This window comes from Amblyomma maculatum, chromosome 11 (assembly GCF_055883805.1).
Source record: "Amblyomma maculatum isolate TAMU_Amacu chromosome 11, ASM5588380v1, whole genome shotgun sequence".
Taxonomy (NCBI): domain Eukaryota; kingdom Metazoa; phylum Arthropoda; class Arachnida; order Ixodida; family Ixodidae; genus Amblyomma; species Amblyomma maculatum.
Window position 1 is genome coordinate 21,023,838 of NC_139354.1, and position 111,542 is coordinate 21,135,379.

Here is a 111,542-nt window from a genome sequence, read left to right on the forward strand (position 1 = left end):
TCACAAAAGTTTGAATAGTGTGCCGGAAAAGGAGCTGCATTCGACGGAAAGTACCCGCATGACTTGCGGAATAGTTTTTCTTGGGTATCAGTGGGAGTTGAGAAGAGCGATATAATATGGTAAAGGGGGTTTGTGCTCCCAAAGCGACATCGTATAGAGAGACACCGTAGTGAAAGCCACCAGATGCCAAGCTCGGGGTGTTTAACGAGCATTGACAAGACAGCAAATGTTTACTATAGGTTTCGAGTGAGGCGAGATCTGGCGAGGCCTGTGTGTTAGCAGTAACATTACCGTTGTAATGATGCTGGTGAAAAACAATGAAAATTAAAAAAAGGACACATGTTCGTAGGCAGAGGGCCACGGGGGTTAAAATACAGCATGCGGACAAGGTTCCTAAGGGCTGCAATCTTCAAGGAGCTTTCCTATGCGCTTGCTCCGAGTCCTCACGAGGCCACTTTGGTGGTCCCGATAGCGGTATTGATATCCCACTGCCTACACAACAGCACAGTGTATATCCTGCGGCAACAGAGCAGTACCTTATTGATCGATGTTATCCCCTCAGGCTGATTCTGGAGCAGTGTCGCAGGCTTCACGAAGACGTTCCGGTTCAGGCAATCCCGAACGATTGCACGCGGGCTCTCTTCTTATTCCTCCTCTTCTTCTACTTCTTCTTCAGTGACAGGTCGCACCCGCAAATGTCATGCGACCGGAGATGCCGATGATTATAGCTAAGTGGAAAAAAAGCGAAGGAGATGAAGAAAGGTAAAAGATATTAACTACCGAGAGCTCTTTTTGGTCATTTACTGGATGAGCAAATTACAAGCGAGTATTATACCTTCAATTTCGGGCCTGTCTACTTGCATAAGATTTCGACAAGAGCTTTTGTTACTCTGTTCTTATTTCACTTTAAACAGTTAGCCCCCTTCCTTCTGCTGTAGAGAGATACATGATGTGCTCCTATAATTAGCATAATTTTCTTCTGTGGGTAATTCGAAGGAAATTGAAGTTTATTTCCAATAACTCAAGGGCCCTAGGCTTCCAGAGCTTTACATGAGGGGTTGATTAACAGAAACATTGTACAATTGCGGTTTCTGAAGTGGCTTATAATAGTATGAAGGGCGAAGGGCAATTTCATTTTGGCCTATTGCTGTCCGTTGCTGAAGGAAGCAAGCTATGTGGTAGCTTCGTTAGTAGGAGATGTAATGTGAGAAAGCCATGTAGGATCGCTTAAAATTGTAATGCTTGAATACTTCGAAGATGATACTGAAAAGAAAGTAGTTTGGTTTGGGTAGCAGTGGTATGAAGAATAATGCTGACATCTGTGGGACGTAATTAGTACTGTTTAGTTAACATTAAGAGCCGTTATCCAATTTCGACACAATTTCTTTGCTGTATCATTCTGAAGACCCAAATTGGCAGTAGGCTAATATATGGAAGGGCAAATAACTTAATAGGCGGCAAATGAGTTGAGATTAGAAGACATATACGGATGGATAAGTCAGTAACATATATCAGAGAAACAGTAGGGCGAAGTAGAGAATTAGCGGTGCAACGAAGGTAATAGAGGTGAGTATGCAAGAGTAATTGTTAATGCCAACACACTTGAACCGGTTACTAAGAAAGTATTTGATACAAATAAATACAGAAGCGGTAATGTTTATTTTTGAAACTTTCAGTAATTGTGGATTGCGGTTAACCTTATCAATAATCTATACTGAAGAATAAAAATCATAACATACCCCCCCCCCCCCCCCCCCACACACACGCACACACACAAAAAAGAATAAAACAAGTAGGACTAGTATTGAACATTTTCGCTAAAATCTCGTGTTTGACATCTCGCACGATTTCCTTACTTCAAGCTCGGGTGGAAATTGGGTTGATCGGAAATTGGCAGACGATTGCTATACGTGGTAATGCAAAATTTGAGTACAGGTCTTCAGGTAATTTGGCCTTGCGATATGACTAGATAAGGAATATTAAAAAAAGTATAATGTGTATGTGTGTGTGTAAGAGCGTGCACCATATTTTAACACTAGAGACTCCACAGGCTGCAGAGAGTGTTGCCACATGCATGTCGAAAAAATAATGTCCGCCGGTATCGGCAGTTAGAATCCTCGCAGCCTTGAAACATTCCGCGCATGTGTCTGTCAGGCTCACAAGGCGAGAGCTGTGATAGACCGATGTCAGCAGGCTCTCCGTCGGCATCGGCGTTGACTTCTTCACGCCTCGCAACCCCAACTTTACGCCTCGCAACTTCAAAGGTGACCTAAGTGGCGCTCTACTTTCAGTGTCTAATGTCCCCTACTGACTGCCTTTTGCGTTATTTGTTCTATTCGCAGTCGTTTACGTTTTTACAGTTTCGAACTCTGTATTGCTGTTTCATGTCTTACGTGCTGAAAATTCCTATTGGGGTAATGCGTTGTTCAAATTTTACATTCTTTTCGTTTCGCTACTTAACTGCTGACATTTATTCATGCTTATCTGTCTGCTTTGTTCATATCGCAGTCCTGTAATAACGCTGTTTCGTAACCGGAATTTTCGCCTTTATATCTAATCCATTCTAATTTTTGTGGCTACTCCTTAAGAGTCCTTCCTGCACTAACCTCCCATGACATTGGCACAACTGACAAAAAAAAAAGGAAACAAAAACAAACATATAGAAAAATTTCTTGCTGCCTACCTACGCGTAGCGTACATGTGCATCTCAGACGCGTAGATACCAGCTTTGTAAAGAGTGTAGAAGAAACAAAGCATAAAATACGACAACCTACATACGGTGTCGACTCAGGGAGTTGTTTTCATATTGGCTTGATTTCCATCGCAGGCGGTCCATCGTGTTTTCAGTGGAGTGGATCTTTGCTTTGCGTGCGTGTCACTTGCTCTGTGTCGTTCAGTGCACGTTAAAGAACCCCAGGTGTCGAAATTTCCGGAATCCTCCACTACGGCGTCTCTCATAGCCTGAGTCGCTTTGGGACGTTAAACCCCACAAACCAAACCAAACCGTTTCATATAGTTTAAGCATTTTGCCATTTCCTTTTCGTTTCTCCTTTTTTGGGTGCGTTTTTCCTCTCTGCTTTCGCCCCTCAAGTAGCTAGGTGGCATGGCTGCTGGCGGTCGCCAGCTCGTTCTGGCAATGTTGTTTTCTTCGTTGTATTCCTACCAATTCTTTGTTTTTGAGGTCTCATCGATCTGTTGTTGTTTAGCCTCTACCAGATTACGTTTCCTGTCCATGCATCCGCATTAGGAGCAGGAAATTAGATACCATTCGGTCCTACGAAGCTTGCGGTCGATTCGTGCTCCACGCTTTATTCTCGCGTATAAAGCTAATCTCCGCGGCTTAACATAGCACCGCTTTTATATGGTCATAGGCCGATTTGATTTTTACGCGGTAGCAGCAGCGAAAGTCTTAACTCATGAAAAGAAACTAAAGAAAAATTTTCGTTTGTTTTGAAACAAATGGGCTTAATGGTTTTCTACAGAAGCAGCTTGTGCTATCGATTAGCGCACTGTAAAGTGCACCTGTATATTCGTTGTACATTATATTAGGAGTTTGCGTGCAAGAGAACGCCTAGCACCTGGCAGAGGCGTAATTTCGAGCACCTTGTTTTGAAGATGTAGAGTGGCGATAATGGCGTCCAAAACCTTAGATCTAATTGAGGATGTGGGCACGTGACACGTGTTCGGTGACCATTTACTGCAACAGCACTAAGTGTAAGTAAACCACCTCACTCTAAGCGCCGAGCTGCGGTCGTCAAAGCTGAAGTCTATTGAAGAAAACTAGCATTTTGTTTGGTGCACAAGCAAGTGCTACAGTATTAACCTTAATAGCGGAGCGTTTCTACTTCAACGCTTTGTCCCTCTGGTGGTAGAATTCCGCCAAGCGCCTGTTTTCTATGCTGATGGAATTTTTGAAACGTAAGTAACAAGAAACCTGCTTAAAGAATGTCGAAGTCTGCGCAGCTGCTACAAGAGTTCTGCTGTCACTGCGAGTCGCATTAGTCATTTGTGGGGCGAGCGAACTTTTGATGAACATTGTTGATCAGATTACGTTTAATATGCAGTTACAGCGGTTAGGTACCAACCGCAGCGGAGGCTGATGAGGAGCAGGCTGTTGCGTCCAAGCATTACTGATGCTTTTCAAGTCTGTTAATATACACAAATACAAAGAACAGTACAAGAGAGTGTGCATGCTTCGGAGCACTGGGTACTCTTTATATTAGTGACTTGCACTGACAGCGCTGTATGGAAATAATTTGCAGCCATTTCCTATACAAATTGATTATTGTAACTACATAACTGCTAGCTTCACTTTTAATGAACCAACATATTAACCGCGCTAAATATCGCCGAAATACCAAACACAATTTTCATCCTGCAGTACGTGATAGGACTCGGTTATATATAGCCAACATGGGCGCTATTATTTGGGCTCAAGGCTCGTATGGACTCACAATGCCTCGAAAGTTTTTGTGTTTGTGATGATGAACATTCTTGATATTTGTATTTGCGAACTAAGTGCGAGTGAAATGTGGTGAGCTAAGAGGACAAATCGACTCACAATTCAGATGTGAAGTAGCAGTTCTTTGATGTTAGTAACACAAGCCCTAGCTAAGGCTTGAACTTTATGTTGTGTGAAGTGTCACTTGCAATAATTCCACCAAAAGTTCGTTACAAGAATGGAAACGCACTACTTAAACGAAGGTCGAGTAGTTAGTTTTACGTGTTTCTCGTTTATTACTTTTTTGAAGAGCTTTGGTTTAGAACAGAGTCAGCGCTTACAGAGGAGGAAAAATGCTATCACTTTATAGATGCTGGTTGGCGGCACTAGTTCAATGGTTTCTGCTGTCGGCTGGTCATTCCACGATTGCGCGACCAAATCCCGGCATGATTGTCACATTTTGCCGGAAGTAAAACGCAAAGAATTTGGAGGCACTTAAACTCCTCCTTTTGAGAGTACGACTTCTACCACGTTAAGGGCGCCTGTCAGCTACTACACTCGCAGTTCCTCGTTCACGTACGTCAATTTTGTCGCTCGCCCTGATGCCTTAATGTGCCTCTGTTACCTTAGACATACTCATTAGCATAGAGTCGTCACACACCCAGTTATGTGAAAGATAACATAAAACACAATGTTACGCAATGTTCTGCTTTTACAAAGGCGTACGAGAAAGGGCGTGTCTGACTGATGATCCAAGGGTACTGGAGGGTTCGAATCCCATTTCGCCCTTCTGTCTCAAAGTATCTGCCCGAGCCGGCAGCTCCCGTCTCATCGGCCATGTCACGTCTTGTGACGTCACGCAATCAGACGACTAATCTGCCCCGTCGTGTCACCTGGCAACCGCCACCTGCCGGAAGCAGGTCCGTGATTTTTGGCTCACAAAGTAGAAGACGTATTTCATGGAGAACGGGCCTTTAACGCTGTCATGGTGGCACTCTCTTGTGCTATTCGACGTCAGTGCACGTTAAGAAACTTCAACGAGTTGAAATTAATTCTGAGTTCTACACTGAAGCGTCTACCCTCATCGCCCATGATCCACGTCAGGGCCGTAGACCTGCCACACACGTAATGCCAAATATTGATTCTCGAGAATCTGAGCCTGCGGGAAAATTAAGACACATGAAGATTAATTACCCTGCCAGCAACCTCTGGGAGTCACGAATCAGGACAGACCTTCGAATAATTCGGTTGGAAGCGTGGTGCTTTCCTGTTGGATCACATTTAGCTATTTTGACAAAAGCTTAACCAATGAGCCGGAAACTACAGGCAAATAATTTATTAATGGTTCAAATATAATTCCCCGAAACAATGCACTTGAGGCCGGTACAACATCGTCAAAGTTCTATGAAATCGCAGTAACTGTATCGTCCTATAAAAACACACTGCATGTAACCAACAAAGTTTGAAATTTCCTTTCAGGCAAACAAATGACAGTGAGGAGTAAGCATCGCGGTGAAAATTGGCAACCTCACCACACCGTCACTTTGGAGAACTGCATTATGGAACCATCAAATGAATCGCTCATGATTCGGAGCTTCATTTGGTACGCCAGGCTCGGTCGGTTCTTTGGCTGCTTATTCATATGTAACCTCAGTGACAAATCCCTGCAGAAAGCGACGGCAACATGGAAGAGCTTCTACACGATCTATTCGGCCGCTTGGTTGTCGATGCTCGTGTTCTTCGAAGGAAGTAGCATCTTGGAAGCAACTGAATGTCGCACAAACTGGATCTGCAAGTTCACCGAGTCATTGGGCGTCATATCTCACTGCATATCTGCCGTAAAGATGTTCGTGAATTTCGTGTGTCTGGCCTGCGGTTCCACCAAACTCCTGATTTTCTTAAGAGACGCGGTAGCTTTCGAGAGGTCGAGTGGTACTGTGCCTGCCTACAGATGCATGCTCCGTAGCCGCTCCTGGCTCAGCATCATCTTGAAACTGGCAGTGATAGCTAGCCTGATCACAACGTTATGTTGTGCAGTCGCCGTCCATTTCAGAAGTTTCTCTTCACGCCGCCAAGATTGGCATCCGGTTCTCAAATCTCTGGCCATGTGCAGCTCATTCACGTTTATATTCTACGAGTCGTTCATGTACTTAGCGGTCACAAGATTCAGCGAGGTACTGGCGCAGTATGTCAAGGTACAGATTACTTGCTTTGAAGAATTGAAGAGAATAAGGCTGCTTTTGTCGGCTAGCGCTCAGAAGATGGATCTGGCTAGTATTGAAGTCGCTCGTCTAAACTTCTGCAAGATAAAGAGGCTCAAGACGGCAATGAACGACGTCTGGTCTCCGGCGATTGTGACCTCCTCTGCCTGTCTCGTGGTCATGCTGTGCACTGCACTGTACAGGTCGTTTCACATATCGGCAGATCAGGTTGAGGCGTGGTTGGGCGTAACCTACACAATTTTCTGCACCCTGTGCTTTGTCGACATGGTCCTTGTCAGCGATCATCTTGGAAGTCAAGTAAGATACAGATTTATTTCATTATGATTGAGCTCTCACGGGAGGGTTAGCGCTAATTGCTTGTCCCCTGCATGTTCATATTTGCAAGAAGGAGGAAATGCATACAGAAGGCAGGTAAAAAAATCAAATGCGCTGTGATGAAAAACAGCAGAAAAAAGTTCAGCTCTTCTAAACCTAGATACCTAGATACATAGCGAAAGCTGTTTGGCTTGGTAATCCTTGTTCCTAAGCTTCCATGTAAAGGTCAAAGGTCAAACTCCAAAGGTGAAGCTCGTTGGGGTAATTGGTCATGCAATACGAAGCGGCCTACTTCACTCCAAATCAAACTAAAAGCTTCTCGATTTAAGGTCAAATTGTCGAACCCGATGACCTTGGCAAAACCTGGCGTAATAGATCTTTCGCTCTAATGATGCAGGCCTTCAGCCACTCTCGGTGAATTAGGGACAGTTTATTTTAAAGTATCTGTTAGGAGAAAACGTGAAGACTGAGAAAGAATTTTCGTACGTTTGCCTCCGCTGGCCGCTGGGTCATCGCCATTGCATCTTCCGAAACTCAAAGACAAATGTGTTCGCATAAACTTGTTTTATCTCAGATGCCCGGCCGTGCTCTATAAGTACGAAACAATTCACTAGCTGCAGCGCAATGTCAGCGGATGCCTTAGGGGCCCAGAATGGGATTGCTTTCTGCTGAAGGAACCATTCGTAGTAGGGACGAATTTCAACTGAGGCAGGTTAGATTACCAGCAACCAACAGTTAGCAAGGTTATCTGCTGGAATATTACTAAACCACTAGCATTTGCAGCCACTTTTTACTGCCTAGAACACTTTTCTGATATGTTTTTGTTGCTCTGTGGACCTCACTATTTTTTGTCATCGCATTTCGTTCTTGCACCTGTTTTAGGCTCAAAAGTTGAAGGAGGTCACAAAAGAACTGATCATGCTCGAGTCCACTGAAAGCTATTCACGCCAGGTGAGACTTGTTTGCTCTCGATGGCGTTCGATGTGGTACCAAATCACAGCCGCTCTTTTACTTTTGTTTCACAGGTTCATTACCTTCATGACGTGATCAGCCCAGAAGAAATGTATCTCACTGCCGCTGGTTTTTGCCGTCTTGACCGTTCGCTTCTTGTCGGGGTAAGTACGAAAATTCGGGAGGAATTTAAATCACTCTTCGAAGATTAACATGTTTCCAAGGTTGGAGTGTCGGTTAAAGAAGTGAGGTGAGGTAAATCTTTATGAAAGAAAAAGGGGACTGAAAAGTCGAAAGGTGTCGCGCCGGTTGGTCGACTCCATTAATACTAGGCTACTGTGGCTTTTGCTGCTTCACGGACCAGATGGAGGAACCTTATCTGGACGTCTGAGGACTCACTGGACTGAGTCGGCTCCATCTGCTCGTATGTGTGTTCTGTCTGAGGAGAGTTCTGTGGTTTCACTGTACACCCCTAGGGTACGGGGAATAAAAATGGACAGGTGCCACACCAGGGTCAAACAAAGCTGTTGTGTGTGGGGTGTATCTCACCCATAACATGTTAGTTAGGATATGTGTTAGTTTGGATGAGACGCCAGTCAATGGCCTCGGCTTTTGTCAGTTTCTTGTGTTAGAGACATTAGGCGAGATGCCGTAAATCTAATATGCATTAATGTCGTTCCATGTAAACATACCTGCTTTTCCACAGATGGCTGGTTCAGTCATCACATTCACGGTGATCCTGGTGCAAACCAGCGACGAACTCAAGCACGAGATCGGGACAGGTTGATGATACCTGTGCCATCAATCCCCGTTGGACATTCCCACTTTTCCGGCATAGAGCATTTGCCATCAAACACGAGTCAGCGTTCGCCCAAGAAGCCTATCGGTTATGGTAATCACAGTTTTTCTTGTTGGATGCGCTTTTCAAGATACCTTCATGACGGCATCAATGTAGTCTGCATATTACGCTGCATGAGAATCTTCAGTCTAATAAAGCGTGCCTATATAAGGCACTGAAATTCAAACGAGGTTGTGAGTTCATCAATCTACGTCATGTTTTATCAAAACCATTAAAGTAGCCGTCATATGTAAACCGTTTGTCTGTGAAGAAACCCCAAAGATTTATTGAAGATAGGCCGATATGTTATCTTTGAGATCCCAAGGAAGAAGCGATATTGACTCGTGCCAATTGAGCTCTGAACGAATTAGTCATTAAGTAGTCAAAGTCCTGAATCAAAGCATGCCATTAGTACCTGTGCAGTGTGCACTGCATTTCGTAATGGTGGAACACTATATATCCGCCCATCTGAAACCGTACATTTTAATCACATGCGGCAAATTTCCGCTGCGGCCTCAGGACCTATAACATCGCCTGCCTGGTGCGTGGAATTCATGCTTTCTGCAATGCGGTGACAACCGTGGGCCTAAAACAGAAAAGACAGGATTGAATCGCGAGTACTGACCCCCCCCCCCCCTCCCTCTTCCCTCACTTTGAAAGAAGCCGTTGATACTTTCTATAAAGGTAGTCTCAAGCATCGATGTGTTTTGAGGCATCCACAAAAATCCTGTCATCTAGCCCGAAAAAATGCCATTTTTGAACAATCGAGTAGCACGTTAGGAAACGGCTTGTATATTAGTAATGCAGTATGGTAGTGGCATGGGTGCAAGAGAATCCCCGGTATAAGTTAGACACATAATTATGTGCGTATGTTTTGGATGACGCGAATCAGAAACAAAGTGTCCAAGCGAAATCACGAGTTCTAACTGGGTAATCGGTCCGGCGATCACTCGGGGCAACTTAATAAACTTTGAGGTGGAACATGCAATGAAGTGTTGATACTCTGAGAAGCTCGTGCGGGCGGAAACAAAAGAACATTTCTGTGCTTCTACGTGTTTCGGCTGCCCGACGTTGTTACCGTTCGGTAGAAGCGCTCCTCGAAGTAGCGGCTTCAGATTCAGATTGGGTTCATGAAGTGTAACAGATGGTATGCAACACTGACAGCTCACACCTATACTTGTATAGCTGCTGCAACCTTTTTCGCTGCTACTGCGAGAAGAACATGCCTCTGACTTTGCAAGAAAATATTATTTATTGACCAAGAAGTACATAGAGCATAACTCCAGCGACAGATGCGGCTGCGGTGCCACACAGTGGGGCTGCTGTCTCCCACCGAGCGCTCATGTCTTGTGCGCCAGAGTAAAGCCAGACTTCGCCCTTGCTTTTATGTGAGTATTTTTTACGCTCGATAAACTTCTAGAGCAGCGTTAGGGTACTCTAATGCTGACGGTTGCGAAGAAGAAAACTGTGCATCGCTAGTAGTGGGACACCTTTTTATTGGAGGCAACTGTGGGACACTGTACGATGCGGTCAGCACAAGCTCTATGCTTCTGATGAACAGCACACATTCGTTTTTAAACATTCTCGTGCGGATAAACCGAGTAGGTAAAGCCGGCTTGTAAAACCGATGGGCTGCGTTTTTGTAATAATTTTGTGGAAATTGACTGCAGAATATAGTAACATGCTTTTGTGAACATTTTGCTAGATATGGTCTAAGAGCCGGATGCGTAGCAATGTTATTGTTCAGAAGTTTGCCATGCGCTCACAACCAGTTATTGGGACTGCGACGAAAAGCCATTTGGTTGCATCCGTAATCGTGGAGACTGTCGTAATTATTCAAGATGCTTTGATGAATTCGCCGATAAAATGGTATTGTTTCTAATAGGCATCAAAATTTTTGTTCTAAAGTTAAAATGAATGGCAAACATTAACAGTGGTTCAACTTGCTTAAACCGAAGATCGAGCTATAGTTCTCTGTGGTTATGCAATGTTTTACTAGGTTGACATTGCGAGCTTTAAGGTTCAACGAGCTCTTCTCCTGATCCATGACTAGTGAGAGAGAGGTTCAGCAGCATAGTTTCGGCAGCTTCTTTATAAATCTGAATCATGGGATCTCTTGACCTAATGAACCACGCCATTTGTTGACGTAGTGTTTGCTAAATGATATCATTTAAACACCTATGTCAAAGCTCAAAGTCAGAGTTCAGGGGTCAGGGCCCAAGGTGATGGGTTAACACTGCTGTTAGTGGAATAAGAGTCAACGTTCCGGTACTCTTGGATGCAGAAACAGGAACGCTTCTCCTAGGCCATAGAGGCATGTTCATACGGCTAGGTTAAGTAGGTCTTTATACGTGGGCTAGTAGCCTGCGTTATCTCTTCATAACTTCAATGGCGAAACATGCGTCTCCAACAATTTATATCCTCTTGCTGTCTCTCTGCCAGAGGCAGCATCCCACCAATTTCTCCCGCTACGTTGTCCCTTCCTTCTCTTATCGCTGCACATCTCTGCTCTCTTATTTTCTTTTTTTTTTTGACTCCTGTATTAGTGGCCTTCTCTGTTCTCTTATCTTCTTTTTTGGGTTTCTTGATTCGTGGCCTTGGGTGGACATCAGCCGCGTAAAGACTGCCTCGGTGCTCTGTAAAACGACTCTTGTCGTAGAACTGCAAGGTAGCCGAGAGAGGACTTAGAGATAAAATAATTTTTGTGGTAGCACGTGAAAACATTGGTTCGTACGAATATTGTGATTATGCTGAGCTCAAAGGATACTTTTATACCATGGAATGGCATTTATATCTGCATCCGTGAACAAACCTCTGCCACCAGTTTCGACATTTAGAATTCAATCCCAAACATCTATTCCCGAGTTTACCCTAGGAAAGAAAGATTCATAACAGAGTACGGACCGTAGCGACGAATTAAATCATTTTTAAGAGGGGTCGAGGAAGTATTAAACATATTGCTGGATTCTATGCCCTCCCCTTCAATCCACCATAACACTTACGGAAGAGCAACATTTCACTCATATCGCGCTGACGCCAAAGGACACGCAACGGTCAATGTTACTAGAAAAAACTAGTAACGTTGGCTACGGTAGCCTCCGCTGCGGCGCCTTGCGCTTTGTTGCCTAACTAAAATACAGCAATTCCGAAGGTAAGCGACAGACCACGGGGTAATCGTCCCCATCAGCAGCCTGACTGTACCCACTGAAGTGCAAAGATATATCCCATACCCCTTCAATTACTTCAGTTAACATAGTACTGACTGGCTGCGGCTCTACCTAGCGAAGCACGGCTTGTCGGGCCTCTCTATGGGGGTCACGGCTATGCTCACAGAGCCAAATGCCACTCTTCCAGCTCAGAGCTCACTGGTGGCCCCAATGAACAACTTTATTGGCTGGAGAAAGACGGTGATGTTGTATGGCTTTCCGCACGCTCTACCTAGCGTAGTGAAGTTTTCGCTTCAAAATTGCTCCTGGGGACCGGTCGCGATTGATTGGAGCGACAGATCCCCGAAGACACAGCACGCAAACCTCCAATGTGGCGTCAAATGGTCTTGCTGAGCGCGTCCGCTCATTGGACGCCCCCAAGTTTGCGGGCGGGGCGGGGCGGGGCGCCGTTGCAACTTGTTTACGTTTTGAGGCGAAAGCCTTTATAGGCTCACGGACGTGCGCAGAAAGTGTCCGTCCGAAGAGGGTGTCACATCGTTCCTGCCAAAGAATGACGACATGTATGAGTAAAATAATGGTTGTATGCGGTAGAGAGGCTGAAAAATGTCGCTATGCGTAAAATTTCGTTGATGTGGATTAAATATTTTATTAATTCGAGCAAACAAATTCAATTCGACGTCGAAATAGCCATGAACGTCGATATAGTGTGCAGAAGTCAGAACAGGCACGGACGTCGAAATGGTGCAAAATACGTCAAAATTGTGAAAAAAATGGCTTTGGTTTAGCTTCGGTTAAACCTAGTGTGAAGCGACAGCTTCGGTCGAGGCGCGCGGAATGACTTTATTTATACTCGAGATTGACGTCAGCGATCATGTGTCTCGCCACACAGCTGGTCACGCGTTAATCTACTTTCCACGTCAGCTGACCTTTGACCCTGACCTTTGGTGGGAAAGTAGCTACTCAAACTGGCTTAAGTTCCAACTTAACATCGAAACTATTTGAAGGTCACCGAAGGCACACGGTGACTTTGGGTTTACCTCGAGTAGTGAAGCTATCGCTTCAAAACGTGCACAATGCGTTACATCGAAAACGGTCAGCCAAAAGCAAAAAAAGAAGAAAAAAGTAGTAAAAGGAAAGAAAGTAAAGAAAGTGAAAATGAAAACAAAAAAAATCAAAATAGAAAAAAGTAGAACGAGTAAAAAAAGAAATGAAAGGCTTTCGCATTACCCCACCTACGAGAGATCAAAGTGTCTCCAACGATTTTTTTTTCATGCGCGCCGGCATGGGCTGAGTTGAAGGGGGGGGGGGGGGGGGAGCATCCTTTTCGATCGTCTGCATTTTGGGGGCTATTAAACATAGTTTAAAAATGCTTGCGTTGCGGTAACGATTGATCGGGTACCTATTGCTCGTGCGCGTTATCCGATCTTTGTAAATAGCTTTCCATGGTCCCTTTAAAGCCCTGGATAGGCGCTGCGCGCGAAGAATCACGGGAATGCCTCTCGCAGGTGGTAGTTGGCAGGCGACATGGCGGGCACTGATTGGTCGGCGAGTTCTGTGACGTCACGAAATCGTACGTCATGCCTGAATTAGCAGGATCTTTACATATGATCATATGGGAAATGAACTCGGCATCTTTGGATCCCTAGTCAGAAAAGCTACCCGTAAGCTGCGCGGCCACGTTCATAAGACTCGGTTAGAGCGCGGGCTTATACCTACTTATCTCGGGTAGGCTTTCACGTATTGTGGTAGCCTACGGTTATGCTGATCAGTGTGCTTCTATAGCACGTGTGAGGTAATGCAAGCACAATTAAAGAATTGCTTTTTAAGGAAGTAGATAGGGCATCTACGCGAAAACGAATCCGCAAATGCAGCCGCAGTGGAAGCTAGTAACGCTATCACCTCATGCGCCTAAAGGTGGAGCTTAACTGCCTTCCAAAAGCTTTCATTGTTTCTAGTCGCAGCTGTAAAAATCATTCTTCTTTTCCGCGTCACTCATCCACTTCTCCCCTTTTCCAAGAGAAAATATATCGATTCTTGGGTTATGCAAATAGGCACGTGCATGTATATGCATGTTGTCTATTTTTCCTATAGCACTGTGTGATACACGTGTCTATCCTTTCCAGCAGACCATATGCGTGTTTAGAAGAGAAATAGCAATCAAGCCGCAACTCGGGGTCATTTATCGCGGTGCGTTTGCGTGAAGCTGAATCATTTATATCACAATATACGACTCGGTTTCTCATGCATCGACCACAGTCGGGCAGCACTGCTGAAGCAACGGCGCTAGGAGTGGCACGAACAGCAAGCTCCGCAACGAGTTTTAGAAACGAAATCGGACTACACTTTTAGCGGCTATCAAAACTTTGTCACGGCAAATACTAACCCTAAATGTTAAGCCCTCTGACAGGTGAGTGAGGTTACATTATTCTATGAATTCTCCTTTTTTTATGTGTGTGTGCCGCAGAATATTCGGGAAAGACGCGTTGCATGGTTCGTCAGCTTAGGTCGGAGTGAAGTAGAGTTGCTGAAGCTTTGAACTGATTTCAGTCTTTGAAATGTATTTTCCATTTTGAACGCACAGTGGTCATTGTAAAGTGTGAACCATGCGACCTGGAGTGGACAGCAACTATGAAAAGCGATGCTATCCCCTTAACGACTGCTTTGTATGAAAAGAACAAAACGGAGTTGCGAACAACTCTGCTGCAAAGTTACTTACGAACTTTTGCATTTGAGAGTAGAAACTATGTTTAATTCACTGAAAACAATCTTCTAACTCTATAAGAATTCTGAGTGGAAAAATAATTAATTTTTGCTCATATTGAATACATACAAGGTCAGCCTACCAAGATACTTTGTTGGGCGAGTTGGTACTTATTCATTATTAATATAAACAGCGCGAACACGAAGACAAAGGACAAGATAAAGAAAGCCACAGTACAAGCGCTGTGCAGCAGGTGAACCCAGGGGTTGTTTCACGTGACTGTTTAGTTTTCTTCATGTTTGTTTTTTCTGGGCCTTGGAGTAAAGGGCTTAGGCTTAGTTGTGAGTCAGCGCTTGTACTGTGGCTTTCTTTTATCTTGTCCTTTGTCTTCGTGTGCGCGCTGTTTATATTAATATACAAGGTCAGACAGCGAAATCGAGCTTAATGTGCGATACAGAGTGAGGTCGTGATCTTTCTTTATGATTGCGACTAAAAATATTTATAAAACGCACCGTTGCAAGGGCAAAGCACGAAGCTTCCCTGAACAAAGCATAAAGCCAACCACAGAGCTTCTAGCGTGCATGAGTTCTCCAATGGCAGAGAGAAAAGAGGAGAGGGAGATTATCGAATAAACAGCCACTGGCTGCCCTAGAACTGCAGAAAAAAGAAGAAAATACTCGTTATTCAGCTCGGGTGTCAGTGAATATGAAAAACAATTACTTATTCAGCAATTCTGGATTTCTCAGTTTCAGGTACCAATTCTAACCAAATGTTGCCAGGACGTCAGAAATTTTTCAAGTTTGTGTAGTAAATGTGTAATCCATCTTTGTAAGGTTCTAGGTCTTTAAAGTCACCGAGAATTGTTTCTTCTTAAACCTCACCAAGCCAGAACGGCCAACGAGAGGCTTACTGTACCACCGCCATCCTCAAATACAGAAGTGACAGCCGTGGCCTCGAAGGAAATTAGAAATAAAGGGGGGGGGGGGGGGGGGGGGGGGGAGTTACTTTGGTTGAGAACAAAAAAAAAAGCAAAATGTCCAGATAATTTTTAGTCCCGTCGCTAGTGGCGTGCGCGCATAGAGGCTTCGATGAAATTGAGAAACTCCAGGAGGGCTTGCCAGGGGATGGAAATATAAAAGTGCGGGCGGAGAGATAGGATCGCTGAGCGGAAAGCAGTTTAGAGTGGTGGATGAAAAACAACAACAACAACAACAACACTCTTACGCTTGTTGCTATTCACTTTCGCTAGAAGCTTGCGGCACTTGGAGCATGTTTGACATGTCCTTTTGCGCATGCCGCAACGGACTTGCTGAAAGCAGAGTGACACCGGCTAGCAAATAAGAATGAGGTGATAGACACGAAGCCTATGGTTGGAAGCAGTAACAATTGAATACTGTACCGTGCTTCTTTGGTAATAAATGCTGCTTGTTCTTTATACTACCAGCTGTGGTCACCAACGCATACCTTCAGCAGCCACTTTGACCAGTCTTGGAGAAGAACAAGGATGGCAAGCGCAATGGCTGAACATTTCAAGCTGTACGGATGGCTGTGCCGAGGGGCGGGCGCTTTCTACATTCAGAACTTACAAGCCGCCAGCACCGACGATATGGTCATCACGTGGAGGTGCTGGTACAGCCTCTACTCACTAATCTGCCTCCTGGCCTTCAGCACGGGCGAGCTGTTGTTCGTTACAATGAACATGCAACGCCTGTTTGCCACGGTCCGTCACTTCACGAGGTCCCTTGTACTCGTCCTCCCGGCCGTGGTCATAGTGAAGGTGGTCGTCAACATTGCCAGTTCCATCTTTGGATCCTGGACTATGCTCGAATTCTTCAAAAAATCGGCGGAACACGAGAGGCGGGCTGCTTTCGACCGCAAGGAATACCGCTACGGGTGTCGAGTCACGTACGTCCTCAGGTTAGTTTGTCTGGTATTTACAAAGTGGTCACAATGAGCACTGTAGCGACCGCTTTCTAAGAACGTCAAATTTCATGGGGTTCCGAAGTCTTCAGCGAGTAAATTACACTAGCTGGGGATTTTGTGAAGCGGCAAAGATAAATCAACTGCAAAAGGGCGTAACAAGATGAGGTGGGGGCTGCTTCGCAGCGCGTCGGAAGATAACGCCAAAAACATGAGACCAGGACTAGAAGGACACAGACACAGGCGCCACCGACAATAGGCACACGACGTTTTGAGCGAGACCCTAAATGTATAGCCTTAGTCCGAAGTTTAGAGCTCAAGGTATTTGCTTCTTGTCCGCGTCATGTAGTGGCCAGTTATGCATCCCTAGCGTGCCGAGATCTCTCAAATATGAGAAAACCTCAGACCCTCGTCTCTACGAAGATTAGGACGTCCAAGTACGCTTCAAGAAAACCATTATATAATTCAGGGCCAAACTACCACATGGGCTAATTGACAAAATAGTTAATTTATGGGCTAGTTTCTTTGATATAGTTACAATGGCTAACTGACACTTTAGTTGAGTTTATGGGGTTTAATGGGGGCTTAAACGTGGAGGCTACCCAAGAGAGTTCTACTTAAGTTGAGGACAGCCCAGAGAGCTATGGAACGAAAAATGATAGGGGTAAAATTAAGAGATAGGAAGCGTGCAGAGTGGATCAGAGAAATAACTCCAGTTAACATTCTAGTGGAAATTAAGAAGAAGAAATGGGCATGGGCAGGACATGTAGAGCGAAGAGAGGATAACCGATGGTCGCTTAGGGTAACAAACTGGATTCCAAGAGAAGGAAAGCGTAGCAGGGGACGGCAGAAAGTTAGGTGGGCGGATGAGGTTCAGAAACTCGCGGGGGTCAAGTGGATGCAGCTAGCACAGGACCGGGTTAAGTGGAGAAATATGGGAGAGGCCTTCGCCCTGCAGTGGGTATAGTCAGGCTGACAATGATGATGATGATGATGACGGGGTTTAACGTCCCAAAGCAACTCAGACTATGAGATATGCCTGATACTTTAGGCGAGGATTGTACTTGACCAACAATCAACTGTCAGTAAGTTCTCCCAATGCAGCATCCCAATAACGTGAGCGCGTTGTTGGTGGACTTCATGGGCATATGCCATTTACCTCAAAACGCCTTGTGCGATAACGAAGGTCAGCCTTACGAATGTAATTTTGTAGCAGTCTTCATTTTACGACGCGAAATCTTTGAACTATGAACATATCACCGAATGATTCCAGGTAGCCAGCATTGCGTACAAGACCGAAATATATCTTTGCAGCTCCGGTGGCTCTGCCTAGCAAGAAACAGGGATTAAGAACGCTTGAACTAGGATTAACGCTGTATTAAGAACGCTGGAATTCCATCAGTTAGCTATTCCAGCCTTACAGAAGAGCGGAGAGTGGTCTCCACGTATTTTAAAGAGACGAAGAGCGCGTTGCTTAATATGAATTTAGAAGAAATTATTTCCCAAGAACCAATTTATTTGCTTCTGATGATAACGATGACTATGAGCTCTTTAACACAGTACATATTTTTTCCACTACTTGTTTCAGTTTTTGACCGGATCGTGAAGGGAATGCAATGACTGTACGGGTTTTGTTTGTCATCCTTTCTTTTCTGTCTATGTTTCAAGTTTAATTGAAGTGAATGGTTTTAATACTCTGTTATTTTTCAAATTAGCTTTTTATTCACTCTTGTGCCATAGAGCTTAGTGCGTGACATGGCGTCGTTGAAAATCAGCCCTAAAATATCTTACAGCTCATATTAGTTTACCGACACTTCTGTGTCAAGAAAAGTCAATTTGTTTAGTTTGTTACTTTGTTTAGTGAGCAAGCGTCAGCCGAATGTTCTGTGCGCCCTGGCAAACAAATAAGGCACGCTGCTACAGTAACAGAAATCAAAAGAGTAAGAGTGCACAGAAAGCGTCGCTGTGGTATAGTTGGAAGTTGATTAGGATAGAGGTCTCGCGCAGACTTTCAGAGATCTCTGCTCGCTGCTTCTGACTTTACACACCAACTTGCCTCAAAGTAATGAGACTCTTTTTTTTTTTTCATTTTTAAAAATCGATAAACACTTATCACACTTGTAACAATTGTTAACCCCTTTGACCTGTTCTGTAGATAGGCAATTGTTTCGAGTGTATCTTGTATGTTCTCTCTTCGAAATTTTATAACGCAGGTTCCTCATCGTAGTTTCCTTTTTCGCTCACCAAATCGCGAACGCAAACATCACCGTGAGGATGCTGGACGTTGAGGGCAACTCTTTTCTGGAATTCGCGGTGAAGACTGGGATGCTGCTGGTCAACTTCCTCTTCTTCATCTACGACATGCTGCACTTCATCATATTGAGACCATGCTGCGAAGCACTGATCACCTACATCATCCAGCAGCAAGACACCCTGAAGTCTATCCTAGAGAAGGACGCAGTGTTCGTCGCGAAGCTGTCGGGAGTCACAGAGTTGGAGAGGGTTCGGATGAACGTGGCCTCCATCGCCAACCTAAGGAAATTGCTCAACGGAGCTTGGCAGTACTCAATCATGGCGTCCGCTGTCGTACTGCTCACCATGTCCTGCATATGCATCTACACCGTGTTTGACGAGGGTGTGCCCACCGACCAGCTCATGCTCACCATGTCCTACTGCTTTTTCTCGACCGTCGATTTCATCGACATCGCTCGTCTGAGCCAGAAGATGGCGAACGAGGTAAGCACAAGTACACAAGCTCGGGCCCTCCTGATGCTTGCAATGCTTGCAATGCGAATAATATGACAGGGACAAGGGCATAAATGTGGTACGCACTGCGAAAGATGTGCACTTTGTACCTCTCACTGCGACCTTGCGTTGTTTCGCAAACATCTGAAAAAAGATACGCTTGCTGAGGTTTTATTCGAGACACTCAGAACTTTTGGTACTATGTACATTATTTATTTATTTATAAATATTGCAATCACCTTATGGTAATTTTAGCTGGGTAGTTAAGGATTTTGTCTAGTGGTTATTAAAATTACTGCTGTAGCATATATAATGTAAGTCGCAGGTAAAAGCAAACTGAAATCGAAACGTTCGTATTTGGAGTCTGATTTGTCTTTTCGTTCTGTGAATAATATGAAAACAATGCAAAAAATTGGTATCATTTTCGAAGATCAAAACTGATTTCTACTTATTTCATCCATATCCAGTGTGAAATGCTGAAGACAGCACGCCTACTACGAATATTGTCTCAGTTTCGAATTTACCTCTTCAAGCTGTGGTTTTATGGCAAATACGCATTCTGCAGCTACATTGTCCAACATAATAATTTGTTCTTAGAAACATTATTTTTTTTTTTTACATCTGCACCTTAACCGTTTTTGTTTTGTTCTTAACGTGAGATGATTGCTAAAACGAAGATCTTCGTTTTACCAGTCATCTCACGTGTTTCATAACAAGAACATATCCCGATTAACAATCCCAAGAACTATTAAACTTAACATAAAAGCCCATTGTGGGAATCTTTGTTTTGGAGGAGAATAATGTGCGCTGTTCATGCTCCCCCTACAGGAAGATAAGAGAAGTGTGCTGTCTATCTTACGCGGGCAGGGTATGCGTAAATATTGACTCATCTTTACAGGATAGATTTCTCTGACTACGTATTACGTTTGATCAGGCAATAAGTTCTCTTCTTTAAAAAGTTAGCCCATTGGTATAGTTTTTCAATGTGGCCCATGAAAAGCACTGAAAAGAAGATTATTTGTTCAGAGCGCAATTTTGTTTTTGTTTTCTTTTTTGCAAGGCTCAACGTCTGAAAGAAATCTTGATGAAAGTCACGATGTTCCATGACTCCCCTTTGCAGTTCCGTCAGGTAATGTGGAAGTTTGTCGTTTTCACCACAATTGAATTGTCTTATTTAACCTAAACAGTAAATGTGAGTTGTGTACGCACATTCTTGTTTGTAAATAGGGGGAATTGGGGAGGAACTTCAAATCACCATTGCATTCAGTTGCTTCCGTACGCGGTGAAGTGTACGTTGCTTGCATTTTTTGCAATCTTTCCTTGTTTGTGATCTCAAGTCCATGGCTTTATTACATTACGCTCCGCGAAGGATACAGCCAGATTTTTCTGGAAGATTGCGATTGTGAGTGATAGTTTTGGTGACGTCCATGATTGATATTGACGCCTTTAGCGCCTTATCTCAAAACCTGAAGAGTAGCCCTGAAGAATTTTCCAAGCTTACAAAGTTGTCCGTCAGTTTTAAACAGTGCGACGAAGCGGGGCGAGGATTCGGATCTTCGTCACTGTGAAAACGCGGATTATGCTTCTCTGTGATTTTCGTTTCGGGTGATTTTCCTGCCTTGGGACAATGAATGACTGAAATTTGTTGAGACGAGATTTTATGAGGTTTGAGGAAATTCAAGAACCCAAATTTACTTTTGTTTTTAAATTGACCTAAGTTTCGAACTGCTCCTGGGAAGTGGGCTTGAAATAGAAATTGTTCCATTGAATTGCATGAGTTTTAGGCCGCGGCATGGAACATTACTGTGGCTTCTATCTCTGGTGCCAGCGGCTACTCCACTTTCTTGTATAATTCGTCAAATGCAGTTCTAATGCAATGCATCGATAAAACTGGCCAAGACTATCGCAGCACATCCCGTGACGGTGTGGAGAAAAATGCTACCTGGTATCTTCGCCAGAAAGTATTTCGTAATTCGTTGTGTTTCTTGCAGGTGTCGTACCTTTACAACTCTATTCGACCGGAAGAAATGTTTCTCAGTGGAGGAAGCTTTTTCAATCTCAACCTGCCACTTCTAGTCTCGGCAAGTTTATATTTTCTCTTTTGTGTTTTGCGTTTGAGTATTTTTGCACAAGGTAGAACGAGAAAAAAAAAGATGGCTACGCAACATGAAAGAGCACTGAACAATAAGGTTAGAGGTGGAGCCTCAGTTCGCAAGCCGAGCCAATAGTAACACTGACAGCAACGAAAAAAAAAAGGAAAATTCCTGTCAACCTCGTTTACTAGTATTTTTCGAGACTGTGCAAAGTCTTATAGTCCAGAACCAACTGTGGTCAACCGTTCAACACGGTTTGGACCATACTGTATATTAATCATCGTCATGAAACCGGCACGGAGATGATTGCAAGCGTCAAGTAATGCATTTTAGCAACTAGTAATATGTAAAAAGCTTGTGGGTGCTAATTGCTCTAATTCTGGGTAAAGCTAATTGTAAAAAAAATTATTCAAGCTGAGTGCATCGATCGAGCATCAACGTTTGTTAAAGTCGGTTTTGTGCTCAGCAAGAAAATCAGAAGAGCTTTACGTTGCAGCTGGCGGGGTCTGTCATCACCTACTCGGTCATCTTGGTGCAGACAAGCGACAGCATGGAGCAGATGGCCACTCCAAAATTAAATCGCAGCTCCTGGGATGTCTGATCGATTCTTGAAAGAAGTCACAGGGCGGTGACAAGAGAAATCCTGAAAATAAACTGCGTGACGCCGACGTTCTCAAAGTGAATTTTTAGGGATTCTTTACGATCTCTGTCATGCTGTTAATGAACGATCCTTTCAATTTAGTTGTTACTGGATTTGTAACCAATGTTTCCTTCTTTTTGCTCACCTTTGTTATGCTCAACGAAAACATAGCGTTTAAAGACAGGACAAGGCGATGGCTGGACGTCCGTTACACTTACAGCTGAATGAAAGCTACCGCACCCTAAAGCATAATGTTTAACCAACTGATCCTCGATACTATGTCAAATTTGTTTTTGACTGCCCTCGTTTTTTGAAAACGGAAAGAGGTGGCGACAATAAAGGGGAACGTAGAACCAGTGTCTCCATCACCGGCATCTAAGTGTCAATGAAATTGTCGAAAACAAATATTACCTTTTTCTGGTGTTGAAGACCTTTTTTTTTAACCGTGGCGAAGGTAAACGTTAAGAGCCCGGTAAAGCAAACAGTTATATTCCCACTTGCAAAGAGAAACAAATTAGAGGTTCAACAACCCTTGAACCAAGTTTAACGAACGTAAGCCATCAGCCTCAGCCTCAGTCACTGTTGCTGCTTCGATCTTGTCTCACTTCCGCGCTTGGTAAGCTTCTCCGGAGGCTGTCTGGTACGGTGCAGTCTCTGTCTTTAACCAGATGGCGTATGTGTATGACGTATTTATCCATGTTAAATGAAGGATTGGCGCAGATGGAACTTCATGAAGATGACGGTGCGCAATGTCCACAGCGCGAGAGTGTATTTCAATGGGAACTTGATGAAGTGTGTTGCAGTTTTACACGAGGCGTGATCGGCTGCGGCGATGCCATAGTGCTCTCGTGCCTGTGTGCGACGATGAAGACGATGATGCTCGATGCACAGCACAAGATGAATATATATATATATATATATATATATATATATATATATATATATATATATATATATATATATATATATATATATTTCTTTTTATGCAAGTATATTAAAAAAAAATAAAAAAAATTCTTTGCTACCCAATTCTTGGCCGATCCCCCTCTGTGGGTATGTGCCATAAGTTATTTGGACAACAACAACAACAACAACATGCAGCGCACTAGTACGTGGTGCCATTTGTGAAACGCATGATGTATTATGTGCAGATATAACGCGAAATAAAGCGAAACTCTCAAATGAATGTAGTAGATTTAACTCTTTAAAAACCAGCAGGAAAGAAAGATAGATGCTTTTTGACGAGCAGAAATTTTAACCGATGTTTAAAACTATTCGTGCGTTTTTCTGTGCTGAGGAGGTTTTGAGAGAGAAAAACGGCGAGAGGAGAACGAGGAAAAGTCTGGTGAAGGAGGGCGAAATGAGACGAAATTGCAATTTGACGCTAGTCATTCTAGTGTTGTGAATTGAAAACAAGGAGCACAGAAGCATTCTGCAGCGTTTTGGCTAAGATATTAGTAAAATTGCCGCGTTTAGTACATACCTATTAAAATTCACTAGCTATAAAAAGTCGCATTTATTTCATTTTGCCCGTATATCCTCGCAGAAAAACGAAGCATGAGGTGAGACGAAAGCAGACGTGCTGTCAAAATGAAAATCATTTACTTTCACTTGGAGTTGTCGAAGGTCATTCCATTTGCCATTGTGCCCATGGCCCAACTCGTGACACTTCGTGCGTTAGGTTTGAACAAAAAGAGCACGTTCGTTGCTTCATGTTTATTTGCTTATGAGCCATTCTGCTGTCACCTTTGTTACTTGTCCAGACTTTTGCGGTGTGTTCGTCTTATATAGATATATTTTGTGACTGAACACATCGAGGTATGCCGCTAACCTTTGCAATTTCCCGTTTTGTTTCCTTCCAACATAACGTAACTTTTTTGCAGTCATTCCCGCAGCTACCTTTGCTTTGTAAGGTTCAAAGATGAATCTTTCTGTAAATAGAACGTGTTCAGTAAGCTCGCTCTGCTTCATTAAATAAATCGTCTTTCTGAACCAAACTGTTTTTTTTTTTTTTTGTAAAGCACACCTATAAATCTCACCACTACATAACTTTCTCTCACCTTTGCAAGGTATTCCTATGGTTGATAAAGGTTTTCGGCAAAACATGAATAGAATGCTTTCATTGACCCACACGTTCCGGAGTTTTCATGATGTTACCATAACGCCAAGCAGCAATTATTTCTTTTCTTTGTACGTGGAGACCATCGTAGAAAAGAACAGAAAAAAGAATAACGCAGGAACGAGCCATGCACGAGCGAAAATTATAGTTGCTTCTTCGAGTGACCGACTGTCGCATTTTGCCCCTTCCCGATAGGAACTTAATCAATTTCGTCGTTATTAGTATTGAAATCTAGGGTGCTGTAATTCGATTCACAGTTAAGTAGTAAAACATAGTTAAGAAATAAATACGTGAACCTTGCTCAAAAGTCCTAAAGCCAAAGAATTTCCGTCTCAGCCGCGAAGCCGTCGTGGCGCCATTAAGGGCTTATAATGATCCTGAAATGCTAACCGACAATTTTTTCCTGTGATAAATAATCATTTCGGAGCATTTTAAATGCCCTTTCACCTTTAATATGGCGTGAAGGCTCCATTGTGCGGCTTAGACGAAAATCTGTTGGCTTTAGGACCTTTGACCAAGACTGCATCATGCCGCGGTAATTCACAGCTGCTTTCCTGCATGTCTCCAAAAGAACTGAGCTGTACAATGCTGCGCCTTTTTGGCGGTACAGGCAGTGAAAGAGAATAATTGCAGATTTTGTTTTTCCCGCAATGCGCTTGGCAAGACTCTAGCGGCTATTAGCTAGCATAAAGCGGACACCAAGAGAAGATTCATCACCTTACCAGAGTTTGCGTCACATTTGACGCTAGGCGAGACGTGTCTCATCGCACCTTGGCGTACACTATTTAAAATATTTAATATATATATATATATATATATATATATACGCACTGGGACTACGTGCTTAGCCCACTTCAGAGAGGAATGCAGAATTGTATTATAATAGTAAACATTTCAAGTGTCTCGCAGATGGGCAGACGAAATAAGTGCCTGCCAATTGCATACGAAAGAGAGAACAAGAAATCACATAGTGAACGGGATCGTAGTTTTTTTAGTCTTGAATCAAGACGTGTATCTTTCACTACGGAAACGTGTTTACATTGTTTTGTGAACTGGAAGGTCATCGTCTATTCATTGCTTACTACGTAGAGAACAGAGCTGCTTTTCTATTTTTCACACTATACGTTAGCTTCTGCAGCCACACCGTAATATAGACTCAAAGTGTTTCATAGGGAGTTGTACCCCAATATTTGTACAATATTTGTGAAAGAGATATTAACATAAAGAGTGGAGCATTATGTACAAGTTTGTTTCCTCTTATTTTCAACGTGGTCACGGTCTTCAAGGCGCCAATGCTTTCGGTGTCTATGTGCGCGTCTCCTTGCTTCTCGGATGCCGCATCGGATGCAATGACATTTCGAGGATGACCACCGTGTTCAAACTAAAAGTGTTCAAGACTCTGTGACTGTTTAAGCAATTTTAAAACAATTCGCGCACAGCATAATCAGGCAAAATCACACCTTTCCCTTGAAGCCATACGCCTCATCGATGGCTGGTGCTTTGATACAGATTGGATTTCGCTGTTGCCTTTCACAAGCGACAGGTGCCATGCTTTGCTACAAAAGCTAACCTTTAAATAAAAAAAAAGCAAAAACGTTCCCCAGGTGAGGCTCGAACTCACAACCCCGGCATAGCTCACGAAGCACTGTCGTATAAGTACCGTGCGCTAACCAATTGCGCCACTGGGGAAACACAGCGCAGCTGCCTTCGCATGTAGAGGCATTGTATGAGCGACGTCTGTCTGTGTCTCTCCTACAGATGTGCGCCGCGCTCGTGACGTGGGTGAGGAGCAATGTTTGAGTCTGCTTGCTGCAGATGTGTCTTATTGTTCACAGGCTGCACGCGAACGCGGATGTTTTGCAGCCTAGCTTCGAAGAGGGTGCAGCCCTCACAAGTTTCACTAGCAAGCTGGAAACGATGTTTTCACCAGCCAGATATCCTGCGTTGTTCATTAAGTACGTTTTTTTTAAAGTAGAGACCAAACAAGCGGATTGAATAGGTGGAAGCGCCAGATATCCTGCGTTGCTCTTTAAGTACTTTTTTTAAAGTAGAGACCAAACAAGCGGATTGAATAGGTGGAAGCGCCAGATATCCGGCGTTGCTCTTTAAGTACTTTTTTTAAAGTAGAGACCAAACAAGCGGATTGAATAGGTGGAAGCGCCAGATATCCTGCGTTGCTCTTCAAGTACATTTTTTAAAGTAGAGACCAAACAAGCGGATTGAATAGGTGGAAGCGCCAGATATCCTGCGTTGCTCTTTAAGTACTTTTTTTAAAGTAGAGACCAAACAAGCGGATTGAATAGGTGGAAGCGCCAGATATCCTGCGTTGCTCTTCAAGTACTTTTTTTAAAGTAGAGACCAAACAAGCGGATTGAATAGGTGGAAGCGCCAGATATCCTGCGTTGCTCTTTAAGTACTTTTTTTAAAGTAGAGACCAAACAAGCGGATTGAATAGGTGGAAGCGCCAGATATCCTGCGTTGCTCTTTAAGTACTTTTTTTAAAGTAGAGACCAAACAAGCGGATTGAATAGGTGGAAGCGCCAGATATCCTGCGTTGCTCTTTAAGTACTTTTTTTAAAGTAGAGACCAAACAAGCGGATTGAGGAAGAAAGTTGTATTCAAAAGGTATCCCTCATGTAATACCCCATAACAGGGGCCTTTGATGTACAATAAATAAATAAATAAATAAATAAATAAATAAATAAATAAATAAATAAATAAATAAATAAATAAATAAATAAATAAATAAATAAATAAATAAATAAATAAATAAATAAATAAATAAATAAACCCACCGCTGAAGCAGTCAAAAACTTTTTTGTATAGTCGGATACAGCTTGAACATGCAGTAACTGTCACACAGCAACCACTCATGTGTTAAAGGTTTTCTTGCTGTCATTATGAAAAGCTAACCAAATTAAAAGCTAAAGAATTTTGATACATCTAGCTTGTTAGGTTTAGTCAAATATTAAATTTTTTTCGAGTATCGTTGAGCGGAGTAATAAACACGCCGTGTACCGTGCCGCGTAGTTACCAACTACCATTTATTTTTAAGCTGTATCCAACTTATAGGAGCCTCCAGCAGCATAACTGCTTACTTTTTTGGAAGTGTAGAACACGCATACAGCGTTCTTAATTTTAACTGTAGGTTGCAGCTCTTAGATAAAACAATAAATGTGTTTTGGCTCATTCGCTTTTATTGCGGACAGTATGTTATTACCACATAAAATAAGAAGAAAAGGAGAGGAGAAGCATGGCTAGGCGCGATACGCTAGCTTTTTTTCACGTCAGAAATGTTAAAGAAAAAGTTACAGAAAAGTTTTTACCACTCTATCGGAGCACATGTGGCGTTTGCGTAACAGGACACACGATTTTACGACTGCCTTTTTTGTGAAAATACGGCTTTCAAAATTATAGCATATTAACTTCCAGAACACATTACTCCAACGTTGTAAAAAAATTGGGGGCGGGAGTGGAAGGCTGTGCTTGAGGGGACGGGAAAATTTCTGGCTCGGGCTTAGAGGCAGCCAACCTCTTATTGTCGCCTCACTTCTATATCCGTCCATAGTGTCGATGTTGGTGGAAGATAACATCATGAAACTATTACCGAGGGTTGTCTTAAATAGATATGCATGGGTTAAATAAACTGAATGAATGCGTTTTGAGTAAAACGGCTCTTTTTTCTTCGTGTGACCTGCTACTCGACGCTATTTACGCGCTATTACTGTTACTGAATGCTATTACCACGTGCGTCTAGCCCGCAAACCTCTTGCAAAGGAAAACCGAACTAGAAATAAAGAGACAAAAATTGCACTCATCGAACGATATTCTGGTGAACAATTTTGGTGGTTTATAACATGTCCGACGTTCTGACACCGTGCAGGGCCCGTAAAAAGTTACCAAAGTTAATATATAAAAGAACATTCCCCAGGTGAGGCTCGAACTCACAACCCCGGCATAGCTCACGAAGCACTGTCGTATAAGTACCGTGCGCTAACCAATTGCGCCACTGGGGACACACGGCTCGGCTATGCTACCTCCCAACATCGAGATAATGTTGCGTTTAAGCCGGTCCCTCGATCACCCTTTAAGGGGGAGGGGGGAGTATAGGCTATTGTCGGTGGAGGGCAAAAGTGTTATTCCTGCAGGTGCGTTGCTTTGTAGTGGGGCTATCGTAGCAATATTTGAAACTCGAATAAATGAATTTTCTTGTGGCGCTGCAGTTGTATAAAGTCGAACGCATGCTTGTTGGCAATCGTCGTTCAAGTAACGCATCTTTACCTCAGCATCCTATTTCTGAACCAGTTTCAGGAAAGCAGATATATAAACATATATACAAGTTTGCAATAAAAACTTATATGACACTTTTGACTGGTGCTGTTAAAGAGGCAAATATGTTTAGTGATCCTCTCAAATAATTGAGTTCTTGTCTCCTCTTTGTGGGGTAGATGAAGGGGTTTATGATTATATAAAAAAGGGATGCATCTTGTGCATTGAATAGTTGCTCTGAGCTGGATGTTTGTTAAATTTTCTTTTTCAGGTTTTTGTTATATACCCCTGGGGGAGGTTGTTCAGACACTTTTCGTGGGTCCGAATAAGAACTGTATTTATTTTCTTGGAAAATGTTCGTCACAGAACAAATGTCCGGAATAGACTGCTGTTTAAGGTGGAACGCGATACTGAAAACACGGAAATGTTTCTTTTGATACTCGGATATAGTTTCAGTGAAACACCACATGAGTCCTATTCTAAGAGTCGACCCTAGGCTGCGTATCTTTATCGTTAACGCTTCGAACAAAGTAGATTAGATTTTTTTTTTCTGTAGCAGAAACAAAGGCTGTGTTATCAGGATGCTGCCTGCGCTTCATCTGAGGCAACGCCTCAGACAATTGGCCCTGTTTGTGGCAGCTACACTCGCTATCGCGTCCGCAAACAAGTTGCAAGCATAGGCGTTGTTTATTGAGGTTAGAAGACTAACACTTTATTTCGACTTCTGGTAATAATGTTAAAATTAATTACACTTTTTAGTAGCAAGAAAATGTCACAACTATATATGTGCAGAGTCATTCACTCTTACCTTGAACGACGTCCTTGTCTCCAAAGCTTCATTGCGCCCGACATAGTCGCATATCGAAGCGAAATGACGTAACCACACAGAGACATGAAGATGGTGCATTGTATTTCATGCCACTTGGGGTCACCGCATGGCCGGATTTGGCGCAATGGTGTTTTAGAAGCATTGGCCGTGTTTCAGTTAAGAAGGGACGACCCTATACGTGCGCAGAACAGTCATTTACGATGTCAACGACGAAATCAGCAAAGCAAGCAAATCATTAGATTCTTCAGGAACACTTAGTTCCGCATTTAAGGGTATACGATGCAACAGCGTTAAATGACCCATTTTACGACTCCTCTTGCTGCTCCAAACTCGCGTGCATGCTTTTTTACTACACGCGTAAACCCTGACTTCTTAACAGGTGTCTCTATTATCTCGTAAATGATTAGCACGCTGCCGTAAGATCTAAGATTATGTGACAGACCACGTGATTTAGACGCTTATGAAGCGCCACTTAAACCAAGCCATACAGTCATGACTGTGTGGCCTAGGAGTAGTGTGTCTTAATCACCGCGTAAGTGTGTTGGAAAGTTCAATTCTCACTTCGCTTTACTCTCCCAAAAGCAGGCATCTGGAAGGCGTAGGAATGTTCGCACGGTTTGGTTACAGCGATCCTTAGATCAATGTCGAGTTGTGTTTAATTTAACGCGGAAACCATACGGGTGTATGCTACGCTTGTTTGAGAGGACCTGTGAGACGAGTAGGCGTAAGATAATAGAAGCACAAATTAAACGGAATAATGATATAACAAGAAGAAATATATGCATATAAACACAAAGGTAAAACAGAAAGGGGAGCCATTAACGTGGTCGCGTCATAACCTCAAAGGCGGAGCTTGAGAAATGCGCCAACTGTGTACTTTGAGATATCTAGCGCAGAAAAGAAACGGGCCCATGTCTCTAACGCTCCACTCGATATGAGGTCAACGGGGCGTGGTGGAAGCGTCGGCAGATGTCAGATGCACCGGCCCCTCCTTATAACGATCAAGAACTGGGAAAGGGTTGAGTGCGAGTTGATGGTCGTCAGCGAAAATATACAGCAGGCTCTAACAGCACATATACAGTATGCCTCTCTAAATTTTTTTTTTGCATCTACATATCGCTAGCTTAAAGTGCTTAAAGAATTGCATTCAACTTTCGCATTGCCTATAGTATAGTAAGAGCCAAAAAATTTTCAGCGATGCAAATATCTCTAGCGCTGACCGTACCTTACGTCGCGGAAGTGAGAAAATTGTGAACTAGTCTCGGGATCAATGATGTATTATTACAGGTAAGTAAGCCTTTGCAGAAAATATTGCGTCACGCTGAAAGCTAGAATGGCTCTCGATGCTTCCGCTTTCTACTACTGTCTGCTTAAATTACAATTCAGAAAGCCAAATCCCCGTACCATTTGCGTGCGGCCAATGCTCTACACGAGAGACTTTTAATAGCATACACAAACACAAATGGCATTTTGACACAACGCTCCCAGGTATGATTTGAAAGTGCCTGCTACGCAGCACGAGCAGTATGTAACGCGAGTTTGCAGGATGAGTTTGCCGTCGATATGGCCAAAGCGTGGCCGCAATGTGGTGTCAATAGCGGGATCACTAAAGTTTTAACAAAACAATTTATGCCAAAATGCTTGAATGCATCCACAAATTATCTTGTAGAGAACCAAACAAATGGTTCGTCGCACAGAAGAACATTAATAGACTGGTTCGCGGTGCCAACAGGCGTCGATTTCATGAAATTTGCCAACGAAAAGTGAATGTTTGCATACTGTGATTACAAAAGTGGACATACCGCAGCTACGGACAAGTCTGTGGCACTGAAGATTTCACTGACGGAGAAGTAAAATAATATAGTCAATTTAAGCAAAAACCTATACTATTGACATGATGTATGAATAACCGAGATCCGCTGTGTTTCACTGCTTATTCTTCAAAGATGTTCGTTACGTCGAAGACAGGCGGTGGTCAGATTGAATTTGTGGACTCGGGCTGATTGCCTTTTTACTTTGTGTGCCCCGAGCCCGAAAATATTCTGAGGACAAAAAATGCAAATCTCTTTTCTGTTTTCTTGCACTATCTACTATCGAAACGCTAAGGCTGTTTGTCTCTTCAGTGTGTAATCACCATCGGATAAGAAGGCAGCGCAGAGACAGCGGTGTCCAGGAATCGTTGCGGGAGCCTTTCTTCGCTTGCAGAACTGTGATCAGGATCAGGAGCAACGTTATGTGGGAAGGTGCCAGTGGCGGAGGAAGTTCAAGGTTGATTGTTCGACAAGACAGCGTTTCTTTTTTTGCTTTGTTTGAAAAAAAGATTAGAGTACGTAGCTCATTCACACACCATGAGATTCACGTGAATCGGTCTAGGTATACTTTAGTGGACAGCATTCATCTGGGTTAACTGCCAAACAGAACGGTAAAAGAGGCAAATTTCCAACCAATACCTTTAAGATGTTGTGAAAAGTTAATGCTAGCAGTCTTTAACTGGTATTCATACGTCCGAAATACCAGACCACAGCTAGAGGATGAGGTGTGAGGACGACTACAGAGAAGAGCATCAAAAATGCTGTGAACAGGTACACAATGTTTCCTTGTCATGCGTCGCCTATATGATGTGCAGTTGGTAGCAAGCTATTTGCCGGAAAGCAACCGTTTGATTACATTACGAAGAGGGAGTGAGCGTGCCCATATATGCTTATATGTGTATTGCTCTTTATTGAGGAATTGCCGAAGTGGAGGTCTAGCAATAAATAACCCGAGTCCGAAATTTGCTTCATGTACAAAAATACTTGCGATAAATGAAATTCTCTGGCTTCGCTGTTCTCAAACGCGAATGAAACTAGATGATAATATTTTTCCCGATGCCTTAAATATGCAATGCCAATTACACGTAAGTGACCTAGTTTGGGCGCCAAGAATTTCTAGGTCAGAAGTTAAAAGTATGTAATACTAGTACATCGGAGCATCAGCTTTGGTGCTTCAATATGCAAATAAAGTTTGTGAAAAGTTTCAACAGCAAAAGTATAAACTTATAAATAGTACCACTCCGAAACATGCAATCGAACAGCCCGATCGAATGTGTCGACCCGCGTTGATTGCTACAAGTGCTGATCATTAACCTCGCATCGCTGCGATGAAACATGCGAGCAGACCACATGCTACTGAAAGCAACTTCGACCTCATTCTTATGCTCCTACCACGTCATATATAATTAAAAGACAACATTTGTACTTTGAATACCATCCTGTGCGTTTGAAATATGTAGATACGCGCTCATATTTTGCCGAGGATATAAAACAAAGGAAAGTCACCGCTCGCAGCAGTTCAATATTCACTGAAACTTCTGACGTCAAAGCGGGTCCTGCAATCCGTATTTGTCGCGCCATAATTACACTCTGCGGCAGTTGCATATCACCACAATACAATAGGCGAAATAACGACGAGAAAGATGATGCATGCGCGATGATGCTTCTTACGTCGGGGCATCAGAACCTGCCTAAGAGGAAGGCGTAAAAGCAGAAGTTTCAAACTAACTACTCATCATGAGATTGATTTATGCCTTCGTACCGACATCAAAAATGAGAGAATATCAGCAGAAAAGTACGTGTTACTGCGAGCAATCAGTAATAGGATAACATTAGATTGCCTCAGCAGAAACTAATTGATTTTTAGTTAATTATTGAAGTTGCAGATGGGGCAAATAGGAGCCTTTAAGCCAAGTATCTGCTATTTGGACTGCAGTTGCTTGAAGGAAGGTACTGTATCAAAGCCGCAAAAATGATAACTACAGTAACACATTTACTTCTTTCGGTGCTTGCCATGGTGCATGAGTTGTTGTTGTTGTGGCTATAGGAAGAAAGAAAAAGAAAATGCACGGGCCTGCTACTGGCTCTGTATTTGAGCACCTTCGCTGCCTCGTGCGGACAGAAGAGAAAATAGACAAGTAAGAGAAAAGAAGAGGGAGAGAAAGACGCGCGCAGCAACAACAGCCGTCGTCCACCACCACCGAAGCGGTGGCGGGTGCAATGACGGCCTACAACAGATAAAAATCAGTGGCAGGCTAGCCCCCGCCGCAAGCGGCGGTGACCTGCCTGTCCCAGCCCCATCAGGGCAAGAATCTGCCGCATGAGTCGAATAGTAAGTGCAATTTTATGTATTATCACACGCATAAAGCAAGAAAGGACGCATAAAAACTACTAAAGCGGAAACGGAAAAGGTTGTGAAGAACCCATGACTTTTTCTGGAATTGCGAATAATGAGCCCTACTTTACTTTTTTATTTTCTGTTACTTAGGTTGGAACCCCTCTCTTGCTACATAGAATGCAAATGCCGTGTAAAATCTTATTTTGAAGTCTCGACAATGACATGTGTACGAGTTGACCGGTATTTCACTCAACTCTCGAGGGCGTTGAGATACAATCAGTTCAGTTCAGGCGTTCAGTCGTGTCCGACTCTTCGTGACCCTATGGACCATGTGACGCCACGCTTTCCGGTCTCTCAATATCTTCTTAACATCACATAGCTTCATCTGCAATGCCTCGAGAATGCCATCTAACCATCGCGTTCGCTGCCTACCCCTTCTCCGGCGACCCTCAACCTTTCCCACCATCAAATCTTTCTCCAGCGACTCCTCTCTTCTCATCAGATGACCAAAGTAGCTGAGCTTTAACTTTAGAATTTGACCCTCCAATGAGCAGTCAGGGTTTATGGTCGACAATATCGACTGATTTGATCTTCTGGCAGTCCAAGGAACTCTTAAGAGTCTTCGCCAGCACCACAATTCAAACGCGTCAATTCTTCGACGGTCAGCCTTTTTCACAGTCCAACTCTCGCATCCATACATCACAACTGGAAAGACCATAGCACGGGTTATACGGATCTTGGTTGGCAGACTAATGTCTCTGCTCTTTACTAGGCGGTCAAGGCTAACCATTGCTCTCTTTCCCAGAAGCAGGCGTCTCCTAATTTCATGGCTGCAGTCTCCTTCCGAGGTAATCTTGGCGCCCAAGAACAGAAAATCTGTCACAGCTTCCACTTCTTGTCCATTGATGCTCCAGGACCTGATAGGACAAGACGCCATGATCTTCGTCTTTTTAATGTTCAGTTTAAGCCCAAACTTCTCACTCTCTTCTTGTACGCGCATCAGAAGTCTCTTGAGTTCCACTTCACTTTCTGCCATTAAAGTGGTATCATCCGCATATCTAAGGTTGTTGATACGTTTTCCAGCAATATTCACTCCAGCTGAAGACTCGTCCAGACCGGCCTTCCTCATGATGCACTCTGCATATAGGTTAAATAGGCAGGGCGACAGTATGCAGCCTTGCCTCACCCCTTTCTCAATCCGAAACCAATCAGTAAGACCATGCCCAGTTCTGACTGTGGCCTCTTGCCCTTCATAAAGGTTCCTGAGGAGACAGATGAGGTGAATTGGAACTCCCATCTCTTGGAGAGCTTGCCACAATCTGCTGTGATCTACGCAGTCAAACGCTTTCGCATAATCAATAAAGCAGAAGTAAATGGGTTTCTGGAACTCTCTTGCTTTTTCCATGATCCAGCGAAGGTTGGCAATTTGGTCTCTAGTTCCTCTGCCCTTGCGAAACCCAGCTTGCACGTCCGGAAGCTCCCGATCCACATACTGCTGCAGCCTACCTTGCAGGATTTTTAACATCACCTTGCTAGCATGCGAAATAAGCGCGATCGTGCGGTAGTTGGAACAATATTTGGCACTGCCTTTCTTTGGAATGGGGATGTAAACTGACCTCCTCCAATCCTGTGGCCACTGCAGGGTTGTCCAAATCTTTTGACATAATGTATGCAGTGTGTTAACAGCGTCGTGGTTGAGGTTTTGAAGCAACTCAGCTGGAATATCATCAATTCCGCTAGCTTTGTTCTTAGCAAGGCTAGCTAAGGCCCATTCAACTTCACTCTTCAGGATGCCCGGCTCGAGATCAGTAATCATTCACACTTCGGCTTTTCCAGGGGTGTGCGTTTGGGAGAAGCTCCGTAAACCCCGCTGCGCGCCCCTCCTCCGCAGTGGGCCCAAACCCAGTTTCGAACCTCGCAGCCTGCAAAGGTGGTTCTGTTTGTCTTGCAAAGGTACTTCCTTTGACCCTCACCTGAAGTGCTCCCTTAGAGCCTCAGCTGCAGCAGTCCTAAAAAAAAAAAGGGCCACATAATGGGCTGTGGCCGCGCAAGGCGGACTTATTGTTGTCCGATGGCGGAACGAATCACTGCCACATCGGCGCAACTATTTGGGCCGTGACCCCTTTTCCCAAGCATTTCACCCCAGAAGAGCCGAGCACCAGGCCGGGGGAAAGCTTGTACCCATTTAAAAACCGGTGGGTAACAATACAATACAATACAATACATACGATACAATAGCGAGGTTAAAAAGGCATGGCATGCTTTTCGGAATACAATTTTAATCGACAACGTTTTATTACAGCAGATGGTACTTGTCGGCCTCAGTAAGGTAGAGGACGTGAATAGCATTCGGGCCAGCATTCACAGTAAGATGTTTACCACTGCACACTACGTTGCGCTCCAAAAGTTACAGGTGAAAGTGGTAGAGATTCTTAGCTCCGTTATCAATCTCGTCAAAAGCCTATATATCGAATATATCCAATAGCCTTCCTTTTATTATTATTTTTATAGTTCCACAGTCGTTGCACGAATTTCTGGGAACGTTGTAGCGTGCTGAGAATTGTCCTTGCCACCTCTAATATATCGACCGAATCGCACTTGATGCGTCAGCACTGAGCGATCACTCACCTTTGATGCATAGTTAAGTGGGAAGGAGGGCTGGGGAGGTAAGCACGCTATGTGCTCATCGTATGGGCCTATGGCACTCGCTAATGAACGACGGCATACATAAGATGATGCCCTCTTGAAGGTCAAGGCCGCTGCGAATGACATCGCTGAATATGGTTTAATTATCCGTGAAAAAATAAAAGATCGGCCGTCGCCTTACGTTTTGTGCAATGTATGTCACTTAGTGCATGATTAGTACTCTTAGTTGCAAAAGAACAAGAACCAAACAAAAAAGAGCACTGATTGAGTCAGCGGGTGCCCTTCCCTCGCATCATCTGTACCGCTCTGGTGACGCTCCCTAATGTTGTAGAGCCTCAACTATTATGCAGGGGAAATTTCATTTTATGATGCTGTCCAGAAAGTCGTTATTGACAGCCAGAGCAGCGGACAATTCATAAGGCATTTTCCTTTCACCGATAGGAGATCGATGCATCAGTAGAGCGGTACATCCATGCCACAGAATACTTGTTCACGTCGGCATACCACGGCAACAGAGCAAACTTGCCCCCGGTGTCTTGCACGCTTTGCGCAAATTTTCGTTTTCTTACTTTTCGTCTTCTTTTGCGTGAGCAATGGTGCCAAATCTACCTTTAAAATCAATGACTGATAGGGGGACAACTAGTTTGGTTGAACATTTGCTTTTGTCCAGAATAATGAGAACGGGCTGTAATGCTAACTCGGGGCCGTTATTACGCAGTACGTTGGTAAAAGAAATATGCAGTTTATGGCCACTGGTCATTATGAGCGCATACCCAGTCGGATAAAACTACACGAACGTTTCTGTTGTTACAACCGAATTTCTGTTTAGTTTTTGACAGAAAACCTGTTGTGACAACAAAGCGTTCTGTAGTAACATGAGAAATTTCTGTAGTTACCACATAAAAGTGGTACAGAACGACAGACAAGAAAAATATACTACAGAAAAGCTAAAGAACTGCAGAAAAGTACTACAGAACTGCAGAAAAATCTGACGTTTACGACAGAGCTACAGAATATTTTGTCATATTTTTGACGAGGATCTGTAGTTTTTTTTTTTACTTATCCACTCAAAATCTGCTTTTCGAGAGACGCACATGCACGCACGTCGAGAAATTTCATCCTACATTTCAAAATAAAAGAACCAACAGCCACTTGCACGAAGGGAATCATGTCTCTGTCTTTTTTTTTTACATTCTATCCAATTGCCTCCACCATTAATTATTACTTTACATTCATAAACAACTGAAAAAGAAACGCAATGTTTTTCTTTGTGTCCATTGGCCCCTTTCTTATAGCGATCGAAGTCCTAAATTTTCATTTGCTTTTTCGTTAGAATAACGAAGGCTTCGAATCTGGAGGCAATGACGTCGTGGGTAGCGTTAGAAGGTATCACATAGCTTCGCCCCTCCCCGTTAATTCACCCTCTACGTGGAACTCGTGGTATCAAAGTACGTTACAGGTCTGTCGCCATACCGGAGAGTGCCGCTGGCAACGCTGAGAGATGCTGCAAGGATGTCTACCTGTCATGCGAATTCATTACTCGTATTGCTATTTAACAGAACATTGTTGATGTCCACTTTTCGCAGCCGTATATCTCATAGAAGACTTTGGGAGTAAATTAAACTTAGCATCTCGTGTACAACAAAGATACTAGAAGAACAAAAACATACTAAGCACGGCAATTTCATAACAGGGTTATTGCAGGCACAAGAAAGCATAAATAATAGGAACAAGAACATATGACGCAGAAAATAGTAAATAACCCATTGCTAAAAACCCATATGAGCGTTTCATATACCACCAGGTACCTAACCTGTGCCCCCAAGCATTGATAAACAGGATTGGGACGCGCATATGCGCGCGTTCCTTTTCGTTTATCATGTCTCGTAAGCACCGATTATTTCACGGAGCATTTATCTCCGCAAGGCTCAGCAAAATGGTATGTGAATAGCGTACGCATCCACAAAAATCCCAATTGGTAGCCGTTTCAAGAACAGACGCTGTGTTCGGTGTCGTTCGGCTATACCCATGCATATGTTTGAAAAGGCGTCTGCAGACGTGCTACATTTGTACCTCAAGAAGCATGCATAAATTTCCCTGTAAAGAGTGCAAAGTGTGACTTATTTTGTAATGGTATACACATTACCACTTGTTTTTGTTGTGGTGGAGAGTGAACAAATCTATGGCATTTCGCGCTCAGTTCCAGAAGTGTCTTTTATTTGTCTTTGCTTACAAGTTCTTAGAACCGCCTCAGAAAGCAGCGACAGATTCAAGTGAGACTGCATCGATGCAAAACGTAGCTGAGTTCTACACTAATTTTTCGAAAGCATCCGCCCGCACAGTTCAACCACCTGTTCCGATAAATTTACCAGTTTCAAGGTGCTTCCCACGCTTATGTGAGAAAACTAGGCCTAAAGGTGGAGCGAGTTGTCGATGGTTTGACTTGTCTGCAGGACGATGACGGCATACGTTATCACTGTACCTGCCATCTGCAAACCAAATAGTGAAGCGGATTCGTTTAAATGTTATAAATGCTGAAAGAACATATTATGTTGTATTTGCGCAGGCATTCTGCGTGCTTATAACATTTTTGTGACACATTGGAGTAAATAACAGAAAACTTATTCCTGGACATCATTATTAATTGTGCGTTAAATATAAGGTCAATTGCATTCATAAACATCCCCTGTGTTGAAAATAAGCTGGTCGAGAATTACTGGATAGAAATAAAAAGAAATCATGTACCAGATTTTTATTTATTTAAAATGGGTCGAATAAATTGATTTTCAAGCTTTATTTGCAAGGTGGACAATTCCCTTTTGTATTATTTGCTTCTGAACAATTCTAGACTCAAAATGCCTGTTATAGGAGCTGGTAGATTTTCGAGTGTAATGCTAGACATAACCTTAACTATATATTCGAGACCAAAAAAGTAGCAAGGATATAACATTTCATGTGTTTCTAATATAGAAGACACAAATACTCTGAAATTAACGTTCAAGACATATCCTAAATGAATGCTAAAACAGTTTTCATTTAGTCATTAAAAGTATTCTTTTTCTGGTTCGCGCATTATGGGGAGAATTTGAGCAGCTCAGATGCTACAAAGCTTGTACAATGAAGACGTTCTCCCACAGGCTCCATAACACGGCCCAAACGCCCTCGAAAACATTGCAATATCAGAACTTTTCGGTAAGTCTCGAGCTAGTATGCGACCAGAGTGCAGTTTATAAATGATTTCGAAGGCCACATTGATTGGAAGGTGAAAAGAAACATGGTTTTGGAATTAAAATTATGTATGTATGAAATGACATTATTCACTATCAATTTAGTTCTTACTAGCGATCGCAGCTGCATATGTTCCTCTCGCTTATACACTCCTCGGTATTATCCATGACCTTCTTCAGAACTTCCGCGACCAAAGTGCAGTTTATAAATAATGATTTCGAAGGCCACATTGATTGGAAGGTGAAAAGAAACATGGTTTTGGAATTAAAATTATGTATGTATGAAATGACATTATTCACTATCAATTTAGTTCTTACTAGCGATCGCAGCTGCATATGTTCTTCTCGCTTATAATCCTCGGTATTATCCTTGACCTTCTTAAAAACGTCCTTCAAGCATCTTCTTCTGTTATGAAATCCACTCTGCTGTATTTAAATGCATTGCATTTTTATCGGTTTATGTTAATGCAAGCCTGCGGTATTTCTTCAAATGGTGCTTTTTTAACATAGATGAATGATGAATCTACATTTTAATTTGGTTTAGGTTCCATGAACAGTAACTGATGCAGTCCTTTGATATAACGTTCCATTGTTGCCATTTACGAAAGACGTCGTTGATGTTGAGCTGGTGCTTTTAGCATCTATGCCTAGACGTACCTTAGGAACTTCTATAATAATGTCTGTAAAAGAGCGTGGATATTGATATTTCTTACCGATACAAGAGTCGACATATTCAAGTAAAAAAAGTCCGCTCCTTTCATGCTCATGTCCTCCAAGTCAATTGACGCCATTAGGTATCGAACCTGCAGAGATTAGATACAATGTGACCCAAATATTTTTCTCAGTAATCTTGAAAACTTTTGTTAGAGCGATTGCATTATGTAATGTGCATGTGACGAAGCACGATTTGTATTTACACGCGGATGATGCTTGGGGTACAGTTATTACTGTAAGTTTTGTGTCCAGATCTCGAGATCGCCCAATCATTTGTTGCCTAAAGATAACAATGTGTTTTTTTTATCAGATATTAAGGAGAGGTCAGATGGAGTGGCCCGAGTTGTCATAGGAACAGCGTCGCCGTTGCTAATGGCCCGACTTGGCTAACCCTAAATTTTGACGTCACTTCCGCCACACTTTCTCCAATGCATTGGGAATGGCAAGGGCCACTCCTAAGTTGTTTTCTTCCTCCATGGTTTTAACTCGCTCCCGGAAACTTCTGGACACCTTCTATCCACTATTGCGGCAGTTGCGAGAAACACAGACACATATCTGCCCCAAATGTTATTGTGACCATTGAATGGTATGCGAAGAGAGCATCCTTGCTATAAGTTTTCAGGCCTCGAAGCGTCGTATGGCTTCCTTGGCCCAAGATGTTCTTCGATGAGAGGTCACTGTTGTCGACCAATCACTGTTAAGGCGCGCACGAATTTGTTGACACTGTGAAGCGGAACATCAGCAAGGCGGCCGAAATAACCTTGTGAAAGCCAATCAGCAATCTACTGACGTAATCTGTCCGTTATGAATGTTGAGGATTGTACCGGTGCAGTCTAAACGTTACTTCTACGTGCAATTCAGAGATGAGTATGCTATACAGAGACGAGATGCGTGAACTGCCGGAAAACGGAGGGTTTTGAGCGCTTCAAGATATTTTAATATCGGAAATGGTCTTTGCGCGACGTAGCAGCCGGATATTGCTGCATTATTTGCTCGGCTACCTGGGCACAACGTGTTGAACGCTTTCAATGGCACATCACTCACCTGGTAGAGGAATGAAGGGTTATCCATGAGTCGAATGGCTTTACAGATGTCTTTAATCTGCTTCGCCTGCAAGCATTGATGAATGTTTGCATACAGAGGTGTCTCGGGTGGCGGTGGGACGCACGATCTATTCTTCGCCTCTTTTGAAAACTGAGTCTTCTCTTAGTGTTTACTGTACTCACAAAGAAACCGACATTTATCAGTACTCTTCGCTATAAACGTTTCAATATAGTAGAGCGATTTTTTATTTTGAATTGCGAATAAGAATAAGCACGGAAAATTCAGTGCTGTGTTCCCACCAATGGCGTCTTTTTATGTATTTGTAAAAGCCATAATACACAATAAATATCGAGGTTATGTCGCGCACATATGTGCAGACTGAGTAAAAATAACCACAGATATCAGTATAATATCCTAAGAAAAGATTTCTCCTTCAGCAAGAACAAGATATATATCCAGAACTGTCTTTACGATCGAGGCAGGCTTGTTCCCCAATCTAAGCTGCAGAATAAGACAGCCAAGTTAGTTGCACACTTTTTAAAGTGTGCGTAAACTCCAGTGGAGTGCAGGGAATTTGTCGTGAACAGAAGCATAGCTTTGATAGGACGTGCATTTCTTCAGCAATGCTCTGCCAGTGGCCTCTAGCCAAACCATTGTTTTAAGATGAATTTCGAGAGAACTCAGCCATTTTAATGAACAAATGATGATGGTTTTCTTTTCTGCACCAAGGAATAATTAGGGGACGCTCAAGCTTAGCCTTAAGAAAAGACTTGTTAAGGTGTTTGGCAGCGCCCATTAATACCACTTATTTCCTTGCTAATGATACAGCTGTTCATTAGCATACTGTTGTACAGCGAAGCACACACTAGGTGACCTTTTATATATACTACTTCCTCACCAGCTGCTCTGCAGCAGCAAAGTGCGATCTCGGAGTTCCCTATGGGCGTCGCATGCTGGCGCTGGTTTCGCGTTACAACAACACATAACAACAACAACAACGCCAATACTGGCCTTTCTGCGACACGGGGCCCTGAAGGCTCTCGCGTTAAACTGCGTAAACTCACCTTGTTGATCAGTGACTGGCTCGCATAGGCTAGCGTTGCTGACTCGTACGCTGTGTAGGCGGCATACAGGACCATGCTGTAGCGTGATGCGGTAATGAAGTCCTCCTGACAAGCTTCGTGCACGCAGAGACAGGGAACCATGAGCACGCATAGGCTGGACACCACCAGCGGCCATCGCCAGATGTCGTTGATCTCCTCTTTCAGCTGGCGCACGGTGGATATAGTGAGCCTCACGTTTTCTACTCGTGCCGCCATTTCCGCTTCATGAGAGAAGCCAACGCGCGTCCGATCCGTGCAATCTTTCAGTATGCTCAGCTGTCTTCCTAAGTACTCCGACAGCACCTGGAAGGATGACCTCAGAGAGACGGCGTAAATACTGTCGTAGTTGAAGTACATGAATTGGCTGAGCACAATTTTTGCCCATGAGTAAGCATGCATGAATGGATTGTGCGCCATTGCGCTGGGCCACTGCTCCGGGTCGTAATTCTTGTCAGTAAGAGTGAAAACAGCAAGGAAAAGACCGCAGAGGCATCCCCTTTGAATGTCGGACCAAAAGAACCGTCTAGGGGCGCAGCAGTCGCAAGCAAGTATGCCTATTTGCTTTTCGAAAACGGCTGCACGCTTGTAGAAGCCGACGAGTCTGGAGGAGCCCAGTAGCGTGCAGATGAAGTTCACGGCCATCCTGCGAACAGAGATGATGAGTACGCAGTCAAATATGAGGGGAAAATCTTCTTTATGCGTCTTTTAATATCGGGAATGTAGTTGGCTGTATGACAGTCTTGACAGTTGGCTGTATGACAGAAGCACTCATGATGGAAGAACAGCTGTGTTATGAACCTATAGGTGGTGGACGATTTCGTCACCACCTAGGTTACCAGTCTTTCACGCTCTGCGTCAGTCGTTGTCTTCACCATATCCGACAAAGTTGTAGTAAACATCTTGATTAGACCTCCCTTATCCTAATCAAAAACTAAATCACCGCACCCACAAAATACTTAGCGAAAATTAGCAAGATGCGACAACAAAAAAAAAAAGGTGAAAGAAGCGAAACAGCTTTTTCGTGCATATCCCTGCTTAGGCAAAGTAATGTACGGTGCAATTGTTTTTAAACTGCAAAGAATGTATGGGGGACCTCTTTATGGTGATGAGTGCCACTGTTGACGCTTCATAGTAGTATTTAGTAGTGTAGTACTCCCGGAACGTTATAGACGTTGGGCAGGCTTCCATTACATATTGGCCCGGCTAGTCAGATAACTCCAAAAGATTCCCCCTTTTTGTGGGGTTCACACGAAAATGAGAATTTGGAGTTGTATTGCAAACAGCTGCTGTGTTATCTTTGCCCTGGTAGTGGAGAAATGTGTAGCAGTATTGGCTTCTGCACGCCGATAAATCAAAATTTCTCCTTCTTTTCATTTTTGCATTAGGAATATAGAAACGTGCAGGATTTTATATAATAAACGCGCAATTCCTTTAACCTTTAAGAGAGCTGGCCGAAGAAAGGATGCAAAATCAGAACAATAAAAATTTTATTTTATTTGGTATGGAATGCTCAGTAAGGAGAAGTGTTCTGAAAAGGCAGAATACTACAGAAAACTAAAGCTTCCTACATTCTGATCCACTATTGAAGTAAATAGCGAATTTTTACAGCGTAACCTATTTTCGCCCTATTTTCAGCATGTCCCAGATAAAATTACTTCGCTTTTGTTTCTACCTCAATCCAAAATATGCGCGAGATACTGCACTGCTGTGCACAATTTTAAGAGAGAGGTATGCGACAATGCATATAGTTTGTCGCAATATTGAAAAATTATCTTTCACACAAAATCATACGTCAGTTCGCATGAACCTACATCATACTTTCATTAGAACGTGCAATGTGTGCAGGCGAAAGTAATGTAATGGTAATTTGTTTATAGTTATTGTAATACAATGGCTGCACTTATCAATGTTAGACATGGATGCCATAGTGGAATGCATATATCGCCAATACTGTATTCTACGCTTAATCTATTGAATTCAATACTTTTTTTTTTCATTTAGTTTTGCTGAACTCGTCACGGAAGAAATATTTCACGAGAGCTCTACTTCACTTAATTTCAATTTCTGACAATAAAAGCAGGTGCCCTGAAACCAGCCGTCATAGTTTGGTCTTAGTACGTGGCATAGGTAAATTTTGATATGAGTTTAATGCAATAATTCGCGGGATCGTCAGGAGAGCCCCCATACACTCCAGTATTACTGTGGTAATCCATGCAGCCGCTGTGCATCAGGCCGTGTCGGGAGACACAAACAACTCAGATTCATGACTCGTCACCTTACTTCCTTACCTGACAAATAATGTAGTCTGTATGATAAGGCGAAGGCCTGTCTTGAAGCGCACTTCTGGTTGTGCCATCTGCTGAAACAGCGTGACAAATACTTCTTGTTCGATCCAGAGTAGAAGCGCAACGCAACCGCAGCTGTAGATGGTGTACCAGCTCTTCCATACCACCCTGGGTTCGGCTGATTCGCTGGTGCTCAAGAGGTTGTCGATGAAAAACCAGCCACATATGCGGTAAAAGAAGAAATGAATACGAAAGCTGCGAGCCATCAGTGATGGACAGCTCGGTGATTTGTGATCAGGGAGAGGCCCTGCCCGACTGAAGGCATTCGCTGTTGAGGCCATGAATACTTTCTTGGGCATTTCGTTCAGAGGTGCCACCCTGGAGGTCGTGCGAGGCAAGCCGCCTGTTTCTGTGGAGAGAAAGGCAGGTACGAGGACTGCCGTCCATTTTCCGCCGGCAAACAGTTCCAGCCTGACTTGACTTCAACCATTGCGCAGTGACAAGCATGACAAGTGCATGAACTTGTGCAATATATATATATATATATATATATATATATATATATATATATATATATATATATATATATATATATATATATATATATATATATATATATATATAGCTGTTTTCTGATTAGAGAAAAAAGGAAACGCAAGGAAAAAAATCCTAATTTGTGACTGTTCCAACTCCACACTTCCAACTAACGACAACAACTAGGTAGCAACATCTCAGACAAGATAAAAGAAATCAGATATTGTCTTAGGGTGCCCAATTAAAAAAACATTTGAGCAGCACATAATACGAGGACTAGGCGAGTGAACAGACCCGGCTCTGTCTGGATACTCGTCACTGTGTGCCTGTACTCGTCTAGTCCTCATTTTGTACGCTGCTTCGATTGTTTTAAACTAACATGTCCAAGCTTCCACTTCCAAAACACCAAATGATTCCGCTCGGCTGCATACCAAAAACAACTGACCTAAAATATTTCCCTTCCGACATTCATCAATACCAGAATGAGGGCGGCCCCAATCGGCAAACATATATGCACAAGATATTTGACGCCGAAAAAGGCGTAAAGATAGAGCGGCGCATCTACTAAAATGCTTTAAAACTGACACCGAGGTGGTCTAGGTGGACGACTATAATCTCTTCCGAAGACGACAATGCAATGGTCAAGCCGTAGAGGCTCTCAACTATCTATATCAACCGATAGCTTGCGCATCCCTGTAGGACTCTAAAGCTCACATGAGAAAACCTATGGCCCTCGCCCTCGCAGTCGGCCATGAGACAGCGACCAGGCGACCTCTAGCCCAGTTTCTTGGACAGTAAGCAGCACAAATTTATAAAGAGGAAGTGTTCCTTAATGTGTAACGCGAATTTGGGCCAAAGGTTAAGCGGTTTAAGAGCTGCCCTTTGTATCGAACGTGCATACAGAAGTGCCCTCGTTTTAGTAGTTGGCGTATTAAGGAAATAATAAATATTTAGTAATACTTAGATCCTGGAGATGCACCTAGTACACGGAACATGACAGAGATCACATACAACTTCGCACACAGAGCGCAGTAATACACAACATGCTATACTACTAACATGCACAGCGTGAGAAACAACATAGGTACCTTGTCAGTGGGGTCCAAAGGACACAAGTCTTGTCTTCGCCAAATCTATGCAACAAAGCATAAACGATAATCCATAGGAAATTCAAGGATCTTTAGTGCCCTTGTATGTAAGGATAAGGATAAGCGGCAGGGAAGAAAATACGACCTACTGGCAAACGTTTCGAAGATTATGAGACGTTCTGTGAGGAACTCGGTGCGAGAATCAGCACGAGCGACGATGTGTTTCTTTGTTTCGTGTCCAATTTTCTTAGTCTTGTTGGGCGAATAAGCGAGCAACATTGGAGGCGTCGATTCGACTGAGCCCGAATATGAATGAGGCTCACGAAAGCATCAAACAAAGGTGTTATCGCCATGGCGTCTTTTGTTTTCGCTTAATTCTAGGATCGGCGCACATAAAGGTGCTGTTTAATATCAGGAATTTTTTATGCACTACAAAGCAGCAGCCGTCTGGTAACCTATATGTGACTGCTTGCTTCCTTAATAATTAAATGGACTGCCGTGGGCCACAAAAAGCAGGTTCGATAAGTATCAGGAAATGATAGCGGCCTTGTTTTGCTGCAACAGAGCCCAAGCATCAACGAATGAATACAAAAATACACTGGGTCTATTGGTGCCCAGGCAAGATGCGGGCTACTACTAATCTCAAAATGCATAAGTGGAGGGCAATTTAAGTCATAGCGGCTGCCTTAGCATGCAACAAAAGGCCAGTACGCATACTGTTTTTTGCCTTCTTTACGCATTTTCTCTGCATTCAAACGCATGCTCAAGTTGTACTTTGTTTCCTGCATAATGAACATATTTTATTTTGGCGGCATTAAAACAGCTGCGTTCGATAAAAAAAAAAAAACAGGTATGATGGAAAACGTGAACCTATTCTCATGCATTCATATAAACAAAGGATCGCTCTGTAGGAAAACGAAAGATCACATAAGATTTTTCTGTCTATACGCGTGAGCAATACTTTTATATGGCACGCTAAGAGATTATGCTCTCACCTATGTTAAGAAACAACAGATGCATTGATGCTAGTTTTTGAATATCTTAATATGCGATTGCAATTTCATATTAGGTGACATTGACCATATTAGATATCATGTGGCCTCCGACATATATATATATATATATATATATATATATTGTCAAGCTACTGACGACGATGAAGGATTGTGATGGTGTCAGAAGACCCTCTACTGTGGGTGTGTGCCATTACACCGAGGGAGAAGAAGAAGATGAAGAGAGGAAGAAGCTTTGGTTTCTGGGGGCTAGTATCTTCACCTTGTCCCGCTGCCACAGCACTGTAAATAAACACCCCCTTTCTGATTTCACCGTAACAACTTGGTGGAAGGTGCTCCGTTCGATCCCTACCTACGGTGCAGCAAGACCAACTGGAGTTTCGACGCAGTCGCCGCCTTGCTGGACTGCCACCACTCCCGACCATCATGGAACACACCAACTCTAGCCGTGCAAGCCGCGACGCTGCAAGCCAGGCTGGCGACAGGACTGCTCCGTCCAGCCCTATTCCGTCCCAGCCTTACCGGGAACCACGACCGTTTGCAGGAGAAGAAGGTGAGGACGTTGAGAAGTGGCTACTTCATTATCAACGAGTTAGTCGGTACAACCGGTGGGACCCTGTCACCATGCTAACAAATGTAGTTTTCTTTTTAACTCACACGGTGATGGCCTGGTTTGAGAATAACGAGGACAACTTGACGACTTGGGAACGGTTTGCCGCCGAGCTAAAACAGCGTTTTGGCCACTCTGTTCCGAGCAAAAAGCGGGCTGATGTATATATTGGTGAAGGCTTCGAGCTCAATGAGACCGTCATAGCCCTCTCCTCGGAGGATGGATGAATGGATGGATTATAAGAGCGTCCCCTTTAAAACGGGATGGTGGCAGTTTCCACCCTGCTCCAGGATTGAAGTGAACAGTCCAGCAGCTTGGCAAGTGAATACTCCAGCACTACTTCCCAGACGTATGTTGGTGAATTTTGAGTCGTCGAGGATTTAAACGGGGGCTGTAAGGATTCCGTCTTTTCGATTTCCATTTCCCGCTGTCATATTGTAGCTGACGAGGAAGAACAATATGAAAAGAGCCACCAGAGTTTGAAGTTCCTTCCAACTCGACCATGTCATCCGCTTTCGTGACGTCACATCCCGCCGACCAATCACACATCCGGCGACATCCACGAGCGAAGAGAAATTATTGGCCGCTCGCCATTGCACCGCTGCCTATCAGTGGCTGATCATTTCACTCTCGCTGTAATTTCGAAGCTGAAATTCTTAAATCGGGGTACGCAAGAGTCCGGATACTGGTGACCTGCAAAATATTACCTGCCAGGGGCATGGCGATACTTTTTCGATGCTGTGATACCTCATACAGGGAATAAAAGGGTCCGATCCTTTGTGCACAAGCCAACTGTGACCTGCCAGAGGCGTGCTTGTAATTTTTCTATGCTCCGAAGCGTGAAACGTTCGCCGCCGATGCCATCGGAAAATTTTTGCCGACATGAAATGACTAATGCTGCGTGCTGAAAACCTGCCAGTGGCAGGCTCATGATTTCTCAAGGCTACGAAGCTTAAAACGGCCGATACCATCGACGCCGACATCGACAGACAATTGCTTTCGACAGGGGGTATTAACTACCTCGCGTTAAAACTACTGTGCAGCGCAGACCAATAATAGGGAGCTGACATAACTTTGGACACGGCATGAGAGTTAGTAGAACAATCAACTGAACTTTTATCGCTGCGATAAAACCACGAAAAGTAAGTTTTGAGACCGTGGGCACCTCAAGTCAATTTCTCTTTATATATCCTGCTCAGTTTAGTGTAGGCATCAGATATTTTTATTGTGGTAGTACTTGGTGATGATGCGGTGTCTCTTGGCAAAATCGCACTGCGCGTAGATATTTCTTCACATTCTCTGTGATTTTAGGTCGGTATGTCATTGTTTACAAATGATACCTGGCTCTAAAGAATATCACTTATTTACTACCTTTCCAGAATTGGGCTAGCTTTCTGTACTGTTACGTTTTTCATGCTGCAAACATTTTATGCACTATCACTGGCTGTGTAGCAGAGTATATAATATGGACTTAGGTAAGGAAGTGGTAGTACTCCCATCACTTGCATGGCTATGGATTTCCTTTAAGCCGGTTAAGAGGTTCAATGCAAAAGTTTCCCTTGAACAAGAGCCTGTTTCCTAAATATTGCAGGGTGCAGCAAGGCGTGGTAGAGGTCTTCTTAACTCAGTTTCTTTTTTTTTTTTTTGCATCAAAGAGGCAAATCTAAGCGATTAGGCATGACCAGAAACTTATGTCGAATTTCAAATGGCGATGCACAACTTCACTCCGAAACTCCATACTTGCACCAAACCCCCTTTGGATCAATAAATTTATATCGCCGATCGGAACATAAGATGGATTCCAGGATGCATTGAACAAGGTGAGCAATTTTAGCCTCAGCTGGCTTCTCCTCATCGATGGCTGGAGCTCGGGATCGTAATGAAATTCACCTACTGAACAGAAGTTTTGGTCTGGGAGTAAGAAAGCGCGTATTTCGAACAATCGCACATCGTCATTAAAAACAGTATTGAAGAGTTACGTCTGTCTTATGGGCAAATCTCTTGACTACGTTTTGTCCTTGTGGCGCGAAACTCCGATGCACTCAATATGTGCATGAGGGATTAATTCCCGTACAGCGGTATTGCAGCCTCGTACGATATGTATGCTGCATAATTGACTATGTGTTAGATATCAGCGGTCACCCACGTACGTTGATTGCCTTTTTCAGCTGGTGCATACATTCACCGTGACCCTCACTACCTCCACAAGCGTAGCAATGTCTACATCATGTCTCACATCAACATGATGTGGAGTCACACCATTCGTTAAGGTGCCCCTGATTTCAACAAGTACTCGGAGAGCTCAAATTCATGACAAACTTGGTAGTTCCAGTGATGGTGGCGCCGCCGCGCGGCCTCTATTTGAAGCAGCGAGCGGTTCGCGGCGTCTGCGACCACAGTGGCGTGGAGCGTGAGGATACGTCCAGCTATTCTCTAATGTGCAAGCCAATTAAGTGTTCGATAAAGCAAAATATATTGTTCCTCCCTCCGCGAAAAGGTGCAGAAAGCAGCAATTAGGTTCGTTATGCCGGTTTGTACGACGTACGTCTTGACACGACGACCTGTGTGGTTTCTCAAAGGCGTATTTTGCCCACACGGCGGGCCAGTTTCGTGAATGAGTGATTTTTGCATGGTCGCGAATCTCATTATTTCTAGGCTCAACATCATGCCGCTACAACTTCACGAAAGCACTGCAGTGTTGGAACACCAAGAAGTTTTCTTTTTATATTCAGACGAAAGAGTGCTTCGGAATGTAGGCAAAATGTTTGAACAGAAAACGCTGTCTCTAAGGCAGATAATTGCACAATATAAAGATGCATACAATTTTGCTCAAAGCGCACTACCGTCCATGAGATATTTTCCTCCCTATGACACCCCTCGCAATATAACTGAGTGCTCTTTTTGGGCACTCTTTTGAGTGGAGTAGAGGATGGCGTTGGCCTTGTCTTGTTTTCGAAACACTGCCACATGGGTCATGGATATGAGTACTTGAGGCGTTCATTCGTGTTTCAAGAGAACGACTGCTTCCCGAGGTGATGATGGAGACCAATCAGGCGAAGCGCCCAGTACTGCGGAAATTAATAGACAGCACGCCACCGCATTCACAGTTCGAAACGGGGCCAAGGACATGCGAAGGTCTGTGCGATTGGTCATTCAAGATAACGAGCAGGCGGACAATTGAGATACATTATTAATGACTTGCTGTACACTGTTTATATATCGACTACTTGTTGCCATAGAAATTTTGCCGTCAGTGTTACTTGTACAGCAGCCCATAGTTCTGGGAATACAGAATGTTTCCCTCCTGACACCTAAAGTGAAGGAAGCATTTTTATGTAGAAAGCTGAACGGGACTACAAAGAGCATGCGTTGCGTGGATGGCACAAGGTAGCGAAAGGAATTAACTTTGAATACTTTGATTGCGTCGTTCGGAGCAAATCCGAATTGATACACCTGCGAAACAAAGCACGTCTTTCTGGATACTTGGGTTCGATGCCCAAAACGGAACCTTGTGCTTCGACTGCTGTGAATCTGATAAATATATTATGCCTTAAAAAAGTGTATCTACAAACCTTTTCACTTGAAGCGCTGTGCAATAAAGACAATTCATTCATGTATGACGCACTGATCTTTATTCTTTTTGATGGGAATATTTGATGCCGTGCGTTTTTTACTATACCGTACCTAGTTTGTGGCCCCTTAGTAATGAAACGTGAAAGAAGGTATTCAACTATGGTTGTTTTTGGAGTTGAGCGCTCCAAGCCGGCAACTTCTATACACCGGCCATATTGAGTCCGACTTATGTAAGAAATGCTCAGAATCTATTTTCGGTATCCTGAGCTGCACGGGTTCCTCTGCATTTCTGGTACGAGCAACTTTTGCGAGCGGATGACCACCTGATAATGGTTGAGTGTTGCTCTACGGACCAAGAAGCAGATGACGCTCAGTATGAAGACTACCTGAAATGCTCAAGCTACACATTTTTCTGTGCACAAACCGGCTTGTTTCAATCTCGTTCTAAGTCAGAGATGAGCAATCAAATGGACGCCAACTTTATTTCGCCCGATTCTAAGTGAGCAGGTCACCTGGAAACAACCTGCTGCTATCCGGGACATCGTATGCACATGTTTCAGATGTTCTTGCGTGCTCCTCGGAGGTTCTACGGAGCTTAGCGCTGGCTATGCTGTCATGGAAGCAAGAAAAGAGGTTACACGTCCTACGAGGAGAGCACAAGGCGTTGAAAATGTGTGTTAGCCCTGGGGAGAAGGGGGGAGGCGAACAGCAACACCTTTGGAGAGCGAGTTACCGACACATGGACGTTTCTCTCGTGAGGGCGCAAACAAGTACAAGCTCGCAAAGGTAACGAAGTAGAATAGAGGCTAAGTGTACAATAACGTTGGATCTAAATAAATGTGTGTGACGTGTCGTGTCATGACATGCGCTTGAAAATGAAAGTCTAAAATCTGTTTTTTTACTTCACATCGGCACATAGACCACCTTTAAAATTTTTATTCTGTTTAAATAGGAGGCGCTGTGGTTGCCGTGGTATCGGAGAGACTTGTCACTGTGGCCTCCAGGTCCGGGCTTGTTTGCACCAGGATTACCGTGTATGTAATGATGGAACCCGCCATCTGAATAAAAAGCACGGAAATAACAATACTTAAGCAGAGAATCCCCAAAATACAGCTTTGTTGGCGCCGATGCTCTACGCATGACATATGAAGTGTCTCAAATTATTTCGTGCCGATGTTTCTGTCCGAAGCCGTGTAAGGTACATCGGTACAATCTGTACTTACGAATTTCACGGTGGGCAGAGATTGTTTGAGATACTGCAATTGAAACAATTATCTTCCTAAAATTACGTTTAAGAATAACAAATACAAAGCTAAAAAATCACTCTCACTTGGTAATATAAGCTTATCTGCGTGTGCAGTAAAGTTCAGGTTCCAGCTATGTAAGTTGATCCTATAAAGTAAGAAGCGAGGTTTTTATGTATAAGAGCTTTCGCAAATGTGAAGAGGGTATCGGTTCCCCTTGGCGTTAGGCTTCCTGCTTATTTATTTACCAGAAAGCGCGAGTATCAACCGCCGAGTAGTTAAGCTCTTTATAACGGAAGACAGGGGCGAAAACAGTGAGAATACGCGCATGCGCACATTGAACATTTCGGTGCAGCTTTCCTCAGCCAGGCCGTTTAGGCAACCAGACACAACCCCACCTGCTTTTTTTTTGCCCGTTATCGCTATTTCTTTCGCTTTCTGCATGCCACTCATTCCGCTGAGAAAAGATTATGAACGTTAGGAAAGAGAATATCGTCTCCCCTTCTTTCTCGTAAGAGAGGAAGGTGTGAACTGATAAGCGAAATAGACAGATGAGATGTCGTTGCTAATGCACTTCACGTTTTTCAACGCATTTCGTCAGCTTTCTTACCAGTACGAGCAAAGAAATCCTTCTTTTGTTTTTGCTCTAAAAAAAAAAATTTATTTCTATTAACAGTTTGGTCAGGCGTCCGCGGTATTCTTTGCAACATAGGAGCTACTAATCAGCAGAACTTGCAGTGGCAGATGCCTTTTTTTGTGGCAGGAATATGCTGCGTACACCATAGCAGAATGAATCAGGAAAAATTCTGTAACACATTTCATTCAGCTGAAGAACTGCTACTCAACCCTTTCTTTATAACTTTGTGGCAACGTTCATGGAAGAAAAGGGGATAAGACGCTTAAGTTGTTCAAAAGATATTCAAAAAGCCTTTCCAGAAAAAGTATTTCCAGTTGCACCGGGCTGCTCGTAAAGCACACAGGCGTATTCTCGCACAGTCAGTCGCTGTGCTTCGTTATACGACGCTTATCGACTCGGCAGTCGACGATCGCGCGTTTCGGTCAAAACATTGTGAGGGCGTACCTTACGTACCAGGGGGAAATAATTTCGAAATGACCCAATTTTCATGCATCACTGATGGTTATGAAAAATGCACAGACCGCACAGTTGTGCAAGTCCTTAGAACAAATACCCCGCTGCTTGAGCTAGCGACGGTAACGTTATTACCTGATTTTTCCTGTCATAACTGGTATCAAAGTCTAACCATGAACATGAGAGATCACATTCATAGCTCTGAAGTCTTCAAAGCTTCTGCGAGAGATAAGCACTCACCAAGTCAAGCGTACGCACAAATCTGCGCAAGAAGGCACTAAACTGTGCCAGTTAATTACGCTAGTGTCTCTCCACAGACATTTGGGGTGACTTACGGAAACAAGCAATGCCAAGTTGATTTTGAAGAAATCGCTGCCGTTGAGGCTGATGTCCTCTGGATTTATACTGTTATGCAAGTACTGAACCTAGAACGAAAATTACAGGTAGCATGTTTTAGTAAACTTGACAAGTCTTGCGGGATAAAAGGAGCACTCATAACAATTACCACAGTTCTATAAAATAGACAACGCAACGAGTGCCCTATTGAAGCGGATACTTACTGAAAATCTCGAGTAATTTGCTTAAGAGAATAGTGCACTATTAAAGAACTGAATGCAGAAATTTTGAGAGCACTATAGAATGTATATTGCAGAAATGCGAAAGCCTGAGCGTTGCTGCTGCACACGCTGCATCGGGTTTGTTATCGTTCTCATTATCAACGAAATGCACAGTCATCATCATCGCTACTATCATCATTATCATTATAACTAATTGCAGCGTAATTGTCATTGCTATTTCATCCTCACGCTAGAGGAGGAGAATTACGATGCGCTGCTCACGATCCCTGGCCTGGTGTATAGATGGCCTAAACGCTCAGTTGGGGATCCACTCGGTTGGAGGCTCGATTCCCGACGGATGCAGAATTTTTTGTTAGATGATTGACAAATACAGTGGACACTCTACTTCCGGCGCATGCGCAATGAAGCTGTATAGCTGAGTCTGACGTCACATGTGGGCGCAGCGAGGAGATTAGCGCGGCAGTCGCGGCGAGCAGCTGCGGCTCGGCGTAACCGGTTGTCATGGTAACTGCGAATGCTCAGTTGTGGCGCCGGCTGGGCAGCGCGAAATGTGCTTCTGCTAGCCTAGTGTAGCTTTCGCTACAAAAGGTAATAAATCGACATGCAGGCTGTGCTTAAATTTTAATGATATACCGCCGGGACCATTCTGCAACAACTGAGTAAGATAATCGATTTTTTTGTGTGTGAGGTCATCAGCAGGTAGGCAGCAAGCTACGGTCACAGTTCAAATAAAACCTTTCATAATATCTGTATATATTATCCCAGTGAGATGTGCAATGTAAGGCACCCAGAACACCTTCTTGCCCCGTTTGTAATTTAGCTGTAACTAAATACTCGTTGCCAGCGGTAAACGCGAGTAATCACCATACCTGGTGGCTGTAAGCTATTATGCGATCCATTGTTTCCGTTCTTCGGCATAAATTCTTGATATCTTGAAACTGAAAGCAGAGCAGCAGACACGATTCAGCATAACAATATCGAAGATGGGTTGTGTCCTCATTCCAAGAGTTCATGGCGTTTTACACAGCGCTAACCCACTTAATCCTGCATATAATTATGTATAATCGATCCAACCTGTGGTGTAAGACAAAACTTTTATGTATTGCGACTTAAATAATGACAGCTCTGTTTTTGTCTCACCGGGAAGACATTCTGAGTAATTGAATGCAGGGGCACGGGATTGAAATCCCCTAAAGTAAGCAGAAAAGATGCGGCCTCCATGAGAAACATTTCTCATTCTTAAATTACAATGTAAGTACATTGAATTGTAATGTGTTGTAAATATATTACGGTGGAAAATTTCTTCATTAAAGTTGTTCGTTCAAGGCCTCCTAACATCGGAAAACACAATACGCGATAAGCAAACTACTTTTTGTTTAGTAAGGGTTGCATTGACATGAATGAAATGGCGATGCTTGAAGCTACGTCACCGTTCTGCAACGATACCTGAGTACAGTCACTACAAGAGCTCGTTTCTCAAAGTCGTACAAATTGCAATCGGAGAAACATATTTCGATATTAGGAATTGTAGCTTTAAGTTTTTGAGCTAAAACAATGGTTCACTCAGCATGTGATTACTGACAATATTATGATACATATGTGCAAGTGAAATTGAAGATATCTGATGAAATAAAAATTCGGTTGCGATCACAGCATGTGTCACGCGCAATCACTAAGAAACCAGAAAAAAAAGTAATACTTACGGCATTGGACAGTGATTGGCTGACTTTAGCAAGCTTGAGAAATTCATAGGAGGTGAACGCCGAGTAGCCGATGGCAATCCATAGCTCAGTCCTTTTCAGTCCTTCCGTGATGATGGTATACAGGGAGATACAAGTAACCAAAAGAAGTCCCACGCTGGACACCACGATTGATCTCTGCCAGATGCCGTTGATATCATTCTTCAGTTCCAAGACAGTGCAAAGGTGAAGCCTCATTGCTTGCACTTCCTTAGCAGCTTCCACTTCGGAGCCCAGAAATTTGTGGCCTACGTAGCCATCCAACTTTTTCTTCAAGAAGGCCACATAACTTTCAAGCACCTCAGACGAGTTCCGAAGAGCGCTAAAGTTGACACTATCGTACGTGAAGAACAGCACTGCCGCGAAGAAGCCGCACACCCTGTTCAAAATCTCTCGAAAGCTTAGCTGGTCATCAATATCAACTTTCTGTTCCTGATGGAACAGCGCCACTGTGTAGCTTACGAAGTAAATGACGAACATCAGTATCGCTGACAGGTCGGACCAGAAAAAACTTTTCTGCCCGCAACACTTGCATGCCGGAATATTGATGTCTTTCTCGAAATGCCCGGCCTTGATAAAGAAGTCTAGCAAATTACGGCAACCAACGATCATTGTCAGAAAGTTACCGCTGGCCTTGACAATCACAACAACGTGCAGAAGGACAAGAAGAGACTTCGTGAAGAACCGATGCGTGTCACTGAGTTCTATCGCGTGTCGAGTAACGACGTCAATCTCGAACCAAAGAAAGAAAGCGAAGCATGCTGCTGCGTACAGGCTGTACCAGTGAAGCCAGACTATCTTGGGAGATCTGCAAACACAGATAGAAAGGTTTACTGTAAAGAAGCTATGCGGACAACGCTAAATAAATCAAGTAGTACTCAAAAAGTGTGCTCTGTAAGAACCTTTTGTTAGAAAAATTGTATTCGACTTAGACAGCAAGAACAAAAAAGGTTTTTCAATGTAGATGGACCGACAGTTAAGTACCCTTCGGCAATTGTACTGGACAGTATAGTATTTAAGGTTCGATAGCAACCGCGTTATGGTTTGAAATGTATTGCTATTCCATTCATTAGTGATAGTTTCAGGTTACCCTAAGAGTATGGACCTCACGCCAGAAGTAGTAGACATTAGAGTTTTGTGTTGTGCTGCGTTGTATTGGCTTTTATGGCGTCTAAGCAGGTAAGGTAGCATACACCAAGCACGAAGACATTAAAGGTTCTTTCGGCATACTGGACGCTCACAATAAGGCAACAGTGAGGCGTTCAATTAGATCAAACACAATAGAGACAGATGGCATCCTAGACGTTGAGGACTACAGATATCTAAACATTTACCAATATAGAGAGCTATAAGTCATCTATTAGTCGTATAAGGAAGGAAACCCCAAAGCTATAGAAAACCACTGCCCAAGAAGAGCATAAAATTTCATTTTGCGGAAAGTGACGCACACAAAGGCAGCTAACAGCAACTGACACCACTGAAAGGATAGGAGATTTTCCAGGTGTGCTGATCAATGTGAAATCGTAATACAGTCATGAAACCTGGCTTGAGAGCAAATTAAAAAAAAAAAAAACGGCCCCATGCTGTCAGAAGGATCAGAGCACATTACCTATGAATTTCGTATTCGGTATTCTACTGGCGATTTGTAATGCAAGAACAGCAAACTAAAAAATTCGGAAGTCATGAGCGTATACAAATCCCACCTGCAGGAGGGGATGTTTTGCTTCCACTTCCAAATAAGTTATCCTAATGACTGCATTATTTCACATTTATCAACGCCCCTTAAATCTCCCATGTTTTCCTTGGTGTCAGCGACGGTTTGCTCACTTTGTATGCATTAAATTTCTTTGTGTGATCGGCCTTTAGGAACACTGCGAGTGGTCAGTTTGTTTAAATAGTAAACATTTTACCGAACGCAGTTTTGAAGTACATTTTAACAGCAATGTCTCCTACAGGGCATGTTTGCACACTGAATTCTTTTATAGTAATGCTAAAGAGGTTTGCAGCGTGATGCAGCGCTAGCACACATCTCTCTCTCTCTCTCTCTCTCTCTCTCTCTCTCTTGGCATTCACCTCGGAGGTTTTGCGAACAAGTCATTGACGAAGAAGCAGCCGCAGAGACGGCAAAGCCGCGCTTGAAGAGCCAAGCTTCTGAGCATGTTGCTGTATCGCGCCGGTTTATGCTTGTCACCTTTACGACAGCCCTGGAAGTCACCCTGAGCAGGGGCTACATCAACGGTGAAGGGTGCGATTGGTGTGCGCTTGGCTCGCGGGACATCGGGCGCTGAGCTGTTCACGTTAGCACTCATGGTGAGACCTGTAGAAATGAGATCGAAGAAGTGAACATGCGGTAACTGCTTCCCAAAGCGGTTTTCTATACACTGTGGATTCCACATAAAACGCCCTCAGTTTCAGATATATTCAGAGAAATACCTCGTTCCAGTTATTTTATTGGGAACGAGATGCTTTCAAATCGTTCTATATAGAACGCTATAGTCCGTAAGTCGGATGTTTCCTTTTTTAAGCGGAACGAGTTCAGTTTGAATGGAATAAGCTCAGTTTAAAAGGCCTAGTTGTTCCAAATTTACTGCGTTCCATATAATCATAACGGTTTGTTCAATACCACCCAGTATATGTATGTGAGACGTAAGTATTAAAATAATTTCAACACTTCCCTACGTGGTCAGAATGACTGCCATTAACATGGTGGTTCTGGAACATTGATAGAACCCGCCTCCGTTTTCTGAACATCTGAACGCTTAGCCCATGTTATATGTTCTTTGCAGCGTGTACGCATTAGATGTGCGTGTACCATAAAAAGAATGTTTATCAAAACATGTCTCGTAAACAAAAAAAAAAATGAAATTTAGAAGTAGCGTGCAGCGCACATTAATCATTCTATATACATGTCTATGAAGGACAAATATAGTTTAGTTTGCAATGACCTGAAGGATCGCTTCAGCTTAATATAGAATAATTTGAAACTGTTTTTATCCCCAACGTTTCCTGAAATCAGAGTAAAACACTCTTGAAAAAATACCTTGTCTGATTTGACTGTGAGCTGGTTTACATGCAGCGCTGTCCCTGGAAACACAAAGACACCGTCACCTGTAAGGCGAATCGTAATGAACAAGTCCTGTGAGCTCCTGCGACAGAACCGCCCATGAAGGTGTGTGGGCGTGAACCAAAAACTCAGGCGTGCCTGTTCGAATGACGTCTATGCAGTATTTCCCGTTCAAACGACATCCTGTAGATGAACGTGTCATAGGCGCCTACTCAAAGGGCCATAGCGTGATGAGTGGTCCTGTTGCCTCTTAATCATCACCCGTGTGGTGAACGGTGCAATGGCAACATGCCTGTCCCTCGCTAACGACCAATACCTTTTTTTGCAATGCCTCCACTCATTCTCGCTTTCGCCATCCTCTTGTAAGTAATGTCCAAACGACGTGACGCTTGATCTCACCTGGACCATTAATGGAAGCCCAAACGGGGCAATACGTATCCCGTTTTGACCCATCGACTCTGGTGGACAAAAGGTCGCCGTTGCCATGGTGGCCCATAGAGTCACTCCCGTCATGTGTGGAGGGGTCGACCGCCTTATTTATGCAAACGGGGAATGTAGAGCGATACCCGCACGCAACTGGTCGCTGAATGTTTCTTGTGCATCGAGTGCCAAGGCTTTGCGACACAATTTAGCGTTGATTGCATATTTAAGGCCCGCCTGTTGGCGGCCGGTGTTGCCGGAGTTGAAGAGACAATAGAAGGCTCTGACCGTTGGGTAACGATTAGAGTTGAGGCGCCCGAGAAAGTAGTGGGCGACACTGAATGGCACACACTCGAAGAGTTGTTCATTCAGTCTTCATCTTGAGATTGAATGCAATTCGATTTGTGGTTTCGTATTTGTTATAAAGCGCAAAACATTCATTGCCATTTTCGCTCCTGCTTGTTTGGCTTTAGGTCGTGTATTAAAGCACCGCATTCTTAAGAATATTAACTGCAGCAAGCGGTATGGCGTAGTGAGTGAGTGCGTATGGGGAGACTTAAATATAACAAAAGAGACCTCTGCCTGCGCAACTTTTCTATAACAGTCCAGCATGAAGTAGCGCAAGAAAGAACGCTGACAATCAGGGTCATGTGACATGGAAACTTGGTATTAGAGGGGAGTAGTCTGACATGAAAACTTGGTATTAGAGGGGAGTAGTCTGACATGGAAAGTTGGTATTAGAGTGGAGTAGTCTGAAAAATCTGGCTTCGCAGGTGCTTCTTTTATTTTCCTTGAACGAACGACGCACCGTCGACAGTTCACGTAAAAACAATATGAAGTTTTACGTGTCACGACAACGCTCACTTCATGCACTCGCCAGCGATTCAATAGCCCGTTAGGCTTTGTAAGTGCCCTATCGAATGGCCTCCACATACTTTTCATCTATATGAAGCGGCCATTCGATACACACACACACACGTGTGTGTGTGTGTGTGTGTGTGTGTGTGTGTGTGTGTGTGTGTGTGTGTGTGTGTGTGTGTGTGTGTGTGTGTGTGTGTGTGTGTGTGTGTGTGTGTGTGTGTGTGTGTGTGTGTGTGTGTGTGTGTGTGTGTGTGTGTGTGTGTGTGTGTGTGTGTGTGTGTGTGTGTGTGTGTGTGTGTGTGTGTGTGTGTGTGTGTGTGTGTGTGTGTGTGTGTGTGTGTGTGTGTGTGTGTGTGTGTGTGTGTGTGTGTGTGTGTGTGTGTGTGTGTGTGTGTGTGTGTGTGTGTGTGTGTGTGTGTGTGTGTGTGTGTGTGTGTGTGTGTGTGTGTGTGTGTGTGTGTGTGTGTGTGTGTGTGTGTGTGTGTGTGTGTGTGTGTGTGTGTGTGTGTGTGTGTGTGTGTGTGTGTGTGTGTGTGTGTGTGTGTGTGTGTGTGTGTGTGTGTGTGTGTGTGTGTGTGTGTGTGTGTGTGTGTGTGTGTGTGTGTGTGTGTGTGTGTGTGTGTGTGTGTGTGTGTGTGTGTGTGTGTGTGTGTGTGTGTGTGTGTGTGTGTGTGTGTGTGTGTGTGTGTGTGTGTGTGTGTGTGTGTGTGTGTGTGTGTGTGTGTGTGTGTGTGTGTGTGTGTGTGTGTGTGTGTGTGTGTGTGTGTGTGTGTGTGTGTGTGTGTGTGTGTGTGTGTGTGTGTGTGTGTGTGTGTGTGTGTGTGTGTGTGTGTGTGTGTGTGTGTGTGTGTGTGTGTGTGTGTGTGTGTGTGTGTGTGTGTGTGTGTGTGTGTGTGTGTGTGTGTGTGTGTGTGTGTGTGTGTGTGTGTGTGTGTGTGTGTGTGTGTGTGTGTGTGTGTGTGTGTGTGTGTGTGTGTGTGTGTGTGTGTGTGTGTGTGTGTGTGTGTGTGTGTGTGTGTGTGTGTGTGTGTGTGTGTGTGTGTGTGTGTGTGTGTGTGTGTGTGTGTGTGTGTGTGTGTGTGTGTGTGTGTGTGTGTGTGTGTGTGTGTGTGTGTGTGTGTGTGTGTGTGTGTGTGTGTGTGTGTGTGTGTGTGTGTGTGTGTGTGTGTGTGTGTGTGTGTGTGTGTGTGTGTGTGTGTGTGTGTGTGTGTGTGTGTGTGTGTGTGTGTGTGTGTGTGTGTGTGTGTGTGTGTACAAACGAAAGCCGAAAGAGCCCCAAAGTCAGCGAGGCCAAAGAAAACATAGGTTATTGTTTTTGCTTAAATCTCGATGTTGACATGAATTATTAGTAAAGTAATTTGATGGGATTCGAACACTCACTCAACCTCCAAATTTCGTGTCAGATGCTCTTACTAACTCAGCGATATGGGTGTTTAGTATTCTATTGTCTTCTTTCTTGTATATATATATATATATATATATATATATATATATATATATATATATATATATATATTAAATGCTGCTCGAATATTAAGAATGCAATCAATTTTAGCATATATTCAACTTTCGGATTTTATTCTGCAAATAGTAAAGTGCAGATTACTATTTGCTGAGAACAAAATAAGCTTGAGTAGGTGATAAACCAGGCGGCTGTAATTCTGTACAATAGGCTTTATTAACTGCGTTTCTATTAAACAGTAGTCACAATTAGCAGATTTCGTCTTGAATCTGTAAGATGTCCGTTGCAGTGAATAGCGTCAACTGTGCTCCGCTAAGCTGTAGAATTGACGTTGAGAATCCCAGTCGTGTTGTACAGAAAGCCGTCTATAGAACTCTGGCTGGTCTGCACGAGTATTACGGTGTAGGTAATTAATGCAGCTGCAATCTGAAAAAAAAAAAGTATCATAAGAAAGGAAGAGAATTCAAGATGGATATTTATTTTCGGAGGTTATTATTTAAGGCGACGACATTTAGACAAGATCGCTAAGATACGAAAACCTCTCCTCTTTGGCTCCATCTATGTCCTCCATGTGTTTCTTACTTTTGCAAGGCATTCATAGACAGGAAATTTTTGAATAAAACCAAAATCATGTTTTCAGACAGTCGCCTGCTCTACTGGTGTATTCACAGCAGTAAACCAATTTTGTAGCATGGCGATTACGAGGAGGAACACAACGCAGAGATTAGTGTAGACAACCTAATTTTACTCGGCCTCACATCTTTTTCTTGCAAGAGCAGAGAGTTCGTTCAATTAAAAAGAAACGTCGTTTTTTTTTATAATCAGAAATACTCGATTGAAAATACTGGTTCATTCAAACGTCTTTTTTCCTGCCGCTATGATGAGAGAGCGATCAGATTGTTTTAGTTTTTTGGAGCCCGCATTAAGGTGAAAGTCTTTATAGGCTCACTGGGGTGCGCACAAAATGTCTTTCCACAGCAGGTGTCACACCATCCCTGTAGAAGAATGCCTTAATTCATGACAAAAAACTATTATATCCGGTGAAGGGTGAAACATTGTCTATATGTGCGAAATTTTGTTGATATGGAGTAATTAGTAATTTATTTAAATCCAAAAAGTCAATTCAACGTCGATATAGCTATGGACGTCAATATAGTGTACATGCGTCAAAACAAGCACGCACGTCGAAACTGTGGATATTAAGTAAAAAACTGTGCAATAAAATCGAAAGATCGAAAACAGTCAATCAATAATAAAAAAGAAGAAGGTAACAGAAAAAAAGAGTAAGAAGAAAAACAGCCAAAATAGAAAAAAGTAGAGAGACAAAAACAAATAAAAAAAAGAAAATCAGCAAATGTTTTAAAGCGGCAAATGAGTGCTAAGAGTCCCAGGAAAGGCTTCTGCATTACCGCACTTAAAAGAGATCCAAGTGCCTGCAACGAATTTTACTTGGACGTTTCACCATGTCTACATCATCTTACCGAGACAAGGAGAGACATGTTGAGTTTGAAAAAGGCGCCGCCTGTCAGGCAGATCTCTTCTGGATTGATGCAGCCGTGAAGGTACTGAATCTACACAAATTAATAAATATAATATGCATCATTATGCATTCAATCGATCATATTGGGGCATGCCATGCTTTACAAATGGCAGAGTGAATGTCTACGAAATTCGCCTATCGAAGTGAAAAGAACTAAACGTGGCGCCATAGTATAATACTCATTGTATGAGGATAAAGTATACTTCATATATACATCCTTTGTCAAAATTTTAGAGCCCAGGGGAGTCTAGTGCGCAGCAATGCTATGTGGCTCGTAATGCATTTCCAGGTTTCCAAACTTGCTGAAGGCAAGATTTTTTGTTCTACCCTCTCCAATGGCTAGGACTTGCACCATTGTTAAAGAAGTCTCAATATACGGCTTAAAAGCAAACTCTCTGGACTCTAAACTTTTGACAGAGGCTGTAAGTCCTGAACTGTTGTCATATTTCTATTCTAAAGGCGACAGGCATTTTCAAGTTTTTTTTTCTTGGCTTTTAGGCTGCGGCCTGCTCTATTCCTGTATCGTAGAATAAACCTTTTTTTTTTCCCCATTCCTGTTTCCGAATGTACAAAGGGGGAAAAGTGCGAAGAAATTCATAAGAAAATAACTGTTACCGAATAAAGCAGAGGTAAGCGTTTTGTGAAAATGTTTGAGTGGTGTTAATATTTAACTGGACATCTGTAAATTCTTTTTAGGAAAACAACGGATGTTAGCTTGCCTTTTTTTAAGAGACGTCTTTCACAGAAGGGAGATATGCTATTGTTAGGATTGCAACAAGCAGGTAGATGCTAAATGCTCTTTAATCGCAAGATTTGTGTATCAAAAGAGCAGAAGCCTGACGACATTGTACTTTTAACGTTTCCTCGCTATCTTAGGCATCAAGTGTGGCGTTGTGTTTATATTTGCCTTACAAACATAATTAGAATAAAATTCATCTCATAAGGAATGTTCATAAGGAATGTATTCATAAGGAATGTTCAAAACAAGTGTTACTAAATATCCTGGGCAGTCTATATTCTGAAAAAATACTGAAAAAAAAGTGGTTTTACTGAACCAAATGTTGCCTCTTTATAAAATGCAACGTATTGTGGAATAATGATCCCACAATATACTCCTTCGAAAAAGATGATGGCGTGTAAGTTACCGTAACCATATCGTTATGTGGCTTTAATGGTGCTCTAAGGAGCTGTCAACATTTGTTACATGGTGAGCTTTTAGGATTCCATAATTCCAGTAGGAACAAGTAAAAAAAGCAGCTGCAGGAATTTCACCAATTAATTGTGAGTCCGTTGAAAACGTTGTTCTGTTATGCTTGTAGTAGAAGAATGCGTAGTCGAGCTCTAGGACAAACACCTTTTTGAAGCAAAGAATTCAATTTTCAAATTAAAAAGATTGTCTCTTCCTACTGAGGAGAAAACAAACAGGACTGGTTTGACTTGGCTTGACCTGAACGTGTCTCCTCTTGAAATATCCGCTGCATCGTTTGAAACTCACCTCAAATCTGGAGACTCCGTCAATGGAAATACTGGCAGTCTTGCATGTCTGTTTCATCTTGGTTCCCTGTTTAATATTTGAAAATAAAACAATGCCCTTTACTGCCAGATTTTTTTGCGATAACACTTAAGGTCTGAGCTTTATTATAAGCACTATAACCACAGTGGTAACAACGAAAACCAGAACTTTTCCTAACACCTCGTTTTTTTTTTCGTAATTTAAATATTCCTTTTAAATAAAACGAGCGCGTCACTTTGTTTTCAAGGATGTTTTGAAAGAGAATAATTTTAAAAAATTCGACAACACACGAAAAGCATTCGTTTTTCATCGAATGCTGCACTGGATATCCTCAAGTATTGTCTTCCTAAACGATTTAAATGGCGGACGTCGTGTTACACTAGACACGGTAGTTTAAAAGTGAGTAGTTACAATTAACTAGGAAGGCTCCAAGACAACTCTTGGCTAACGTACGTGAACTAAGACTTCCACTTTAGTATCATATGAATTAAAATATTTCTTTCAGCCGGCAGGTGAGTTGTCAAATGCCCGTTGTGTTGTACGATGACACATTAGTAACTACACAGAGCCTGACATACGCATAATCGGATACTAACCATGTCGGCGAGTGACTGGCTCACAGTTGCAAGCGCCACAAATTCGTAGGTGGTGTACATCGAATAAAGAAATCCAGCATAGTTGTCCCAGTCAGCTGGACCATTTTTACACACCTCGTACGCAGAGGTACATACTACGATGAGGGTGCAAGCAGTGGAAATCACCAGAGAAAAGCTCCAAACCTGATTGACCGTATCCTTTAACTCCAGTATGCCACAAAAATTCAGTCTGACAGTCTCTAGATGCGACGATACTTTGCGTGAGTGATGTGGCAAAGGCTCGACTGCAGAGGCGTGAGCAATGCAGTCTTGTAGGACCCTGAGCTGGGTTTTCATGTATTCAACCAGAACTTGGCCAGAAGCACGCAGCGCCACAATATGAATGCTGTCGTAGACGAAGTAGAAAATAATCAGAAGAATAATCTGGAGCCAAATACGAACTTGCTTCCAGGTCGGTTGATGATCCTGATCCACGAAAACATTCGATTGGGGTGTCAGTGGCACAGCGGCTGCAAAGGCTATGCAGTAGACAACGAGTAGGCAGCCTCGTCTCACGTCAGACCAAAAGTAACGCCTTGGGGAGCAGCAAGCGCAAGAAGGAATTCTGATGCGCTTTTCGAACTCCGCCGCACGCACGTAGAAGGCTAGCATCCTGGAAGACCCAGCGACAAGCGACACGATGTTTGTCAGGACCTTGATGAAGAGGACAGTGGTCGAGATGATGTGCAAGGATCCGTCGAAGCGGTACTGGTTCCTGGCGGCTCTGCGACCTGCGTGCATGATGGTTCCCACGAGCATCCAGAAGAGGAAGATGAGGCAGCCCATGGAGTAGAAGGTGTACCAGCTCCTCCAGACAACCCTCGGTACGCGCTGGTTTTTGCCACCGAAAAGGTTCAAGATGAAGAAGCAGCCGCACAAGCGGCATGACCATGCGTGGAGTCGAAAACTTCTTGCCATGAGTGATGGGCAGCTTGCAGGTAGATGTCGCAGCTGACGCTTTCCGTATTTGTTCCCTGTGGTGTGATCAGAGGCGAATAGTTTTCTCCAGAGTTCAGTGTGTTTTTCGTCAGGCATCCTTGTTGTCCAAAAGGCTTCTCTTGTGCAACCTGCATAAAAAAAGACATTGTCAGCCTGGCGACAGCACCGCTTCAACAGTATATCGCAGTTTCATAATATTTCAATCACACACCTTACATTATTCTCATTTTATTCTATTTCTGCATTACGCCGTACTAGAAATCATTCCCTTACCGCTCCAGCCGTGAACTATTAGCAGGCAGTTTTTACAGCAAGAATAAACGGCGATAAATAACCCCAGTCGTGCTTAGGGCATAAATGGGCGTTGTGTCAAGAAATCATAATTCGAACATTGTAGTCTAAAAAAAAAACATGCAACTAATTGTATGTTGGGGTAGCCTGCAGAGAAGGGATTCCCTAAGAATAACGTCACCAGTGTTGCCCGCTAAGAAAGTCCGATATGTAATCGCACTAGTTATTCCTATTCTCACGCCGCCTCACCCAGGCTGAAGATGGAGTAGCCTTGTAGATATAAACCTACGAGTCTAGCTGTGGTTGGGGTACTATATGTCTCTGCAGTATACCCTGCTGCTGATTGAACTGTCACAAAACAAAAATGAGGTATGGCCGATTCGTGTGTTAATGCGGGTGAGTAGGTGATTCATCATGAAAAGTGGCAGCCGGTGACTTCAAGTTGAAAATGTGCGCGGCTACACGCTGGTAATATTGACTGTTCTCAGCGATTCAGATATATGCGCTTAGAAAAAAGCAGAGGATTTATGAAAACGACGTTAGAACAGCGTTGAACAAGTATTCTGGTATATTCTGACTGCTGTAAGGAAAAGTTGGTCAATAAATTAATTCGGAATCACGCAGTGGCTTCAGACCTGGCTTGGGTACTGCAACGAGCGAAGCTATGTCAGGTTTCAGGCTCGCAGCTGCGAAACACTTAACCAGCTACAAGAAACAAAAACGCCAGCTCGCCTATTAATACATCCTATTTCCTTCCAAACTGCCAATTTTAACTTACTTCCGTGACTAAGTTACCTAAAAATGCGACTGACCAGGCCAGATTCGAAAGCGTTCAACACGACTGACATGCGTACCACAACATCAGCTTGCCGTACGGTGTCAGCCTGCCAGATATTTTATTCGCAATTTAGCACAAAGCTACGCCGTGTTGGTCGAATAAAAGTGTCGCTGGCAAATAATAGCGCCTAATGTCGCATTCAAGGAGCTCAGATCAATATGATTGATTAAAATGTTCTCATAATGGTCGGTCATGTCTTTCAAAGGAGCACTTCACTGATTAGTTCTCTCGGTCAAGAATGCACGTATCTGCTTCGCGGAAAATACGAAGGTTGCCATTATTTGGTTGTGTATGGAAGACAGCAATATGGCGGGTGCTATTTGCAGTAGTGTCCCCAAGGAAACTGATTGTAGTGCATTACCCTCACGTCAATTGTTCTGGCCTATGTCTTCACCTGCATGCACTCGCAGATGTAACATTATTTTAATCTGCGCTGGTAGCTATTCTACTTCATTTATGGGGGCCTAAGGTTGTCAGCCATGGCTCAGCCGATACCGAGTGTTTGGAGCTTCCTGTAGACGGTGCCTGCATGCTGGCCCAACCACAGGAAATCGGAAGGCGCCTTTTCTTGTAGGCGCGGGCGAAGCTGTTGCTTGCTCTCTGTTGCTGTCAAAGTGCCATAGCGGTTTTTGAATGGCGAAAAATGCGAAAATCTTCAATTATGATGTACAGAAAAAATGCTGCTCAATAACTTCTAAATGGTGCAACTTCGCTGAGAAGTTCCTGTGATTTATATTCTCCATCGTTTTCAGGGAGGTCACATTTTATCAGAAAGGCGACATTTCTGTTAAGGCTGCAAATAACGTTTAATTATTTCGTATATCAATTCGGTCATCAATATTCCAACAACGTATGATGGTGCAATGATGTCGCTGCGTTATTCGCATGTCAACGCAAATACTTGTCTGGTGGAAAGGAAGTAAAAAATATAAGAATTAAAAACTAGATGCCTGGAAAAGGTCTTGTCGTGGATGTTGCACAACACCACACAGCAGTTATCGCTATTTGAACGCGGACCTGCAACGCTATAGCACTCGAGAAAACATGTGAGCTACGCTACCGCGGTGGAGTTGCACGCGGGCGGCCCCCACAGGACACTCGCGCACCCCAAAAGGCACTCACTTCGGCACCGGAGTTATATGCTCAGAGTGACTGTATCTTTTTGGAGCATTCCTGAATAAACAAAGGAATGCCCTAAACAGATTTTTTTACTACTAGCACTGTTTTTCCCAGAATGAGTCATTGTGAGTCAGTGAACATTATGTGCCCTAGTGAAGTGAACGCTAGGCCAGCCCTTAGGAATTGCCGCACCATTCTGCCCAAGTCACGACTGAAGAAGCCATGCAATTTTAGGGGTGCTTTATTGCATCGATAAATGATTTATGGTCGGTCACTATTGCTAAATCAGGAAGAACTTGACTGGTAACGTGCAAGTAATGCCAGTAACAGTACTGTGGCTAAATATTGAGCCAATAATAGTTAACCATTACTTCCTGCTGCAGATTCGGATGACTTGGCCACCAAAAGCAAACTATTTGTCCGCTTATTTTAATTTAATCCCAATACAACCTACAACACGGGTCACTCCGCCTACAGCTCTGGACGGTGTTTTAGGCCAGCTCTGGACCCAGTATACGGAAGAGGCAAAACATTACAGAGATGCCTTGAATCACTTTTTGACACAGGAACCATAGTTTGAAGAGTCCGGTAAAGTCTTCAATGACAGCTCTAACAAGTAAAAACGTACAGCGCATCAGCGAGCTAGAAAAAAATAAGGTTTTCATGCGGGCAACGTTTTGCCCATAGGAGCTTTGTTTTTAGCCTGAAAAAACTTACAGGACCGAACATCATCCTACTTATAAGAGCGGAAATGACGAAAGCCAGTTTACAGGAATGATCACATTAACTGCACCGTCATTGTCATCGATGCTATCATCATCATCATCACTATCGCTACTCTCATTATCAACTAAATGCACTGCCGTTTGTAAACGCTACTGTCATCCTTACGCTACGCAAGGAGAATTACAATATGTTTCTTACGATCCCGATACGTGGAGTGGCGGTTTGCGCGCTAGGCTAGGGATCAGAGGGACAGTTTAATTCCTGGTGTAGACAAACTTTGTGACGAAAGCTACATTGGCCACGAACCTACGATTTCGCTGTGGCCGCACTCCCTGGAGGCACGGAGCCGTTACCTAGCAACCACAGCAGCTTGCGGACGCCGCGCGCTCTCAGCGCCATCTGGCACGACGTCACACGGCATGACGTCATCTGGCATGACGTCAGAAAAAATGGCTCCACTGGGAATCGAACCTCCCGGATTTTTATTTTAGCGTGGTATCCATTACAGCGCCACGCCCGGGATCGTGAGTAGCGCATCTTATTTCTCCTTCTCTAGCGTGAGGAGGATACTAGTGATGGTAAGCTAGTCAGCGGCGCATTTCGAGCGAGCGTGTACTCAACATTGGACAGGATTGGATTGGACTGGATTAGATTAGACTGGATTGAATTGGACTCGATCGGACTGGTTTGATCACATGTCCAATTGAAAACTGCTAGAGACAGGCAAACTCAATTAGAAACTTATAGGCAAGACAATCGTACACAAAGCTTTATGATTGACTCTTTTCTTGCTATTGTCATTCAACGTGTGAGACATCGGAGGTGCTGACGTCGCAGAAACAAGTGGGGGTGTAGTGAAAGGGACTGCACATAACGTCACTGGAACGGAAAGGAAGAGGGGAAACATGGATAAGCCTGTTTTAAATTAAAAGTGTTCGCGTCTTGCTCCATGAGCGGCATTTCCGTCCATGTTCCCACTGCTACTGCGATCATGCTGTGGGCTTGATCAACTATGGCTGTTCAAGAAGGTTGGTGCTGGTCAGATTATATTACCTAAGAAGAGTGGAGGAGGGGGCTGTCGACTAATGAGTCCATGTTTGCGTCGAGATTCTACAATTTCTTCTTTGTCGTCGGTTTTCCCAGTTCCAGCCGGCCGGTAACTTTATCCTGGGACAAAGCTGCGTTCGCGGATTGGCCGCATACCTTACTTTCCACCAGTGAGCCTTCTGATCTTTTTTTTTATTTTCCTAAAAATTTATTTCAGAGTGACGCTACGCTAAACGCCGCTCATGCCCTTCATGCCCTCATGTGCGGTTGCCAGCCACGTGTTGTAATGCCCACACGCGGAGTCGGAGACGCCTCGCTCATTTAGAGTGTATATTGCGCCATCAGCCCCGCCAGCGAGCAAGCCAATATACTGAGCACCCACCAAAACAATAACGCTGCTGAATGCAGCTGAGATTTGGTTGCATACAGGCATGAGAAGGTTACCTACACTAAAAACAGTGCTTCACACAGCCGCCTTTACGACCACATGCTAAGTAATATAAACGTCTTTCTATAAAAACTACATCACAGCCCCCAAGCCTTCCCGACGCCATACGAAGTCATCTATTTATCGCGTAATCAAAGCAACTAAACAATATAAGAGCAATCAAGGTACCAATACAATCGCGGTTATGTCTCACATAACACTTGGCCAGACCCCGCACACATGTTACAATATGCGTAACCACACCGACCAACTTCTGCAAGGGGTCATACATGGAGTGCACGTAGCACACCATCGATCCACTTGACGTGAAACTTGGACACCTTCGGACCTGACATACTGATTGCTCACATATTAAACCACATAGCATGCGTTATAATCCTTTTGAAGGCAGCATTGTAGCGAAGACTTTTATCACCGAACAACGTTCCAGGGTTTACCCCACCCCACTGAAATCAAATTATATTCGCTATGCCCGGTGTATAGCAATCGTGACAACTGACCCACCCGATGAACCATCACCGGATGCCCTTACAAAACGAGACAACTCAGACTCAGCCAAGCATACTAACGATTTCTATTATACCTGCGCAGCAGCGGAGATCACTGTTAGAACTTTGGTTTCTTTGAATGTTTAGCCTGTGCGTTGTTTGTATGGTGTTGTTTAAGCCTTGTCCGCGAGACGTAAGCCTGAATGTCTTGTTTGTGGCTAGCGGTGGCTCTTCCCGGGCGACGTGAATGTGATATGGTGAGGAGAGGACCAAAGGACGAAGCGACGGAACAGCATAACCGCTGGAGGGTGAGGAAAACGGTCACAGAAAGAGAGGAGCACTAACGAAAAGATTACGCTGTACAGCTGTTGGAACGATTCAATTCTTTTGTTCTCGTTATAATAAACCACAAGGAAGGAGCTGATAGCCTGTTACAAAAATGAAAGCGTAGGGTTTTGTTTTCGTGTTAACGAAGCAATAATTTATAGTGGTCGTAATAGGCTAGAAAGTGGAAGAAAATGTAGCCACATGCTGCCGGAGGAATCCGAACCTACAACCTTCAAATTTTGCGTCCGGTACTCCAAAAATGAACTAAATCAGTCACAACAAAAACAGGACCAACGACCTCAGCTGCCAAATCAAGAAAAAAAAACACTTAAAGTCATCGAATGCGTTGACACAGAGGAAATGCAGGAGCATCCGCCTTTTTACCCCACCTTTATATCAATGATTATTGCATTAAAGACTTTTGACATTATTTCACATCATTATTAGTTTTTTACTTTCTTTCGTTCGCCTTTCTTTTATTTCTCAATTATACTCTACCATTTTGTCTCTAAACTCATTTATCGCTGGTCCCTTTTATGGCCAACGAATTTTCAGCTAACTTCGGTATCGATTAACAGTGTATTACAAAACACTCGGCCATTTCACACTTATCATTCACTCTCACCACACTCATCTTCACTACCAACATCTACTTGTCCGCATCCAGCATGGCGTCGCAGAATACATGCTTGCACAAGCCACTGCCTTCTTGAATGCGCATGCCTCGCCTTGCCGTGAGCTGGCGATATTCCCCTGCGTTGACACCTACCCCACCAGTTTGATGCACCGTCACCTGTTTCGAAGCCGCATCCTCTAGATATGCTGCATGCGTTCCCACTCATGTCAACATCTGATTGCGACCAAGAAATAGACTCATTTTGTACAGAATCTGCTGTATTCGCACTACTTTAGTGAACGCTTTCCGCACCGAAACAGCAAGCTTTCCTTAGCTCTGGAATGGAGAGACGTTATTGTGGCGGCAGAAAGCACGCCCACCATGCAAGTTTCTAACGAACACCGGATAGGTTTGGGCAACACGTATCTAGAAATTCTATCCAATTAAAAGACTGCTAGCAGGCGGAACGAGCCTAACTATAACGCATCAAAATGCGCAATCAGCTGGAGCCTGCATCTGACTGTAGTGCACTCAACAGCGCAACATCGCCCAATTACAATAGAGATCATCTCGCGTTATCATAGAAGCCTCTGCCGGCTCAATAGGCACAAAACTACACGCGGCGTAACGTGACGCTGCCACTACCTACGGTATCCGCAGAACCAGCTCACATACTAAAAATAGCATGCACATGATCTTCTAGAAGCAAGAGCCTTAATTGAACGCAGCACACGGCATGAAATACTGACACGACCAGAGTGACTATTAAGTCAAGCATTACTTCGTCAGTCCCACAGCTCCTAGCCTTCAATTCCCCGATCTCACAAGCACTTTCTACCATTTACAACGAACCTCAATAGGACTATAGTTAACACACCTCATTTACTCGCGAGACGACCGACGCCAGAGTCTCGCTTGGAGGGACCATCTCAGTGCGATTAGAAAGCGAAGAACGCAAATTCGAGCGTCTCATTGACGTTGTCGAAAAACTTCCTCTGCCTACCGTCGCAACCATACACGCCTTACCGTGTTTGAATAGAGTAGACCGCATGGTTCACCACTTTCTTCCCGATGCAGACGTGAGCTGTAAAAGCATGAGCTATATTTCTCAGTTGCAAAAAAGGCGACTTCCTGATGACCAAATCGCTACCTCGAGCACCAGTTCTGAAGCCGAAAAAGTAGTCAAAGCATTGCACACGCATTGCACACTTAAGCGACGAAAACTTTTTGCATTTGGCAATGAAATTGTTTTGCATGGTACCAGTAAGAATACTGGTGCAATAAGTCCTGAAATAGAAAACTGCCTCCGTATGTTTGGCTTGGTTTGGTGTATGGGGTTTGACGTTCCAAAGCGACTTAAGCTATGAAAGAAGCCGTAGTGGAGGACTGCGAAAATTTCGACCTGGTCCTCTGAAGAAAACGAAGCAAAATGAGTAAGGGCTGACGAAAAATCTCCGTGCACTATCCAAGATTTCGACAAGTCTTCTTGTCGAAACCTTGGCGCACTGAGGTTCCCCCTCAGCCCTTACTCATTTCGCTTGGTGTTCGCTATCACTTGATACCCTGAATTTCCTGAAAGCGCCACACTACGGTCCCCTTCACACATTGGGAAGTGGGCCCAGCACAGCACTCCTAGAAAATGGCTCTCACAAATGCTCACAGACATTCTGTCCTCGTCCCTGTGGTGCCACAACAAGATGAGTACATACCAACTTGCCCAGTTTTCTACTCTCGTTCAATTCTGTCTTCGATGCCTTCGCCATTAGTGCGTTGTCAAGTTTTCCAGCCCCTTTACATAGTTCTCAACCTGTCAGCCTCCGTTCCGCCATAACTGAATGGAATTTGATTTTATGCAAAGGGGTGATCGCCTATAGAAGCTGTATTCTGTGGAAAACCCAGTCCTTATTCGGGCGGTTACTTATAAAAAAGACAAAGACAAGGTGTCTATTTAAAGCAAACTTCGGTTGCTAAGCTTAAACTATAGGCTGTTGCAAATTCTTGATAACGTGGACCTTCAAACAGCAAATAATTTTTTCCTCATTTTTATTTTTTACCTAAATTTTCACGCTACGTTTTCTCAACCTTTGGAATCTTTTGTGCGAAATATAGCAGTGGGACTCACAGCAATTGAAATTAAAAATTTTCAGTTTCGTAGTTTCAACGAGGGGGATTTCTTCAGCAGTCCTTTGTGTATGACGTCCCTGGACTTACGGCTTTCGCTCTTCGCTCTGCTTTTGCTGATGATGTAATTTATGTCTTTCTTTCGGTCATTTCAGGCACACAAATAACGAAGCTCTCATTACATTGACGAGTTCGGCTGATCAGCGCATACCATTAGTTTTGTAACGTCATCCGCGACGTCATCGGTTGGCCTGTAGTGAAATAAAAATTTGATCGAAACTAATTTTACCGTTTTCAAGCTCCTGTTATATTATGTTCTGTTTTGAAACACTTTTATTAACCATTTCGGAAACTGTTTTCTGTATAGGAAAGAGAAGACCGAGCAAAGGGAACTGATAACCAACCGAACATATCCATGTGTACAGGAAAACCTCTGTTCTATTACTCATGGAAAATTATCATTAAAATAATAATATTACATTCTCGTGGCACAGCGTCAGCAGGCTTGTGTGCCGTTGCGAAGATCCCGGGTTTAATTCCTAGAAACCTTTGGGAGTCTTCCAGCGCTACAGGTGCTGAAAGGACATATCCTTTGATGCGCTAATACATGTAATTCAGATTATAAACAATCGCTGCTGCCTTTCAGGCTTTGTTTTGAAACATAAATCATCAAAACAAAATTCAAACTTATTCCGGCTTTATAGTTAACAAGCCGCAACAAATAAAGATGACATAAATGCGAGCTCGGCTCTGCACGAAAAGGTCAAGCTTGGATACCGGGCCTACAGACATTGCAGCAGCCTCCCGCAGGACGTCCATTACAGAATGACAGATGTTTCTTTAAATGCAAAAGGAACCAATCTGACGACACGGCCTGGGCTTGACCTTCGACAAATGTCGAATAAATCTCTGACGTTTTGCACGTACCTCTTTTAGAACTTGGTCATGTTTCTATTTTATAGGGGATTTATTTTTTCATTTATGTTCTTGCTGTAAAGCAACCATCTGACATGTGTGTGTGCGTTCATGCAAGGGTTAGTTACTGTATTGTAAATATGTAGCAAGTATATATTGACAAGAAAAATAGCCGGTTCTTAGCGCTCTCCCAGCAGTCAGTAAATTATGCGTGGCTCAAAATAAGGAAACAGATGGTGATGTGTTTTTTTATAACTCTGAATACAATAACAAGAATGACTGCTGGCTAGTCTAAAGCCGATATTTTGAATGCACTGACGTCGTCAATGCTTTCATCTATTGTTCACCCGGCATTGTAATTCACTCGTGACGTACATTGTGACTCAGGTTGCGTTTTGCTGCCTTTTTAAGCTAATCTGTGGGGAGATGCTTGGTGAGTTCGTTTTTGGTATGTTCTCAGAAGGTCATTTTCATAATAACATTGCAAACAATGCAAGCGCAGAACCTTACGTGGCGGTTACTAATGACGGCCTTGAAAGGCGCTGGGACAAGCTAGGAGCAGAAGCGCGCTCACACGGACACGGCTGGCCTGGCTGTATTCCCAAAAAAGAAGACGTTAAACTTATTGAGAACGTTTTATTCCTCCTTTAGCTCCCGTTCACTCAACTTTACGTACGTCCGTGTGCAGAACACTGGAGTTTATCACTACGTATAAAATACTCTCCCATAGCCTCCCACATATATTCACTGCACTTCAATTAACGTTTATTTTAATTTTACCAATTGTTCGATTTCAATACTCTGCGCAGCTTCTCTGCTAGAAATGCCAAAGCCCATTCCGAACTCAAATGTAAAATGGAACAGATTGGGAAACGTTGATCGAAACATCTGTTTGTCATTCAAAAGCCTGTCCTTTCCCGATACATATAAGAGAAACAACAAAAATTAGCAAGAATCAGGCTATTTATGCGGCTGCATTTTATATACATTCAGTTTGTTTTCTTTTGATTCGACCGTCTGCAATTTCTCGTTTCTTTCTTTGACATAAACAGGTGACGTATAACGCAAGACTCAAGTGGGTAGAATTCAGCCTATAGCGACTGGCGTGCCGAGCATCGGCTGCATAAGTCGTTTATGATATATGGCCTTGACGTCGAGAGGGCAAATATGGCTGGAAGCGGACGATGGTGGACGCAGACTGTGTGTTGTGTCTTATGGAAAGGCTCCGCGTAGCACTCGACGAAGTTCAGCGGCCACTTAAGCGCCTTACGGCCATAAGCGTATGGAGCGAGCTACGTGCGGTTGGCCAGAGTGCTCTTTAGTCGTCCATTAGGTCTACCACATCAAGCACGTCGAAGCACTCACGAAACCGGTGGTCTAGTAGCAGCACTGCGCCAACATAATGGTTCAGGCGGCGGAAAGTAGTGGGCGTGATGCTCGTTCGATGTCGCGGGCTCTGGTGGCTGCGAAAGTTCTCATGTAGCTGTGAATTGCGACCGGCTGCATTCAGCGCTGCCTGGCTTGTTGAAGGTTGAAGGTGAGCCTTGCCGGGTCACCACAATGTTGAGGTCAGCGGGCAAGCAAGGTGCGCGCGGTCACATTTTTAGAAGGTTGACGTCGCATAGTCGCAGCAGCGTCCAGCCGAGAAATTACTTCAAGAGCGTTCTATCGAATGCATGGTGGTGGTAGTAGTGGTTATTTTATTGCGAAAATAACAAGATTGAAAGTTAAAATATTTTTGGCCACTGGACGTTGCAGGACCGCCCGCAATTTCTTAGTCCATTGATGCACTCGGCACAGCGGGCGGGTCACCAAATAGTGCTGCGTCAGCATCAACCTGCCGTGACGGTTGTGGCTTGGTCTGCTCCATTTCCCCTGGTATGCGGCGCGAGACGCCATCGTGAAGGAGGCGACGATAGAAGGGGATGGCGCAGCAATAATTAATAGAAAGGCACAGCCTCGCATGCACTGTGTCCATGTCACTGAGAAAGCAGCGTGGCTCGGCTAGCGCGGTACAGGGAAGAAACAGGTGTTTGAAAGTTTATACCGCGCCTCAGCCGTCACACACTTCACTAGTTACGAGTCCGTGGCACATCGGTTGTTTCCTGCTCCACATACATCCAATTAGCGCACAGGGGATCATTGCGCACTACAGCCGTGTAAGCAATCGGCCACTGACGCTATGGATGAGCTCATCTCGTGCCATTCTTGGGTCGAAGTGCTGCCCCCAGAGGTGGTCGTCGGTGGCGTCAGCGCACTGCTCTCGACATTGCAGCGACAATACGACGGGATAATTTCGCTTATAATACATTTAAAAAAAAAAGAAAACAAAATGTGTTTTGTTAAATACGTATGAATAATGTCGACATTTGTGCACGCAGAGAAAATACGTAAATGGAAATCCAAACTGAACTTTCGGAGTTCCAGCTTTTTCCTAGAACACTTTCCTAACCTGTTTTCAAGTTCATTTGCTCTGTTCAAAAGCCGTGTGTGTGGTTGGTCGGCTTGACTGCAGTGCTTCCGCGGCAGCAAGAGAACATTCTGCCTCTGTCCTGTATCAAATGCAACAAAGGGACGTTTTTGTGGCATTGTGAGTTTTGCTACATACAAAATGTTGAGACCAGTTTTCTTGGCTTGTATACTGTACACGCACATCCTCCGAGGTAAGTCGTTTTAGGACAAGAAGGCTATTTTAGTTTTTTGTAATATTCCAGATACACCTTAACGAAACGCTTCATCGGAAACATAACAACGTTAGGTAACTCGTTTCAGTCCTTTGGCGAAAATTGGAAACAATTTCATACGAACGTGCAAACATCAAGGGCTTAGGCCTGCTAGCAGGAATGAGTGGCTAGCGAAGAAACAATAACGTAGAATTCAACCCCCTTAATATCTTAGGAGCACACTGTGAAGCTGTGGAAGTGGCAGGTTTATACTGAAACTCTTTACGCTCTTCCCTGTGATTGCTGCGGTGGGTAACGGCAGCTATGCTACACTAAGTTCGTTCGGTAGATTATTTTAGATGTTTATGAGGTTATTATGCACCTACCTCAATGCATTGCTTTCTGCGCTCTCTTTATGGTAATTCGACACTGTGCGTACCTTGCCAATAATCGGCAGTGTTAACTAGAACTGGGGTTATTGGTACTAGTAGTAGTATAAAATATATTTGAGAAATTGGGTGACTGGATTTTTATTGAGCCCCCGATTCCCATGCTTCGACATTAGGTGAATTAGCTACGCGGCCCCTTGAGGGAACACAAAGAATCCCCACAGAGGCAAGACGACAGTGCGTAGTTTAAAACGTCAGCTCTACTTATCGCACTGCAACTCTCAAGGTCATTCACTCGTGTTTTTGACCTTGAGTCGTCTGGGTTGGATAGAATGGAATGGAAAAAGATATTTTTACAGATTCAATGTGTTAATAATAGTTGGTTCAAGAGCAGCCGTAATAGAGGACTACGTAGTAATTTCGACCACCTGGGGATCTTTAACGTGCGCTGACATCGCACAGCACACGGACGCCACTTCGTTTCACCTCCATCGAAACGAGGCCGCCGAGGTCGGGTTCGAACCCATGCACTCCGGCACAGTAGTCGAGCGTCTTACCCCTGCACCACCCCGGCAAGGCCGATTCGATGTGTTAGTGACCGTTTCTGGTCACTTGAGCGCCGTGGTCGATTCTCAGTCCAGGATGCCGAGCGTAAGCGCGATTAGTGACGTCATTCCACGTGACCTGCCGCGGAGAGGCGCAGTTGCGGCGCTTGCTCGGATGTTCTCCGCCCTGACATCACGTCACTAAACGCTTGGTTGCATAACCACGCTTAACTGGGATAAACATCCGCAATTTTATTCTCTATTCCTGACCTTATTCTACGTATAACCCTCGCTCCTATCCAGCAATCATCAGAACGCCTACGTCCATTAGCCATCTCTCCAAGCAGCCCACGCGTCTTCGAAGATAGAACAGGGTACGTCTTTCTTCTCACCTTATAGGGTTGCCGCAAAAACAGAAGGAGGTTCCCTCCATTTCTTGATGTCGACTGTTTCTCAACCATTGGTTGAAAAATTATCGCTTGTAAATGAAAACGAAGGATTCCGGCTTCACTGCCCTAAAAGAGCTCTGAAGAAGCCGAGCTTCTGGCGTAGAAATTGGCCGATCATGTGATATTCGACAAGTTGTCTAATACCATAACGGCAGCTGCCAAGAAACGACTTCCATTAACACATTTATGGTTCTTGGGATCTCCAGTGCATTTCGCGCCTCTTCCCGGGATGCATCAGTTGCAGTCGTTTGCCTCCCTTTGTTTCTTATGCTGGGCTGGCGCCCGAACATCTGCAAACGAAAGGGATACACACAATGACTACAAATGAACAGAAAGTTTCTATGCACTAGCACGAAAGGACAAAAAACATTGAAAGAAAAAAAACAAGCTATTCTGGAATATATTTCTAGCACATCAGGCTCTGTTCCGTGTTCTCTCCATCCCTTCAACCCTATTTCCATCATACAGCCTGTGCCATTTTTGTTGATTTATTACCTTTATTAATACATTATTGATACATTGATACATTATTTATACATTGATGCGTCCTCGGCGCTCAGTGACGACTCATCGACCGACGACCACGGGTTCGTACCGGTTGTCACCAAAAAAGTAAAACGCTGACTGCGCCGACTGCGCCGACAAGCCGCCAAGTCGTCCTCATCGTGCACGGCTACGGTCATCACGGCGCGAAGTGTACCAGCATACACGGCCTTATTTGTACCGCAAAATGAGACGAACAACCTGGACATTCTAAACAGGCAAGCTACCTCCATGTTTCTGAAGAGTCTCGTACCGGGGGCCATCAAAGACGTGAGGATAAATCCTTACAAAAATATCCTTGCCATTGATGTCGCTGAGCGAAGCGCACTCGACAAATTAGCCGCAGTAACCAAACTCGGAAATATCAGCGTCCGCCCTCTTAGTTTCCAGGGCAGCGGGACCACGGCTGGCGTCATTTACAACGTTGACATTGGCATCAGTGACGTTGACTTGCATCAGCTGATCAAGGCGGTGACTGATAGCATTACCATAGTCCAAGTTCGCCTTGGAAAGTCAACATGCATCAAATCTACGTTCAAGGGTGACTGCACACCAGCGCATGTTATGGTCGGGCACTTTCGACATTCAGTTCGACCATTCGTGCCTAAACCATTACAATGCAGGAAATGCATGAAGATAGGCCACGTGAGCGCTGTGTGTAGCAACCCCACTGTGTGCCCCAGATGTTCAGAAGCACACAGTGCTGATGCCTGCCGAGCGAACGCCTTGAAGTGTACCAACTGCAGTGGCCCCCCCGACTCATCTTCGCGAGACTGCCCTCGGCTAAAAACTGAGATGGCAGTACTGAGGAGAATGGTGCGAGATGGTTCCACGCACAGAGACGACAGTGCAAAGGTGCGACGACGTCGCTCGCAACGAAAACGATCGACAAAGAAGGCAACCACCGTTGAAGAGAAGTGCTCGTTCCCGGCGGACAAACTTGTCCGAGAGGCAATGAAAGGCCTTCCCCTCAGCGATGGGCTGATCAGGGTGGAGGGCATTTACCGCCTTCTTGAGGGAGGGCCTGGAAAAGTCAGACAGGGAGACACAATTAGCGAAAAATGTCCCATCGGTGTGTGGCGCTTTAGCAAATGCATCGACCTCATCATTGCTCTGAATGCCACTGTGACATGGAACCCATTACAGCGACAGAAAGGAGCCTGCATCCTCTAGGGCCTGGATTCGAGCTCGTAGGTAACAAGCCAATAACTGGGAGCAGTGGCGTTTGGTCAGGAGATGCAAAGCCAGCCTCGATTCGCACAGGGTGTCAATGGGTCATGGGATCTGGCAGGTCACGAGGTAGTCCGCCGCCAGGTGGAGTCCTGACAATTCGGCTGCAAAAAATGGCAAGGACGAGGTCGAGAAAGAAAAGTACAAAAATAAATTTAACACTAGGATCAGCTACATAAACATGCAAGGAGGTATAAAAAGAGCGAAATGGCTTGAGATAGAGCGGCAGTTGAAGGATGACAAAATAGGTGTGTACGCTCTTTGCGAGACTCATCTCAGGGATCTAGAAGATCCGCCGTTTATAGAAGGCTACGTCAGGAAAGGGTGCAACAGAACGAGAACGGAAAAAAAAGGGTGGAGGGGTAGGTATGTTGATACACCAGGGAACAAACTGGCAAATAATTAAATCATCTTGTAAAGAACATATCTGGGTATCAGGAACAATTGCCGGCATAAGGACATGGCTAGGTGTAGTTTATTAGGAACAGGACACCAATGCAGGCAAGAAAACAAGGATCTTGTTGAATGTTTCAGTGACAATATAAGCCGGTTTGGAGACTGGGCCAATATTATTCTGCTGGAGGACATGAACAGCCACATCGAGGATCTGGATGGATACACAGATTGTAACAGAAAGCTAATGCTAGATTTCTGTGAGCGACACGATCTGGTTATAGTAAATAGAGAAAAAAAATTTAAAGGCCGAATCACGTGGAAATTCCGCAGCAGGCAGACGACCATTGACTACGGTCTGATGTCGCAGGAAATTTATAGAAAATTCACAAAGAATGAAAATAGACGAAAAAGGGGAGTGTAGTCTGGGAAGTTATCATAACCGTATTAGTCTGCAGATGGGGCCCTTGATGAAAAGAGAAATGGAACTTAGACAAAAAGTAAACGCAAAATTAAACGACGATCAAATAGCGCAGATAGCAGCAGACAAAGAGGAAGCAATAGAGAGAAGCCCCATGGAAGACTGGGATTATGAACAGGTAGAACTACTCATAATGAGGAAAATTGGGGAGGTTAAAGTAGCAAACCGCTGGAATGGAAAAAGGAAACCACGGAGCTGGTGGAATGAGGAAATCAGGGAAGCTATTGAACAACGGGCTGCTTCAAGGGAACACCGAGTGGCAAAGAAAGCACAAGTATCTCAGGAGGAAATCGACCAAAAATGGGAATCATATCGACAAAAGAAACTTGAGGTACAGGCCCTCGTCCAAAGTACAATAAGGCAGTCCACCGATCGCTGGATGGCTGACATACACGATGCCTCTAGAGGTGGAGTAAGAAAATTCTGGAACCATATAAGCTGGCTAGGGAAGAAGAATCAAAGAAAGCAGGATCGGATTCAAGATAACGAGGGAAATTGTTTAAATGGAGACAACGCAGTGAACTACATTACATCAGTTATAGCCGAGTCATTCAAGAGCGACGATGGGGTAATCTCCGCAAATCAGGAAGCAACACAAGGTAGCAGAATACAAAGCAGCTTAGAACTGACCAATCTAAACTGGAAAAAGGCAGAAAAAAATATTCCTAAAAACACATCTACTGGAATAGATGGAATTCCGATCAAGTTGATTAATGAACTCGGTCCAAAAAGTAAGGAAACGTTGTTAAAAGCTCTGGAAACAGTCATAACAAATAAGCAAATTTCCGACAGGTGGCGGCAGAGTAAAATGAATTTGATTTATAAAGGGAAGTAGAAAGCATGCACATAAAATCCTACAGGCCGATTACCATAACCTCTGTTATGTACAGGTTGGCCATGCAGGCGGTGAAATTAAACATGCAAGCACGGGTAGAAGATACTCGGAGAACTTCAGAACGGCTTTAGAAATGGTAGGCGCTTAGATGATAGCCTGTTCGTGCTTACTCAATGCATCGAAATATCTAGAGTGGAAAATAGACCTTTGTATTTGGCCTTCCTGGACATAAACTAGGCGTGTACGACAACTTAAACAGGGAACTCCTGTGAAACATATTAAAAGAAGAAGGTATCAGTTATGAGATAATAGAGTTCCTACAGATAATATACCGGGATAACAAAGCAGAAATTAGATGGGAAGGGATAAGAAGTACGGAAGATGTCATAATATGCGAAGGATTAAGACAAGGCTGTCCTCTATCACCGGTGCTGTTCATGCTTTATATGATAAACCTGGAACGGAGGATACAAGACAGTAACCTAGGTTTTAACCTGTCATATAGATTAGGTGGAAAGGCGGTAGAGCAGCGCCTTCCCGGTTTGATGTATGCAGACGATATTGTGCTGCTAGCTGAGAGTCTGGAAGAATTGCAAACTCTAGTTAAGTATTGCGGAGACGAAGGGGACGCTCTAGGCTCTAGTGTTAGCGCAGTTAAGTCGGGTCTGATGATTTTCAACGGCTCAACTGATCAGGGTCTTAAAATACAGGGCCATGAAATACCCAGAGTAGCACAATATAAATATCTGGGGGTATGGGTAAACGAAGGATTGGCATACATTGGAAAGCATGAGCAATCACTTAGGCCAAAGGGCGAAGAAATGCTGGGATAATGAAGCATATGGCATTGTGGGGATACAACAGGTATGAGGTTTTGAGAGGTATTTGGAAAGGAATTATGGTGCCCGGACTTACTTTCGGAACTGCGGTTTTGTCTAAAAGCAGAGGTACAGTCGACATTAGAAATAAATCAGACAGCCGTTGGACGATTAGCATTATGTGCCCACAGCAAAACCACAAATGAGGCGGTACAGAGAGATATGGGCTGGGCATCTTTCGAAGTACGGGAAGCTCAGAGTAAAATATTATATGAGGAAGGCCTGAGGAAATTGGACAGTAACAGATGGGCAGCTAAAGTATTTAAATACCTGTACTTAAAAAGCGTTGACTCACAATGGAGGAAAAGAACTAGGAAACTAACTAGTAAGTATGCTAGTCACCAGTACTGAGAAATAAAGAGCATTAAGCAACAGGTGAAAAACACAGAAGGTGAAAATTTGATAAATTCGATGGAAAAGAAACAGAGTGTGGAATTATACCGAAAGTGGAAAATGCAGATCATGAAGGAAGCTTTCTTTGATAAATCAAGAGGCAGTGCCCTACTTTTTGAAGCTAGATCAGGGTGCCTTTGAACACGCAGCTACAAAAAGAAATTTAACAATGAAGATGACGCATGTGCTGAATGTGGAAACTCCAGTGAAACAATTGACCATATTATGCTCGAATGTAATGGTATCCATCTGGAAGTTGGTGCAGGCGCAGTCGCTGCTCCTGAAGCTCTGGGGTTTAGAGATACCAGTGGCCGGGTGAATAAACCGGCGGTGGAAACTAGCAAAAACCACTGGAAGATTGGTGGCTTAAAAGCAGAGAAGTGACATAATGTTAGTAATGTAGAAAGAAAACTTTAATAAATGGCATGATGGTTTAGTTAACCAATCTAAATCAATAATTAAGATATAGGGAGGAAAATGAGCATGATAGCTGCTGCTACCATCCCGTTTCAAAGGGGACGCTCCTATATTCCATCCATCCATCCATGCACGCTGACCGGGAAAGACAGCCTTCAGGAGCTGGAAACCCTATCTGAGGGGCCTTCACAGCCGCGGCAGCGTTGCCCTTAGATGGCAGTACCGAGCCGTCGGTTAATACGAGGGTGCTTCATTTGCCCTCTCCCATGAGGGCAGCCGCGGCCTGGCCAAGGGCAGCAGCAGGGAAGCGGCGCTTTTTGACCCCATCCACGTACAGGGTGACCTGCAAAGAGGGACGTGTTGGCGGTGAAGGCAGTATCGAGTATCTTGAGGTGGGTCCGATGAAGTCCGAGTAGGCAGCCGTCAGTTTCCCCACTCGTGAGTGAGGGGCACTGCGCTGACATGTCTGGGGGGCAGCTCGGTCGGGAGCGTGGTGAAGGCGGTCCACGTGCATGAGGACTCTCTAGGGGAGCAGCAGGGTCAGGGAGTAGACACCAGCTTCCGCCAATGTGGCCGGGATCCCAGAACGCTGCGTTGCTCCCAGCAGGCATCGGATCCATCTCCTGCGGGCTCTGTTAAGAACGCTCACCTTGATGGACCTGAGGGAGATGAAGGGAGAAGTATACAAGATGGTTGAGGTAGCCACAGCCACGAATAGCCGGATAGCCCACGATGTCGTGCAGCTGTTGCCTACTGCAAGAATGCGTGTGGCTGCTCGGTCGACCGGGATCAGGTAAGCCAGGTAAGCCTTTCCTCAGGTATCCACGATAGGCGGTGGTTATCAGGAGCCACAGGAACTTGACCTGGCGCTTCCAGGACAGGCTGGTGTCGTTGATCGTGAGGATGGCAGCTCGGGCTGAGGCTCATGCTCCGAATAGATGGACCATTAAGGCCTCCGACTTTGAGGCCGAGAGCTTGAGCCCTTTGGAGAGCAGGAACTGCTGGATAGATTCGAGGGCTCGCTGCAGGCCTTTCTTGGTGGAGACCATCTGTCTCTGGTGTTCAAAACCAGACAGCCACGTCGTCAACATAGACAGCGGTCAGGACTCTGATGGCGACCGTGCTTGATGGCGCTCGGGAGGCCCGCCATGACCAGGTTGAACAGGAACGGGTGGAGAACATACCCTTGGGATCACTCCGGTCTTGATGGGGTGAGGGGAGCTGGGGTCTGTCCAGCCCTAACCTATAAAGAGCGATTGTAAATGAAGGCCGGTATGCAACGCCGCAGGTTATCTGTGAACCCCAGGTCGTCCAAGGCTTGAAGGGCGTGATGGATGGTTTGATGTGGTAGGCTGTCAAAGGCTGACAGGACGTTCAGGAGGGAGAGAAGGGCGACGTCTCACTGGTGTTTTGCCTCTTCCAGGGAAGACATCGCATCTGCGATGGAGTCCGTGGTGCATCTGTGTCTCCGGAACGCTGTCTGGCTTTCTGGGAGAAGTTCTTCCCCCAGTTGATCCAGAAGAGACGCTCCAGGGCACAGACTCAATGGCCTTGCGGGCAGCTGATGTCAGGGAAACCAGACAGTAGGACGCGAGGTACTGGGGAGGCATTCGTGTCTTTAGGACAGCGACCATAATGATCATGGTCCAGCTCTCAGGAAGGGTACCGCTCTCCCATATGCCACTGAATACCTCCAGGAGGCGGGCCTTTTTGGGGGCGTCCAGGTTTCGCAGCATCTGTAGGGTGATCCCATCCGCACCTATAGCTGTCTGGCTGTCTCTTCTTAGACCGGATGAGGGCCAGGAGAAGATCGTGGGCGGTGATAGGCTAAAAAAACTGGGCAGCAATCTTAGAGTACGCTGCAGCCTCAAACACGGTGCTGGGAGAGAGAAAGAATACCGCAGCTCTCGCGAGCTGTGCTCTTTTCCTCCGGTACGCTAGAGAGTTCTAAAAATCTCTGGAAGCCGTGGTCTGCTGCACGCACGCCCTTCTAAGGACACGATGTGAGGAGGACTGAGTTCGTGTGGTGGAATGCATGGCCTGCTCGCTGGTACTCAAAACTTTCTCGCGGCTTCCTCTGTGATCTGTTGAGAGGCGGCCTTGAGCTCTTGTCGGCGTGGGTGAAGATGCCCAGTGCCACGGACAAGATTGCATAATCTCCCGTCCTTCGTTGTGGATGCCTCTCGATGGTTTCACTTGCGCCGCTTCCTAAGGCGGGCGCGCCTAGAGTGTTGGAAAAGGACCACCGCGGCCTTAAAGGGGCCTTTTAACGTTGTCGCGTTAAATACCTCTCCCAGATTGATCTACGTGAATGGCCCTGGCCACTGGCACACAGTTTACTAGTTTCCGGTTGAAATTCGCTCCATGGGGGTTAGTGAGTCCGTGAGTCCAGCCGGTGGTGATAGTTTAGCTGCCTAATGCATCGACCAGGTAAGCTGACATGCATGCTTTGCCTTGGGTTCCTGTAATGCTTCTGCCTTATGCTGTTTTCTGTTAAGTGCTTTATTACGCACGTCTCAGATGTTGTGCTTGATGTCACACTGTGACGAGTGGAGAGTTGCTTCAGTGCCTCAGGGGCTCATGCCAGATGTTCACCGGCTCGCGATCATTTGTTTGCTCATGCGCGAAAATAGCAGCATGTTTGTGCGAATGAATAAGAGCACAATCAAATAGGCCGTTTGGTTGCTCCGTTTTAGGTTTAATTCGGGTATAGCTTCGAACCAGAATCGCAGACGACTTTGAATACGAGAAGCAGAAGTCGATGCGCAGGTTCGAGACTTGTCGATTGTTATTCAGGTTTCACTGCTCCAATATGCTGTCCCCACGATGGCGCCCTTAAATGTTCAAGGAGTGTAAAGCAAGCAAACTTTCGTTCTGTGTTGTATAATGATTTGCAACACCTTACTCAAAAGAATACCTCGGAGATTGCGCAGAAAATGGTACATAGAAAATATAATTGAACTTCAGCCCCTTGCAGCTTCTGTTTCAGCTGCGAAGCGTCGGCTGAGGCCGCAAGGGACGTGAAATAACTGCAATATGGTCCCTGCTTTGTTCCTTTTATTTCACAACAGTTCCCACGCAAGCGTTCCCAAAAGTAAAAATAACAAAAGAATGAATATCCGCGGTTATATTCCAGATTTTTTTTTTTCATCTCTCGCGTGATCTTAGTGCTTACCGAAACCGAACGGTATGAGAAAAAATTTAGTGATCAATTTTTCAGCCACTAGGTAAATTCGGCATCGCGAGTCATGGATACTGCTGCTTTGCCCACTTTTCGGAGGAAGAAAGAAAAAATCTCGACAGTAATTGTAAAAAATGCAGAAAACCCTTTAAGGTCAAAAATGCTAAATGATTCATTAATCTGGAACCCCCTTCAGAGGCATTTAATCTGGAAATTAGAATCACTTTAAAACAAAGCTGCCCGGTTCACTCCAACAATTTAGCATGAGAGTTTTTTGTAAAGGGAATTAAAAATATACTTAATTTAAAGTGCTTGGAAAAATGAAGGCTGAGTTACCTTTTGTAATATTTCCATAGGAATTGTCGAGCACCGTCGTCATACTCCGCCACTCCAACCGAGCCCGCACATCGCACTTTTGGGCGCCTTGAAAACACTTCAGTATTCCATACATATTTCTTGGTACTTACTTCATCATTCACAACTTTTTCTTCTATTCCCCACAGGAATAAATTTTCCATAAAAACATTGCATCAGCTACGCCACGGTGCACATGTTCGCATATTGATGTCTTTTTTTTTAATGTGAAGCAATTGTTGCATTGCTTGTTCTTCAAGTTTACGTCTACGACCGTTTTCTTTTTCTCATGTCTCGTGCGCCTCTCTCAATGCATAATGCCCCCAGTAAGGGACTAATCTGTCTATAGTGCCGACTGGAATCGATGCGAAACAATTTTAGTAGAAGCAGCGCTAGGCGTTTTCTGGATTGTTCACCTTTTTTTTTTTTTTTTTGTTAACAGAAGGCCGCGTCCTTAATTCCTATGCTGAAATTATCAAGTAATTTTACTTTAGCCTTGCATGCTTATGTCAGCATCACGTGGTTAGCACATGACAAAAATGATGAATTTTAACATAGTGCATGTTAAACGCCTAGAAAAGAAATGTTCCAAGTCCTACTGTCTTGCCCCTCACTATCGAATGCATATACTGAAATGTGAAGTACTGTAAGGTTGCTCATGTTCTGACGCTTTTGTGAATGGTTGCAGGCAGCAACGCGGAATCGGAAGCCGATGAGAAGGTCGACAAAGTGCTCTCCATTATGAACAAAACGATCTATCAGAGAATGCCCCAAGGAGCAACGTATCTCTTAAATGATTTCAAGAACTTCACTGCCAAATCCCTTAGCACAACAAATGTAACTTTTGTATCTCTGAATGGACTTGACACACTAAGGAGAACAAACTCGTGCGTCGTCGGCCTAAACAGCGAGCGTTGCGAAGTGAAATGCGAAGTCGGGTTCTCCAGATTAGATTGCGTCGCATTAGAAGCTTCCGGAGACGCTTATTCTGGGACTGTGCACACGTTGAAGGTGTATAGTAAAGGGTTCTTCGAATTCTATTACCCGGCAGGTAAGTAGCTATACTTTAAACTTCCATACTCAGCTTCGACAAAGCATTTTTTTTTTCATTGATTTTGCAGTATGTTCCCAAACATTGCATGTCCTTGATTTTGTATTTCAGTGGTTTTTTAAATGTGTATTTTTGTTTGTCTTGAGAACACAATAAGAAACAAACCTGTATAGAGTAAAGAAATGGGTGTGCTTGCTAGAGGCTAAATGAAAGTAGCGAAACGGTTAGACGATATTATTCATATAAATTCATTTGGAGTTGACGCTTCGTACAGAACCCGTCCTTTCTCAACACTAGCGTTAAAGGGATCATGAAATGGCTAGAACAGCCGGCAATAACAAAGCCAGCGATTTATTATTAGTTTTTAAAACACCTTTCTTCTTAAATTCGCGGGGTACTCAGTTCTCGCGTGGTGGTGAGATTTGGAACTATTCTGCCGTGAGCACGACAGGTCTAGAGGCCCACGCATAAGAAACATACTTACATAAATGGTACGCGCACCGCTGCATTCAAGCCGGTAGTGCCGTGAGGTCGTATACCTCACAACCACAGAGAGCGATAGGTTGCCACTGGCTGCAGCCAAGACGGCCGCGGCGTCATGGACACATTTCCGGTTGCTGCAAACGTCGTCTACTCGAGTGCTGCGTGCACTGAATGCGTGAGCCCCTGCGCTTGACGCTTCGGTTCGCGACGTTAACCGGAAAAAAAAAAATGGTGGCGTCTTACTGAAAATGCGAGTCGGCGTCTGAGTGCGAAAAGCGCGCGAACTGATCTGATTAAACATCGTACCGAGGGCACTTTACTCCTGCTTCAGATCATATTGCAGGGGCAGCACATAAAATAGACGGCGTCAACTTTCCAGTACCGACCGACTGCGCAGCAACAGCATGCTGTAGACCCATTTCGTCTTTACAGCATCGATAATTTGTGCAGCATGTTGACAATTGAATGGCATATGTGTGTCAAAAAAGGTCTGCCCTCAGCTGCATCGCGAAAGTACACTAATTCGCACCGGTTAAATGCAGTACCGTACGCCGCCAGGTTACTTGAGATGCCACCCGCCAGCGCTGCGGCCGACGCCACTCCGGCCATGCGCTGCTCCCTGGTTGTCGCTAGGCCTTATAGGCCGGGCCCCGGCCGAAACGTCGGAAATAAACCGTTGTATATATATATATATATATATATATATATATATATATATATATATATATATATATATATATATATATATATATATATATATGGGGAGAGGGTGCACGGACAAAGCTTGCAACACTTTGGAGGCAACAGAGCGCAAGACATGCGCACGGCAGTCCAGCGATGGTGGTGGAGTGCCGCAGCCCTGCACTCCTCAACGTTTTCATTCCAATAGTCTGCGTGAATGGGAAACAGACAAGAGGATTGTAATAAGGCTTCAGGCGGCTAACGTGAAGAATCTTGCGACCATGGCGGCGCTGTTCGAAAGAAGGGATGACTGGCTCGATGAGGTATAGTTCTAGGTACGTGAGTTCCACGACGCGGTAAGGCCCACGTTACTTGGTAGCAAATTTGCTGTTGGCAACCACGACTAAAATTGAAACATGTTTGTCGCTGCTGTGCTGATCGTTGCGATAGCCTTGCGTGTCGGAGGTAAATCTTCAAGTAACTAATAACCTTCCTCGGCCTTGTCTGCGATTTCTGACGGAGACGTATACTCAGAGGCATCTTGATGGTATGGCGAAATCGTGTTGAGGGCACAAGATGGTTCACCTCTATGTAAGAGAACAAGGGCGAACAACCAGCTGTTGCCTAGTTGGCAGTGTTGTATGTGAGCGCTAGAAATGACAAAGTGGCTTGTTGGGCGAGTTGGTTGGAAAGATGGAAAGAGACAAAAACACACGTGTGTTCGTCTCTATCTGTCCAGGTTCAAGAGCTGTTTTAAAAGAATTTTACGAATGACAGCATCTAGTCCAAATTCCAGCGCCCAGAATCAGATGTATAATACAGAGCGAAACCAAGGATTCAGTTGGACCTCTCTTTGCTGCTGCTCGTTGGCTGGTGGTCGCGTGTAGCCACTTGTTGAATGGATCTGCAAACTGATAGGAGCGCTTGGACGACACCGGAGAGAAGAAGAAATGACCGTCGCCTAGGGCTTGACGATTGACGACGACGATGACCCATCGATTACCAGCGGGAATGTTCCGGACAGAGGACAGCGAATGTCAAAACCCATGTGATCAAAAGGGTGAACAGGGCATGCTAAATGATGCAGAGGGCCCGCCAGGTGCCAAAAGGGCATCTTCTTTTGTTGACAGACAGTAAAAGAGCGAAGGTAGCGACGTTAAAGGTTGCACATGCCCTGACAAAGGTGATAGTGTGCTTTTAGGACGCCGGCATAAGCGCTTACGACTCAGCCTGATGACGAACACAAATATCGGTGCGTAGGTAGTACAGAATAGCAATGAGGAATTTTCTGCCGTCTGAGTTTTAATTCTGTCGGTAAAGAAGTCTGTCGCCGATGAAGAAATGGGAGGCTTGCAGGAGGAGTGACCGAGGACGTGGAACAATAGAAGGGCCACCGATGATATGGAGCAGAGAAGGAATCGAAGGATCCCCCCTTTTCACGGAAGGCATATATCCTCGATAGTGAGGGCTGTCGATGAAGTCTCCGGCGAGGGCAACAGCGATGCACGCTAGGACAGCGGTGACCGAAAAAAGAGCATCGGCGTCAGAGAGCTTTCGACCGAAGCGGTACACTACACGGCTATCGTATTTCTGTATCCTGAGAGCCCAGCGTTAGGGCTGGCCAGTCGGATCCTTAAGAGAAGCGAACCAGCAGAGAGCATAATGACCTGCACTACTCCTAAACAGTTGACGTGCAAGTAAGATCGATGGCTCGCACAATTACCAAGAGCTCCTTTTTGGTAAAGAAGTAATTGGACACCGAATTCGTAAGAACAGGGCTTGCGTAGGTGACAACGTATATATTGACCTTCCTTCAAGACCTTCCTAGAGCAACTAACGTATTTTCTATCCTATCCTATCCTAACGTATATATAGAAACCAGGCTTGCGCTGGGCAGGAACTGCACCGAGGTTAACACCACTGGTATCGATGTCGAGTTGCGTGCTGCGGTAGGGTCGTAATGACGGAGTATTGGCGGGGACGTCGAAACAATATGCAGCCGTGGAATGCATCGCCGCAAGCAGGCGTCTTAGAGGAGAGGTTAGTGATGCCTTTCAGAAACTGTGTGAAGGGGGCTATGGTGGATGAGAAATTCCATGCAAAATTACAAAAGAACGAGCAGAGAACCACGGCGCTTCACAGGGTTTTGAGAGAGGTCTATTTCGGAAAGCCAGTAACGGCTCGCAGCTTGCCAGGATCAGGTAGAACTTCATCAATGCACACGAAGTGTCCTATTATTGTGAGATAGCGGGCACCGAAGTAACACTTTTTGATGTTTAGTTGAAGACAGACGAGTGTACGACAGGCGAGTACCTGGCGGAGGGGAGTCAGGTCTGTGAGAAAGTTGGTTGAAATGAGGATAACATATCGTCCACATAGCACTGACAGTTGTTTCATGTGAGGCCGCGCAGCACGATGTCCATCATTCTTTCGATTTTTGCTGAGGCGTTACATAGTCCGAATGGCATAACTTTGAAATGCTATAGTCCGTCCGGGTTGCGAAAAATGATCTTCGCTTGATTAGCCGCCGCCATAGCAACCTCAAAATACCCGAAGTGCAAAACGAGGAAGTAAAAATTCTGCGCCATGAAAAAACTCTAATGCATCGATTATTCGTAGGAGGTGGAGATACACACCTCGACGATTAATTTTGTTTAGGCTACGATAGTCAGCACAAAAGCCCCACTTTTCTTATCTAGGACCACATGCAGGAGGCTAGCATGCACTACAGGACTATCGAACTACACCGGGTTGCGCGTGTAACTGTTCGGCGGTAAGACGGCGCTCAGTATAGGGGACACATAATACAGGCGCTGGTGCAGAGGTAGGTGAGCACCAGGGTCGATGTGGTGGGAAACGGTCCTTGTTCGGCCCAATGTAGCTTCTTGGGCGTCGAACTAGGCGCCGCGTCGGTGTACGAGGCCAAAGAGCTACTCGAAGCGGCGCGGCTCTGAAGCGCTGTCAACAGAACGGTCAAAAAACGAATTCCGCCAACACTCTCCAAACGCTCACTTTTAGACTGTTAGCTATGGGGTGATATTACACTATTATTGCGAATTACAGCCACCTTCATTACATATAGTATGTTTATTCATCATATCAGTTATTAAATTTCATAAACGTGTGAACCACAACATGATTGTTTGACACCAAAACCGGCACCACCTGCACCAAACTGTTTGGCCGTGATGGCCGTCTGAAGCTCCTCAGAATGTAAAGTTTGGGGGCGGAAAGGTAAAACCGAAATTCCGCTCCGCCGCGCGGAAAACAGGCACTGGTTCCAGGAGATAGGCCGCCATCGTCTGGCGCTTTCCCTGTTCTACTGCCATGCCTCAGGTGCCCAGGGGTTGCGGTGGGTCAGGAATAGGTGTCCTTGTGCCCCGGCACAGTGGGTCAGTTGCCGTGGTGTAGGCGAATTGACTGCTCAGCAGCAGTCGGGGTAGCTACGTGCTGTGGGGTACCAGATACCGGAACATGGCTCTGGAAGGTACTGGCGAGCTGGCTTTGTAAACGCCAGGACCAAGGAGGTGAAAAACCCACCAACGACGCATAGACTTCCGTCCTATTGTCCTTCGTTCTGTTCACCACGAGCACTGGTTCAACCCACGCGCGATCACACTTCACTTCCTTTTTCACTGGTCATGACACACTCACGGCCGCTGTCCCCATCATCACAGTGTAGATTCCATCACTAACCAGGATAAATTCCTGAAAACTTTCATGCCGGTATTGGCATCCTCTCAGTAAATGCTGCGGGCTATCGTATACGTACTGATTCAGTAATCGCAACGTTCGCAGGGTACTCTTGTCCGTGTGAAATCATGGTATATTACATGCTGCGTTGGCATACTGCAGCCCCGACAACTACAGTGTAAGAATGTCTGCCGGCTAGACCACAGTGGTAACCCTGTAAGTCGGCAACGCGCTGCCGCATTTGCGACAGCTGATCATTCGTCCAATGCTTGCACTGACGTCCCACCTGTCCGATGCGTGTCGATGAACATTATTCAGCGTGGCAGGTTGGTAGGCGCTTTTTTATCGGTCTTCCTTCCTGTGATTGTATCCTTGCGCCGTTCCAATGAATAGGTGCGCGCACACATGATCATTTGTGCAGATGACAGAGCTCTTATGCAAGTACTCTCCGCATGATCGCTACTGATATATAGTCAAGCTTAACAAAGTTGGTTGATACCGTGGTAAAGAATTACGGTTGTTGCTGGTTATGCCACTGTAGATGATATTCATCCAAGCACCTATTCTGCGTCCACGCATGTGACTATAAATGACTGTTAACCAGTCTATCTAGCGCTTAATTACCAGTCAGATTTTGAAATCAAATGTCAATCTCAGAATCGTTGTGCTTCCTCCTCTCCTTCTAAACCGGATCACGCACATGAAAATACAAATAAATTTGGTTCACAGCAATTACACAGAAATCAAATGTGTGTTCAAAGAGGCTACTGCTGCCTCGTGTTTAAACCAATAATCATGACAGGAATCTGTCTATGCCAGCTAGTGAAATTGCGGCTCTATCTAATCTTCTTTCCACGGCTTACAGCCCTGAAGCTTATTCTTAAACTTGCTCCACACACTTTCCTACAGTAAACATAACTCTCTCTCTCCTAATTCTCCTTTCCCAATTCATAATTTTCGTGTTTTTAGAGCTGATCATGGGGACTTGCTAGCATTGGTTTCAACGAAACTTCATCGCGTGAAAGTGCCTTATAAATTGATGCCACCTGATTGTGAGATACCTACAGTTGAAATCTTTAATCTACAGTGTGCCTTGTTACAGCGGTAAGTATCTACTTTCCTGCAGGTATCCTCAGGACGGATGAGCTAGATGCTTTACTGTGCAATAACTCAAAAGTGTGTTTGGCTGGGGACTAATTCGCATCATGCTACATAGGGTTTCAGAAGACTATAGTGGCTAGTTAGTTTAGTTTTGGACGTCAGCAATTGGTATGCGCGGTTAAAAGTCTCACGATAACTTACATGGGGATAAATTATCTTTCAGCTATTGGTTTAACGTTAGTGTTAATGGTATTGAGTTTTCATCGTGGTCTACTATTCCCTATAGGTAATGTCTTTGTCAAGTGTGTAGAGCCCAGGGGTCTGATTCTGAGCCACTTCATGCGTCTTGTAATGCATTTTCAGTAATCCGAACCTCTAGATGGTACGAAGATTTTTGTCCTGCCCTCACCAGTGGGAAGGACCTCCACTAATGCTAAATCACCGCCACTACACTGTTCAGAGGACCTCAGGGCTCAATAATTTTTACAAAGGCTGTGCATCAAGTGAACATTATCCAATAATGTGCACCATTGCGTGTAGTCCGTTCAGTGCGACTAGTTCCGCTGAAACCTTTCTCAATAATACACTGTTCAAGAAACTAGAAACTACTAGGTGGGGCCTTCTCGTCTGCTGTTCCCTCTGATAAGTCGGACCTGGGTCCTAAGGTATTGACTTTCATATTAGACCCACTTAGTGATCTTTGTTTACAGTTCAGTCAGCCATTAAAAATGAGGCTCCTTTGAGCTGGTAGAATGAACAATGCGAAAAAAACCTATCACAGGGAAGCCGCGTGGAAGCGCCTAGCACATAACCACGGCCCAAACAACTGGATCAATTACAAATTATTTGACGCTTCCTTTAAAAGACCGATACGTAAGGCAAACGAATAAAACCTGGTTTTCTAGTAAACGGGATCTCTAACGGTGTTGTATCAGAACAGTCTTCGCATTTGAGCCCGATGGCTTAAATGCTCCATTCTCTAGAAAATTCAACGCCGCGTCAGCATCACTATGTGACCAAAGGCATGCCTTTTATATGTTACAGCTGACAGGTGATATCGCCAAGCCGTGGCTTGGCGGTTGCACGATGTCACGATGCCACATAACATGGTGAATTGGCAGGCGCTGCCAACTCGTACCTCTCCTTTGAGATGATAATTGTACCTGCTAGAAAAGTAATCTTGGCTGGATTACCAAACAGTTGACGATATGCTGTCGCGGTCATCGACACTGCCGGAACACTTGTCCACTCCGCCAGGGTAAAAATCCCGACACGCCGAAGTGGCAGAAGAATTAGCCATCGCACTTGCCATATTTGATCCTGATTGCGAAATCGTTGTCAGCGACTTGCGCACAGTGTTAAAGAATTTCGCCAAGGTGAGAATATCTACGGAAGCCTGCAGTGAATCAAGAACTTGAAACACTCACCGGAGAAGGTGGAGCTAGATTGGTTCCCGCACACATGGGGAACGTCTCTCTGCGTCTCACCAACCTCAACGAAGTTACTCGCTCTGTCGCACGAGGTCTCGCATACCATGCCGGAGAGAGTCATAGCGAAGAACGTAGACAGAGAGGCTAACGAGCTTTATTGACTTAACCAAAGCCTTCTACCTGGCCCTACGGACTTTCCCTCCGCCTAGCACCAAATTATGCAGAGCTCAGGTAGTTCCCTGGAGGCAATTACAAGCAAATGCATACTCCTACCCGCTGCAGTACGGCAGGATTTACCCCGAAATATATGACACCAATACATGCAAGTGAAAGGCACAACTGACTGGTGTTAATCCCGAAACCTTCTCGTTGACGTGGTCCGCCGCTCTGCGCAACTCCAGCCTCAACGACCAACTCTGGGTCATCCAGTAGGCCTTCGTGGCGGCGAAGAGACAATATCTCGGCGTTCCCACATGAGAGACTTAGCGCCGGTCGCGTTAAACCCTGCCGGACACTAAATAAAGTTACTCCTCCTCCTCCTGGATAGTTACTTCAAATATTCTGAATGGGTCAGTTTGAGAGGAAGGATGACATGTAATACAACTCGATATGAGTTCTAAGATTACAGATGCATTCACAAATTGTATACAGGAGCGAACTGAGGTTGAAAAAGTGGAGTCACAGTGCTTCCAGCGTCCTAACGAAATTGTACATCCACACAGATAATAAAAAGAATTGACTTCACACTGAGGACATATCTCGCACATAAATATCTTTAGCTGACGCAGAGGAAAGTCTACGTGCTAGATCGATGCCGCCAGTTGTGCTCTACTGGACAGAACTTCATATCTTGGTATAAAGATAGTTTTTAAATGGAAAGATGAACAAAAATTTTCCGCGGTCACTTCCGGTGATCCGCCCCAAAATTTAGCAGCCAGTCGAACATTTTATCAGCAACCAATCCAGAAGGATGGAAATAATCTGGACCCAGGCCCAGATTGTATAAAACTCTCGTGGTTGCGCGCCGTCAATGCAGCGAAGGCGTAAGCGATACTTTTTACTGCGTTTGTTAACCAGACAAGAGGGCACGACCACCGTCAGCCGAGGCGAAAGCCGAACTGGCCGGCCGAAGAACGGAGAGAACGCACGTTCACAGATAGGACTTGCTTCCCCGAACAGAAGGATGAGGGAGCCCGCTGGAAGGTGGGGGGGGGGGGGGGGGGGGGGGGGGGGGGGCGTTGGATATGGGGCGAGTTCTCGCGGCGATGCGCGGAGAGGTGTGCCAGGGTCTGTCTATTAAGTGGCACTGCTCTAGTTACAGAATGAACGAGAACATCATCGTCATCATCAGCCTGACTCTACCCACTGCAGGGCGAAGGCTTCTCCCATATTTCTCCAATTAACCCGGTTCTGTGCTAGCTGCATCCACTTGACCCCTGCGAACTTCTTAACCTCATCCGCCCACCTAACTTTCTGCCGCCCCCTGCTACGCTTTCCTTCCCTTGGAATCCAGTTTGTTACCCTCAGCGACCATCGGTTATCCTCTCTTCGCACTACATGTCCTGCCCATGCCCATTTCTTCTTCTTGATGTTCACTAGAATGTCAGTAACTTGAGTTATTTCTCTGACCCAATCTGCACGCTTCCTATCTCTTATTGTTACCCCTACCATTTTTCGTTCCATAGCCCTCTGCGTTGTCCTCAACTTAAGTAGAACCCTCTTGGTTAGCCTCCACATCTCAGCCACATAGGTGAGTACACGTAAGATGCAACTGTTGTATACTTTACTCCTGAGCGATACCGGTAAGCTGCTAGTCAAATTCTGCGAGTGCTTGCCAAATGCGCTCCATCCCAATCTTATTATTCTTGTTATTTCCTTTTCATGGTCCGGATCTGCGGTTACTACCTGTCCTAAGTAGACATATTCGCCTACTACTTCCAGTGCTTCGCTACCTAACGTAAACTGCTGTTCCTTCCCGAGGCTGTTGAACATTGCCTTAGTCTTGTGCATATTGATTTTCAAGCCTACCTTTCTACTTTTCCTGTCTAGGTCATCAATCATTATTTGCAGTTCATCCCCCGAGTTACTTAGCAAGGCAAGGCCATCAGCAAATCGCAGATTACTGAGGTATTCTAAATCTATCCTTATCCCTAACTGCTCCCATTCAAAGTCTGAATACTTCCTCTAAGCAAGCTGTGAATAGTACTGGGGAGATCATGTCTCCTTGCCTAACACCTTTCTTTATGGGAATTTTGTTGCTTTCTTTATGCAGAACTATGGTTGCTGCGCAGCCACTATATATATATCTTCGAGCACTTTCACGTACGGCTCGTCTACCCCCTGATTTCGCAATGCCTGCATCACCGCCGAGGTTTCTACTGAGTCAAATGCTTTTTCGTAATCAATGAATGCTATGTATAAAGGGCTGGTTATATTACGAGCATTTCTCTATCACCTGGTTGACAGTATAGATATGATCGATAGTAGAGTACGGTTTCCGAAAACCTGCCTAATCCTTTGCTTCATTGCAGTCTAAGGTTGTCCTGATCCTATTAGCGATTACCTTAGTAAATACCTTATGCGTAACAGACAGTAAGCTGATTGGTTTGTAATTTTTAAGGTCCTTAGTGTCCCCTTTCTTATGAATGAGAATAATGCTTGCATTCTTCCATGGTTCCGGTACCGTCGATGACACCATGGGACTGCGTATACAGGATGGCCAGTTTTTCTAGCACAATACCCCCCCTCCCCCCCTCCGTCCTTCAACAAATCTGTAGTTATCTGATCCTCTTCAGCTGATTTCCAACTTTTCATAGTTTCTAATGAATTCTTGACCCCGTCCTTCATCACTGGTGGAACGTCTGACTGTTTTTCCCTACCGCCAGTTTCATTAGGTCCTGACTACTTTGGCTACTGTAGAGATCTGTATAGAACTCCTCGGCTACTTTGACTATCTTTTCCATATTAGTGATGACGTTGCCCGCCTTGTCCCTTATCGCATACATCTGGTTTTTGCCTATGCTCAATTTCTTCTTTACCGCTTTAAGGCTTCCCCCGTTCTTTACAGCATGCTCAATTTTCTCCATGTTATACTTCCTTATATGCGATACTTTGGGCATACAAAACCTTTCGCCACGTTGGACAACTCGACTATGAAGTCTTTCCCGACGGTACGACACCATCACAACGGTGACGTGCGCACCCAGAAATCGTTCATGTTGTTCGTCTTTCCCGACGGTACGACACCATCACAACGGTGACGTGCGCACCCAGAAATCGTTCATGTTGTTCGTTTGAAGCCTTATTACGCGCGTTAAAGAATCCGTGGTGTTTAAATTTTTTAATGTCTAGGTTGCTTAGTTTATTTTGGAACATCGAGGCGATGTTTTTTTTAAGGGTGGAGTAATGCCGCGAAACCTTCAAAACTGTATTTGCAAGCCGCCGGCATCCGGCCTTATAACTCCGATTCTGGCATACATATAAATTCTGTATTCTTTGTTAGGTAATGCTCTATGTCGCGGGATGCACCTTTATCAGCTCCTTGGTCGCGCAAGATGCATCGAGATCTGCCTCGAAGATTCCGGCCACTCGCGTTTCTTTCTACAATGTTCCAGCTTGTACTAGTGACAGTTTGCGACGTATCTAGATGGTTCTGAGCAGCCTTTAATTTGAGCGTTGATGTGTGCGACATGCATTCATTGTCCGACGATCGACGAGCACGTTTGGTGCTATCACCGCCGCCGAGTTGCTTAGTTATTTTGCGGGCGCAAGTCAGCCCAATAAGGTGGTAATTTCAGTACCATCACGCCCGTGCCTTCTTTTGGTGTGTACGGCCTTGTCACTACTACGTGACAATATACCAGTGCGTCACTAAACCGCCGGGCTCAGCTGCTTACCATATGCAGCGATAGCGTTAAAGGCACCGTTCCCGAGAAAATCCGCGCGGGCGTTGCTGTTTTCGGCGTTGTAGACCAAATTGACGAGCATTGCTCTGGCACATTGTAGATGGCCGGTTACAGTGCTGGGCACTGACTCGTGTGACGTCACGAGACCATATGACATAGCCGAAATGTTAGGTGCTGGCAAAGGGGGCACGGCAATTGTGAACTGAGAGTGCGACCGCAATGCAGCCTTGAGGGACCCTTGCACCCCGATTTAGACACGTTGCCCTTAGGCCACACAGACACGTTCTTACAGTTCGTTAAAGCGGGTATTTATGTCTGTGTCTTTCACATAACGTGCTATTTTACTACTGCACTCTAATGAATATTTACGGTGAAGAGATGCATAAATTAGAATATTGCAGATTGAGAGGGTAGCAGTGAGCATTACGCGAAGTAGGAGCCGCAAGGGAAGCCGGCAAATGAAAGCGAATACTGCTGTCGAGTCATACCCATAAAAGCAGAGCTTGTGTCCGGCCATTTTTTTTTTTTACGCTTGCTTCACCGCACCGGATAGACAATAGAGTGAGGAGAAAGGGAGTTAAACATTCTGGTGCCTCCTGTCTGGCATGTACCCCATCTTCTTCGCTGCCGTTTTTGGCGAGCCAATGTCACCCTCTCCTCGATGACGTCCTGCACCCCCTATGCTCAGAGGCGGAATTGATGCGAAGGTCCGGTACTGGTGGTTGTTTCCATGCGCCGGAGCGAAAAGCAAAAGGAAACACCTTTAACTTGCCTCCTCACATCTGGTTTGTTTATGTTTACTGGATTTAGCGTTTCAAATTCACTCAGGCTATGAGAGACGCCGTAGTGGAGGGATCCGGAAATTTTGACCACCTGGGGATCTTTAACGTGCACTGGCATCGCACAGCACACGGGCGCCTTGCTTTTTGCCTCCATCGAAAAGGGGCAGCCGAGGCCGGTATTCGATTCTGCATCCTTGGACACAGTAGGGAACGTCCTAACCACTGCGCCACTTCGGCGGGGCCTTTTCTCATCTGGGGACCTGCTTGTAAGTGGCACGCTGGTTAGCACAATCTATACACACCACAAACGCATGCGATTGTGAGTTTATGAACCCCCATGCTGGGGTCCTTTAAAGGGCGTTCGATCCAGCACTTGAACAACTGTATGCCTATATGTGCTCAAATATTTACTTACATTTCTCAATTTTGTTTTTTCAGGTTTTGCAGACTCCATTGGATTCGAAAATAATTTTTATTTCAACTTAACTTATTTCTCAATCAATGAGTCCACATCAAAAGTCGTTGGTCAGAGTCAATCTACGGATATGCCCGTCAGCAATCCTGAGCCTCTGAATCCAAATGACAGAAAGCTTTTTCAAAATTGGCTGATCTACTTTTTGACACGCGGAACGTATGGTGCGGAACTAAGAAGAACCTTCAATGAAACATTTTACCAAGAATTAAGCACACTGGCGCTACATCAAAGTTAAATACTTGATGTAACCTGTGTCAGTTAGTAATAAAATTTATGTAATGACGAGCGCGTGGTTATTTGCAATATACGCTGATATTTATTTAAAACATTTTATATATTGAGAATTGCCGCAGAAAGGAGGAAGACTTGTTTTGCTGAACATGTAGACTCGAATAGCTTGTAAAACATCATACTATACAAAAGAACACATCTATATAGTTTCAATGAAAAACAAGAAGAGTGATCGATCATTTGAGCCATGTAAATACTTCTATAAGATAATTCCAGAGATTTATTATTAAAACCTTCATTGCTGCATCTTCATTTTTGCATTGCCATTAGTACAATTAGATTTGTTTATCAGAGCTGCGAATGATTCCCGCTTTAATTACAGAAATAATGCGAACGAACTTGACAGAAGGAAGTCAGACACATGAAAAATACATGCAGTATCTGTTCTCGTTTTATTTTGCACAGCTAAATGCTCTGAAGTGCAATTTATTAGTTGATTGGCAAAATGAAAAATTAGTAAGGCTTCGAGCATTCTCGTTGTCCATGAAGGTCACTGAATTAAGGGAAATAGTACCAAGGTTAGACAGATATACGTTAGCGTCACAAGATAGAAAATATGTTAAAACCCTCTCATAACCCAGAATATTCAGTAAAAACTCACTACTCGTAGAGGCATGATTGCCGGAGTCTCGCAGCTGCAACGAGGGACGTATATATGATCTCTCTGAACTCTCCAGGAATAATGTTTCGCCGTCGCAGTGGGCATTTACCGTCGAAATATGCAGGCAGAAGAGTAAAAAATGTAGAGTCATATTTTAAACGGAGCTGAAGAGATGATGAAGAAATTGACTAGACCCAAACACGAGCTCTAAATCTTTTTATGCGTGGCCGGTGCACAGGAAGTTCTTAGCAGCTAGCTCTTAACGGTATTCCAGCTATGTTTTGTTCTTGCTACACAGCCGGTGAAACTGTTTCGGTGTCATTTTGTTACTGGAAATCGTCTGCTCTGTGCAGGCTGCGTAGGTGGTGAAATTGCAAAGTGCACTGTTTTCACGCTACATTTGCTTTCATTCAGTAGGCTGCCATGTTGACACGGGCATCTATACACGTCTTCAACATGAGAAGCGCGATGCGACTTTTTTATGCCTCTTACCTTTTTGCCCAGATGTGAATCGCATTTGGTTGAAGCTATGCTGAAAAATATTTGACATGAATCTCATGAATACATCATTACCTCCTGCTTAGACACAGCAGGAAAACATTGGCGGCGCAGGGCATCATGATAGCATTACGTGCGCGCTCCAGCGCGCAAAAAGGACTTTTTTGAGTGAAAACGATAAATCAGTTTACGCTTGTTCATCAAAAGTATCTGTACATTCCCCGCAGACAGCTATAGCCGGAAGGCTATAGCTTCACGAAGTGTATCCTGGGATGGATTTATAAAACGATTCCATACCATCTCCCCCAGTCAAAATTTTAATATGAGCATATAGGTTCGCACTGCGGGACGTCACAATAAAGGTTGAATCGAAATGACGTTTAAATATAATGAGATGTGTTTTTATGCTCGAATTGTTTCAATTATAGTTCATACGTATGGAACAAACAATGTATATGCGCCGTTTTGCACGGTCGCTCTTGAGGTTTGGCGACGGCCTCGACCTCACGAGTGCCAAGACGCGTTCGACATGCAGGACGAACAGTTTAGATGCCACTTTTGACTGAAGAAGAAAACTGAGTGATGGCTGCGTAGCGAAATAGCTGAAGAACCGAGCGTTGTGTTCAAAAGATTCCTTACGGTGGGGAGAAAGGTGCAGGTGTTGTGTTCTTTCCCGAATGGAAGCGCCTACGTTCAGTGTCGCAAAGTGATTGCCTGTAGTTGTGCACCGAAGTGGATCCACTTCCTATGGACGCAGGAGGAAAAAAATGTTCTGGAGGGTTTTCACCGGCAGGGAAGTATTTCCGGTGCATGTGGTGCGTGTACAGCACCTTGATTGCAATAGCTCTACCGATGTGTCCCAAAAATGCCCTTTTTTCTCAATGACTATTATGCCATTAACATGACGGTTGTATGTTTCTATGTACACTTGTTTTAACATTTAAACATTTGCACAATTTTGCAAGATGACACCAAGTACTTCGACGCTGACATGTGGATTGTCGTCATCGATGCGTGACGGCTAGGCTTAGCGGACAACGCTTTCCTCTAGCAAGATTGCGACAACTACCATGAGGGGCGTGACTCGGCCATACAGCACACGTTCCACAAGTTTCACCACATTCAAGGTTAATGAAATTAGTCTAATATTGTCTAAGACTAACCCTTCACTTTGGTTTTTAACAACAGTGGCAACTTTTGATAGACGCCACACATCCGGAATCCATGAGGCCCTAGTAGAGCAATTTACAAGCTACAGTAAATCACCCGGCAATTCGTAAAAAAATTTGTTTAATCATCCCAGACGTGACCCAGTCAGTGCCATGAACTGTCTTTGGCATTTGATTTGCGATAATTCTGGCTAAAGACCTGCAGCATCAAGTGCCTTTTCCAAAATACTGTGCTTAACCTTCGTGTCGGAATTATTCTTTTTGTATTTATATTGAGGGCAGAAAGATCCAGTACCAGCCAAGGGAGACAGGCAACGTTTTAGAGCTCGAACATTTAAATCTATCATGTCACCGTACTCATCTGTTGCACTGCATGGTCGAGGCATTGAGGCAGAAGTTGGAGATGGGCCCTCTTTTTGCGTGTGCAGCAAAGAAATAGAAGGCATTTCTACATTCTGATCGGTAGCAGCAGCGGGATCCACTGTAGGCATCTGCGAGACCTTTGAGTTTAGCTTAAGCGGGGACATTTGTGACACCATTACCTGAACATTGTGTGTCGTTAGTGATTCTACCAACTGATCCATGACCTTTGCCATAACCTTTTCTACCGCCGCTACTATGGCAGTAGATACACTGGAATCCGTCACCGCAGTCTGGCGCACTGCAACACTCGCATAAAAACGTGTATTTTCGTTCACAATTGTAATAGCATTCCGCCTCTAGCAACGACGCTTATCTATAACCTCTAAAATATGTATCATCTCTGCTCTCGCTGGACAGTGAGAGTAGTTTACAGGATGGCCACCATTAGACAAACAACATATCTCTTCTTTTTCACAGGTGTGTTCTCTTTCATGGTGCGCACCACACACACACACACACACACACACACACACACACACACACACACACACACACACACACACACACACACACACACACACACACACACACACACACACACACACACACACACACACACACACACACACACACACACACACGCACACACACACACACACACACACACACACACACACACACACACACACACACACACCACCTAGAATTAGACTTACAGACATTTGCGCTGTGTATTGCAGGGGCCGAGACACAAATTGGTCAACCCTGAAGAGGAGGGTCCACACCTTCAGCTCTGGTGGGCATACGGTTCCGGCAAAAATTACAATTACTGACTCTGTTATTGACTTACCTCCATCAATGGCCCGGGTACAACGATGCACTTAGATCACTCCTGCAGGGAAGAGCTTCTTAAGGGTCTCTGAATGACTTAATCTCGAGTCGACACCTCGTACTATTCCTTTAGAACATGCCCAGTGCGGGGGAATAGAAGCGCTCACCGAGTGATTTCCAAATGTTGAACACTTGATTAGGTCTTTCAAACAGGCCTGGTCCGCTTATCTGCACAAAGTGACTCATTTGCCGAACTGGCGGACGTCAGAGATGTGCATAAATTGGGGTGATATAAATTTCAACGCCGCCTGCACTGAATCACGGTTGTTCAGCCTAATGACGCCTCCATTCGAAGGGACGAGCGCAACAGGAACGCTGTTGATGATATCCCGAACGAAACCGCCCAGGGGAAGATCCTCTATCAGAAGACTGGGTGATCAGGAGGAAGTCCCCTGTCCAAGAGATGTCGAGACCTGCCCCAAACCAACAACGAACACCCTGCAAAGAAGAAATGACTCTCACAATTATTAATTGGATAAAACAGTCACCGCCTGATCATAGTGGCCTGCGCTCAGACAGGCCGTGCCGTGACAGGGCACGGAACACGTGCCGTTCAGCTTTAGTTTCTTTCGGCGGATGTGAACGCCGATCTTAGCGCCTCCGCTTTACAGCGTCGCTGTGCGCTACACTCCTTTTAACAATATTGTTGGCCGCGGACTTGGAATCATTGATTAATATTTTGGCTCAGTACGTATTTATTTCAAGCACTATAGTCATTTCTTCCGCCATGTTCGCTAATTTTGCATGAGAAGAGCAGCCCTTAGTTTTCATCTCCTACTGCTGTCATCATAGCTGGATAGCCCTCGTACTCAGCTGCATCGACGTACAGTACGATCTCCGTAGCGCTTCTGTACGGCTTTTTTATTCTTCTATTCTTATGAGGTTCTGGATGCATGCTTTTGGGATAAGGAGGACATTTAGCATTTTCCGGATTTCAATCGGTATGTCTGTTTTCGTGCCACTTTGGCCCTGCAGAAACGGGGCTCTCAAAAAACCATGAAAAGCGTTTTGTACAGGGTGCTATGAACATCATGTACAAGATTCCCCTTTCCTATGACAAATGTGCATCGGCTAGACTGGTGATACCATTGCCATACAAACACCATTACCGCTCCGCAGTGCAAAACATCAACAACACTTGGAGCCAGTTCGCTGCGTTAGCGTCCGACTCCGGAAGCATGCAAAAGATCTGGACAATAAGGACCGCACGAATGTTGTTGACCACTGCACTGCTTGCGCCAGTTATGAGTCATGTTTTCATAGCTTATGGATCATTGGCAGAATTGTTACCAAAAAACTGCTCGCGAAGCCTTGAAGGCCCTTCTTTGTCAGGAAAGAGGGACAGAACTAGGTTAGTAACACATCTATTGTATTGCCTAATGATCAGGTGAATTTCCTATCGCCTCTAATGTTATTTCTGCAGCTGATACGAAGTTTCTTGTTATATTGCGCTAGCGCAGGCTTGGTACATATTTATCAGACTCGTTTTTTTTTTTTTTTTTTCAGTAAATCGGTTGTCAGTAGCGCCAGTGTTCGTCTTGTATTTCTGTTGTCCTCTATTTTTGCGCTAAAAATATGCTTGTGAAGTTATAGAACACCAACTATAGCCCAACATTATATGCTTTTAGAGGGTCTTTCACTTTCTGTATGCAGGATTGAAGCGAGGAAGAAAAAACTATTTATTTATTTGTCATTAAAAATTCCAAGGGCTCACTGTATATCACCAGTGCAATTTTAGACATTTAATTTTATATAGCGCTGTTAAATTATATAGGTAACGCTATGTAATGCGCTGCTAATATAGAGCGTCTGTTATATCTTTGTTGGATATTTTCAATCCTCGGCAGGAGGGCAACTATTTTCACACTGTAATCGAGGTAGTTTCAGAGCCGCTTCGTTTTATGTACGCAGGTCACCATCCGCACCAAATGTTGAAGAAAGGCAGGACGATTAAGCCTAAAGCTGCTAATTATAGGCTTCATAATATATAAGAAAAAAATAGTAAAAAGCTGCGAATACCCGCAAGGGTGCCCAAAAGACACCTGGATTCATTAAAGTTTCCTGTTGTGATGACGCAAATAGAATGCTTTGAAATGCTTCATCTCACTATCGGTCAAATGGTCGTCGGAAGAGAATGGTGGCTTCCAGAAAAACCTTTAAAGAAGTAATTGCGGCGAACTGCGACATCAGTTCGTTTCTTTAGCATAATTTTGATATTCAGCACAAAATGTCGACTGCTGCACATACGTACTACTGTGCACTTTAGAATAACTTCGGAAGTCAACGCGCAAATTTATATTCATTCCAGAACTTACACTTCAGTGTTCTAATCTTCCCAAGTCTTGTGTCATGAGCGAAACACTAGCGACACATCCGGCTGATGATAACTGAATTGCAGAGCACCCCTCCGTGCACTTTATCCTTCAATTAACTGCCCCGTTGTCTTTCAGGCAGTCGTCACTGCTCTCCCATTGCACACATTTCGGCTGATTACAAAATACGGAAACCAAAAAGCACCAAATATAATGCAATACAATTCAATTCAATTCAATTCAATTTATCCGCCTGCCATCATTACCATTGCCATACAAGCACTATTACCGGTCCGCAGTGCAAAACGTCAAAAACACTTGGAGCCAGTTCGATGAACATGCGAATATGGCTTTAGTCGAGCTTTCTTGATTTGAGCGCGCATCTGGTCGCCGCGTATGCATCGGAATCCCCGCACGCTTTCAGCTTTATTATTCACCGCGCCAAGTGGAGGTTCTAAGAGTACATATTCCAGCGCATCCCCTGCCGCCAAAACAACGACTTCAACACAAATGCTCCGACTGCGTTATCACGTCTCGTTTAACAGGGTTACCTGCGGAGGATCCTTTAGAGGCCGACATTGCAGTGTTCCAGGATGAAACTTGGGTCACATTTTGGTCTCGTAGAACATCACCGGTACGAAAACAGACCTCAAGAAAGGATGGCCGGAAACAATCTAACGGTTGCACCTGAAGTGGTGCCAGTATTCTTGTCTAAGGCTCCGGCTATTCTACGTAATGAGTGCGAAGCTCCTAGATATCATTGAAAACGCAGTAATCTCGAGTCCGTGGTCACAAAAAAAGCCACAGCATCAAACAAAATCATGAACAGACAGGAACGTACGGGAAAGAGATAGGCGATAGCTATACTTTCTTACTTTTACTGGTTTTATGTGCTGCCTGGCGTTGTTACTTTCTTTTTTATGTCAAGCGAATGAATCTTTTAGTGATAATGCAGCTACTTCTCGTCGAGGAAGCAGCTTTGAATAATAAATAAATAATTGGACATACGTGTTTCATTTTTGAACGCATTTTTTTAGAATATTAAGGAAGAAGGCTCCAAGATGAAGAGACAACGATGGACATTTGATGGGCCGTCGGCATTGCGACTGAAAATCACGAGTATGACAAGTACATGCTCAATGAGTTATGATTATTATTGGAAGATGATATGGCCAGGCGCTGATTGGTCTGCGGGTTATATATGAAGTTAGGACAACACATGACATGGTCGAGATGGCAGGACCTGTTAGCTTGCGTAGCTCCTTTGATATGAGAGGATAGGATACCCACCGAGGCCCTTGGATAACAAGGCATATATGCTACTCCGACACCGTGAGGTCACGTCCTACGTTATATGGCTTGGTAAAAGCATATTCATGTCAGAACTGTGCACATGTGAGACCAGAGCAGAACACACGAGCTGGAATGTGATGAAGGCGGGGGAGGGTCTAGCAGTAATCAGAGTCTCTCCCCTTCCGGTCCTTCACCGACCATCTGCGCGTGGATAAAAAATAGCGCTGTGAACGACGCCAACTTAACTTGTGCGAAGCAAACGGCGGAAAAGGATGCGTGCATCGTCTGCGGCTGGTTGGGCCGATTCACACGTGCCGAGATGCGCGTTTTCGTTTCAACGACCTTTCACCACGATCTGTGTATGTGGATTGCCCACTAAAACTTTTCTTGACTGCGAGTATATTCTCATATCTTACTGCCTGTTATATACTGTATGCATTGCTGACTCCCGGGAACAGCTAAGTTTACTTTTGTATTCCTCCTCTTTGTCGCGTGTGCATTCTTGTAATTTTGTTGCTAGCCTGCGTACACTCTAAATCTTCCTGTACATGTTTTACGCTGTTTTTTTTTTTTCAAACTATTAACCTCATTGTATATTAGTTCCATTTCGTTCACCGACGCACGTGAACTTGCATGAACTGACCGGCCTTGACCGGCCTCGAGCGGTTGCTTGAACTTTCCAACTCAAAAAAGAATATCAAACCTTGTTGTGGCTCTAGGAAGAGGGAAAATAAAATGCACATTCCTGCTACTGGCTCTGTAGCTGAGCCACTCGTGCGGACAGAAGAGAAAATAGAGAAGAAAGGAAAAAGGAAGAGGGAGCTAGAGAAAGACGCGCGCCGCAACAACAGCCGTCGTCCACCACCGAAGCAGTGGCGGATGCAATGACGGCCTACAAAAGATAAAATTCGGTGGCTGGCTAAACCACGCCGCAAGTGGCGTTGACCTACCGTCTCAGCCCCATAGGGCCAGGAACTGCCACCCTTCACCCTTCAAACCTTGCTTGAGCTGAATGTCTACCACATTTAAACCTTTCCTTTAATTCTGGGTGCCCTAGTAAATTTTTTTTTCTCAAAGAGATAAAGTCTCAGTTGATGAAATGGTAGAAAGAGAAGAGCGATATACATGGACGCTCCCAGGTGGGCACATTTTGGGAAAACGTCTAACAGAAAAGAGCTGTCAGGTACAGCAAAGTGAACAAAATGGTCAAAGTAAAGACGGAAGCAAGTCGACTGGCTTGCCGAAATGACCTTGAAGTTTAAAATTCCCTTGATATCGCACCGGCCACTGAGCCGAAAATTGCTGCGCTGGAAGAATGGCGGGAAGCACGCAAGCGTAGAAATGTGGTGTAGCAAAAAAGGCCATACTAGCTGAAGGTGTGCTCAGAAGGGCTCCACGAATAAAATAAAAGGCGCAGCTGACGAAACAACACCTTTTTGCATTGATGATGGAGATATTGGGCCTGACTGTGAAGGAGATACTTCCTGTAACCTCCGGTTTGTTGAGCAAATAAAGGGTGCGAGTACTGAGAGACATCGGGTTCAACACAGTGATAACGAGGGCGAGCCTGGCCGGAGGTGGCGATCTCATGGTATATCCTCGTTTACTTCCGTTTCCTGTGTACCCCCTCGATCGATCAGTTCTTGTGCTTTTTGAGGCTCGCGCCAACGTTTACGCCCCTTATGTGAAGAGAAGGATAGGCTGAAGAGCGTGGATGATTCTCTTGACGAGCTCTTATCAGGCAATGTTCAGGGAGTCAGACCGGTCGTCGACCCGGTTCCGAACATTGGCCCACGTGATGCCTTCCTGAGAACTGGAATTCCTCAGATGAAATGTATGCAAATGTTCACCTGTGTCCCACACTAAAGCAATGTCTAGCAATGCAGCGGAAAAAAAAACGAGTTTTTATCCCGTGTGGCCCAATCCCGTCATCTTGCCCGCCCCAACACAAAAGCGTGCCAGCAAGACCGCAAGAGTCGCTACGATTCGAAGCATCGCGTGGTCTCTTTTCGTCCTGGTGACGAAGTACTGCTCTATACACCACTGCGCACCCCTGGCCTTAGTGATAAATTTCAGCGCCGCTATGTTGGTCCCTACAAGGTCATCAACCAAACGTCCCCAGTAAACTACCAAGTCACACCAGTTGATCCCCCAGCCGACCGACGCCACCGTGGAACTGAAATTGTTCATGTAACGTAGAAAGACGGGCTAGTTGGTCTTGATAAGTAGAGTGCATATTTTGGCAGCGTAAAATTAAGACAGGACTAAAGGAGAAAGACAAGGGACAAACGCTGCACCAGTTGCAGTTCAGCGTTTGTCCCTTGTCTTTCTCCTTTAGTCCTGTCTTAATTTTACGCTGCCAAAATATGCACTCTACTTGTTCATGTATCTCGCTTGAAGCCGTTCGTGCGCTGCGGTACATCGGTTGATTAGGAGCGGCCAGGCTGGCCGCTTCCGACCCCCCGGGCAGATTGTGTGAGCCCTCCACGGATCTTCTTTCATTTGTACATACCAT

General features: G+C 44.4%; 3 protein-coding genes and 2 non-coding genes across 5 annotated transcripts; 1 reads left to right on the forward strand and 4 right to left on the reverse strand.

Moving 5' to 3' along the window:
• The first annotated feature begins 16,139 nt into the window (after positions 1-16,139).
• Positions 16,140-22,507, forward strand: LOC146173047 (uncharacterized). Its single transcript, XM_084584579.1, has 5 exons — positions 16,140-16,552; positions 18,769-19,291; positions 20,361-20,429; positions 21,292-21,381; positions 21,890-22,507. Exons 1-5 carry the CDS (start codon positions 16,140-16,142, stop codon positions 21,992-21,994), a joined length of 1,200 nt encoding a protein of 399 aa, XP_084440705.1. The 3' UTR covers positions 21,995-22,507.
• A 3,241-nt stretch (positions 22,508-25,748) lies between these two features.
• Positions 25,749-25,841, reverse strand: TRNAI-UAU (transfer RNA isoleucine (anticodon UAU)). The gene is given in 2 exon segments: positions 25,749-25,784; positions 25,804-25,841. It is a non-coding gene; the product is annotated as a tRNA-Ile (tRNA).
• Positions 25,842-28,075: 2,234 nt separating this feature from the next.
• On the reverse strand, positions 28,076-28,168 carry TRNAI-UAU (transfer RNA isoleucine (anticodon UAU)). The gene is given in 2 exon segments: positions 28,076-28,111; positions 28,131-28,168. It is a non-coding gene; the product is annotated as a tRNA-Ile (tRNA).
• Positions 28,169-52,180: 24,012 nt separating this feature from the next.
• On the reverse strand, positions 52,181-58,196 carry LOC146173050 (uncharacterized). The gene is made up of 5 exons (XM_084585108.1): positions 57,961-58,196; positions 55,852-56,695; positions 55,018-55,086; positions 53,906-53,995; positions 52,181-52,294 (listed from the first exon to the last, which is right to left on the reverse strand). Exons 1-5 carry the CDS (start codon positions 58,194-58,196, stop codon positions 52,181-52,183), a joined length of 1,353 nt encoding a protein of 450 aa, XP_084441234.1.
• A 3,703-nt stretch (positions 58,197-61,899) lies between these two features.
• Positions 61,900-88,068, reverse strand: LOC146173051 (uncharacterized). The gene is made up of 6 exons (XM_084583961.1): positions 87,991-88,068; positions 79,247-79,593; positions 65,344-66,449; positions 64,730-64,795; positions 63,176-63,265; positions 61,900-62,120 (listed from the first exon to the last, which is right to left on the reverse strand). Exons 3-6 carry the CDS (start codon positions 66,415-66,417, stop codon positions 62,007-62,009), a joined length of 1,344 nt encoding a protein of 447 aa, XP_084440087.1. The 5' UTR covers positions 66,418-66,449; positions 79,247-79,593; positions 87,991-88,068; the 3' UTR covers positions 61,900-62,006.
• Between the last annotated feature and the right edge of the window lie 23,474 nt (positions 88,069-111,542).

Bases quoted from the DNA above. Each gene is read 5' to 3' on its own strand.
- LOC146173047 (XM_084584579.1), top strand. From the start codon at position 16,140: ATGGCAAGCGCAATGGCTGAACATTTCAAGCTGTACGGATGGCTGTGC. The intron at 16,553-18,768 runs GTTAGTTTGTCT...TTTATAACGCAG, and splicing joins CGAGTCACGTACGTCCTCAG to GTTCCTCATCGTAGTTTCCT. The intron at 21,382-21,889 runs GCAAGTTTATAT...TTTACGTTGCAG, and splicing joins ACCTGCCACTTCTAGTCTCG to CTGGCGGGGTCTGTCATCAC.
- LOC146173050 (XM_084585108.1), bottom strand. From the start codon at position 58,196: ATGAGTGCTAACGTGAACAGCTCAGCGCCCGATGTCCCGCGAGCCAAG. The intron at 56,696-57,960 runs GTGAATGCCAAG...CTGTGTTTGCAG, and splicing joins TTGTTCGCAAAACCTCCGAG to ATCTCCCAAGATAGTCTGGC. The intron at 53,996-55,017 runs GTATGGTGATTA...TTTTCGTTCTAG, and splicing joins TAATAGCTTACAGCCACCAG to GTTCAGTACTTGCATAACAG.
- LOC146173051 (XM_084583961.1), bottom strand. From the start codon at position 66,417: ATGCCTGACGAAAAACACACTGAACTCTGGAGAAAACTATTCGCCTCT. The intron at 64,796-65,343 runs GTTAGTATCCGA...AATATTAAACAG, and splicing joins GCCAGTCACTCGCCGACATG to GGAACCAAGATGAAACAGAC. The intron at 63,266-64,729 runs GTGAGTTTCAAA...TAATTTGTGTAG, and splicing joins ACGGAGTCTCCAGATTTGAG to ATTCAGTACCTTCACGGCTG.